Below are 144,179 nucleotides of genomic sequence, written 5' to 3' on the forward strand. Positions count from 1 at the left end.
TACATCGCATGCGAATATGTTCAACCTGAAGACTGAACTAACCCAATTTTTTCGTAAGATAAGACTGAAGAGTTTTTTCATGCATAAGACTCCTCTCATCTCGAGAGCATTTACTGATTTACGCCCACCTTCCACGTTTACCCCTCATACTGGCATGACGAATCATCGCATCCTAACCTATGAGAGTGTGGTCCTCAGAGATGTGATCAAGACATGCGAGACCAGGCAATATGTGAAACATAATATTGCAAGGAATGAGCGAGCGGCCCTTGAAGATCTCAAGATGAACAAATCATTGGTAATTAAGCCAGCTGATAAAGGGGGAGCAGTAGTTGTCATGGATGTTGACGACTACAAGAAAGAAATTCTCTCCCAGCTCAGCGATGGAGTTAGCTATCGGCCGATAGCTAGTAATCCTACCACTGAGATTAGACGCCATATCCAACTGTTAACGGAGAGAGGGAAAGACATTGGTTTCCTAACTGAAAAAGAACACGCCTTTCTTAATGTGGAACAACCCCGTACCCCGACGATCTATGTGTTACCTAAGGTTCACAAGAACCCCACCCGACCTCCAGGAAGACCGATTATTTCAGGGTGTGGATCGATTCTGGAACCACTCTGTAAATATATAGACTTCTTTTTGAAACCCTTGGCGGAGGCAACCCCAACTTACTTAAGGGATACAATGCAAGCAATCAACATTGTGGACCAACGAGCCTTTGACAAAAACACCCAACTTCTCGTAACTATGGACATCGTGTCACTCTACACGAGCATTCCACAAATACCAGCATTAACAACAATACGTAGAGCATTGGCGACCAGGCCTCAACCAGAGGGGGTACCCACAGAATTTTTGATTGACCTTCTGGAGATCGCGATGACCAAGAACTTCTTTATATTTCAGGACAAATACTTCATGCAATGCAAGGGAGTGGCTATGGGGGCAGCATTCGCCCCGGACTTGGCGATCATATATATGAGTGACTTTGAGCAACACCATATTCTCTCACCCCACAATCCTTTTTTCAACAGAATCATTGAGTACCGCAGATACATCGATGACATCCTGATGATCTGGAGCGGACAGGAGGAAGATTTGGCAGAATTCACCCATTGGCTCAACACCCAGTCAAAGGACATTCAATTTACTAGTAGTAGTAGCAACAATTCAATTGACTTCCTTGATATCAGCATTAAGGAACGAGAAGGACTACTGTATACCACATTATACAGGAAGCAATCAGAGCGCAATACCCTACTGAGATATTCAAGCCACCACACCAGGGCGTTAAGAGACAATCTCCCATTCGGACAGTTCCTCCGAATCCGGAGGAACTGCACATGGAAGGAAGACTACTTTGCTGAGTCAGATGACCTCATTTTTCGACTGATTGATAGAGGTTACCCTAAGAGGTTGGTCAAACGAGCCCGCAAGAGGGCTTGGTTTAGCAACAGAGAATCCCTACTGTCACCCCAGGACCGCGCATCACCTGAGGATAGGATGATTTGTGTCACGACGTACTGTAGCAGGAGCAATGATATCCGCAAAATCATCAATAAACACTGGCATATTATCTCAGAGGTGATAGGAACACCGGACCCTCCAATGCATGCTTTCAGAAGAGCTAAAAACATCCGGGACTACGTTGTTCGCTCAATGCTAGACACACCCCCTGCACCTAGTATACAGACCATGTGGAACTTACCCCCTGTCGTGGGTAACTACAAATGCACCAAATGCAAAGCCTGCTCCATGTGCATGGAAACAAAGACTATCACCCACAACAATGTTACTATCAATCTTAAGACATTGACTAATTGCAACAGCCATGCAGTGATTTATGCCATCTTCTGCCCGTGCGGTCTGATATACATAGGGCAGACTAAGCAAAAGATAAAGAACCGGGTTTTACAACACTGTAGTAGAATAAGGTGTCAAACAGCAGGAGCACCCCTGGTTGAACATTTTCTAGCAATGACACACACACCCGAATCTCTGAAATGGGTTATTATTGAAAATATCACTCTGGGTCCCAGGGGTGGTGATCTGGACTCCATTTTGAATATACGTGAATGCAAATGGATGCAGTCTCTGGACTCTGTACAAAATGGCCTTAATGAATTGGATGCCACCTTTTCACAAATGGCGTTGATCAGTTGAGCACACATAGTGATGCATGAACAATTACACCTATGTACTCTGTAACTAACAACTGCTAATACCATCTGCTATAAATGTGTACAAGTACCCTCTGTAACCATGTCTATATCTGTGACTGATATCTATTTAAGCAACTGTTGCAGGACGCTGTTCCTGACGTATATACTGTGTCCGGTACAACCGTCGCATTGTCTCAGTGCGTATGGTACAGTATCTCAAATATACCCATCCCTAAACTATTCAACTAAATACCGGTACTAGCGGGTTAATTTTTAATTTAGGCATTGTCTGATTGCCTGGTTCCTTCCACGATACATTTATGCCCAGATTTAACATCTAAATTGTCCCGATTTATAATAGAACCGAGTGTCAAGAGATCGGTCTTGATAGACTACCCCTTAGACAGATCCGAGCACAGCGCAGGTCTTGAAACGCTCTAAGCCGATTGGCTGGGCCTGGGCGAGCCCCTCCGAAGTATCCAGCGGCTGCACCTCGCGGCCGTTCATTCACGGCGTTGACAGCGAGGAGGCAGCTTCACGGAGACACATTGCAGGGATTGAGCTAACGGTGAGCGACCCCGAGGATCTGTTAACAACACCGAATCCTCGGCGCCACGGAGGGACGTAGTGAGACACAGCTCGAGTCTCTCCCCTTGGCGTTTTGTGCATGGCGATTACGCGAAGGCACTTAAATTATTCACGACTGCATAGACAGCCCAGGCACCACTATATTTTCACCAAACTTCTCGGTGACTGCCATTCCCTTATTTTCGGAGTATTTTACCCAATGGTATTTTTTGAAATACCTAGCCAATCATGACCTCGCCTCATGTAATAAATCTTCTTTAAAGTCATCCTATACTGCATACAATGGCCATTAATTTTTGGCTCATGTGACTCTTGTTCTTCCCACAGAACCACGTGGGTTGTATGATTCCTACACCACAACAGCGTTTGGTCTGGTGCGACCATTGTAACAACATGGTGTTTGAAATGGAAATGTCCTGTTCCCAGTAAGTACCCCTTTAGGTTATCTTGGTAAATCTGTCTATACATATGCGAATTACAATACCTGATAGTTATACGTACTCCCTTCTAGATAATTGCAGAATGACAACCAGGAAGGAACCTTTGACGGTCCTATGATAATGGCCACCCAAGGGCCTCACAATAAGTAAGCATCTTTAACCGAAATGCTCCACTTGTGTGCACAATTTTGACCTTATTCGCAATATGATACATTCATTCTATAATTGTTGTCTATAGGCGCTCCTGTTTCTCCTTGTCCTGAAGAAGACCCCAGCCTGAGGATTTAACTTTCCCGTCAATCAGGGGGTCGAAACGTAGACCAGACTTTACATGTTCTCTACGCATAGGAACAATTAACAGAGCAAAACGGACCCTATGCCTAAGAGTATATTGGAACTGCAGATCTTAATTTAGACTGTAAAGGATGTATTTTATAGCACTGTGATTGTTTTAAGGTCACAACCACCTTTACCTAGTCCTCACTTCTTTTCCATCACACCTATCCCATCTAACTTCCCCTTTTCCATCACTTTGAGCGCGTTGAAATACGATGATTTGATATTTACTGTGCTGCTCTCTTCTGATAAATTGAATACTGTATTTTAGATGTTTGAATTAAGAGACACTCAATACAATCCGGGTACTCAATGACTTGAATTGGGTACTTAAGCAATAATGTGCTTAAATAACGAATAAAAAATGAAGCACACTTTGAACTGAGCAATCTTTTGCTTCCTACATAATTGTATGCATATATTACATTGGTTGTGTTATTGAATCTATAGACTCTGACCATTACTATTGTACCTACTGGTCAAGAATTGAGACCATCTCCATGAGAAACATGCCCGTACCATATTCTCCAGCCATAGAAGCACAAGCTGGCTTGTTAAAATCGTTTCACAGTTGGTCCACATCCACCAAGTCTTTAAGTGGTCCATACCGGTTCTGGACTTGCATCTCAGACATAAATCAACAAATGGAGAATCTAAGACAGAGATGGCTCTCAACCTCAGGGAGAGCTAGTGTGGGACAGTGTGTACGTGTCCAGATGTCCAGCATGAGGACCGCATGATCACTACCTGTGGTGTGCATGTCATATCCTGATTGGTTGAGAGTTTCTTTTTTTATGTTCAAAATTCTTTTATTGAAGTTTTCAAAAGGTGTAACAATTAGACAAAAACAGAAAAATGTACATTATGTCAGTAAAATTACAAGTAAATTGAATAAGCAAAAATTACGAATGAGAATCAGTAATGAATGAAATATAATAAGAAATAGTCTATCATAGGAAAAACTAAAGTCATGGAAGAGGGAGGGAGGGGAATGAGGGAAGGGGTGGAAACAACTTATCATAGTACAATAAACTTGAAAATAGAGTTACCAATAATGTAAAAGCATTAAAAAAAACAAGTAATGAATAAAACAATAACATTGAACAACTTGAATCATTGCAATAAATATGAATCAATAGGAGACCAAAAAGATTGATAAGAAACTGAATTATGATGAACACCTTGCAGAGACAATTGAGCACCTCTTCTTGTAAATATAATCCAAGACCACCAAGCATGAACTGAAAGAGAACTAGCATCCTCCCAACAAAAAGTGATTGATTTTAACGCAGCGGAAACCAGGAAATTAAATAACTTTGCTTCAGCATCATCGAGAGGGTGCGTTAAAACAATTGACTTACAAATTAACAATTTATAAGATAGCACATCACTAATAGGCATAATTTTCAATATTATATCCCAAACTTCAGTCAAAAATTTCAGAATAACAGGGCAATCAAATAACATGTGACGTAGTATCCCAGGACATACTTTACAGTGCCAACAGAGATCTGATGGAAGCAATTTAGCACGAAACAGTTTTGATGGAGTCCATAAGGAGTTGAACAAAATGTTAGCATTTGTTTGATAAAGAGACACTGGTAACCATCCAGAAACACTTTTGGTCCAAACTGAAGACCAGGAGTCAACAGAGAGAAAAATGGAAAGTTCAGTATTCCAAAAGGTAGAAATTGCATCAATGTTAGTGCCTAACGAAGTGGTAAATTTTTTATAAAAGACAGAAACTGCTTTAGAGGATACAGAAACAACATTGAGGTAAATCATAAAATCATTTGTTTTCATAGATGGAATACCATTCGGAAAGGAATCCAAAATAGAGTTACATAAAAATTGGTACTTACGCAAATCAGACTCTGGTAAATTGAATTGCAATTGGAGCTGAGCAAAGGGAATAAAGGCACCATCAGAAAACATATCTTTAAGATAGAGAATGCCTTTCGTAAACCAGGAGGACCAGAAAGTGACATTCTTGTTCAATTTAATGAGAGCACTGTGCCATAGGGACAAATGTACCGTAGAAAGAAAAGGAGAGGCAAAATTAGAATCCAAATCATTAAATAATAATCTGGATGATTTATAGCTGAGCAATGGACAACCTTAGGAGAAAGAGGAATGGTAATAGGGGGGGTAATGGAAAAGGAGCTACTAGTGATTTTTCAATATGAAACCAAATAGGAGGCTAAACAACATGAGAAGCAGTAAACCATAACGAACTCTGTTTTAATATGAAAGCCTTATGGTACAGATAAAAGTCAGGGAGGGCAAATCCTGCTTGACATTTAGGGATTTTCAATTTTTTGTAAGCAATACGAGGAGGTTTATAGTTCCAAAGAAATTTGGACAGAATTTTATCGATATCTTTGAAAATTTTTAGCTGAAATTGAGTGGGGATCATAGCAAGGGAGTAAAATATTTTCGGGGCAAGATTCATTTTTATAGATTCCATTCGCCCCCACCAGGAGAGATGAAGGAAAGACCATTTAGAAGTTTTCTTCATGACATAGTCATGGATAAAATCACAATTTAATCTTAACGTTGCATGTAATGAGGATGAGAATAAAATGCCAAGGTATTTCAATTTGCTGTTTTGCCAAATAATATCAGGTGAAGGTAACATATCAGGGGTACAAAGCAGATTTGAAGGGAAAAATTCCGTTTTAGTAACATTTAATTTATCCCAGAGACAGTACAATATTTGGCAATAATATCTAATAAGGACGGAACAGAAGAAATCGGATTACTAATAAACAATAAAACATCATCCGCATACGCTAAAGTTTTATCAGTAACATTTTTAATTGTGATATCCTGGATGTCTTTACAATGACGTATGTAATTAAGAAAAGGCTCTATTCCTAACAGGAATAGGAGAGGGGAAATGGGACAGCCCTGTCGTGTACCCCTAAAAAGGAGAATTGAGTTGAGGTTTGACCATTATTAAACAATCGAGCAGTGGGAGCATAGTATAAGGCAGAAACCATACGAATAAAAGAGGGACCAAAATTGAATGACAATAAAGTTTTAAATAAAAACTGCCAATGAATTTTATCAAAGGTTTTTTCCGCATCCAAAGCCATGACACCAGCAGGGACAAGAAGGGTAGGGCTCTATTCAATAACATGTAATAAAGTTCTAGTGTTGTTAGCAGAATATCTATTTTTCATAAAACCAGATTGGTCTGAATGAATAATAGAATGAAGGACAGGAGCCAATCTAGAGGCAAGGATTTTAGCATAGAGTTTACAGTCTTGTTTTATCAGGGAAATGGGACGGTAATAAGAGACAAGGGTAGGATCTTTATCAGGCTTAGGGAGCACAATAATTAAAGAGCCTGAAATGGTTCCCGAGGACCCAAAATGTGAAAAAAGGTGGGATAAATAGGGTAGAAGATGAGGTTGGAATTCTTTATAAAATTCAGCAGTAATGCTGTCAGGACCTGGAGATTTTTTCTTTGGAAGTGATTTAATGGCATTCAGGATCTCATCATTAGTAATTGGTAAATCTAATCCAAGGCGATCTGAAGGAGAAATGTGGGGTAAATGACAAGTATTTAGAAAAGAATCCAGTAAAGAATCATCACAAACATCTGGCTTGTTATATAAGTTGGAATAAAAATGCAAAAATTCTTGGACAATATCATTATGGGAAAGTGCAACTTTACCATTGGGACCATGAATGGAAGCTATTTGTGTTTTATCCTTCTTAATGCGCAAATAGTTTGTGAGGAGTTTACCAGACCTATTGGAGTTGAAGCAGAATCTAGCGTTAGATTTAGAGAGTTGAACCCCAGCCCTAGTACTAAGGATAGCATTAAATTCATATCTAAGTTTTTGTAGTTTAAGTTTGTATTGAGGATCATTGGAAGTAATGAATAAACGCTCAAATTTAGCTATTTGTTCCTCGAGGAGTTTAATATTAGAATTAAATTGCTTGTTCTCATGAGCCATAATGGAGATAGTTGTGCCCCTAATATAAGCCTTAAATGCGTCCCATCTGTTGACTATAGAGGTAGAATGTTCCTGTGTGGGAGCGCGGGCTTAATAAAAAGGCGAGGAGGCTGTATATAGGATCCAAAAGGAAGTGGTTTATTCGTAGTAAGGGGGATATTCAATGATACAGAGGGTCTGTTGTCCTGGTCGTCTTCTTCTGCACTGCTAGATGAAGTGTGGTCAATCCTAGATGTTTCCAGCTCCTCCTCTTCGGATGGGATGGGGTCTCCGCGGAGGCTCATAGAAGAGAAAGACAAATGGAGCCGTCAGTCACTCTGTAACGATTGTGGGTCAAACTAAACCGGTCACCACACCGCAAGTGAAGGAAGGCTAAGTCAAGGGAAGAATGTGTTCAGATGTGGGAGGGTAGGAAATAACAGAAATAATAAGGAGGAACGCTATCAGGTTCAATGGACGGATCAACAGAAAGTAAAGGATTTAAAATTACCAAGTACATATTGCTTTCATGTAGCGTTCTAGAGTTGTAATAACTGACACTCAAGTAGTGGAACGGTCTAAAGAACTGTAAGGCTCGAGGTTAAGGCAGCACTCCGGTATTTGAGCGGTCCACCACCCACCTCCCGACTCGGGCAATGAACCTCTACCCACTACCCTCTTCTACACACCTCCTGACTCCCAATTCCACGAGGTACTCCCCACTCACCGGCTCCGCCGTAACTCTCTCCGTGAGTTGCGGCCGCTCTCCAGCCTCCTCCGGCGGGTACCACACTCCTCGGTCCACCGGTCTCCCGAATAGTCGTCCTCCTGGTCCACGGCAGGCTCCGTCTCCTTCTGGAACTCCACGGCGTCTTCCCCAGGCTCTCTCCGACTTTCGGCATCTCTTCCTCCTCGTCCGTCCTCGCTCACGCTGTTCCGAGATCCCGCCTCTTGACTGGCGTCCGTTTTCATTGGTGTGACATGTTTCCTTCCTGGGTCCTCTGTAGACACATCCGGGTCATACCGCTGCGGAGACAGAGCATACGGGAAAGTCAGCCGGCCCGACCCTATTTCCTTCAAGTCCCAGGATGCATTGGGTGTTGATGGTGTAGCAGGCTCATTCCGGTTATGAATTCCAGGGGTAAGGTCGCCATCCTTCTCACATCCCCTTTCCCTTGCTGTCTTTCTACTGGGGTTCTGACTGTGAGGAAAGCTCGAAAAGTAATCCACATTGCCCTGGTCACTACCTTTCCTGTGCTTGGTTTGGCATCTATAAGGCTGAAGTGACAAAAACCATCTGAGAACTCTTTCGTTGTTTCCTTTGTTCCGTGCTAACCATTCTAGTCGGGCATGGTCGGTGTATATGGTAAATTCACGTCCTTCAAGATAGTATCGTAATGTATCAATAGCCCACTTAATGGCTAAGGCTTCTTTTTCTATAGTGGCATAGTTCCGTTCCCTGGGGAACAGCTTCCTGCTTATGTATAGTATAGGTCTTTCTCCCTGAAGTGTTTCTTGTGACAGGACTGCTCCTATTCCCTGATCCGAGTCTGCAGAATAAAGGGGAGACTGTAATCTGGACTAATAAGAACAGTATCATTGGTGAGAGCTGACTTCAAGGTTTCAAATGCCTGCACTATATCTTCTGTGGAATGTTTCAATCTGTCCTCTGTTTTGGCTGCCGTCTGGAGAAGGTCAGTCAACGGTGCTGCAATTTGGGAAAATCGAGGTATGAACAGCCGGTAATACCTGAGTAGTCCCAAAAAGGCTCTGAAATCTTTTTTTGTTTGAGGTAATGTTGTTTCAGAAATGGCACTCAGTTTTGAGGTCTGTGGTCTTATTACTCCCTCACCTAACAGATATCCTAAATATTTCACTGTAGAGGCTGCAAGATGACTCTTGGCAGGGTTGATTTTTAATCCATATTGACTCAAGGTATGGATGACCTTGTATAGATGTGTCATATGGTCTTCCCAAGAGTCGTGTAAATGATGATATCAACAATATATGCACCCGCATACTTCTCATGGCTTTGGAGTATTACATTCATGGCCCTCTGAAAGGTAGCCGGGGCTCCATGTAACCCGAAGGGCAAGACTTTGAATTGATATAGCCCATCTGGGGTGGAGAATGCGTTTTTCTTTCTGTCCTGTAGTCGTAAGGGTATCTGCCAGTACCCTTTGCATAAATCTAGAGTACTGATATATTTTGCTCTTCCTTTTCTCTCAATCATCTCATCAACGCTCGGAAGGGGATAGGTATCAAACTCAGAGATTTTGTTGACTTTTCTAAAGTCGATGCAGAAATGGACCGAGCCATCCGGCTTCGGAACGAGGACAATAGGTGAGTTCCACTCGCTTACCGAGGGTTCGATAATATCCATCTGCATCATTTTTAGGATTTCTTCTTTAATCACCTGACGTCGAGCTTCAGGGATGCGATAAGGTCTAAGCCTCACTCGCTTTCCAGGAGGTGTATTTATGGCATGCTCAAAGAATCTGGTCTGAGCAGGAAAGGTCGAGAAAGTATCTTTGACCGGTTCTAGTGTGTGTACTTGACTGTTCTTTAACTCTAAGGATAAACTTCCATCAATGCATTGACAGAACAGAGGTGTCTCTATTTCTGTAGTGTTCACCTGGACTGGTATCGGACCTTCCCATTTTTTTAGTGAATTAACATGATACACTTGTGAAATATGTCTAACCGGGTCTATTTCAATTCGGTAAGTGACTGGTGTTACCTTATCAATCAAAACATAGGGTCCTTGCCATTGACCTAACAATTTCTGATCAGAGGAAGCCATCATCAGTAGTACTGGATCTCCCATATTAAATGTTCTCAATTTTGCCTTTCTGTCATATTGTTCCTTCTGTGCTGCCTGTGCTTCTTCCAAATTGTTCTTTACTATTGTTCTGATTTGACTTAAGTGAGTGCGCAAGTTGGAAACATAGTCAAGTAATGATTTGGTAATATTTGGTTCGTTTTCCCATGTTTCTTGGGCCATTTCTAGAAAAGTGCGGGGTTGATGCCCGTACAATAGTTCAAACAGAGAGTATCCCGTACTCTTTTGTTCCTTGCATCTAATGGCAAATAGGGCAAGAGGTAACATGTCTTCCCATTTCCTGGATTCTAGCGCTAGAAGTTTCTTGAGAGTGGCTTTGATGGTTGCATTATATATTTCGACTAAACCATCCGTTTGGGGATGATAAGCCGCCGTCCGGATCTGTTTTACCCCTAACAGTTCACAGACTTGTTTCATCAAACGGGACATGAAAGGGGTCCCCTGATCCGTCAGAATCTCTTTTGGAAATCCTACCCTAGAAAACACGGATATCATGGCTTTGGCTATATTAGATGCGTCGGGCCTTCTTAGTGGTATCGCTTCCGGGAACCTAGTGGCATAGTCAACCATGACCAATACATAGCGACACCCACTACGAGATGGCAATAAAGGACCTATTATGTCCATTCCCACCCTACAGAAAGGTTCACTTATGATAGGGAGGGGTTGAAGAGGTGCTCTAGGGGGTTGATATCTACTGTTTCGTTTGCATACTGGACATTCTTTACAATATTTGTTTACGTGTTGGTAAATGCCAGGCAAATAAAACCTTTCCAAAATCTGTTTTTCGGTCTTATCTGTTCCAAAATGTCCTCCTAATAGATGGCTATGAGCCAAATACAAATCCTTCTCTCGGAAAGGGCCAGGAATCAATAACTGAGGATTCTGCGTGGGACTTCCTTTCCTATATAACAAACCCTTTCGTTTAAAAAAATAAGGACCTACATTGTGAGGGTCCTCTTCTTCAATGCCTTTGTTCCATGCTTCTTGTAACACCGGGTCTTCTACTTGAGCCGCATGGAAATTTCTATCAGTCTCCCATGGGTTTTCGTCTATTATCACTGGCATAACTGCCCGTCCTTTGCTTTTCTCTGCTCTTCTCTGTCTCCGGCTTTTCCTGTCTTGGGTCGAAGGCCATTCCTTATGTATGTCTTGTGAAAAGGGAGCTGTCTCCCACCAGTCTTCTGCTTCTTCCGGTTTTGTTTGTAATAATTGTGACAATTTCGGGTAGTCATTCCCTAGGATAGCTTGTTCTGGCAAGTGAGGGATAAGTCCCACAGTCAGGGTTGTTCCTGGATCAGCAGCATGTTGTATGTGAACCCGTGTTGTGGGATAGGGTTTCACATCACTATGAACACATTTGATGGCTACTGTTCCTTCGATCGGTCCTAATCGGGTTCCCAGATCTTGAGGTCTAATGACACTTTGAAGACAGCCCGTGTCTGCAAACGTTGTTAAGGGACGTCCATTCACAGTACACCGATACGGTGGTAGCTTTTTCTCTTGTTGGGAACAAAAATAGTTACAGGCTACACCTATTTCCATGGGCTCTTCTCTTTGTGGACAAAACCTAGTGATATGTCCCATTCCGCCACATTGGAAGCATTGAGGTCCAATAGGAGGGGGTCTGACCATGGGGGTTCCGGGAATGATGGTAACGGGTTCAGGTTTCTTTATAACAGGTGGTGGTCTAACATGTCGATGTACACCTGTACCCCCTGGTTTTCCTACAGGTTCCTCCCGCCCTTTCTGAACCTCCTGTGCTCTGTTATACGCACTGGCAATTTCAACGGCCTTTTCTAAGGTCAAATTTGCCTGTTGTCTCACACATCTCTGAATGGGGGGATGTAAGGAGGTTAAATATTATTCCAAGTAGATTTTTGCCATGATTCCATCTTTATCGGTGGTAGCAGGTTTTAACCATCTATCGGCCATGTCCTTAACCCTGAAATACAAAGCTCTAGGGGTTTCTTGTGGTCCCTCTTTCATTTGTCGTAATTTTAGTCTGTAGGTTTCATCATCCACCCCTAGTCTCTCCATTATGCATTTCTTTATGTCTGCATAGGTAACGACTCCCTGTAAGGTTGCGGCTTGGTAAGCTGCCTGTAAGTCCCCGGAAAGGAGGGGCCCTAAGTATTGTCCCCATTTGTCGGGTGGCCAAGAGGCTGCAGTTGCCATTCTTTCAAAGTTGTTAAAGAAATAGTCCGGGTCCTCACCACTAACATATCGCTGTAAAACTACTGAGGGAAGGGTAGTTGGTCTTCTCTGTTGACCCAGGGCCTCAGATATTTTATCCATGGCTGCTCCGGTAAGGACTTGTTGTAACATGGTACTGTCTTCCTCAACAACCGTCAGAAAGCGTTCCATGACCTTTCCCAAGTGTTCTTGATTCTCTGCCATTTTCGCCATTGCTGCCTCCATCTTGCCTTTATATCCCACTTCTGACACCACTTGTGGGAGCGCGGGCTTAATAAACAGGTGAGGAGGCGGTATATAGGATCCAAAAAGGAAGTGGTTTATTCGTAGTAAGGGGGATATTCGATTGTTGTCCTGGCCGTCTTCTTCTGCACTGTTAGATGAAGTGTGGTCAATCCTAGATGTTTCCAGCTCCTTCTCTTCGGATGGGATGGGGTCTCCGCGGAGGCTCATAGAAGAGAAAGACAAATGGAGCCGTCAGTCACTATGTAACGATTGTGGGTCAAACTAAACCGGTCACCACACCGCAAGTGAAGGAAGGCTAAGTCAAGGGAAGAATGTGTTCGGATGTGGGAGGGTAGGAAATAATAGAAATAATAAGGGGGGACGCTATCAGGTTCAATGGTCGGATCAACAGAAAGTAAAGGATTTCAAATTGCCAAGTACATATTGCTTTCATGTAGCGTTCTAGAGTTGTAATAACTGACACTCAAGTAGGGGAATGGTCTAAGGCACTGTAAGGCTCAAGGTTAAGGCAGCACTCCGGTATTTGAGCGGTCCACCGCCCACCTCCCGACTCGGACAATGAACCTCTACCCACTACCCTCCTCTACACACCTCCCGACTCCCAATTCCCAGAGGTACTCCCCACTCACCAGCTCCTCCGCAACTCTCTCCGTGAGTTGCGGCCGCTCTCCAGCCTCCTCCGGCGGGTACCACCACTCCTCGGTCCACCGGTCTCCCGACTCGTCGTCCTCCTGGTCCACGGCAGGCTCTGTCTCCTTCTGGAACTCCACAGCCTCTTCCCCAGGCTCTCTCTGACATTCGGTGTCTCTTCCTCCTCGTCCGTCCTCACTCTCGCTGTTCCGAGATCCCGCCTCTTGGCTGGCGTCCGTTTTCATTGGTGTGGCCTGTTTCCTTCCTGGGTCCTCTGTAGACACATCCGGGTCATACCGCTGCAGAGACAGAGCATACGGGAAAGTCAGCCTGTCCGACCCTATTTTCTTCAAGTCCCAGGATGCATTGGGTGTTGATGGCGTTTCAGGCTCATTACGGTTATGAATTCTAGGGGTAAGGTCACCATCCTTCTCACGTCCGGATTAAACAAAAAATAATCTTGAATAGCTTGAAATAATTTAGGTTTGTGAGTATCTTTGAGGACAATGCCAGTGTTCATACGCCATCTAGTTTGTTTAGTAAAAGTGGAAGTAACATTTAAAAGAAAGGATATTAAGGCGTGGTCTGATACATCAATGTTACCAATGACAGGGTTAGTTGCAAATTGAATAAGAGAAGGAGAAAGCAAAAAATAATCAATCCTGGAATGGGAATTATGAGGATTGGAGAAAAAAGAAAAACATTTTTTTGTGGGAAAGTGTAACCTCCAAATATCAGCTAATTTGGTAGTATTAGTAAAAGCCTTAAAAGCATGGAAAACCCTGGGAGGTCAGAATCTGGTAGCAGATAACAAGTCCAGCAATGGGTCAGCAATAACATTAAAATTCCCCCCCAACGATCATTGGAACATTGCCCAACTTTAAAACTTCAGTAGTAATAGTAGACCAAAATACTGGACCATCTGCCGTAGGGCCATAAATATTAAACAAAAAGAAAATAGAATCATGAAGTTTGATTTTGACTATAACGTATCTACCTTCAGAATCTGAAACCTTACTGAGGATTTGACAATGTAATCTCTTTGCAAAGAAAATAGCGACCCCATTTTTCTTACCTTTAGCAGGTGAGGAAACAATAGTATCAACCAATTTTTTATTCATATATTGTAGGACCTTATCCTCAACATGTGTTTCCTGAACACAACAAATATCAGCCTTACAACTACCCAGGTAATCTAAAATCTTGGTGCGTTTGATTGGATGTCTCAAAGCTTTCACGTTAAGAGAAACAATTTTGATATTATGAATAGTAGCCATAAGAAATTAGAAGAAAGGAGAAGAAGGAGTCACAACAAGAGGAAGGAAGAAACCACCAAGTTACGATAGCAACTCTATATATAATAGATGAAAAGGAAAAACAGAAAAGAGAGAAGAAGGAACAAACAAGAAACATAAATAAAGGCAAGGAAACGCACACCCGAGGTTGAGAGTTTCTATCTGCATGTGGTGTGTAGCTTTGTGATATTTTGGGGAATGCAAGTCCTTGAGCAAACATGTTTTATTGAGGCCGATTTCCTTGGACCTGTTTGTGGTGCAACTATCTATGAAATCAATCAGGGTTTTCCCTGGGTGTGGGTTTTTCTTTAGGTTAAAAGAAACTCCACCTGCAAACCTGGTATTCGATAGGTGTCTGTAGTAGGACTTGTCTAACTATGTATCTCTGACTAGGGTTGAAGGGGGTTGAAACTGACAGCAATGATACGAGAGCATTGGAACTCCTGAAAATAATATGGCAGTCACTGGTATAATTTTGATCGATATCCTAAACATAGTGCATACAGTTGTCATAGCATACATTGACATTGTTCTTACTGGGATTGACATGGTTCAGTTTGCTTAAATCATAAAGTACATCAGCATTATTGTTACTAGTAACAGCATCATCATTTGAGAATGGATTATGACATACATTTATCTCGTCATTGACAGTGTCGGCGCTACTGTGTGGGTACAGGTTATGAGTTTCATTAACATTGCATTGACTGGTATAGGCATGGTTGTGGTGGCACAGGTTATGGCATATATTGATATTGTATTCCTTTGTACTGGCATTGTAGGGCCTGAACACATCACTTTAATCATTGACATCAGTTCATCCATTCCAACACTTTTATTTTGAAAAGTGTCTCATTCAGCGTTAAAATTCTCCTGTCTGCAACTACTTCTTGACATCAAAAGGATTTTAGTGTGGATTTTGGGCCACAGCTATATCTTTTGGGCTAGAGAGGCTGCTAGAACGGCATTGACAGCTACTTGGGTTTTGCTAATATGGACATTACTTCGATTGGCCAGCGAGTAAAGTGGCACCTATTACTGCCTTTGGTTGAAAGCATTGTGGATTGCCAACCCCCAGACCTCATGATTGTGCACTGTGGTGGCAAAGACCGAGGCACATTGACTGGAGTAGGACTGAAAAGCCTAATGAAGGATATCTTTGAACAATTAATGACATTTTTCACTCACACTGCCTTGGTGTACTCCAACATATGCGAAGTGCAGAAATGAAAGTGGTCGCATCAATTCAGTCCACCGATTAACAACACCAGGAATCATGGTAATAAAACTATTCTTACAGTCCTCAGAGACCATCACATGTGCCTATCTACAACAACAGCTTGCGTTTTGATATGCATGGAATCTAAAGAAAGAAACAAAAGTGAGGTGCCAGTGCTGTTATAAATAATTTAATAAAGCAAATGGCCAAACAGAACTTGAAGAATTATTCAAGAACGGGAGTTACTACTTAATAGTTTTTATTGTGACATTTTTAGAAAAAAGGAAAACTTATAATTTTTTCATTTTGTACAGAAAAACATGTTCAAAAAGGACACACAGGAATTGGGGAACTGGCTACTAATCATCATTCATACAGTGTTACAGACATATCACAGACATTCAAAACACATTCACACCACTTGGGAAAAGGGACTACAAAAACATGAGCTACAGTCTTAAAATATGTACAATATATACTACAAAAGAAACAAAAAGCCACAATCTACGACCACAGTTTTGCAAAAATGGAACAAATTGGTTTTATAATGTACAATCCTATATCTTAAGTTAGATCTACAAGAGAAACTTTTTCAACTGATGGGGCTTGGTAATGCACGAGCGGCTGGGAGAAATTAATTGGATGATCCTGTCGCTCTCGCAGACACAATGTGGCAGGAGCCTACGCGTTTCAAATCCCACTGGTTTTCCTGGGATTCCCTTCAGGGCCTCATGTAGTATCACTGAGTGGGGATGCCGTTTTTTTTAAAGGGATCAGGAGGAATCAGCGAACTCAGTGGAATAAGTCTACCGAGCATAAACGGTCGTCAGCATCAATCGCATCAAGCGTAATTCACAATGGAAAAACTGCTACACGCATGCGCCGAGGAGCAGTGCCGACGAGAACGCGAGCGGTCCGACGGTCGTTTTTCCATTGTGAATTACGCTTGAAAGCAACTATCACTTGATTGTTGGCTCCAATAATGTAAAGCCCTCATCTACATATAAGGCGGCAATTAAACATTCGACCTTCTTTCACCGGCCGCACTGTCTTTATTCTAATAAAAGCGATTTAAAATCCGTTTCGCTTTTTTGGCATTCCCCATCCCTTACTCTATGGACCTAGACCGGCTTAGACAGCTGCTGTAAATGAATAAACCCTTCCCGCCATCTGTATTGATGCTGACGACCGTTTATGCTCGGTATACTTATTCCACTTCAGATTTATTCTTCCATTGATGTTCCGTCTGGCTCCCATCCCAAAGATAATGACCTGCATGGTGTACCTATGAGATACAGACAACTGAGTTTGCTGATTCCTCCTGATCCCTTTAAAAAAAACGGCATCCCCACTCAGTGATACTACATGAGGCTCTGAAGAGAATCCCAACCAGTGGGATTCGAAACGCGTAGGCTCCTGCCACATTGTGTCTGCGAGAGCAACAGGATCATCCAATTAATTTCTCCCAGCCGCTCGTACATTACCATGCCCCATCAGTTGAAAAAGTTTCTCTTGTAGATCTAACTTAAGATATAGGATTGTACATTATTAAACCAATTTGTTCCATTTTCGCAAAACTGTGGTCGTAGATTGTGGCTTTTTGTTTCTTTTGTAGTATAGATTGTACATATTTTAAGACTGTAGCTCATGTTTTTGTAGTCCCTTTTCCCAACTGGTGTGAATGTGTTTTGAATGTCTGTGATATGTCTGTAACATTGTATGAATGATGATTAGGAGCCAGTTCCCCAATTCCTGTGTGTCCTTTTTGAACATGTTTTTCTGTAAAAAATGAAAAAATTATAAGTTTTCCTTTTTTCTAAAAATGTCACAATAAAAACTATTAAGTAGTAACTCCCGTTCTTGAATAATTCTTCAAGTTCTGTTTGGCCATTTGCTTTATTAAATTATTTATATCAGCACTGGCACCTCACTTTTGTTTCTTGCTAGTCTGGCTCAGCCTTGCTGATTAGAGCCACCCTGTAGTTGTTTTCTCACTGGAATCTAAAGAAGTCATGGAGTTCACTTCACAGACGAAGGAATAAGGGTGTTCCTCAGCAAATTGAGACTTTGCATCCTGTCCTATGTGTAGCTGTCATATACACACAATCAACACAAAGGACCACCCTACTTCCCAAAATGTTGTACAGTTTCTTTTAAAATATCTTTTACAAAATGAGCACATTTTTCCATAATACGCAAAACAAAAGCAGACATTTAATCACCACCAGCACATTCAAAATTCATAACTATATAAATTATTCTGTGCATCACACAGGCTACGTTACTATCTAAATAAGTCTATAAAAACATGAATGAATCTCTAAGTATGTTTGTGAGTGCATGTATGCGTGTTTGAGTGGGCGGCCTGTCAGTGGGTGCATTAGTCTCTGAGTGGGTCCGAGAGTGAATGTTTTAGTATCTGTGTGTGTTGTGAGAGGGTTCATGATTCTCTGAGTGGGTCTGTGAGTGGAAGTATGAGTCGCTGAGTGGGGCTGTGAATAGATGCATGAGTGTCTGAGTGGATCTAAGAATGGGTTTGTGAGTCTCTGAGTGAATGTGTGACTAGGTCCATGAGTGTCTGACAGAGTCTGTGAGTGTGTTTATGAGTGTTTTAATGGGTCTGTCAGTGGGTGCATAAGTCTCTAAGAAGCTCTGTCAGAGGGTCTGTCAGAGTGAGTCTGTGAGTGGTGCATGATTCTCTGAGTGGATCTTTGAGTGTATGTGTACGTCTCTCAGTGGGTCTATGAGTTAGTGCATGAGTGTCTGATTGGGTCTGCAAGGGCATGCATACGTATCTGACCAGGTCTATGTGTGAGAGCATGAGTCTTTGAGGGGATCTGTAAATGGGTGCATGAGATTTTGAGTGGATCTGATAGTGGGTGCATCAGTTTCTGAGTATGTCTGTAGGTGACTGTAGGAGTCTGTGAGTGGCTCTGTCAGTGGGGGATTAAGTGCCTGAGTAGGTCTGTGAGTGAGTGCTTGAGTGTCTGAATAGATCTGTGAGTGTCAGTGTTAGTGTTTGAGTGGGTCTGTGAGTGGGTGCATAAGTCTCTGAGTGGGTCTGTAAGTGGCTGTATAAGTGTCTCACTGGGACAGTGAGTGGGTACATGAGTGTCTGAGTGGGTCAGAAAGTATGTGCATGAGTCTCCGAGTGAATCAGTGAGGATCTGCATGAACCTTTGGGTGGGTCTTTGAGTGCATGCATGAGTCTCTGAGTGGATCTGTGAGTGGGTGCATGAGTCTCAGATTGGGTCTGCAAGTCAATCAATCAATCAGGGAATTGTGAAGCATGCTACTCACGAGTAAGGGTCTCATGGCACTGGGGAGCAGCTCTGTATGTGCGTGAGTATCTGAGTGGGTCTCTGGGTGTGTGCATGAGTCTTTTATTGGAACTGTGACTATGTGTGTGAGTGCTTGAATGGGTCTCTGAATGGGTGCATGAGTCTCTTAGTAGGTCTGTGAGTAGATGCATTAGTGTCTGAGTGGGTCTGGGAGTAGGTACATTAGTCTCTGATTGGGTCTGTGAATGGGTGCATGAGTCTCTGAGTGGGTATGTGAGTAGATGTGTGAGTGTCTGAGTGGGCCTTAGAGTGGGCACATGAGTCTCTGAATGGGTATGTAACTGGGTCCATGAGTATCTGACTGAGTCTGTGAGTGCATGTATGAGTGTTTCAGAGGGTCTGTCAGTGGGTGCATAACTGTCTGAGAAGCACTGTCATAGGTCTAAATAACATGTTTGAGTGTCTGAGTGAGTGTGTTAGTGGATGAATGAGTCTCTGAGCAGGCCTCTGAGAGCTTGTGTGAGTCTCTCAATGAGTCTATGAGTGGGTGCATGAGTGTCTGATGATGTCTGCAAGTGCATGCATAAGTAACTGAGTTGGTCTCTGTGTGAGTGCACGAGTCTTTGAGTGGGTGTATATGTTTGTATTGGTCTGAGACTGGGTGCATCAGTCTCAGAGTGTGTCTCTGAGGGGCTGTAGGAGTCCATGAGTGGGTCTGTAAGTGAGTGAAAAAGCGCCTGAGTAAGTCTGTGAGTGGGTCCTTGAGTGTATGAATAGATCTGGGAGTGAATGCATTAGTGCTTGAGTGGGTCTGTGAGTGGGTGCATGTGTTTCTGAATTGGATTGTAAGTGGGTGTAAGAGTATACTGCTAGCAGAAAAAAAGATTGGCCATCTGAGTTTGTGATGGATGGCCCACAGGGGGAAAGCATCATTTTGCCTGCTTTCTCCGACCTCGTCCCAGAATCATTATCACATTAATACAAGCAGGAGTGGGCCCTAGTGCTAGCTCTGGCATTATACCGCAACCATGTAGGGTGAGACGTGGAGTCTACTCACCACAATATCCCATTAAAACCTACTTCAAATCCACAGAGACACTACCCTAATAAAATTATGCAAAAAGGTAGGTCAAAGAAATTCCAGACCAACTTGAATATCAGGGTGTGATTGAGACTTGCACCTCCCCGATGAGTAATCCTTTGTTTCAGTAATGAAACCTGACAACACATATTGCCTAGTTTTAGATTACCAACATTTGAACGCATACACGCAAACATTTGCAGTTCAAAATGCACATAGTGCCACATTAATGAATAAAATTGTGCTGAAAAAATACAAAACAAAATAATTAGATATCTCAAATGGATTCTTCTGCCAAAATATAGCTTCAGACAGCAGATATTTGACAGCTTTTTTTGCCCTCGGCACCCAGAGTCACTTCTGTTGGATGTCTCATAGGGTATAAGAACAGTCCAGGGCTATTCTCGGCGAGAGTGACAGAAATATTACAAAAATGCCCATCTCAGTGTCTTGTTTTTGGGATATGAGCTCTCTAGGGAAGGCAGGAGCTTGGCAGTCAACTTTTTAGAAACGTATGTGCTGCTCCAACCTCCAAAGACTCTCAAAGGTTTCAAATTCATACTAGGATTTCTACATTTTGGCAGCATATACATTCTCAATTATGCAGAAAGAGTAAAACCTTTCTACTATTTAATCATACCTGTTTTCACACCACACCAGTGGACACATCAGCACACAAAAACTCTCTGTTCAGTTCAAGAAGACATGATAGCATCCACACATTTGCACACACATGTGAATTCTACAAACTTGGTGATCCGGGTGGTCCTGAGTTTATCAGGATATACATATCTCACTTTCAATGAAGGTGAGACAGTCCTGATTACATTCAAATCACATATATACATAAATGTAGAAATGCGTTTTGCCGCCACAAAAAAGTTATTGACCACAGTACAGACTGCTGCAGTGAGGGAAAGAGTCCTAGCACAGGGGAAACACATTATTGGTGTTACCCCAGTATCAACTTTAGAACCTGTTACCAAAGCGAGCATTCCGAATGTGAAAGCATTGCATCCACAATGGATACAATGGGCTAATTCTCTCAATGCAACAGATGTAGATTACATATACAATTCTACATTCAAAACACATTCGTTCCTGCAGTACGAACAAAAATACCCTCTCCCATATTAAATCTTGCCTCTAGAGTCATATGAATACATCCATTATCCTGATGGTTCTGCTCAGCCTGCCATAGTAAGTAAACAACAGTATAGCACAGTGTGTGCTATAGTGAAGGGATACATGTAGAACTGTAGGTTCCATCCCAGCAATTTGACTATGCAATCTCTAGGAGAGTGTACAGCACAGTTGGCAGAGCTGAAAGCCCTGATACTATCAATACAATATACAGATCGGGAATTCCCTACACTGATAGTGTGCGATTTCTTTTACTGTGTGCAGTCCTACAGTGAATTTTTTCATTACTGGGACCAGAATGGATTTAGAGATTCCAAGGGTTGCACAATTAAACATAAATTGTTATGGGAACAAGTGGCAAAGCTGAAAGCAAGCTTGCCACGGTGCTCAAGTTAGTCACACATTGAGTCATCTGCATGTTGGAGTACACGTTGAATGGAATTCACTGGCTGATGAAGCCACCAAGGCAACAGTGAGAACTGCTGCCATGGTTGCAATCACTCATTCTAGCACAAGGATAGATGGAGACATGCTGATGGCTGTCAATGTCTCAAAGAACGGCTCTGTTCTTTCACAGGACTTTCCACTCAAATATTCCTATAAATTAGATGCACAAAACACACCGTATGCTCAAATTCCAGGAGTGGGGGATAAAGTTATACTAAAAATGGATCACAGATTAGGTTCAATACTAGCTGCACAGGAGGGTCTGGGCTCAGTACACACAGGAGTCACTGCTACAGTTTTGTTACTGAAAAGGTGATTTTGGGGCCAAGTATGTCTAAACAAACAAAAGCATATGTCTTAAACTGCAACCTCTGTCATGAGATGAAATGTTCCACCATAGCACGGCCACCAAAAACACCATTACTCATTTTGGACAGACTTCTCTCATGTGTCTATTTGGATCACTGCAGCCCCTTAAATTCAAACAGGGCTTACAAGTACATCTTGGTGGCAGTGGATTCATGCTCTAGATTTCTATGGGTTTGGCCTCAGCGCTGAGCTGATGCTTGAACTGTTATAAAGGATTTGCGAATCTTCATCTAGACATACGCAATTGGTATGTTACATTCCAACCATCGCCCTGTGTTTACCTCTCAGGCATACAAGGAAGCCATGGAAAGTATGGGAGTGGCCTTGTAGTACTCCTCCCCCTACCATTTCAAGGGAAATTCAATTGTGGAGAGGAAAACCCCGGACCTAAAGCAATCCTGAACAGAAACGGTTTTTGGTGTGGGCGGTAGTTGGGTCAATCACCTATATGGGGTCCAGAGGGCACTAAACAATGTGCCAAGAAAATCCTTGGGAGGACGTACCCCCTCTGAGATCCTGTTTGGGACAAGGCTGTGGGTACCTGACCTCAATTGTGCCAGCACAGTGGTGGATGTAAAACCATTTGAATTTGAATGATCCTCTTGCTGTTTTACAGGAACTCAATGAATTCTGGGCATTACAAAGAAACTTCAAAGTAAAAGGCAGCACCACTGGTGAAGTGAAACTGATACCGGCGCAAGACCTGTCCGTGTCCCAAAGATTGGGGACCTGGTCAGAGGAAAGAATGTAAGCAAGAATGAGTTTGGGCCATCCTATAGAACACCTGTACTTGTCCTGGTGGTTCAGGGAACAAGAACAGTACTTCTTCTGCCCCTTGCCGGCAAAAAAGATAAAAGATTTGTCTCCATTGATCTAATCAAACCACACTATGTGGCCGATTCTCAACAGCAGGCCACGTGCAGTCCTGAGTTTCCACAGATCTCCTCTCACTACTATACTGGAAGTTTAGATGGAAAGACTATAACTTTTCAAGACTCCCCTGCGCAAGATACCGCAGGAGCCAATAATGGAGTACAAATTGAAACTGTTGAAACTGAACAACATGCAAATGAAGATGAAATAGAAATTGCAATTCGGCCCAATACCAAAGTTTATATCAATGAGCCTTCAACAAGAAGCAGCTGCCAGTTCTACAAACACTGCTGAGCTCCCAAAGATATACCAAACTGCGTCTAGCTATTTCTTCAACTTCAATGACCTCTCTTCAGATTCAAGTGAACCTGAGCAAACGTCACCAATTTCAAAGAAAGAACAATTTGGAGAATACTTTGTCTGGCGGAAAAAGACATACTTTGTGTCCCATTGACTGCATCTTTGGCTTGCATTAGGGATCCTGTTCCTGTTAATTTGGATTGGCATAGTAACTATCTTTGTTCTACTACTGAATGGACATTACCTCCCACAGTGCTCTGCAGTACGACTTGTGAACTTGGTCTTGAAATCACCTACGTCTTCACACCGTGAACAAAGAGACTTGTCCCTGGTGAACATTACAGCAATTGCAGTACCGGATGGTATAGTTCAGGATAGGGTTTCATATGATGTATTTAGTCCTACTGAACATTTAAAAATTCCATATGAGTTTAAAATTTCAATCAATATTTTCATTACCCCGAGTTCACTTTCTGATGATTGGGACATTGAGACTGTAAATTCTATGCTCTCAGATTTAGAACAATCTGACACATTTTCTTACAGGGAATTGTATGAAGACACACCTGACTATGACAGTATGTATTGTTACCAGCAATATTTTAATTACTTTTTGGACAGAGCTAGTGTTCCACGCACTGTAACTACTTAGCATCAATTGGAACATTGCCAGACACCACCGAAAGGTAGTTCTGCCACATTTGCACTGAAATGTTTTTACTTTTTAAGGTTTAATTTGGCAAACCCAATGTGATATTACTATAAGTTAATACAAATGAATTCAACTGCTAAGAAACTGATGCTGACAACTACCAAGCTCATATATTCAGCACCTTACCTCTCCTAACTATCTATACAAGGTTTCAACTATTGGAGGGATGCGACAGACACAAAATTCATCTGGGGACAAAAGATTGGCAGGTTCAGGGAACAGAGGCTTTATTTAGAGGTTGCCTCATACCGTTACAGATAATATTCCTGAACAGAACAGTGCAACAAACTACCTGCTACAGGTCTGCAAATATAAATTACCTGAAAGCACCATGCATCCCCTTGCCCATACCTATTGAAGGTATAACAAATGATACACTGATTAGTGAGGAGGTACTAGGTACAATGATAGAAAGTGATACATACAATTCTTCAGCTCCCAATTGGAAGGGATGGTTGGTTTGGCCTATGAACACAAATAAGTGTCAGTCAAGATTCAAGGGTACCACCAGAGCGTTTAGTATTCATAGGCCTGACTCACAAAATGTACACACAGACGACCCAGGGGTAGTGACTTCTTATAGTGTTGGGATGTTGTGCCTAGAATGGCTAAAAACCTCAACGCTACAACAGGTGAAACAACACTTGTCTATTCCAGCTGACAACATGGATCTTAGGGATTTCTTGTTAGGTCCCAAGAAGCTATGTAAGAAACTCTTGTTATATGCCATCTACAATGAACTGTGGAAAGGCTCCCACCAGGATGCTGTTGAGAGAGTATGTGAAATGGATGGATCGTTGAAAATCGATTATATGGTTTTCTTTTTTCAATTTTCAATTCTGAGCAGATATATTCCACGTTGTGAACGTTCCGTTCTGGAGCACCCGAACACTGAGATTGGGAAAACTGAAGAATTCCCAAAAGTAAGGATAAAAAGAAAGGAATATCCTTTGATGTGAAGATGAGAATAGTGTGAAAGATACTCATATTGATACCGGTGCCATCACGTATCTATATAGAACAGAACGGAACGTTCACAACGTGGAATATATCTGCTCAGAATTGAAAATTGAAAAAAGAAAACCGTTTAATTGATTTTCAATGATAAACTTTTAGACAATGAGAAAAAAACTGTCCTGAATCACTTTCACAGGATTCAACCAAGGTGAATGGTGAATGAACCTAAGAACTGTGTTTAGTTGTCCTGAGGAAGGTGGTGCGCGCAGCAAGATCCACCGAAACGCGTCGACTTGGATTTATTTGAATGTTTTTATAATGTATTGTAAAAACCTACATTGATTTCATTTGGAGTGTTTGAATAACATGTTGCATACATTTGAATTATAGTGTATATATTCACAGTGAATGTCTACAAAGAAAGCATATATACACCTGATCTTTTTAATGAATTTTTAAATGTTTCTTTTTATAAATAAAATTCTTGAATAAGACGTACACCTTGGCTATGTAATATATAACTTTAGATTGTAAGTGCTTTTGTGGTTCCACTAGAGACGGAGTGCATGAGAAACTGTATGATTTAAATCCTTATGAGACTTCTACTGAATCTTGTTGGATATTTAAAAATGAAGTCAAATTCCAAGAAATTTAGAATATAGAAAATCAAGGGAACTTTTGCGTTTGTTGAAGACTATTTACCCTGTTCCCTTGGTATTAAAAGGGTTACTCTCTTTCTCTTTACATGACCACAGTTTCTTCACATATTTATTCACTGGGTAACATTATGTCTTCGGAAATTGATATCATGGAACAAGATTTGTCTAATCTACAACATGGGCAATCTCAATTGTGCTCCATTATGCTCTAAAGCTGGACGCTGCAATCATTGTGTTCAGCCCACATGCCATGGGAATACATTAACAGCACAAGTTTGTTCCCAGTTTACAATCTGACTGACAGACAGTTGACTATGGTACGCAGAGATGCAAAGTAGACCATACTGCTAATTGAAGAATTTGAGGAAGTTGCCTTTTACAGTAGCATAGTCACCGTCTATGGAATGGTTAGTTCATGGCTACATCACACTGCCAATCACAACATTTCAGTTCCAATACTGCCTTAGATACATCCAAGGAGGCAGGTATGAAGCATTAGGTGAAGGGTGCATACAGGAAACCTGGGAGTTACTGTATAGATATAGGTGCAGAAATTAAGGACACTGACATTTTCTTAAGTGGTACTGACTGCAGGAAGGCTTTAAGTGGGTCTATATTATGCAAAGAAGTGTCGCTTCATGGAACGTGTAGTGCATCAGAAGCAAACTAATGCTACTTGAAAGGCTCCTCAGCTGCCATGATTCATCTGTTTTTTTAATTGCTTTCGAATGGAAGTTAGTTAGTGCTGAATGATCAAGGCTGCTGTGGAATGGCACCAGGCATCGCAAATCTAGTCAAAGTAAACCTCAGGGTGGTTTGCTGTAAGTAAGTATTGTTTTCCCCGGCTCGCACAGTTAGGGAGGCACCACTGTGGCCTTCATTGAATGTTTCCAGTATAAGGTTTGATTCGCTGAGCAGACTCAAAGCCAAGTTGTTTCAACAAAATGTGGCCTTCACTTCAGCCCGACAAACTTTTGATCTCCAGGTTGCAAGGTCTTCAGCATAGATACAGGCCCTGGTCCGTAAAAACTTCCCGATCCATTTCGGAGAAATGGTTCATCATATCTTTAACAAGTCTGATGCGAGTGGGAGTATACACTAATTTAAGCGCCTTGGATTAGGACTCTTAACCACCTTTCAGACCTTCTTCGGTCATGGAAGCATTTTTGGAGGGCTTCCTTTGGTCCTGCTTTTCGTAGCGGACATCCTGATTTTAATCCTATTGATTTGCATTGACATTTCAATCCCTCAAGACATTTATTTATTTGTGTGTTTTATATAGCGCGCAGCTACCCCAAAGGGGTGTCCCGGCGCTCCTGCTCAATTACTAGATCTTGTCCAAGGGTGGTTAAAAAAAGAGGAAAGTTTCAACGCTTTGCAGAAAGGTAACTCATCCTGAATCATTCGGATGGAGATGGGAAGATTGTTCCACTGTGAGGAAGACATGGAGTGAACACTACTGGAACAACGATATCGCAAGTGTATGGTGTTCTACCTGACTACGCCTTGGTTTTGAGAGCTGAGTGAGCATTGGTTCCTGTCTTTCAGACCGGTCTGGCTAGACTGTGTCCTACATGTGTTCTGTTGCCTCTTCTGCGGATTTGGCTGCGTGTTAGACCTGTGTCTGGCACTTCCACCGGTTGTGCCGCCAGACACAGAAGTGCTGCTTGATCCTTTGCAGGCTAACGTGCGCAGTTGCCCCCAGCGTATTCCCATGTTGACGACGGCATTCTTCGAGCCTCCACGGGATGCTCCCACTCCTCTTGGAAGGGAAATCGGCTCTGCTCCAGAGGAACAGGAGTCGGTATCGGGCATGCGAGCACATAAATCTTCCCTGGCGGCTGCTGTGGGAACCAGAGATGAACATACACCTGTGGATACAATGTTCAGTGATGTTAAGTCTTCAGCACAGGATTCATAAACAATTTGGCCTCTGTGCCGGGAATTGGTCGGCAACTTTTTAAAACATTTACTAAATTGAAGTTTGTCACCCTAATTTTCTTTTATTTTTACTTGTCTGCTCTAACTGAGAATAATGACTTTCAAGGTTCTCAGTGTAATAATAACAACACATGCAAGTTTATAGGACCTTTTCTAAAAGCTTTTAGGGGAAAAATTACTTTTTATGCTTTTACTGGCAATAGCTTTATCATTATCTAGCTTACTATGTTGACCTTTTGATAAGGAGTGGGTGTCATGTCCTTTAGGGTAGTCCTATCATGTATACACCTATTACATACATTTGTCCCATCCACATGACAATATCGATTCTAAACGGGTGACCTTTTACCTAGTAGCTTGCTCCTGTCTCTTCAACATCAAGCTCTTAGTATTCTATCATAATCCCTGTACCTGACATACATAAACATGTCCCCAAGCACGGCAGCATTATTCTGCATAAGGGTCACCACTTTATTTATCCTTGGCCAACAGCCAGCTGTGCATGATAAGATTTGTTTACTAAAGCTTTGCTGATTGTTTCCAAAACATTTATGATTGTTTTCAAAAGATCTATGATTGTTTTAAAAGCATACAGAATCTGGAAAAAAGCCTGGAGGGACCACTTTAGTATAAAAGACCCTCGCTCCCCCTTACAAATTAGAGGAGAATTCCTTTGAGCTGAGACTGGGTCCTGCATGCTGAATCTTGGGCATTCAGTGGTCTGACATCCCTTGAGGGCTGTTATCCTCGAACAGAGACGGGGTCGTTCATTCCCAAGCATCAGGTGAGGGGGTGGTTCTTCCCTAGGGGTTTCTTCAATACAAGCACAAACTTGCAAATTACTTAGGGCGCACGTTTTGGGAATATGGAAGTGCTAATTTTTTTTCTGTACTACTTATTTTCATCCTATTAGTACTATGATAGAAATGTATCTACTATTTACTATATTGGTACTAGTAATCTCTTTTGTATGCTTCTGTCTCTTGATTATTGCAGCATATATGTTTTACACAAGGCTTCCGCTGGACCTATAAATACCTATTGAAATGTCATAATCGCTATCCTGTGTAGAAAAAAAAGTATGATTTTTTTAGCAAAATGAACTGTACTATTTTCCACGATCCCTGAAGAATCAGGGTTGTCATGTTCAGTGGTTGCCAGAAACAACCTACACCACTGTAGAATACATGGGGGTGGTAGTAACACTGTAGAGCTAGCTGGTCTAATGGGTGACATATCCTGTGGGGGTGTTTGGAAGTGATTGGGACACCAAGCCTCCAGTTTAGGTCATCCAAACTACACAGGTCCTGGGGGATTCCTAGGAACTATACAACAGTGGGCAGAGTCTTGTCAACACAAGTGTGGGTCCTCTATCACTTGGAGTCGGGAGTTCTTTTGTAGCCGTGAGTCATGTCGACACCAGTTTCGGTCCTCACTGTGCCGGTTCTGGTACCAGTGGACACCCAGAACTAGACCCTCTAGTCTCAAGATAGATTCTTGGCACTTTGGCAAAGGTTGCAGGGTCTCCGGGGTTCCTTGGAGGTCAGGCAAGATTTCTGCAAGGCCAGCAGTTCCAGAAGTTGACCCAGGTGCAGGTGGCGGGTTCTTGCTGAGTTTTGTGTGCAGTGGTTCAGTTCCTGGCACAGCAGCTGTCCTGGTCCATCTTCCTCTTTGGTCCGTAGAACCTGAATTCTTAGTTCAGAGCTGCCCCATAAATGCTATATTTAGGCGAGCTCTAGGGGTCTCGAGCCAGTAGCCAATGAGTTACTGACCTTAGAGTGACTATACCCTCAGTGTGCTCACTGTACATGGGGGAGTGGGCATAATCCCTGATCCTGATTGGGGGTGCTTGCCACCTGCAAGATGGCGGGCACAGGAGAGTGAGGTCCACCTCACCTCGCCCACCTGAGGGGTAGGGTTGGTAGAGGTGGGCACAACTTCTGGGCTGTCATAATTTTTCCCACCTGTCTTACCGCTGAAAAGGTGTTAAGGCAAGAAGAGGTCCTGCTCCTGATAGCAGGAGAGGTTGGGGTCATGCTGCAAAGGTGGCAAGGCCTTTGAACCTCCCTTGCCCTAGATGTATCTCCCTGACCTGGGAGAGATATGAACACCTCTGCACATGAAAGGCTTTGTTTCTGGCCCTACGGTGCAAAGGCTCCCACCGAGGGGCCCAGAAACTTGTCTTATGGTGACAGACTGATGTTTCACCAGTCAGGAACCCACCAGTGGTTGGTTTGGTTCAAGGGTCCCCTCTAGAAGGGTCTCTTGAATGCATGAAATAATACATCTGATACTGAAATCAGTGAAGGTTTATTATTCTGAGATGATCGATACAAAACATTACAGGATTCAGTAAAGCCATTATAGTGCTAGGAAACATGGAATAACCAGTTTAACCCTTTGACCGCGGACAGAATTTCGCAGATCGGACGGCTCCCGGCCGTCCGACGCACACACCCACCCCGCTCATCTGATGCATTCAAGGGGTTAGAGACCATATACTCAGGATGGTTTTCCTGGCAATTAATAATATGTAAGAATGGTCTTAGATATTACAGGGCCCTGTTTGCTCATGCAGATAGGTCCTCACATGAAGTATTGGCTACCCTGACTTAAGCTTGACTTACCTAGTCCTCATGCAGTGCAGGGCAGGCATGGCACACAGGGATGTGTGTCATATTGACTCTCCACTTTTAGCTGTACTACAATACACAGGCTGCAATGGCAGTGGTGCTTGTGTGGGAGACTTTTCCCTTGCTGCCATGCCCTTGGTTCCATAGGTACCCTTTACAATAAACTTACAGGTAGGCCAAATTTGTGCAAATTGTGGAAACAATGGTACAGGTTAGGGAAAGAACACGGGCCCAGGAAACCTGATTGTCAGGGACCCAGGGCACACTCAGTCAAAGTGCACCAGAAACCTGAGAAAAAGTGTGTGTGGGGAGGTACTGCAACAGAAAACCACTATCCTACAGGGTTCATTTCCAAAGTGAGTGCAGGAACAAAAGAGAACCAATATATTGAGGCCAAAGAAGTTGATCTAGAAGAAGATGAATATGATTGTGGGTAAATTGTGATGCAAGTTGGGAGAAATTGATAACAAGTGTCACATTACCAAGATTTTAGTTGAATGGGAGAAAAGAAGTGCTTTGTTTGATTCTGGTGTGAAAATAGCACTGATGACGGGAAACATTTTGTGAGAAGTATCTATCAGCAATGATAAAGCTGTTTAAGACTGACATTAAACCTTATGCTTATGTTGGGTAACCAATCAAGTTGTAAGTTATGTTGTGAGTATGATCGAGTATGGATAAGGTTTATGACTGACAAGATATATGTTTCTCCAAAAGGTGATAGCATACTGAGTTGGTTCACGAAAAGGATCTTGGAGTGTGTACAGCATTATATCATAGATGTAGATTTGGTTGAAGAAGGAGCAGTTAAGGATGGTTTATTGGTGGCCAAGGATGGATTTGGAAGCAGAAAGTTTAGGTAGGGAATGTGTACAACATATGACAAGTTATAAAGTTTTGAAACCCAGAGTCCAAACCATGGTGGTGAGGAAGATGCCAGAATTCCCTTGGGAAGAAATTGCCTTCCTTGGAACTATTTATTCCAAGGAAGGTTCTATGTATGTTGTGGTATTGATGGATCTATTTTTGAGGTGTCCGGAGGTGGCTTTTACACAAGAAGCTGAAACCAGATATATTGTTACATTGCTGAAGGGTTTTGCTCACAGATAATGGTGTACAATTGGGTTCAAATAAATGGAAGAGTTTTTATAAGGAGTGTGAGATTAAGCAGAAGAAGCATGCTTCATAGCACCCAGAGAACATGGCTTTGTGGAGTGCTTTAATAGCATGCTTAATACCTTGGCTGCTATGGCTTTTCCCCTCCTGTGCTGGGAGGCTTTGAATCCCCATTGTTCATGACGAGCTCAGCTCGTCATAAGCACAGCTCCAGTGTTCCTCATGGCGAGCTGACCTCGTTATGAGCAGCGAAGGGGTTAAGGAAACCATCAGAATAGTTGAGGTCAATGTTGTGGAGAGGAAGGAAGAGGTGCGCAGTAAGGTTGATGTTTATCATTTAACTCCACATTCTGTCACCAGTAAGTCTCCTTTTAAATTATTCAGAATGAGGAAACCTATCTGTGTAATGATTCCAACCAGGTGAATGAGAAGTGTAAAGAGAAGAGTGGATATGCTGGTTGGAAAGAGAGTGGTAAGAGTAGGAAAAAACAAGAAGCGGCTAAGTTGGACGAGCAGAAGAAATTGTCTGATTTTAGGAAGAGGGTGAAAGTCACAAAAGTACTGGTGGGTGACTGGATACGAATTAGAATGCCAGGTGGAGGGGTTACATTTTCAGATCCCATTTGTGTAATGAAACTGTTTAAAAATGCTGATAAGACTACACATAACAGAGTTCAAAATCTAAATAAAGAGGTGGTGGGGAAGCATGGAGATCGAGGAGTGGGGTAGAAAATTCCAAACCATGTGAGAGTTTGAATGAATGGATGTTTGCAAACAGAAAAAGGGAGAAGGATAGTTTGGGCATCAGAAGGAGTGAAAGGAAGGCTAAGGCTCCTAGGTTTTGGAGGATTAAGAAAGGAACTTTAAATGGGACAATGTAGCTTTTGCACTTGTGATCACATGAAGTAATTTCTAATTTTGTATATAGATATCTTTGTTAAGTTAGTAGTTATTTTTTATTATCGGCTGTACAGCATTGTTTAGGATGTCTTTATTTCTTTCATATTTTGCATGTATTGTGAGAGGGAGGTGTGTGGTAACTCATGTAAGTTCAGGGATGGAGTAGAATGTGACAGCCCCACATTCAATTAGAAGTTCATGTTATGGGGATTCTTGATGGAACATTGTGAATTGTAAATGTTCCTATGACTGGAGAAGGTGGCTTGGGATGATCCTAAATCTTAATGAACTCATTAGATCTTCTGCCTGTCTCCGTGATCATTATCGGATGGCTTGGCACCTCTACAGCGGCATGGCCACAGCAAAAAAAAAATGCAAGTCTATGGCAAAACACACTGGCTGGCTGCAGAAAAAGGCTGCCAGTCACATAGTCAAACAACAACAACCAGCAAGGATGCATGGCCACAACAAAGAAGACGCACATGTCTATGGGAAAGGGAAACTGTTGACTACACAAAATGGCCACATGGTCACAACAACAACCAGCAAAGAGGCATTGCCAGAACAAAGAAGACATGTAGGTCTATGGCAAAAGCACAATGGCCTGCGACACAAAATGGCTGCCAGCCACTGCTCACAACAACCAACAAAGAGACATGGGCCTTGACAAAGAAGGCAAGTAGGCCTATGACAAAACACTCGGTCTGGCTACAGAAAATGACCACCAGCCACATGGTCAAAAAACAAGCAGGAGGCTTGGAAAGCAGAGAACACATATAGGACTATAGAGACTGACTATACAAAAAAATTGCACCTGCCCACATGGCATGGGGAACAAATACAAATGGTGGCCTATGGCAAACACACTCACACACTGGCCAGGCACAGGAGGCATGATTGATTGATTGATTGACTTAAGCACTTACAATGTGCACAAATGCCAAGGGGCATCTAGGTGCTAGAGCATAAAATCCAGTAAGGTTGGCGATGAAACTGAAGATGACAATGTTAGTTAGCGAAGAGCCAGGTTTTTAGTGATTTCCTGAAGGATAACAGTGTTGGGCCTTTCTTTATGCTGACTGGGATTGAGTTCCATGTTTTAACCATCCCTAACAAGAAGCTTCTTCCACCCAATGCGCTTTCTTAAACGAGTTCATTTGTTGGAGTTTGCTACACGCAGATCTTAGGTTTCTGGAAGGCACGCATCAGATTAGATGGTTCTTTAGGTAATGAGGACCAGCACCATGTAATGCCTAAATGCTAGGCATTGGGATTTAAATTTGATCCTCTTGTCCATTGGGTGCCAGTGCAAGGTTCTAAAAGGGGAGACTGGCTAAAACCTCTGGATATCCATTCGCAATATAGCTGCCGCATTTTGGAAATGCTGTAGCTTTTGTAGATACTGCGTTTGGATAACAATGTACAAGGCATTTCCATAGTCCTATATGGACAAGGCTAGTGCTGTCACAAGTGTTTTTAGGGTGTCAGGCGGAATGAAGGGGCGAGCTTTCCTAGTTATCTTAAAGATGAAAAAGATAATTGAAGAGGGTACTACTCTGGTTTTTGAAGGTAAGATGGTTATCAAAGATGAACCCTAATTTTTTCACCTTCTGCACTGGAACTGGAAGGTCTCCCAAACTGGAATCCCACAATCTGGGTGACAAAAAAGAGCTGTCTGTACCCAACAGGAGAACCTCCGCCTTTCCACCATTCAATTTAAGGCAGTTGGAACTGATCCACTGGTTGACCTGGATCATGCAGCATTTCAAACGATCTCCTGTCTCTTCAACGCTACTGGAAACTAACATTACTAGCTGGTTGTCATCAACGTATGAAACCACTGAGAAACCGAACTGCCTGATGATGTTAGCCAGAGGGGAGATGTAGAGATTGAACAGTGTAGAGCTTAGGGATGAGCCTTGAGGTACACCACACAGGAGTGTGATTGTTCAGAGGAGACAGCTCTGGACTCTACGTATTGAACCCTATCAGAGAGAAAAGATGTCAGCACCTTAGGGGCGGTGCCTCTGATTCCTACTTCGGATAGCCCGTTGGCTAGTATTACATGGTTTACTGTGTCAAAAGCTGCCAACAGATCTAGGAGAATCAAGACAGCCCTCCCACCAGTGTCCACAATTGCTGTTAGTTCTTCAGCAGCAAGGACCAGAGCTGTCTCAGTGCTATGCCCCTCCCGGAAACCGTATTGTTATGAATCAAGAAGTTCTCTGGAGGAGATAAACGCCATGAGATGTGAGCTTAGTATTTTTTCCAGCACCTTTGCTGGGAGGGGTAGGCTGGAGATAGGTCTATAGCTGCTAGGAGCAGCTGAATCAAGATCTGGTTTTTTCAAGAGTGGGAGAATTTAGGCTAATTTTCAAGCATCAGGGAAAATACCTGGGCAGATGATCTCTTCAAAAACAACCCCTAGTTGTTCACTGTTGATTTCTGGAACAAGGTGCAGTATTTTGGGACGGCAAGGATCTAAGGAAGCACCCCCAATTTGGAGGTCTTTACTACCTCAATAAGCTGTTATGCTGGGGATGGTGAAAGAAAACAAACAGATTAGGTGGAAAAATCCTTTGTGCTAAGGCGGATTCTTGGTACAATAGTTTTTGCCAACAGGCTTATAAGATTTTATTCAGGGCTATTAGATCCACAGTGGTGGGTGATTAGGCTGGAGTAAGGTATAAGAAAGCCTAGCAACAAGCGAAGAAGGATTGGGATGAGAACCGCTGGCAAGTCTTGGTCTCAGCCAGTAAGGAGAGAAACATGATCTATATCTGGAAGCTTGTCAAATGGGGTAGTGGAGAATTATTCAGACACCCACCAATCATGTTGCCGCAGAACAATGGGCCCTACATTATGAGGCTCAGTTCACTGCCACCAATGGCAGTGATGACTTACCCCTATATCAAGTGAAGTTGCCTGCAAGGGATTTTGTTTGAACAAAGAACTTCTATTCAATAATTTTGCAGATTCAATATCAGTGAATTCTGTGAGACTCTGTGTGTTTATCATAGATTTAAGCATTAATGCACAAGAAATTAAATCAAGAAACAACAAAAAACAGAAAAAAAACACAGGAATATCTTTTGAAAAATATATTATCTTTTGTAATCTTCAAAATGTATAGGGTACATTCAACACTACGGTTGATATCAAATGCATACAAATGAAAAAGGTACATATTATTTCCACCTCAGTTTCATGAGTGAAAATCCTCTCCCAATAAAATCATAAAAGTGACCAATCTTTTCACTAAATAACACAGTCACTAAATGTACCTTGATACATAGGGAGTTGGATAGTACAATCGATGTTTCGGTCTTCTATCGTGCGAATCCTTTAGACCATCTTCAGGACAGCACAGTCTGCATTTTAATGAAGACCCCTAGGAGAACACAATGTACATTATTACCTTTATGTCATACCATCCATATGTAAATATAATAATCAAAGATAATCAGTGTAAAATATAATAAACAACTTCTTTTAGGGATTGAGTGCAATTCTATCAATCCTTTATGAAATTGACATCTTAGACCTATTTGTCTGCTAATTAGTGAGATGTGCCGATAATATGGTACTCACTTTCTATTTCAAAAGCCAATCTCTCAACATGTAATCCAAAAAAAAGAGTACTTCTTAATTTGAATACATACAAACTTAGTCCGAAATACTTATTTGTACACAGTTTACCAACAAATTACTATTGTAACATGTAGAGAGCAGTGTAACACATTTTACCATACAGATGAATAAAAATAAATTTCTTACTTCCAGAGACTTCAAAAGTTCAGACCTTGGCAGTGTTTCAGAGACTTCAAAAAAGGAGAGGATTTCCTGAACGTATTCTAAGACCAAATAAATGTATTAATCTACCATATTTGAGTATTGCAGTTGTACAAAATATGCTATCTCTAGGCAGTGTATGATTTACCTGGTATCCTCAATTCTCAACACACAGATATTAGAGTCTTCATGTAATCTCTTTTTGACCTGATGTCACTCTGATATTCATAGAGTTTTGATCTTGAGTCAATCTAGAAAAATGACAACATAATGTAGGTGAGACCTCTCTTTCCCTTTCACACTTTGCACCTATTTATGAGGCATTAATGGCAGAGTATGCCATATGATTAATTAAGTTACGGCAATAATCATGTTGACATTTTCGGACAAGATCTTTTCATATAGTCTGTATACATATATCAGTATTTGCAAATATTTACACTGATTCACCTGCATATTCTACTTTAGTTTCAAAATTGCAGGAATACATTATGGTTTTTTGAGATACAAGCCCAAATTGTCTAGATACAACAATTACTTGAAGAGTGAAGTTGTTATCCTGAACATTGAAAATTACAGCTTCGTTTAAATTCCACGCTACTGGTATAGAGGCTAGTTATTGGTTACATGATTTAGGATGAATCAGTCGCAACTACAGTTCAAAATAAACCTTGTTTTCAGTCTCTTTTCAATACAAAGGAGCCCATGTTAAAAGCGGTCGATTTTGACTAGTTATCTGGCGCTATCATGACGTAGCCACCAATATTAATATATGTAGCAATAATACAGCATTAACATAATGTGGCTTTTGTTACTTTACTATCCCAACTACCACCCTGTGCTTCACCAGTTTAGAGGTCGAATCAGTGCTAAAATCAATTCCAAAATGTAGGGTCCCAGGCCCGACTATATACCAGCAGATCTGTTTGTATATGATAAAGACCATTGGGTATCCTATATAAAGTTACTGCCAATGCCCTAGCTAGCGGTGCTTCCATTCCAGACATATGGTCAGGTGCCGAAATCCTACACATATATGAAAAGGAGGACCGCTCACTACCAGGTAACTATCAGCCAATTAGTCTTATGGATTTCATCCAGAAGATTGTTGCCAGGCTAGTTCTTGGCATAATCCAGGCCTGGATAGACGAGACAGATATCCTTACACCTCTTCAGGCGGGGTTTTGACCACATACAAGCACCTCAGATAAGGTCTTTAGATTTGTGCTCATCTACTGGTGGGTGGTTATCATCCGAGGGAGTGCAATCTATGCGGCTTTTATTGACCTAAAATCCGCATTTGATTTAGTCCCCCATACGAAAATGTGAGTACCTTTGTGGATATGGGGATGTGATCGGAACTGTTGGCTATTTTAATTAAACTGCATGATTCAAACTACACTCAGGTCCGCTGGGGAATGCAGGGAAATTTTACTGAGATGGTTCCAGTTTCCAAGGGAGTTTGTCAGGGGTGTGCTTTAGCCCCAACCCCGTTTTCTTTGTTTATAAACAGGGTTGTTCAGTACTTTAGTACTTTTCTACCCATCCCACAGATGCCCCAGTTTTAGCTGGCATGAAGATACCCCTGCTCATGTTCGCGGACGACACCTTGATAATATCTAAGACGCGTCAGGGCTTGCAGGCTGCTCTGTCATGCTTCGAGGTGTTCTGCCACAACCATGAATATATTTTATGGTGCTACACAAATCCAAAGCCATAACCGGGAGAATGTATATGAATAATGTCCCCTTGAAACAGACTGATGTTGTTACCTATCTGGGTATAACACTAGGTTGGAAACTAAACTGGTTGGCCTAAATCGATATGCTGGCCTTAAAACATGCACAATTAGCTGATGTATTGATAAAAGTGCAGAGGCTTTCCCAGACCAAACCCATTGTCCCCGCCCTTAAGATTTACAACTCTAAAATCAATATCTCAATATTATATGGCGCTGAACTTTGGGGCTTTAAGGATTTAACATCGCTGGTATTAGCCCAAAACAAATTTGTTAGAGCACTAATAGGCTATCCACAATCCACCCCACTTGCACCCCTTTATCTTGATTTGGGTTGCTACAGCATAGAGGATTTGGCACCCTTCAGACTAGGGTTGGGCGGAATTTGCGTAATTGCGGTATGCAAATCTCTGCGAAACGGTAAAGAATCTCCGCAAACACGCAGAAATACGCGGAATTGCTTGTCCGCAATGCTTTTTTACTGTTCGCAATCTCTGTTTGCATGCTCAGGGGGAAATATCTCGCGAACACACATTTGAGAGCGCAAACAAGCAAAAAATATCCTGAAGTCGCGGAATACAGAATTTTGGGCAATTTCGCATTCCGTGTAGAACGCAAAATTGTCCAAATTCCGCTAGCGGAACGGAATTTACCGCCCAGGCCTACTTCAGACCTAAAGCATTCTGGAGAAGGCCCTGGACCACAACTAAGCTTACTCTGTATGCTAAAGCTCTCCTTGAAGTTTGGGAGTTGAGCGGTTTTTACAAGATCTCCTGGTTTAATAACATTAAAACCACCCTGGCAAATATGGGGAGGAGTACCCTGTAGGAGGACCCAGCTGCTAACCTATTTCCATCTGAAAAAAACTTTAAGGCAGTGTTATGGAATGTGGTCAAAACTAAGTGGTTCTGTTCTATTATGAGGCCCACACTGACTAGAGAATTCTTGGAGGTTAAGCATAAGACCAAGTTTAAAACCTATTGGGACCTCATACCCAGGCCAACAGACAGGAAACTGTATCACCAGTTCAGGGTGGGATCACTCCCTATAAGAGCTCTAACTAGTAGTTGTCATCTGTCAACGGTTGACAAATGCATTTCATGTCCTGCCCACATTGAGACAGTAGCACACATTTTGTTTGTATGCCCAGCTTATAACCCACCAAGGACCAAATGGCTTCATTCTATTTGTATGAATCCGGGCACAAGATTGGCTCTGCAGGCCTTATGGATCCTAAGGACAAACACCAAAGATTCTATAGTGGTAGCAGTGGCAAAAACGTTGAGCTGGATATGGGTCATCAGTGCCAACAAGAAGAGGGTACACTAATTTTGTTATTTTTATTCTTGAGGGTTGAGACAAGACGGAATGGGCATGTTGATAAAATATCTGTCTAGACCGAGAGAGCTGGTTACCTGATAGACAATCACCTGCTGACCCTTTGCCTAAATCTGGTCCCCATTTTATGGGCTGATAAAAGGAAACAACTGTCCTGTCATAGTTTTTGATTTTTGTTTTTGTGTTTTTAAGTACATCCATTTTTCTATGCGCTTTTTAAATGTGCTTTTATCTTTGGTATTTACAACTTTGTCATTTTATGAAACAATGTTTTTAACTCATATGTAAATATATTTGCGGTTTTTACATAAGCCTGGATGACTGTAGAACGCATATTATATCCAATGCCTTTTTAACTTTTGATGTACTCTGTCTGTTATGATTTTGAAAATCGAAATAAAGACTTTATTGATATATTGATCAGGTGGAAAGGGAGATGTGACTGCTGGAGGGTTCCCAAATACAGTTTTGTCACAGTTCCTAAAGGATTTATACACTTCCTCCACTTTGTCCTTAAACAACTGAGCCAATAAATTACAACATTCAGCACTGTTTTCCATCATAGGGGCTCTGGTAGTTTAGGTAGGCTTTTAACTGTTGAAAAAAGCTCCTTACTAGAATTCTTTGCCTGCCAAATGTTTTTTTGCTGTGAGGTATTTGCTTTTTACTTCCATTGTCAATTTCTTATAATTGGCCAATTATTGTATGTAATGTGTTTATTCTGTAGGGTCATATTTCGCTCTCCACTTCCTCTCCCTCCTTCTACAAATTTGTTTCTGGGTTCTTAGTTTTTCGGAGAACCAGGGTTCTGAGGGTTTTTCCACTTGGTGGAAAAAGTCTTAACCAGGGGTAGGGGGTCGACTGCAGTTTTAATCCAGGTGGACAGCCTGGAGAAAAGCGCATTAATTCAGCAATGTCAAAAATAAAAATTAACTGGGCTAAAATATTCGACCACAACACACATCCCCCAAAGGAATCAAATATATGGCCCCACCTATACACTGCCTACAGAAATAAAACATGAAATACCCCAAAAAGAACACATATACAGGCACATGCATCAATATTGCTTTTTGCGATTCTAAGGAATCACCATTAAGGAATTGCAAAATGCAATGCATTAAGAAATCGCTAAATAAATTGCGATTTCTTAATATTCCTTAATTGCGACTCGCAAATTGCGAGTCGCAATTAAGGAATACCTCCTCATTCATTCCTATGGGCCTAGAAGCCCATAGGAATGAATGGGAAGACATTCTCAATTTGCGATTAGCAATTAGCGAATCGCAAATTGAGAATGCAATTTCAAGGGCGCAGGGGTGCCCAAATGACACCCTATTGCACCCCTGAAATCAATCTGTGCACATACGTTGTGCACACACATGCCCTTAGGGCATGTGTGTGCACAACATGAAACTTTGAAAAATGCACAAAAGTGCATTTTTCAAAGTTTTCGCAAATTACCATGAGGTTCAACCTCATGGTAATTTGCTCCCCCTAACTGCGAATTCGCATTTTTTTAAGTTTCATGCATTGCATTTAAGGAATCGCAAAATGTGATTCCTTAAATGCAATCACATTTTGAGAATTCGCAAATATTTGCAAATTCTCAAATTGCGATGGCCTTCACCCTTCATGCATTCCAAAAGCAGATTTTGCGATCACAAACGGCCAATTTTTGCGATTCGCATAGTTTGCGATCGCAAAATCCTTTGATGCATGTACCTGAAAGTCCTTTAACCAAATGGTATTTATGCAGTAGACAAGGAGAGCAATCCTTCAAGTTCTAAATCCAAATGAAAAGTGACCAGGAGATGGGCAAAGCACTTGGAGGAGCCTGCTTGACAGGAACAGGAAGTTGTAGTCTCTGGGGTACTTGGTTACTGTTGGATTTTTTTTTTTTTTAAAAAGCACAAAAAATCCAACTCCAACCCAACTCCAACGAAAAATTCCATTTGAAAAGCCTCTCAGCTGCTTCTCAAGCACAAAGGAAGCTCGAGGGGTGCTTTTGTGATCGCCCCACATTGGTGCCATCACTGCTGGATGCCCTGCAAGTAAGCGCAAAGTATCGCATGAACTCGCAAGCTGCCCGAAAGAAAACACTCAGTTTTGCGCCCAGGAAGGTGGAACTCAGGAACTCTGTGCTCCTTCGAGGAACGCAGAGTGCCGAAATTACACAAACTCTAGGAGAGGAGTTTATTGCCCGAGCATATCAAATAGGTGACCTCATCTTTCCTTTCAAGGATAGGGTAGGGACCACTCAATTTGTCCTGGATGCCCCTAGAGGGCACATGCGCTAACACCAATACTTTCTGCCCTGGTCATACCAGAGTTTTTTAAAGCTATTGGCTGGCCTTAAAGTTTTTGCTTTCTTTGTTAATGCACTCTGCCATCCTGGAATGTAAGCCTAGTACATAGTCCACAATGGCCTAAGAGAAGTTAAAAGGAGGAAAATCTACTATATTCTGTGGTACTTCTCTGTCAGCAAAAAGCAAGGACATCCCATCTTCTTAGCTTTTCTGGGAGTACCATGATCCTCCTTTTAATAATCTTGTTGGATCACTTAACCAGGCCATTAGCTTGTGGGTGATATGGGGGCAGTGAACTTGTGAATCATTCCACATTCAGTCCATATGAGGTTCAGGTAGCCAGGCTTGAACTTTTTACCGCTGTCTGACTCCACCTCCTTAGGAAAATCCATCCTGGTAAAGATAACAATGAGCCCCCTAGCCACTGCAGGAGTAGTTGTAGTCGTAAGAGGAATTGACTCGGGATATCTGGTAGCATGAGCCACTACTACTATCAAAGATCTGTTTTCTGATGCCATTGGAGGGTCAAAGGAATTGACAATCTCAGTCCCTACCCTTTCAAAGGGTACTCCAACCACTTGAAGTAGCATTAAGGGGACCTTTGAATGGCTACCTGCTTTACCTCTGGCTTGGCAGGTAGAAGAACACTCCTTCACCTTATGGGACACGTTTGGCCAGTAGAAGTGGCTGACCAGGCTGTTCCAAATTTTGCTCTGGCCAAGATGCCCAGCTAATGGGAATGCTATGTACCAATGTGAGGAGAAACTCTTTGAACAACTGAGGCACTACACTCTCCTGATGGTACAAGGTGTGGGGTCTCTTGCCTCAGTGAGCAGAAGCCCTTCCTCTCAACAGGTCTTGTGGGAAATACTGACATCTCCCTGTTCCTGAGCAGCAACATGCTGTCTTGGGCTTCCAAGAATAGGACAGGTCCTCTGCCCTTGGTGCAGCTCTTCACTAGAGGGACCCCATGGATCTCTGCAGTGTAAGGCCCAAGTTTCTGGGGCTCACTTCCCTCAGGGGCTTACAGGTCTTTTCCCTGGGGAGAGAGGATCTAAGCTTGTGGCTGTTTAGAAGCTGATTTCTTAGTCTTCTAGTCTTCTTACCTTGCCTCTTGGAGGGATGGTCCATCATTTTACACTACAACACCTCCATTTCTCCCCAGGCCTTGCTCTGTGCTCAGGTTTTTACATACACCCACTCATGAATACCAAGCATGGCTACTTGGGACCTAAGCTAGACCTCAGCCCAACCTGAGCACTCCTGATCATTCCCATGAAGACATTCAACCGGGATTGCAGAAGAGATCACTACCTGTTTCAGGCTAGTAGCCCCTCCCCATTCTAAGGACACCATCGCCATGGGACGTATCTTAGTGACATTATCAGTGCTAGTGACTGGATAAGGCTGTCCACTCAGGTGCTGTCCTGGAGTACTAGTTTCTCTGTCACCATGGTGACGAAGGCACCCTTTATCTCTCAGGGCTTCTACCCTAATCCCATTAATCAAGGGCTGCTGTTTTTATTTTTCCATATTAATAGGCCAAAGAGCTATGGTAGCAAGGTCCTCCTCATCCTCAGAGACCAGTGTAGCTTCTGTGTACACTCGGAATTTGCCCAGGGCACAGTAGGGATACCACCTGGAGACTTTCATTTCCAATGCTCCCTGGAGCAGTATTAGGTGGATTCTTTTTAGGACATGCAGAGTCTCCAGTTCAGTGTCCCATTTTTAAACAGTTGTTAACCACACATTTATGGGATCCCAATTCTTACCTTGGTACCCAGTTTTTGGTTGTGAAGAGCTTTGTGGCCCACCCTTCTTAGGAATTTTGCTGGGGGCATTTAGAGGACTTGTTCCTTTTATCCTTGGGATGCTCGCTCTCTTTCCTCTGGGGAGTCTTAGTAACCCCTTTCTTTTGGTCAGCCCCGTCAGTGGTAGTTTTTGGATAACCTAGTTTTGACTTAGTGGTCTGCCTTCTTTCCTAATTTTTGGGAAAAAGTTGGACCTAGGTCTACCAATATTAGTGTAACTTTTCATTAAGATAGGTACTCAGCAGATGTTCTTTTATAGTCAAATTATACAGCCCATCACAGTTGTGCACCTGTCTTCCTTCTAAACAACCACCTAGTGTCTTTACTGAAGAACCTACTAAATCAACCCAGGACTGACTAAAAGTTTTCTGAGTCCCCCTGAACTTAATCCTGTATTCTTCAACGGTGAGTTCAAACCCCTCATTCAGGCTACCCTTCATATGGTCATAGGACTCAGCATCTGTTCCTGTCAGTGTCAGGACTCGATCCCTGCACTGACCACAGAATATTTCACAAAGGAGAGAGGCCCAATGCTTCTGGCTGATCTTCCTCAAACTACAGGCTCTCTCGAATGTTGTGAACCATTTTGTGATGTCATCACCATCTGTATATTTTTGGACAATACCTTTGGGGATTTTAGGATTAAAGGTGTCCTATCTGTCCCTAGGTATTATGTTGCTGCCACCAATTAAGTGTTCTTTCCCTTCCTTTGGCCCGTATCCTGTTCTCCAGGGCTATTCTGTGGGGCAATCTCTTTGGAAAGATCTTCTCCTCTGTGTATCTTCTGTGTACCATCACTCTTCTTGCAGCTGTTTTTCCGATGCAGCACCACTGTGTGAGAAGATTTGTCATGCGCCGCTGCCAAAACCGACGCAGTGCCTGTCACTGCTGCAAGAACTGATGCATTGAGGGATCGCGGCTAAAGAAAACGACGCAGCACTGCTTGATGCTGCCTCATCCATCGCGGACACATCCCGGATTTCCACACATCGTGCCTGTGCAGCATGTTTTCCTCGGGCATCACATGCAGATCACAACTGTCTCAGAATTGACGCATCACTTCCCCCTACAGACAGGATTTGACGCATCACTTCTCCTGCATGCAGCCGAACTGTTGCATCGCCTCCCCATGGTCTCAGAAACTGGTGCACCTCTTTGTTTCTTGACACTTTTCATCTCTGCAGCTGTTTTGCCTTGTGAATTTTGTCACAGCTACAGGTACTTTTAGAGAAATCACACATCCATTGTTTTCTAAGGGCCAAGTTGTTTGAAACCTTTTTAAAGTTATATTCTTATTACAAATATGTTGGATTTTTGTCATTTTGGTCTTGTTGAGTTTAAATAAAGATACTTTATTTTTCTAAATTGGTGTAGTGTCTATTTGAGGTGTTATCACTGTATTAAAGTGTGTTTTGAGTACAAATACTTTACACATTGCATTTGGGATAAGTCTGTCTGCTCGTGCCAAGCTACCCAGGGGGTGGGCAGGGGTTATCTAAAGTGTTTATCCCCTAACCTGACTAGAATCAAGGGTCCCTATTTGGACAAAGGTACCTACCTCTGCCAACTGGAGAACCCCATTTCTAACTGTAGTGCTGAGCATTTGTTGTACTCACAAAGGCAAAAACGAGACACACTCTCAAAAAATAAATCTGAGACCAAATTTGAAAAATAACACTTCTTTTTATATATGTTTTAAAACCAAGAACTTTGTTCAAAGATAGGTGCTGTTTTTTATATCAATGTTCATAGGTATTAATAACTTAAAAACGGTACGTTTTTATGCACAATGCGATCCTATGGGAGGAACGGTCAAGGATGCGTAAAGGTAGGTACAGTTGGTTTCAGGTGTTCTCCTTTAGAGTTCAGACTTGCTTTGGGCCTGGGTACAAAATACTACCAGCAGCTCTTAGTGACCAGCCCAGGTTCTGCCAGGATCAGGGTGCTGGTAAGGCTGGTAGCTGGTATGGTATGGTGAATGGGCCACCCAAAAACAGCTACACAGGGAGACTTGCGGACAAGTTCTAGGGCTCCCAAATTGGGGCATAGGTTGCAAAGGATCTTGGAGCATGGGGGCACCACTGGTTCATCAGAACCTGGGTCAGGCGCCTCAAGTGCAGGCCGGTTAGGTCACCAGGGCTGGATGTGTAAAGATGCACCTCGCAGTCAAGGACAAACATCTGGCAGTGGAAAAATCAAAGCAGCTGGGCCGCTCTCGAAGCCATCAGTGATGCTGATGCCACTTGATGGCTGCTTGGTCCTGGTGTAGTGAGAATCCAGACTGTACTCTCACTGTTGGTGTTTGGTGCAGGACATCTGGTACCCCAGTGGTTGGTGTTGCATGGCTCCGGTTGGTTCTGGTGTCTTCACATTTAGTGGGCAGACAGATCTGAACTTCCAAAGCATAAGTACCTGCTCCTTGTTATTTGCAACATCGGTCAGGCCAGAGAGCTACAAGGGGGTGGAACGGGCTCTGGTTGTGTGTACCAGGGGACTGCAGGGGAGTAGCTTCTTTACTCCAAGGCAGACTGTCAGTGGTATTTGAATTGCTGACAGGCTACCCAAGGCTTTGTTATCTCTCTTTAGCTCTCAGGACGAGTCACTCTGTTGTGATTGTTGAGAGAGGGCTAAGGAAGGCAGGGATTCACGGAAAGTCCACATTTCTGCTGCAGTTCTCACCAGGAAGTAACTCTTCTTTGTTCTTCTTCTGTTGATCCTTTGAATCTAAGTTCTTGGATTTAGGGGTGCCACCTAAATACTCAATTTAAGGGCAATGATGGGGAGTGACAGGTAGTAGCCAATGGAATACCTTACACTGGGGTGCTTACATCCTTTGTAGGACCACTTCCTGTGGGAAGTCGGCAGAACCTTGACCCTAGAATGCTCATTCAATCCAAAACAACAATGAAGAACCTGAAGAGTAAGGTCCACATCAGCTGGTCAACCCTAGGGGATGCTGGCTGAATGGGGCACACCTCCTATTCTTACTAATTTTCCCATCTGTCTTGTTGCCAAAAGTGGGGTCACGAAGGGGGTGGGCACCTCCACTATCTGAAGAGGCCTGGGTTAGCATAACAAAGACAGCAGAGCCTTTGAAGCTTACTGTACTGGAATGCCCATCTGCTTTGAGGTGTGAACTGCCTCCACCCATAGAAAGCTTTGATCCTGGCTTCCGAGAGTGAAGGCTTCACCTCAGGAGGTCAAAAACCTATCTATAGTGGCTGGCTGGTCAAGACGTGTCAGTCAACACACTAGAAGTCGGTAGTCATTCAGGGGGAACGTTTAAGGTGTCATCTGGGTGTATTTCTTATTAAATCCAGCACTGGCATCAATGTGAGTTTATTAATACGAGGTATTTGGTACCAAACACCTTGGGTTACAGTGAGGCATTCATGTAGGATGAAAATTAGTAATGACGAGTGCGCAGCCCATGTACTTATTGTGGCTGCCCTGTGCATTTGTACTATCTAAGGATGAATTTAAATATCCCCTGGGCATATCCATTCTCCCAGAAATGCCCACATATAGATGGAAGTAGTGCACCATGGTTTAGGCTGTAAGGGCTGCCTTAAGGATGACTTACGTATATCACATGTAGCGCTGGAAGGTATGGTACAGAGGGATGTGTGCCATGTCGACTCTTCGGTTCTCTCTGCAATAAGACTCGCAGGATGAAATGGTAGTTTCCAGGAGCTTAGTGGGAGTCCCTAAGGGTGGCACAATTAGTTCTGCAACCCTTAGAGACCTTAGTTCCAAGGCCCTAGGTACCAGGGTTACCACTTACTGTGGACTTACAGGGATTCTAAAGAAGTGCCAATTGTGGAACAATTGTAGAGTTTAGGGAAATAACATTGGTATTTAGGGACCTGGTTAGCAGAAACCCAGTACACTCTCAGTCTAAGTTGTACCAGATACCAGGCAAATCGTGGTTGATAATCATGTCAAAAGGGGCACTTTCCTACACTTCCTAATAAAACTGAGTTTTTTAAACCAGGAATTAAAATGCTTCCACCAGACAACTAAAAGGTTTTCAAGAATACACTAAATAATATACAAGATCAATAATCCAATTTGCAAACTTATAGAATGTAGCTGTCCCCTCAGCAGGCAAAACAGGGGAAATATAGTTGAACCGGTGCCATGGTCTGTCAGACCTGGCATCCTTGGTGTGGATTTCCCTCTCACCTTCTGCCTTCAGATCTCCTTAATTTTGCTGGCCTTAGGACTCTGAGTACTCTACGACTTCTAACCAGTGCTAAAGTGCTTGTGCTCTTTCCTTAAAACATGGTAGATTGACTTATACCCAATTGGCATATTTAATTTAATTTCCTTTGAAGTCGCTAGCAAAATAGTACCACCTGTGCTCAGGGCTTCTAAACTAGATGATAATTGTCGGCCGGCAGCAATGATTGTGCCACCCATATAAGTAGAAGTTTCAATATGTATCAGCTAGTGTGTGTGTAGTTTTAAAATGCCATTTTCCCCTTGCATAGTAACCATTACCAAGCTCAAATATCTCTGTTTTATTACATATTAGTCTCCTCTAGGGTTGACCCTGAAGAGTTCAGAGGGCAGGGTTCAATGTATTTAAAAGGTAGGTCATGTACTTTAAGGTATTACATGTTCTGGAAGTAAACAAATCTTACATGACTTTTTCACTTCTGGAAGGCCCATCTCTCCCATGGGATAATTATGGAGTTACCTTATTATATTTTATAAGTGCAATTTCTAAATGAGAACAAGTACCCAGTTTATGTTTGGTGTCTCTGGAACCATAATGATAGTCCTAACTTATGATGGAATATTATTTTAAATTACAATTCTGAAAATGCCAATTTTAGTTGCAATATTCTTGGTTTAGCCATTTGAGACACAGCCTGTCTCTGGGTCACATAACTGAATGAAAACTGACAGCTGGGTTTGTGTATTCCTTCTAGACAACCAGACATAATGGGGAGCTTAGATGTGACTGAATGGGCCATCACTGGCAGGGTGAAAGAGAGGAGCTTGGCCCAGCACTGCTTACATATGAAGAGGATGTGTAATTAGTCTGGATCCAAGGCCAAGAAGACAGGGCACCTATGAACTTCAAAGGCATGCCTCTAGAAGCTTTTTTTCACACTCCAAAGGAACAACTCGGTAGAAATACTGGACGTCAGACACAAATTCTTCAGTATACTTCTGGACCTGTGGATACTTTGCCAGTAAGAAGAAAGAAGGATTGGTGTGCTGCTGAAAGGACTGTCACTCTGCTGGACTGCTGCTCTGAAGGACTGCTGCCCTGGTTTGTTGATCTGCTGCCTGCTGCCCTCTTGCCTAGGTGAGAAGGACTGGACCTGCATCTCTTGAGCCTGGAACCCAGAGTGACTCCAAGGGCTAGTTGGAAGGCCTCCTGATCTGAAGCCTCAGGGATACAACAAGTTTCCAACAACCTTGCATACGCACCTGCCATCTGTGAGTCAACCCTGACAAGTGGTCTCACCCCAGTCATGGTATGTGGGAGTGGGTCGAGGGTGCTATGACAGCTTCTGTGGATTCAGTGTAACCGATGTATCTCCTATGCTACCCAGCAGAAACCTGACAGATCACCATTGCTGAATGAATTGGACCCTTCACAAAGACCCATATCAGATTGCAGCCAGCCCATCAGAACCACAGCGGCGTGACACATTCTTAGCACAGGCTCTCGCATCCCTCAATGACAGACTTTGCATTGCATCTTCGCAGCTCCTCGGAACTGATGCATCGCCCCATCTGTGCGTTGCAAGCACCGTCGTTGGGATCCCCAAAGACAATGCAGCCACTCACATTGCAGCTTTGACACTTCTATAAACCAGGATTTAAGGTAATTTGTTAATATAGCCATCCTGTGCTCCACTGTGGTCGGCCTGAACTTTTTACTTTGTGCCTGCCTACCAGATATCCACAGTTCACGATGTTTAGGTCTCGCTTAGGCAGCGCTTGTGCTGTCTCTTTGAGGCATGCTGTATCTAAGATATGGGCTTTTCATTGATTCCTCTTGCTGTCCTTTTGAAATGCTGGCTTTTCACCGGTAAAAACACTTAGTAGTCTCTACTTTAGACATTTTGTATCCTCTCATTAAGACTGGTTCTCCTAAATGAGCTCTTACTGTTCAGGATAATTATACTTAGAGAGAACTCTTTTTAGTTGGCCTACCTCTTTGCTCTTTAACTGTTCTGTTTACTTGTGCAATTAAACTTTGTTCACTTCATTTGCTTGCTGTCCCTTTATGCCTTCCCCTCCCCCCTCCCAACACTGCTTCAGTTGCTACATGTCCCTTTATCCCCTGTGCCCCACTTTACCCCTTTCATAACACTGTTTGCATGCCCACACCACCCCTGGAGGCCACTGCTGTTTTGCTAGTTTTTTGTTTGGTAACTTTAGGCCTCACTTGAATTGCAGTGCCACCACTGAATATTCCCTTGCTGTCTACCTCCACCCCACCCCTCTAAATGCCAGTGAATGCTGAAATAAAGCCTGATTCTTATGTGATATTACATTAGTTAGTTTATGTAGCGCACCTAGCTGTGGGCTTCGGTGAAATGAAAGAACTAACTGATTATCACAGGATATTGAGTAGACCCCAGACTCGAACACTGGCCCCTGCTCCCCAGTCAGCAGCTCTTACTGCTGTGCCATATCGTTCCCATTGTCACGTTGCAGAGTTCAGTACAATACGTGGCCAAAAGACGTCCCAAGGCACACCTGGTGATAGCCTGTGGTAGTGCAGCCCCACAACACTGCTTTTTCTTCTTCCTCATCAGAACACCCAGTTTCTTTTGCCTTTTATGATTACTCATCTTGAGTTCTTTGCCGACCATTATTTGTGTTCTAGTTACCATTTTGCTTCTTGCACTGCAAAATTAGGTGTTGGCAATGTTCCACTCAGAAAATGCAATACATCCTCCGGGGAGCAGGCACATAATGCTTTAATAAAGCAAATATTTATGATTTTAATTGGTGTCCGTTCTTGCTTTGGCATTTATTTGTACTTTTGTTTAGAACTTGACCCTTTAATATTTAAAGAACATTTCCAGCCTAAAGGTTTAAGTAAATGTGTGATGAGTAAATGGAGAAATTAGAAAACAGTAAAACAAATCTTCGAAATTAGCACCCAAAAGTAAGCTCAAGATTTGTTTTACTGTTTTTTAATTCTGCTCTAAAATCTGCTTTTTAAAAATTGTCTTATCTTAAAGATTAACTGCTGCTAAAATGCTATTTTTGCTGTGGACTTGCAGCTGGTGGGGAATCAGTGCTCTCCTATCCCTTCTCTGATTCTCCTCTGTGCTTAACAGACATTTTTACTCCCCACATTGGCAATTAAAAGGGCCCCATTTTTGTCAGCGGTCCAGTTGGCCATCTGACCTAATTTTCCCCTACTTAATGGCCACCGCAGCGCGGATGCACAGCGCCCAAAGCAAAGCCCTTCTGCGCCCGTCTGCATCCGGATTGCGCACAGCGCTAGCCACGCTGCCCACCCTAGACCCCATGCTAGAATTACTTGGTCCAGGAAGCAAATTGCGATCTGAACACTGGGAGTTTCCCAAATCTTACCTGCTTTGACTTTTGTTTGGTGAGTCACAACCAGGAGCCATATTGCAGGACATGCTACCTTGCCTCAGGGGGGTTAGAGGGAAAATACAGTGTTGGGATGCTGCCGTCTAAAGCCGTGGCAGCCTGCCCCAAGATTTTCAAATCTAATATTAGGGCATGTTTAGTTAATTGCAGGTCTCTCCCTAAATAAGCGAACGATATCTGGCTCACTCTTGAGTCTGACTTGTGGGACCTTATGTTACTGCCTGAAACCTGGTTAAGATAGACTTCTTACCAAAATATATTGCTAGCCAAACCAGAAGGTTTTAATATCTCCACGGTTAACGGAGCTGATAACTGGTTTGGGGGAGGGCTTGCAATTATTTTGAAGTATAATTGGGAGATTTCCTGCAGGAGAATTGAGAACTTAGGGTTGATTGAGACAGTCTCCTTTTCTGTTAGAACATCCCCTGGGTTCTCTATTGTGGGAATTTTGGTCTATAGACCTCCATACTCAGTGTCTAACCACCTTCTGGAGCTTTTCAACATTATCGCTGATCTTGCTCTAAGACATGCCAACTTCACGGTCCTTGGTGACTTTAATGTCCACATGGATAATAGCCACTGCTCCTTGGCTTTACAGCTGGCCGACATGCTCGGGGGTTGAATCTCACCCAAATGATTTCTGCTCCATCACATTTTGGTGGTCATATGCTGGATCTAATTTTTTGAAATGATCAAACTTTGAAAGTAGAAGCCCCCATACCTCTCACCTGGTCAGATCATTGGTTAGTTCCTTTTAGTCTGTCCAGTTTTCACAGAAATAAAAATTACAATCCTCAATATGAAGAAAGTAGAAATTGGAGAAAGGTCTCCCTTGAGTCCATCGGTCCCATTCTTCACTATACTCCCCTGACAGGTGATCCCAGCAATGATTGAAAAAACAAAGAAGAGTTACCTGGTCCACAAGAATGTTTGTGTGTTGTGTCGCGCAAAAAGGACCGTTAGACCAACATGTCACCACTATGATAACACTGGGTTGGAAAAATTCCCATCAGCCCACCTTTATGATGGAGTATCGTCATGTGGGATACATATCATAAATCCAGATCTTTCCCAGCACACCTGGTGGTGATGCAGAGATGGATTTTGAAAATACTCTTCCAGACCACAGTATTTCAAGAGTAGTACTGATGGGGTGCAGTGCTAGTGTAAAGAAAGTGAAGTGTAGATAAAATTGGCTACTGAGACAAAAAATATGTTTATTAGGTATTATCCCAGGGTCAAGGTTTAAAAGCAACGCCTGATAGTCTAGAAAAATGATTATATGACGGCGCAGTGCATTGAGGTCGACATGTTTCAGCTTATATGGACAGTGAGTCCGAGCTTTCTTCAGGACCAGATGATATTAGCGACTGGAAATTCGTGAAGAATAATAAGTACATTGAAAACATGGATTACTCCTACCAGAAACTTTGAGCCCAAATGTTCTCTGGTGATTATCCAACTATTCGTTTTTCTCCTAAAGAAAAGGAAAGTACACAATGGAAAACAATATAAGAAGTGCATGATGGCATTTCGGAAATTAGAACACAACACAACTGAACAAACAAGGCGAAAAGAAAAAGTTTCCACGCCCATCAGAAGCTATATAAGTCTCCTGTTAATGACCATTCCAAATTTAGAAACTATAATCTGTAGAATGTCACTCACCCAGCATTCTGTGGGAGATCACCTCACCTCACCCGGCACCCACTCGGGGAGAAGGAGGCCCCGCTCTGTTAGAATGGAAAAGTATAAAGCACCTCAAAAAAATTTTAAATGTACAAAGTGTGTATAATCAACCAATCCCAAACATATACTAACAAACACCAGTTGATTTAAGGAAAGAGACTCTACCCCAATAAACACATGGTGGTGACCATGTATGGAGAGGAATTTGTAGTTGTTTTAACATATATTAAACTTTCAATCAGAAGATGATTTTTAGTCAAAAAGATTTTTTGCAGAATGTAGCTTAGCAAAAAAACAGTCCATAGATCTAACTGTGGAACATGTTAATTAAAAGCAGAGGGACTCTGTATAAAGTTTAGTGAGCTCATGTAGACTAACTTGTACAAACCAGCCACGTTCAAGGTTTCTTATTAAAGTTAAAAGGGGGGAGAGAGAAAGACTTAATTCAAAGATCCCATGGTATAAGGTCCTAATTGTTTTAGGAACCTTACCTGTCCGTCGGTACCTCTTCGGCCAGCGTCCAAGCAGGAGTGGAGGTAACTAGGGGTGTGCTCGCCTAGCTATTTATATCCAATCTAATTGGATGATTGGGTACAGCTCGCCAAGTGCGCTGATACGGCGTTCAATTAGGAAGAGGAATTCTATCCTACTGAGCACGCGTGCACCGGTATTGTAGTGTAGTGCCGGCGAGCAATAAGAACTGCGCATGCGCGGGACCAGAGAGGCTACACCGGCCGTGTAACTCAGACTACGCATGCACGGAGAAACTACAGCTGTCGCGCATGCGTGGTAGCAATAGGAGCGGGACTGTGGTTTATGTTTAGATTAGTCCCGAACAAGACCTGATCTATATGCCTCCGAAATTGAGATAAAGTTGAGTCGGAAGTTTACAGGTCAGGTTTACAAGAGAAATAAGAGAAACGAGGGGAACAAGTCCACCACCCTCGAATTTTGTCTATACCCAAGATATTCAAAGATATGAAGACAAGCTCATGTATTCTATATGGATATTTAGTGCAACAGAAATGTGGGCCCTGACTCCACTATGGACATAATGGGCAGTATGTATAGCTGTATACAGTATCAGCATGATGTTATCTCAGTGTTGAAACATATATGATGATGTTCTATATTTTATGCTGATAATTCAGATGTGTCATCTAGATGTACATAGGCAAAGGTTTTTTAAAGGCACCTGGGAAAAGTTTTGTAGATGCATAGTAACCTTTAACTAGTAAAGAAACAGTGTCGAAGTGGTCATAAGAAAGCCCATGGTATATCGTCATTGAGCCCTTTAGAGTCACTTTTAAGCTGGAAAACCCATTTCTGTTCTTTCGTGAATAGAAATTTTGACACATCACTTATGTGAGGGGGAATATAAGGATGTTCTAGAACAACCCATTTCATTTCATCTGCTGTGTGTTTACAGGTTAGAAAATGGCTCGTAAGTTTCGTGGCCTGTTTGTGGCACCTAATGGTGCCCTTGTGTTCCCCAATTCTCAATTTGATTTTGCGAGTGGTGTATCCGATATATCTGAGAGAACAGGGACAAGTGATCATGTATATAACATTTTCTGTGTTGCAGTTTGTATGTTTTTTAAGGACCCAGGTTCACCCCGTCCCTAGATCAATCGAGTTGGTTTTACTAGTCTGAGGGCAAGCACTGCATTACCCACATGGATGGTGGCTTGTAACTGGAGGGAGGTCCCATAGAGTCATTGATCTCTCGGTGTTCTGTGTCCTTGGTCTGGTATGGACCAGTGTGTCACGCAAGCTGGGTGCTCTTTTAAATGAGAAAAGGGGTAAAGGGATATTGGCATCTGTACTGTTCAGAATACCCCAGTGTTTGCGCACAGATTTCTGAATTCTGTTAGACTGTGCATTAAATGTGCTGACAAATGTTAGTCTATCAAGAGGTGGTTTGGGTGGACGTCTGTCCAGCAAAGCCTCACGATTATTGTTCGATGCACGTTTCCATGCTCTTTTCATGAGATGTGAGGGGTATTTGCGTTCCTGCAGTTGGGTAGAAAGGATGGTAGCATGTTTGTTAAACAGTGCCTGAGATGAACAATTCCTCCTCAGTCTGAGGAATTGCCCAACTGGAAGGTTTTCTTTCAGGGAACGTGGATGGTGGCTATTAAAAAGCAGCAAGGAGTTCCTTGCCATAGGTTTGGTGAACAGTTCGCTCTGCAAACCTCCAGCTTCTGTAAAAATTGACAAATCCAAAAAGGAAAGTCTTACATGGCTGTATTCCAACGTAAAGTTGAGATATTGATTACGTTCATTCAACCATTGGTGAAAGGACTCTATCTCTCTTTCGGAGCCTCGCCATACCATCAGGATATCATCTATATATCTCTTCCATAGCACCACATGGTGGAAGAATGGGTTGCTATGGTTGAGAATATAGTCCTGTTCAAATTGATGTACATAAAGGTTGGCAAGGCTAGGGGCAAAAACACTCCCTATGGATGTTCCGGAGATCTGGAGAAAAAATTGGTCTTCGAATTTGAAGAAATTTTGCTTAATGGCTATTTCAGCACATGCTAAGATGAAGTTCACAGGAGTGATACTATCCAAGTCTTCTGACGTCAGGAGATGTCTTACGGTGTCCAGGGTGTCTTGTTGGGGTATGCAAGTGTAGAGGGACTCGACATCAAAGCTGACCAACAGGTCGGTCTCTACATTATACTCTACACTGGGTAACAGTCTGAGAACATCAGCTGTATTTTCTAAGTATGTTGGCATCTTCTTGACGAGGGGTCTAAGAAAGAAATCTACAAAAGTAGAAACAGGTTCCAAGAGAGAGCCAATCCCCAAAATAATTGGACGCCCTGGTGGTGGTCTGGTGGCTTTGTGGATTTTTGGTAGGCAGTAGGACCCAGGTGTGACAGGGTTCTCTGTCACCAAGAATCTAGCTTCCTGAGATGTAATCCACCCTTCGTTATGTCCTTCGTCTACCAGATTTTTTATCTAAGAAAGTAGATGTGGAGTGGGGTCTTCAGATAGGCGTCGATAAAATTGATGGTTATCCAATTGTCTCAAACATTCTTGTCGATCCTGGACCATATCCAAGACTACCGTTGCTCCCCCTTTGTCTGCTGGTTTTATTATAATAGTTGGATCTTTTGCGTTTATAAAGCAGCATTAACAAAATTCCATGGCCTCAAACGCCTTACTATTAGAAACTTTGTTGCAACCCAATCAAGGCGTTGGACAACTCCTCCAAGGAAGTCTTTGAAATTGGGCAAAGCTTTATGAAACAACAGGCTATGAAGAGTACCTTTGTGCCCTCTGCCACTCTATATGATCATTTTTCAACCTTCTTTCAGGAGAAGATTCAAGCCATCTATTCTTCTTTTATTGAGATGGAGTCCAATACCACAACTCTCTCCCCTCCTGCCAATCTAGTGTATGGGCTGCATTTCGCCCACTTTGACTTTAATCTTGCCTTTTGGATCTGTATAGAGTAAAGTCTGTCTTGCCCCTAAATCGTTGCCCTGCCAGATTCTGTAAACTGCTGGCCCCCGTTCTTAACCCTCATTGAAATTCTATCTGGAATGCCTCTTTGTTTCCAGACAGTTACCCATCATCATGGAAAAAGGCGTATGTCCTGCCGATCCTCAAGAAAGAGGATGCAGACCCAGCAGTACTTAAGCATTATAGGCCTATTTCTCTCATGCCAGCATCCGCTAAAATCCTAGGGAAAGAAGTTCAGAGGCAGTTATCTGACTTTCTGGAGGCTAATAACCTCCTTCATGACTCCCAAACGGGTTTTAGGTCGGGCTACAGTACTGAAACTGCCTTGTTGGAGGTGGCAAAAACTATATGGGAATCTTTATATCAGGGTAACTGTGCCATGCTTATGCTGCTGGACTTGTCCGCAGCTTTTGACAAGGTATCCCACCAGATTTTGCTAGCAAGACTAGCACTGTTAGGAGTTATGGGAACTACTTTAGCTTGGGTCCGCTCCTTTCTCAATGCCCCGCCACAGCAAGAGTTCCTCTGCCCACATGTTTCCTCTTCTAGTCTTCTTGTGTTCGGAGTCCCCCAGGGTTTGGCGTTGAGCCCTACTTTGTTCAATGTTTACCTTACCGCCCTAGCATTAGTATTTGAGCATTGTAGTGTGAGAGTAGTCTCATTTGCTGCCGATACTCAGTTGGTGTTCTCTGCAGAGGTTGCATTTGATAGTTTTAGGCATGTCTGATCAACATCTTTGCCTGGATGACAGACAGTTCCCTAAAACAAAATGCAAAAACAACAGAGGTGCTGTTTTTTATTTAACCTTCTCCTCCACAATCTGATCTCTGGTGGCCGGGGGAGCTTAACCATCCTCCCGTTCCTGTCACCTCAGCTCAAAATCTAGGTGTTAAATTTTATTCCAAAATTCAGGGCGAAGCCCAGATTGGTCAAGTTTCTGCCTCCTGTTTTTGGAAACTGAAAGCCTTACGGAGATTTCTTCATCTTCTGCCAAGGGACTGCCGGGAAACGGTGGTCCATGCTCTTATCACATCTCTACCGGCTTATGCCAACAGCTTATACTTAGGTCTTTCAGTATACCTGATTCGGAAATTTCAGATTATCCAGAATGTGGCAGCCATGCTCATTAGAAATGTGCCACTCCGTCACCACATCTCCCTTCACCTGCGCAGCCTCCACTGGCTTCCATTTAAAAGGAGAATCGAGTTTACGGCACTGTCCCTGGCTTATAGAGCATCAAGAGACAGTGGTCCTGGATATCTGAAGAAGAGACTCCAGAAATATTGCCTGAATGTTGCACAAAGGCAAAACATTCACCCCCAGTCACAGATCTGGGTTTAATCCATCGTTATTTTGCTCTCCAAGCCATCTCAGTTCAGACATGGCCATATGCAAATCAGTTTTGACCCTGTGCCTCATGGGAACAGTCAGCCCGAACTGCCAAGCCATGTCTTCCCGGGACCGGAATCAAGCATCCTAGGATCGGTTTCTGGCTATCAGCGGTCTTCAGCCAGGATAGCTTGACTCCAGTGGCTTAGTGATCACGGGACCCATGTCTGGACATACCCATCCCACATAGGGTGAACAGCAAAACACACAAGATGATGGACGGAAGGTTGATCAATGGCAAAACATTCAGCCCCAGTCATAGATCTGGGTTTAATCCATCGTTATTTTGCTCACCAAGCCACCCCAGTTCAGACATGGGCATTTGCAAATCAGTCTTGACCCTGTGCCTCATGGGAACAGTCCAGCCTGAACTGCAAAGCCATGTCTTCCCTGGACCGGAATCAAGCATCCTAGGACCGGTTTCTGGCTATCAGCCGCCTTCAGCCAGGATAGCTTGACTCCAGTGGCTTAGTGAGCACGGGCCCCACGTCTTGGCATACCCTTCCCACATAGGGTGAACAGCAAAACACACAAGATGATGGACGGAATGTTGCACAATGGCAAAAGATTCACCCCCAGTAACAGATCTGGGTTTAATCCATGGTTATTTTGCTCACCAAGCCACCCCTGTGCAACATTCCGTCCATCATCTTGTGAGCTTTCTCTGTAAGAACAGATGTCCTATCGAATTCCATGCCAGACCATCTTTGCAAACCTGAGACGGAGCTTATGTTCAGGAAAGCTCTGAAAACCTGGCTATTTGATCTTCCTTAGTCTGTTCCTCCCGTTTCCTTTATCTGTAGTTCCGCTGTCCTATCGCTGGGAACCACCGTTGGTGGTAGCCGTGCGCTCTTTAAATATAATTGGTTGGTGGTTGGTTGGTTTCAAAGCCAGGCACCACTTACATTTACTAGTAACTGATAAGAAACTTAAGGCAGTGCCTCCCATTTCCACCTGCCTCCAATTAAAAAGAAACATGGAAATGAAAATGAATGCTCAGCTGCATTTTTTTCTGTTCATATTTCCATTAATGGAAATAAGAACAGATTATCTTTTTTACCTTATGTGGCTAATAGAGGTCCCTTTACAACTCCACAGTGACACTAAGTAACAGACTGTGGCTCTGCTCACTTTCATTTCTTCATGGTTTTTCCTTTATTACTTATGCTAGTGCTGGGATATTTTTAGAAAAAAAAACTAAACATCATTTGCAATGCCAATAACTCTAAATTTCACTAATACGAAACCTATTGCATTGCAAATGCTTGTTTTTGTTCTTCGCTATTCTCAATACAATCTTTAAAATGTCATATCTACTGTCCTACTAATTGGATGTTTGTTGTTTTGGTCTTATTTCATTTATTAAAGAAAATTCTATTTTTGTAACTTGGTGTGGGAACCTTTTTGTGTGGTGTTATCACTTTATTACTGTTCGAAGGGTTGCGCAAATACTTTATATATTGCCCATTATGTTAAGCCTGACAGCTCAGTCAAGTTACCAGAGGGGTGAGCGCAGGTTAATTTAGGGTTGGCATGTGCCTCAACCTGACAAGGATTGTGTTTGCTGCTTGACTTGGGCTCACACCCCAGTCAACCATCAACCGAATTTCTCACAGGCCATCAACACAGGAATAGAGATTGTATTTGTACAACTTTTAGCTGATATACACTGATATGGACATTTTGATAAAATAGGGTCTACCACAAGGGAAGGTACCAATGGTACATCCGATCCAAGCAAAATATACCTTTGGGGGAAATATACAAGTTGGAGAAGATTTGGTATAGATGGTGACAGCTCTTTGCAGTTTTACGTATAAATATAGGTATAGGATTTGCTGCTAGTTTTGCCCTGAGCCGGAAAGCCGGGGTATTAGGCCACAGATCTTGCTGTCTCTTGACCTATTTGCTGCTATTGCGTTTTTGCACAAACATTGTTTTAAAATTGATTTTATCGTGTTGTACACTCTCCTGGGGACTTGCTACTCACCTTGACCCTAACAGCCTTCCCCACAGCCAATTAGGAGCTGATGCGAGACGCTGAAAGGGTAAGCCGTCATCTTGGGTGAGGCGCTGGGTTGCGGACCAGTTGGTTCTTCCGCCCCGCCCTAGCTGGTATTTAGTGCCGTATTTCCAGTTCCTCCTTGATTTCTGCTAGTTTTGCCCTGAGGCAGAAAGCCGGGGTATTAGGCCACAGATCTTGCTGTCTCTTGACCTAATTGCTACTATTGCGTTTTTTCACAAACATTGTTTTACAATTGATTTTATCGTGTTGTACACTTTCCTGGGGACTCACTACTCACCTTGACACTAACAGACTTCCCCGCAGCCAATTACGAGCTGACGCAGGACGCTGAAACGGTAAGCCGCCATGTTGGGTGAGGCGCCGGGTTGGGGACCAGTTGGTTCTTCCACCCCACCCTCTTCCTGTAATTATGGCAGACTTTTCCCGACCGCGCAGCGGGCGGGCGGGTGCACCAGGCGCGCCAAAGGCGTACCCGTCTGCGCCCGTCCGCACCCAAACGGGCCCTGGGGCCATATCCCCTGGCCAAACTTCTAATCCGCCTCGAAGACTTATCGACAAGGCAGACCAACTGCGAGCATATGGGTTCCATCGTAATGCAGACTGCTCCACTTTCGATCTGACTAGTAAATTCTCTCAGTCTTGTTTAGGCTGCCCATTTTCATTGGAAGCCCCTCTGCTGTGCCGTAACTGTTCACCTCAAACGCCGATTTTATCTAAAACGGCATATAACTTTCTCAGTATGAACTGTCGCTCTGTACCCAAGCACAGACGGGAGATCTTTGATCTCCTAAACAAGGAGCAATCTGACGCTCTTTTTGTCACTGAATCTTGGTTCCACGATGGCTCTGGACCAGAATCGCGGAAGCACTTCCTGACAACTATGCCATTGTTAGGTGCGATATGGGTGGCGAAAGTTGGCGGGGGCATTGCTATCATTTTAAAAAATGTGTATCAATGCCAATTGGATCACACCACCTTAAATAACTGTGAAGCTGCGTCCTTCAAACTTGCCCTCCATCCAAAAACTTCACTGAAGGGCCTTTTAATCTACCGCCCTCCCGGCCAAGCCAATTACTGGGTTACCCATCTGTCCGAACTAATTTCTTCTATCCTCGCAAACTCCAGTACTTTCCTAGCCGTGCGTGACTTTAATATTCATCTGGAGGACTCCAACAACTCCTCGACCAGAACTTTGATTGCCGATCTCAAGGCAATGAACATTATTCTCCACAATCACGGCCCGACGCACAAAGGTGGTCACCTTTTAGATCCTATCTTATCCAATTTATCACACTTACAATGTCATCCGGCCGTGCCCGTTCTTTGGTCTGACCACTATCTAGTTAGTTTTAGGGTCACACCTATGAACGTTTTAGCTCTACACAGAAATACCCATGCGATAAGCAGGAGGGCATGGAAAAAGTTGGACATTGTCTTGCTAAATAACGTATTAGCCACTCAACTTCCCGCAGAATTGCTTGCGTCAGTTGACGTCGAAACCGCAACTATATTGATGGACTCTTGGCTTAAAAATGCCATCAACATCTGCCTCCCTGCTTCTTTCAAGAAGGATGCACTCCACAAGACTCCAGCCCCTTGGTATACGGAGGCGTTAAAAGTGGATAAATCTTACTGCAAAAAGCTCGAATGCATTTGGCGTAGAGACTACTCCCAGCCTGCAGCACTCGCCTACAAAAATGCCCTAAAAACCTATCATAAAGCCTGTGCCCTGACCAGGGCCAACTTTGTCACCAAAACCATAACTGACGCTATCGACAAATCAAAAGTATTATTTGGCCGTGGTAAAAAACCTTGCTGGCTCCCTAACTACAGCAGAAGCTCCCCCTTTGTCGAGCTGTAATTGTGACGAAATTTCCTAGTTTTTTACTTGCAAAGTGGACAAGATTCAGCAGGATATTTCCACTCAAAATAGCCATAACAGCCATGTGGTTTCTTCCACATATGCAACGTTGGCTAACCGCCACTTGGCTTCCACTATTGGTCCGTTACTAACCTGGCCCGATTTACAGGCTGATGGTCTTCTTGAAATTCTGTGTAAAATAAAATATGCCTCCCCTTCCGACCCCTTACCTATCGCTGTACTCCGGTCACTTGATCCCCCGCACCTGTCTGCGATTTGTTCTACTCTGAACCTCTCCCTCAAGACTGCTACCGTCCCAGCCAGTTGGAAACGCGCAATGATCACGCCGCTGCTGAAAAAACCTATTGCAGACCCTGAGATTCTTTCAAACTATCGCCCTATTTCATCGTTGCCTGCCTTTTCTAAGTTTCTAGAGCGACACATTCATCACCACCTCACTCAGTTTGTGACCACAAATACCTTATGGCATCCTTCGCAATCAGGTTTTCGGACAGGTTTCTCTACGGAAACAACACTCCTGGGCGTCACGGAGAATCTTCGGTCCCTGCTTGACAGGAGTGAGACGGCCGCGCTGATATTACTTGACCTCAGCGCGTCGTTCAACACCATCTCACATAAAATTCTCCTTGACTCTCTATCCACCATGGGTATTGAAGAACCAGCCTTTGGCTGGCTGGCTTCCTTACTCTCTGACCGCACTTTCCAAATTTTCTCCCACTCAGCAACCTCTAATATTTATTCCCAGCGTCACAGTGTCCCCCAAGGTTCCATTCTTAGTCCTTTACTTTTCAATCTTTATGTTTCCCCTCTGGCCCACATAGCAGACATCGTCGGACTTACTTTGTTCATGAATGCCAACGATCCACAGGTTGTCATTTCCCTTACTAAATCTGACAAGGCCTCCACCTCTCTCCTTCAGTTTGGACTTGGGGAAATCGCCAAGTGGATAAACCACAATTTTCTCAAATGAATGGGGGGAAGACGGAGGTCCTCGTCCTCGGGCACAAACCAGATCTTTGGTCCCCCAGACACTGGCCTGCATAGTTAGGCCCACTTCCTTCTCCTGCGGAGCAGGTCCGTAACCTGGGTGTCATCATCGACAGGGGTCTGACAATGCAGGGTCAGGCTAACAAGGAGCCATCAACATGCTTTACCATCATACGCTGGCTCAGAAAGATCTTGTGGATGCTGCCCAGTGACGCCCAGAGATCTGTGGTTAATGCCTTGGTCACCTCCAGGTTAGATTATGGCAACATACTCTATTAGGGGTGGCCAAGGCAGTCACTCGACGCCTGCAACTTGTGCAAAATGCCGCGGCGCGCCTTCTCAGTGGCTGCCGCAAAACTGATCACATATCTATTCGCCTTCCTGACCTTCACTGTCTGAAGGTGGAGAACCGAGTGAAGTTTAAGGCGCTTAGCTACATGCATAAGATTAGGAATAAGGTGGCACCTAGGTACTTGTAGACCTTGGTGAAGTGCTATTCTCCTACCCGTTCCCTTCGCTCCTCTTTCCAAATTCTCTTTTCTGTGCCTAAGGTCAAACTCTCCAGAATGGGAGGTCGCTCCTTTACCTATCTGGGGCCCAAGTTATGGAACTCCCTCCCTCTGGATATTTGGTCAGAGGACTGTTACACTCGCTTTCGTAAAGTTTTCAAGACCTGGCTTTTTGATCAATAACTTAATGGCCTCTTCTTTCTTCTGTTAGCTGCATTATCTTAGCGCCGGGAAACCCTTTTGGGTAGCTGTCGCGCTTTAAAAGCTCAAATAATAAATAAATAAATAAATAAAATACGAATCAAAATTACTGGGATCCAATCAAAAGCAAGTAACTAATTACATTTTTGTGAGTTAAGGCTAAGTCCGATATATAGACTTAGTACTGCGCCATGACTTTTAGTAAGTCTCCAAAGGCATGCCTGGATCCTCTCATTGATGTTCAAAATGGACTTTGTGCACATGATGCTGTTCAGTAAAGTAGAACTGCACTTCCCAGATTAATTTTTTATCAATGTAATTGTTTCTTTTTCTTATGGTTCTGCAAGTTGAGTTTACATGTATTTCTCCTTGTAGCTTTGTGAGTAAAAGCATGCAGAAAAAAGGTTAACAGAGGCTTCAGCTGTTTGAATTTGTTTTTGTCCTGGCCAAAAAGGGTACATCAGCAGTAATGGGGGCGGTTTGAGGTCTAGATAGTTCTACAATCCACTCTGTGAGATTTCCCTTCTACTGTGTGTAAATAACAAACATACACCTTCCGGTTATATTATGGATAGTGGTGCTGGGTACAGCTGCAGTGATTGTAATTGTTTTTTCTCTATCAGTGTGGCGTGTGGGATTAAGGCTCCTCTAGTCTAGAGGGATGCAGCAGTTGCAGGGAGAGTGCAGTGCTGGCTGCTACCTGGAAGCAGCAGTGGGGCGAGGTGGGGGGAAGGGGCAGGAGAATGGTTGGGGTATGGGTTAAAAAAATATACCACTGAGCTTCTGGCCTGCTGACCAGCCGCTGCCTCTCCTACATTCTTTCCTGGCTTCTTGGAGGAGACAGGAAGCACCAGGGATCCCAGGCTCCCTGCAGCCACTCACAATGCTGCAATACAGCCTTGTGATTGGTCTGTGAGAAAATAGAACCAACAGTGGACTCCAATAGCTTCATCTCCTTAGTGTGTTCCCGAAGTAATGGATTGGTAGTATATTGTGAATCGGTGTGCACAATCAGCTCCAGCACCCGCTGTTGTGTGGATTCCAACTGCCAGGCAGATATACAATATTTTGAGACCACTGGAGCGGGGCACTACCAGGTGAGTATAATGTCAATAAAGAAGTTGATCAGTGTCTTCATTGCAAAAATATGAGTCTTTATTTCAAACAGTCCATGCAAAGCATCAGCCAACGTGTTTCATTCAATTTATGAGCTTCGTAAGGGCAAGCATGAAGATATGCAGGTGCTGGCGAACAGTGCTTCTTTACAGGGTGGTTCTTTTTGGCCCAATCTGGTCCGGTCCCTGATGTTAAATATGAAGGCCAAAACGGTTGGTCTCTGGACTATGTCATTTAGCGCGGGCCTCCTTGAGAAGAGCCTGTTTGGTGTTCCTGAAGTTAGGCTTAGCTTTGTCTCGACTCACTGAAAAGCATCTCCTACATCCTCTTTCTGGCTTCTTGGAGGAGACAGGAAGCACCAGGGATCCTAGGCTCCCTGCAGCAAATCACAACGCTGCAATACAGCATTGCGATTGGTCTGAGCGCTGTGACACAATGATCAGATTGGTCTGAGTGCTGTGACACAATGATCAGACAGGGGCTGGAGTGTTGGGTATGTGCTCCACACAGGCTGTAATGCAGCCTGCATGGAGAAAACAGTATGTGCGCATGACTGTTTTGGGTGGCCCGAGAGGGCCAGCCAAGCACTCATGCTCAGAAATAGAGTGCAAACCACCCCTCCCCCTGCTCTGAGAGTAGCCTAAACCCACTAAGACACCACAACATGAAAAACGTTTTTTACACTGTAAAAAGCAGTGGGGCCACTGGTGAGCAAATATGGACAAATAGTGTGAGCGCTGAAACACACAAAATATTACCTCTGTCATGATGGAAGCAAACATTGTCCTGCAGCTGCTGTTTCTCTCCCATCTCATTTCATATTAAGGAAGCATTGCGCTACATCTTTGCATCACTATTGATGTATATAGTTGAGGGACGCAGCATTTCAGTGATATACCATGTACAATCCAAACAGCTTATACATGAGGTCAATGAATTAAAGATAATAATAGAAAGGAATGAGACCACACAGGTTTTTTTTAACAGGAAGAAATAGGAATAAAATTATTTAGCAGTTTTATTAAACAATGGAATGGGTTAGCCAATGGACTATCCGAGGGAACACAGCAATTATATGACCTAAGTGGAGTACTCCTCCTGATTTACAAACAGCCACCAGGAACAGAGAACTTATGTTGAAATATTTTGGCACTTGCGGTTGTGGATGTGAGTATGACTTAATGATCATGAATGGTGAATGGCAAGCATAGTCCACTTTGCATGACACACACGTCCTTTCTCAGTGAATCTAGAACTAAAGTAGTGGGCACTATTTGTGCAGTTTGTTCCACACTGTATGTGAACAAGTCTTTCAAACAGGCCTGGCTTTAGCACTGGTGTACGCAAGTGCGACAACCATTTTTGGTGCCCCCATTACCTCCTCCTTATATTCCCCTCACTACCACTGGGCAAAAGTGCCCACAATCTCCATAGACCCTCTCTCACATACATCTCATTTGTTTTAAAGCACTGGTAGAGGTAAAAGAATGTATATCTATCCAGATGAACCCTTTTTTAGCAACATTAGGAATAAATAATAAAAGACTGGGGGTGGGCATATCATCCTAACCTATTTTAAACAGCTTGCATTCAGCTCTTTGATGACAGTTTGTAATAGTATTTGTTCTAAATCAGGGTTGGATCTTATGAACTACTGTAACAAAGGGATCTCTGTGACAAAGGCAGTAATCCACTTAGCTATCCACATAAAATACAGATCTGTGATCTGCACTGTATGCGTTCTTTGCAGCAGGCATATTAACCTTCTCTGCTACTTTATGGTGAGTCAAAACTGCCATTAGACAAAACTCCGATCTCTCTCTCTCTCCAGCAGGAAAAGTAATCACAATCTTATCATGACGTTTGTATTGCTGCTTTAAGGCTGGACGCGCAAGAAATTCTGATGCAGGTGTTTTAAAATTGTAGGTTATTGCCAAACAGGACCCCCTGCTCCCCCCCCCCGTGAGCTTCCATCCCCAGGTCGGCCCTAAAGATGGTCCTACTTTCAATTAATCTCATTATATTGTGTCTGTAGTAGAACACATTCCGCTGCAGAAATACAGAGACATAAAAAACAAAAATCATTTTCCAACATGATCTCCACTCTGTCGTGTTTATATTCCCAACCTCAGATTTATGTTGGGAATGTACGAGGCAGTCCGATCACGGGTGTCATGCTTTGTTAGCAGGGAAATGTCATCCCACCAGCAGGGTTAATACCTTGGAAGCCATGATTGAAATGCACTACAAAACCTTACTGTATAAGTGGTTCTATTAACAGGAGCGGCTCCTCCGCTCCGCTCTTTGAGCAGGAAAAATAAAATGGTAATAACATAGTTATTATCATTTTATTTTTCGCAGTTTCAGGACTGGGTTAGGGTGGTGCGGGGCTTGTGGCACAGGAGGAGTAGTGTTTTGCACACTTCAAGTGAGCATGACTGCTTGGCCGGCTGTCCTGACCTGGTCGAACAGTCATGCGCACTTTGTGTGTTACCCACCAGTCTGCATTACACAGCTTGGTGGGGAACATGCCAGGACCCCAGTCCCCATCTGAGCACCAATACATGGCGCTCAGACCAATCACAATGCTGCATTTCAGCGTTTTGTTTGGTTATGGGGAGTCGGGGTGTGTCTCGGTTCCGGAGAAGCAGAGGAGAGATGTGGCCTGCTGACGAGGCAAGTGGTAATTTTTTTAATTATTATTTTTTATGTGTCTCCCCAGCACCCCCTACCCCCGCCCCTCCACCCTCGTTCCCTGCCAGCCACTTCTGTCTCTTACTACATCCTGACCTGGGCGACCATCGAGTAGATGATAATCGGGACATATGGGAGCATACACATCTCACTTACAAAGATTCCTGAGGCTATTTATCTTTAAACTGATGTCGATTTGGCCAAGTTCATCAACCCTAACCATGCTCCTTGTATCGGCTTCCTGTCGGATTTAAAATGGATGTCAAGTTTGGCCTGCAAGCGAATAAAGCACCTTGTAAACAAACTACCCGGCCCTCCTCCTGTTCTGTGTCCTGGTCTCCCCTCACTGCTCCAGCACAGAGCCACAATCTGTACACAAGCTGATTAAACTTTGTTTCAACTCAACGGCGCTCCCCAAGGTGTGAGGCTTTCAGCTTCTGTCTTTCAGGCCTTTGAAAGTAGCACGGGCAGGAAGTATCCAGGGACTTCTCGTCCTGCTTCTAATTAACATGCCTGTTTTGGTGCGGTCACTGTCAACTTCTGAATCTTCATGTTAGAATTAAACATGAAATGTTTCCAGGCTATCTACTACCAGTTAGAAGCCGTATCTAAGAAGCACGGAATGTTATCGTTGTAATATTTACTCGTGAATCCCTGCCTATGTAGAGAAAACCATCGTTTTTATACCATCTCAGATTCAATTTTATGATGGTTGTAAATGTAATTCTGTATTCATGCTATGCTAATAGCATCCGTTTTTAAAGAAAATGTATTTTAAGTATTCATTTCCAATTCCTATTTTAAATATGTTATGATGATAGTTATTTTTTCCTAGTATAAAACGCATTAGTCTGCTCTTCAGCTTTCTCTTATCTATTAAACTAGATTATTTTTCGTGTTCTCAGACGTGTCCCTTTTCAATGTTAACGATTATATTAAATATCACATTAATCTTTTTCAGCCTTTTACCGATAACTTCAGATTTTTCTAAATAATGCAGATGAAACACATCTATGTCTTCCAAAACAATTGTAATACAAAAAAGAACTCCTGATGCCAAATTATAATACATTAAGAAAATTTCGTACTGTGGGCCATATTATCAAGAAAAGGCGATACATTATCGCCGCTTTTATCGGCAGGAAACTGCCGCTAAAGCGGCGATAATGGGCTTGATATTATGCTCTTGTGAATTCCCATAGAAGCCCATGTTCACACCAGAACATGGGCTTCTATGGGAATTCACAAGGGCATATTATCAAGCTCATTATCGCCGCTTTAGCGGCAGTTTCCTGCCGATAAAAGCGGCGATAACATATCACCCTTTCTTGATAATATGGCCTCTATTTTTAAACAAATTGAGGAGAAATCTGCTAAAATATATATATTTAACTCCACACCAGGACATAACTGCTTATGCGACAATTACCATTGACGTTTATATATATCACACAACAAAAGAGATATACTTCCTCGCTATGCCCATCTTTGGAGAAGTGACCCACCCATTTCCTGGAAAGTGCATCACATAACCCGAGCAGCTTGAACAATGCAGACAAGATCACAAGTTTACATAGTGACACAGTACAACATATCTTTCAGTGCTTGTAAACAAATACATAATCTGTGATCACAATAAAATAGACACAACAATAAATAATTGCATCACCAAAGCAAGACAGAGACATTGTACGAAGTGAAATTATTGTGCTATGATTAAGAATTTTTTGGAGAATAGGCATTAACAAGACGCCAGGAGATATAACGTGAAAAGACATCATGTCATAAAATAATATTCTAGTGCTGTAAGCTGTAAGCATAATACAAGCAGTAAGCCTTTTCGGTGCTGTTTCCTCAGCTATGGAACACACTACCTGAGCCACTGCGCAGGGAAGAGAATCTCCTCCGCTTTAGAAAGGGGTTGAAAACGCTGCTGTTTAGGAGGTCCTTGTGAGCCATCTAGGCTAGTGGATGCCTTTCTGTATTGTTAAAGTTGTTGTTTTACCATCGATTCCCGAGCGCTTAGAGGCCTGCAGGTGATTGAGCGCGCTATAAATCAAAAATAACAATAACAATAACACTCTGCAATTTAAAACTATTCAGCCTGTAAAGTAACTATCTTAAATCAACAAGGTTTTGAGATGTGTGCGAAAGAGATCTGATGAATCAACAGCTGCACTACACTAATGATGACACCTGCATACCCATACAAGCTTCTGTCTAAGTCATCATCAGCACTGTTCAGATCATAACCTGCAACTCATCGGAACATAAAGTAGAAGCTCTCAAGTTATCACTGTCCACATAATGTATACAACTCATCAGAAAGCAGACTTAAACTTCCTGTTCACCTGTGCAGTATCGCATTACACAGCCACCTGCAGCAACTATTTCCGCCTTCCCAGCTGACCTCTGTACTCCTCCCACAACATAGTCTGATCGCAGTCATCCACGACACTACCTAGATCCATGCATCCCAGACACCTCGTGGGGATTCAGCACATAAACAAGCCATGGTCTGCATGAAAGACTGAGTAGTGTGAAGATCAACACTCAAGACAACCCACAGATACAGAAGGATCAACCAACGACTGAGATTCAATGTATATATACCCTAAAGTCACTCAAGCGATTCCTTCCACTTCTCCATAGGGAGGCCTAGGAGACTGTTTTGCGTGCTCTGATTCTGTCAAGGCTTGATTATGCCAATGCTCTCTATAGTGGTCTCCCTAAATACCTTATAAAGCGAATGCAGATCATTCAGAACGCGGCCGTGCGTCTTCTGTTCCATCTTCCACGAAGAACTAGTGCGCGTGCCCATCTTCGTGAGCTCCACTGGCTCCCTGTGGCACATCGCATTATGTTTAAATCATTGGTTTTGGCCTTTCGGGCCCTGCACCAGCAAGGCCCACAATACTTGCACAAGAGGTTTTCCTTTTACACGCCTCATCGTGCTCTTCGATCGGCCAATCTTCGTCTGATGTCTATACCTAAAATATGCGAGACTGGGCGGCCAGTCAATTTCGGTCCAAACAGCACGGGCCTGGAATGCCTTGCCGCTCTCTCTGCGAGCATCAACTACATTGGCAGGTTTTAAGAAAGGGCTAAAAACCCATCTTTTTAACCTTAGTATTTAGTTCTCTGCTTCTTTCTTTTTGGACTGGGTCAGTTTAGTGCCTACATACCGCGCCAGGATACTCTGTAGTAGCAGAGCGCGTAATAAAATATTTTATAACATAACATAACATATATGTTCTAATTAATCTAAAATCTCACTGATTTGGGCTGGCCAGGCAGTCTGTTAAATAGCACCCTATTAAAGCAGAGGCACCTCCCTAATGTTACAGTGTGTGTAGAAGTACAGCCACAGCAGGTTCAGCCTCTGGCTGTGCCCCCTCGACTGGAGGGCTTATTGTTCACAACCCCTAGGACACCAAAACTGCTTCAAAGTGATGCAATGCACACATTCTCCTGTAGTGCTAGAAACAAGTACATGAATGTGGTCTCCTCAGCTTCCTCTTTTCGTTTTGTGTGTGAGAGATCTGGTGTGTGTTGCAACATGCATCTGAGCACCATTCCCTAAAACATATATGATATGTCCACAAAATGATTTGAGCCTATATCTGTCATTAATGGGTCTAATCATTAGTGGGTCTAGCAAAGTATGCCTCCACTTATCTACTGGTGCTTAGAAGCACAAAGCGTCAACTGTGGTTATCTACTCACGCTGGATCAGGACAAAGTCACAACATAAGATCAACTGCAATGGAGCACAGGACGGATACAGGGACAAAGTTAGCCACACTGAACAAAAGTACCTTAAATCCCGGCTGAGGAGTGACGGTAAGTCCCACATCAAGGATGCATCATGCAGCAGAGGCGAGGCACTATCCTTGTGTGGAAATGTGACAAAAAGAGTGGATATTTCGAGGGCGGGGCGGTCCAGTGGCAATGTAAGGTCTGTGAGTGGAGATGCCTCATGCAGCAGTGGTTCTAAGGAGCAGTGGAGGTGATGGATCACACAGCAGTGATTCTGAGGAGCTGCGTGCTGTACAGTGAAGTATTGCATCAGGGATGAGTTGTGCAGTGTTGGTTCTGCTGGGTCCACAAGTAAGCTGGCAGAGCACCTTCAGGCCAACATCCAAGGGTCAGGGACTAGAGTTGTACCACTTTGAGGGACAGGGCTCACAGATAGCAGAGTCCAGTTGCAGTGTTCAAGGTTGTGGGAGCCTGTTCTGTCCCTGAAGCAGTGATCAGGAGCCAAGTCTACTCGCCCTTGTAGTCCCTCTGGTGGTCCTGGGTTCACGGAGCAAGTCACGTCCATGCTCTCCATCCAGGCAGCAGGGCAACAGAGTGGCAGTCCATCATGTAGAGATGCACAGCAGTCCTCTTGAGTCTTCCACAGGTCCAGACGTTAACTGACAAGTTGGGTCCGAGGGTCCAATATTTATACCTGGCACCCACTTTGAAATAGTATAAGGTTCTGGGGGTTTCCACCCCAAGGTGTCTTGAATATCCTTCCTCCATGCGCTGGCCCAGCTTGTCTGGGTCCACAGAAGGCTAGTGTCAAATTCTTTTTCAGTGTACTCAGGCAGAGCCTTTGTGATGTGCAAGTGTCGTATGTGACAGCTCCTCCCTCTCATCCAGTCGAAGATGGCCCATCCTGCCAACATCTATTGCCCTTTGTCTCACTGTCTGGGCGCAATACACAAAGACCAACTACCAGCTACACCTAGTCATGTGACCCAGGATACAGACCGCAGGCACCAAATAGTAAGGACAAAAAAACTGACAACTTTTTAAAAGTGGTATTTTTTGAACTATGAAAAAAAAATCTGACTTTACCATTAACCCCTTCCGTGCTCCCGCCGGCCGTTGCCCATCGCGAGCACTACCTGGCTGGTGCTGCGAACGTCAAACGGCCAACACGCCCCCCCCCCCACTCCTTAGAACGCCCGCACTGCGCCGAAATAACGGCCGCTGTAAACGGGTTAAAGAGGGTTTTGAATTACAATTCCATAGACACCAAAATTGATATTCCTACCTACTCCCAATTGAAAATTACCACTTATTAAATGTAATTAGATAAACCAACATTATTCTATGGGAGAGGCGGGCCTCAGAGTAGTGACAAACACATTTAGATGTTTTTCACTACCAGCATTTGTTAAACTTAAAAGTATATGTCCAACCTTTTAAATACATTGTGCCCTGCCATCTGGGCTAGTTAATATCTACTGCAATCAAGTATAGCTACTTGACCACTGTGCACTGTTGCCACTTACAACTGTACTGTACTGTAAAACTTGATTAACAACACATTGATCACCTTTGAACTTAAACATTCATGTTATGTTTCTCAATTTGATTAAACACATAAATCTTAAACAAAATGCACGAAATGGTTCAACTCATCATAACGTATGATCAGTTATAATGCAAACAACAACATTTTTATGTTTCGTAATAATAATCAATGGATCCAATTTTCTTATATGCACGCCCAATGTATTTCGGGCTTGCCGCCCTTCTTCAGGGGAAAACCATCTGAAAAATATCAAAAGCATATTCTTTTGTCATACATTACAATGCACAAGGAAATTTACATGTGTTACTGCATTGTTTTCTCGCTATATCCTTAGTGGATGAAGCTTTCTAAACATGAGAACTATCATGTGGTATTTTTTTAAAGTGAAAGTTTTGACCTTCCGCTCACGGGAACTTCGATGGGCTTTGCGGGGGACCCCCGCATACACCAATACCTTTATGGCTCTATTTGACAAAGAGAATGTGTACAATGATCAATAATGGACAAACCTTTTATTGTATTGTTGATACATTGATGATATTTTATCATCTGGACCAACATGCAAGAGAGATTGGAAGAGAAGATAGCACAACTAAATTTAGTTGACACACATATACAGTTCACTCACAATATCAGTGAGACATCAATAGCTTTTCTACATGTTCTAATAAATAGGGAAAATAAGGAGATTCACACAGAAGTGTTCAGAAAAGAGACACACAAGAACAACGCACAATTGTTTCAAACATTTCATCCCCAGAATCTCATTCTGAATTTAGCATACTCTCAACTACTAGGAATGAAAAGGATTTGCTCTTGTTCCAGTGTATTAGAAGAGAACTTAAGGTAACAGATACAAAAATATATTGCAAGAGGGTACCCTTCGGAAATTCTAGACAATGCAATAACATGTCTGAACGCCCTAGATCGTAGAACTCTTCTGATTAATCAACCCAAAAAAGAAAAAGAACAACAAGTATTTGTGTCAAAGTTTTCCTCAAGTTCCAACAAAGTGAAAAGGATAATCAACATCAGATGGAAGATACTACAGAATGAGCCGGATTTTAGCAACTTGTTTAGAGACAGACCATTATATGCGTTCAAGAGGTCCAGAAATTTGAAAGAAATGCTAAGGATTACACATCCCACCGCTATTCATAAATATTATGGCACTAGGAAGTGTCAAAATTGTGTTTACTGTAATAATGTCATAGTTGGAAATAAGATGAACCACCCGTATACAGGAGAAGGACTAAAACTGCATCATTATTCGGACTGCAACACGAAACGCGTGAAATATGGGATTAAATGTCCCTGTGGACTGTACTATGTTTGAAAAACAGAGCGAAAAGTAAAAACGCGGGTATAAGAACATAAAAGAAGAATAGGAATACAGAATAGAACCAGTACCTTAGAACTACACTGGCTAGAAACCAAACACACAATAGCGCAGGTGAAATTCCATGTGATCGAAGTTGTGGTACCTACCCCAGGGAAGGATATCACTAGAACCCCGCTGCAGAGGGAAATCTTTTGGATCAGTAGACTTGATTTGCAGGATCCAAAAGGTTTGAATGAAAAAGTAGATTTTGGATGTTTCTTATGACACATTGCGTACGGTAAAATTGATTTAACATTGATGTTCTGTACTCATATGACAAAAAGAGACTCTTATGGATATTGTAGACTGTACTGTATTAGGTATCTCTAACCTTGTATTTACAGTGGACGGTTGTTTTTCCACATAATGACATTTGGTTACCAGTGTTAGACTTACTGTTATGTTTACGAGATGAGTATTGGGAAATGTATGACATTAATGATATTGCATACATCTCCCCATTTACAGATTGACTGGGTTTAGGCATTTTATGTCATTTAGTAGAGTGGTATTTGATTTCCACAAGTTGAGGGTATTTTATTTTTCTTCTTTATATTTTTCTCTGTTTTATCTTTTCAACCTTTCTCACATGGGGCATGTTCAGAGATTTAAATTATTATTGGTGACGGTAATGGGTCTTCGGTTGGACACTTGGATTGGGAATGCAGATGGCGTGGCACACTAACAGTTGTGTCAGAGGGCATCAATCAGTTGGGGTATGTACAGCGTAATGCATTGTCGACCATTCTAAGATTGCGCTTAGTTTATGAAGGGGTTTGCACCATAGTCTGTCGTCTATTTTTATGGTTGGCGTGTGGCGCAGTACAGCCAGAAGTTTGAGGTTAAAGAAAGCACTCATGAGTGAGGAGTTACACATACGTCGAGCGGGGAACAGTAGAGTACATTAAGACTGCGAAAAAGGTAAGATTACGTTACATCGGCTTGGAAAGTGGGGAAAATGTGAAATAGACACTTGAATTTATGGGGTCATTACAGGGGACTGTTATCGACAGCACGAGCCAGGATCAAGCTCGCTACTATTGGGAGGAGCATAACCTAAGGGCGAACGGGGAGACGAGTGGAAAGATATCTTTCGAGGTGAGAACGCATGCTTTGAGATAGGCAACGTAGAGTGGTTTGAACCTGTTGGTAGAATGATAGGCTGTGACAGGGATGTGTGTTTGTCTATTACAGTAGATGCAGTGGATGCCGGCAAAGCAGAGTCAAGCCATCGAGTACGCATAGGAAGAGCACACGTGACTAGTATCGTTGCGAAGTCAGTCACAAGATTAAGGCAGAGCCCAACAGTTGTCTAAGGTCGTATTGGTGTAGATAAATCAACTTTCACACATTGTTTTACAGAATTGGCTTCAAGGTGGCGCACAGAGTATGTGGTAGATTGAGAAGTGGCCCTGGGCGCCTTCTCCTCTAAGCCAAAATGCCTTTGGTGTGGCGTTCCCCAGGGGTCAGCGCTTAGCCCTATACTTTTTAATGTTTATTTAGCTCCACTCTTCACCTTGATTGCCAAATGGGGGGTCTAGGCGATTTCGTATGCAGATGATACTCAATTAGTCTTCCCCTACTCAGAAGTATCGGAGGCAGTTTTTAGTAAAATGAGGGGCTGCCTTTGAGATGTGGCCTGCTGGATGAATACCAATAAATTAAAACTGAACGCAGGTAAGACTGAGGTGGGTTTTTTTGGCAAAAATACACCCCCCCCCTCGGACCTGTGGTGGCCACCTGAAATGGGCCCTCCACCGACCCCCAGTACCAATGCAAAGAACTTGGGGGTGAGATGGGATGACAGTCTTTACTTTTCTTCCCATATTCAGCAAGTCACATCAGGGTGTCTTCACAAACTTAGGAATCTCCGCAAGTTTCTTTCTCTTCTACCAGAAGATTGTCGCAAAATGGTAGTCCACGCGACTGTTATATCCAGAGTAGATTACGCGAACGGCCTCTATCTTGGCTTACCAAAATATTTGGTTCAACATTTACAGATCGTGCACGAATGCGGCTGCGAGACTGATAAAGCACATTCCTTTTAGACAGCGTGTCTCTCCGCATCTGCGCGACCTGCACTGGCTCCCAGTGGCAAGCAGAATCAAATTCAAAGCCTTGACCCTGGTGTTCAGAGCTCTAAGGGGCACTTGCCCCAATTATTTAAAACTCAGACTCCCCCGCTACCATCAGGAGAGGCTCTTGTGCTCAAATTCCCTGCTTCAACTACTCGCCCCACTAGTTAGAAAAGCTCGACTCTGAGGCAAGTCCTTTTCTGCTGGCACGGTGAAATTGTGGAATGCCCTACCGCCCTCCATCCAATCTGCTATGACAGAATCTGGATTTAAGAAGCAATTAAACACCTGGCTCTTTATGCAGAAAATCTAAGCCCCCCTTCTGCTATTCGCTCTACTTTACTGCTCACATAGCGCCGGGACACCTCCTTGTGAGGTAGCTGTTCGCGCTCTACAAATATCAGTATTATTATTATTATTTTTATTAGGCACTCTCCAGCCTGGTGAGGCAGGTTTTTATTCTTTGTTTTTGTTTAAGAGCATGTTGCTAATCAGACTGAGACAGAGGTGACTGGCATACTACCCCAATGGTGGACTGACCACTCCCTAATCCACTTTAAGATCACTATATCCACTCATGTAAATAAAAATGCCTGTCCTGCAACCTACCAAATGGGAGGAGACTGGTCTAAACTACCAAAAGATAAAACGGATCCTACCTTCACCAATCAGACACCTTTTTCTCTGGGTAATTCGGTGGGTCAGAATTATCTTGCCTACTGTAATTATATCACTAATACCCTTGATAAACTTGTCCCCCTAAAAAAGATAAGGTATAGAGGGAAACCGTCAGCCCCCTTGTTCAGTGAGTAGCTGAAATTACTACGTAATCAGTGTAGACAGGCAGAAAGGAAGTGGCGAAGGCTCTATCTAGAGTCAGATAAGAGATTGCTAAAGATAGCGCAGAATAAATATAAAGGGGCCATCGTCAAATCAAAAGCTCTTTTTTATGCCACTTCTATACTTCAATCACCGAACAGCACAAAAACTCTCTTTAATATCATAAGGGACCTCTCCAACCCGGACTGCACGAGCAACAGGGTGGTTGCAACACAAAAGCTCTGTGACAAATTCTCTATCTTCTTTGAAGAAAAGATTGCCAAAATCGTGGGGGGACTTGTTCAGGATAAAGCCAGCAGTCAGGACACTCTCCTTTTGACTGTCGAGGAGGAACCATGGGCAATATCATCTATTGAGAGTTTTCAACCTCTGACAGAAGAGCTCTTTAACAGCCTTGCTCTTAGTGTATCTTCTGGCTCCCCCTTAGACCCCCTTCCTTATAAGATCTGGAAGGAGTGTGGGCCAGAGCTATTTCCCTGGATGCGACTGATCTGTTGCCAGTCACTGGAGGAAGGAGTAGTGCCGGAGATATGGAAGCAGGCAACAGTAACTCCCCTACTTAAGAAACCCTCACTGGACCCAACTATTCCAGCTCATTTCAGGCCTATATCCCTCCTGCCCTACCCTATAAAAATCCTGGAAAAGGCTGTTAGTAGATCTTTGTCGAGCTATATTGAAGATAACCGCCTACTGGATAAGGATCCGTTTGGGTTCCGCCCAGGCCATTGGACAGAGACTGCGTTGGCTACCATGCTGGACACACTGCGAATGTGAGCCGACAATGGTAATTCATCAATACTAGTGTTGTTGGATATGTCGGCTGCATTCGACACGGTAAGCCACGCAGCCCTGCTAGGCAGACTGGAGAAACTGGGGGTGATGGGCAAAGCTCAGACATGGCTACAACCATACCTGTCAGGTAGACAACAGGTAGTGACCATGACTCCGTATGCTTCTCCTAAATGCCTGGTTCACCATGGAGTGCCACAGGGCTCGGCGATCAGCCCTATCCTTCTTAACATATATTTGCGGCCTTTGATCCCCATTATAAAATCTTATGAGATCGACCTTATCAATTACGCTGACAACACCCAATTGGTGTTTTCCCTTGAAGGGAAACATGCAGTGTCTATGGACACATTCCAGGAATGCATGTGTCGGGTTTCTGGTTGGCTCAATGCAAATTCTCTACAATTTAACAAGGGGAAAAAGGAGATAGTCTACTGCTCGACTGCGAAATTGAATCAGCAGCGCAGTGTCAGCTTAGGTTCTTCCCGGGGGCTGATTTATGTGTCCCAGTTAAGACAGTGCGTAACCTGGGAGTACTGTTTCATGAAGATCTTCAAATGGTATCGCAAACTAACAAAACTATCTGCGTCTGCTTTGGTCTGCTAAAAGCACTTAGACAGATTCTCCCTCTTCTCCCTGTCGAGACCAGGCCCCTGGTGGTAAGGAGTATAATCTTATGCAGACTGGATTACTGCAATTCCCTACATTTAGGTGCCCCCTCATATATCTTGCAGGGTCTGCAGAGAGTCCAGACCTTTGCGGACAAGCTGGCACTTAATAGACCACGTAGCTCCTCTACCACAATGGCTCTGAGAGACCTCCATTGGCTGCCCGTGAGGGACAGACTCACATTTAAATTACTGTGTATTGTCTATAGAGCACTGCACAGTACGGGCCCCCTACCAATGCAGGAGAGATTTACATGGTACAAGCCCACTAGGCCTCTTCGCTCCTCTAGTCTGAGTCTAGCAACAACTACCAGATTCAAGAGAGCCAGGATGGGTGGTAGAGCTTTTTGCACAGTAGCGTCCCGGCTGTGGAATGAACTGCCCCAGAACAGCAGGCAAGCCGACTCCCTGATAGGTTTTAGAAGGAGCCTAAAGACCTGGCTATTTGCCAAAATATGAGATTTCAGTACCCACTATTCAACCCTGCCATCAGGCGGCTCCATCTGATTAGGTTCTCTCAAAAAGCGCCAGGATACCCGTAGGGTGGCAGTTGTGCTATACAAGAACTATATACAATACAATACAATACAATACAATCATAACAATAGAGTATGTCTGGGTGCTTTTGGTGATGTTAATTTGTGATTCGAGCCCATGGGTGATGGGAACTTTGGATTTTCTTATTATTTCCCTCTGGTTTAAAAAAAAATACCACATGATAGTTGTCATACTTAGAAAGCTTTGCCCACTGGGGATATAGCAGGTGAACAATGCAGTTACACTTGTACATTTCCTTGTGCATTGTAATGTATGACAAAAGATTATGCTTTTGATATTTTTCATTTTTCTCCTGAAGAAGGGCTGTGAGCCTGAAATGCATTGGGCGGGCATCTAAGAAAATTGGATCCATTGATTATTATAACAACACATAAAAATGTTGTTTGCATTATAACTTATCATAACTTATGATGAGTTGAACCATCTCATGTATTTTGTTTATCATTTATGTGTTTATTCAAATTGAGACACATAAAATTAATGTTCAAGTTCAAAAGGAATCAATGTGTTTTTAATCGTGTGTAACAGTACAGTTGTAAGTTGCAACAGTGCACAGTGATCAAGTAGCTATACTTGATTGCAGAAGGTGTATGACAGGCATGGTTTAGGCAGCATGCACACCACTGTAGCACACCAGTAAACTAATTGATTTTGATTATAGTTTAAGATTAGGAGTGCTTCCCCCTTCCCAAACACTGCTTAGTGCCTACCCTAAAGGTTATTTATATTAAAAAGAGAGGTTTGGGCCTGGCAAGAGGTTTATCTTGATAGGCCAAAATGGCAGTTTAAAACTTCACACACAAGCTGCAATGGCAGGCATGAGCATGTTTAAAGGTCTTTTTAAGTGGGTGGCACTTTGAGTGCTAAAGGTCCACTAGTTACATTTAATATACAGGTCTTGGGTAAATGTAGAACCAGTTTACTTGGGTCTTAAAAGTAATATAAATATGCCAATTGGATATAAATCAATTTCCCCATGTTTGAAGAAGAGAGCACAAACACTGTAGCACTTGTTTGCAATTGAAAAGTGCACAGAGTCCTTAAAAGTCAACGTAAATGGGTTCAGAAGACAGGAGGGTCAAGCCAAAACACTTGGGGGTGAGCCTGCAAAAAGGGTCAATCCAAACACATATGTCTGAGCTCCAGGAAGGCATTCATGCATTCATTGTCCAGTGGCACTCAATCATTCACACCACTCTGCATAAGTATCTGTAAAGGCTTAGCAATCATGGAACTCTGTGGAACTCACTGATGACAGTAGCCAACCATCCTGAAAAATATCCTCACTTCCTTTTGGGTTGTTGGTGGGTTCATTTTCGGAACAACATGTATGTGTTCTGCAGACATATTCTTCACTGCATTCTCAATTTTGTGACCAAAATAAACAACTGGTTTGTGAAAATATGTCAGTTTTGTTAGCCATGCTCTGATTTGATTTTGATTTTGAGATTCATAGAGGGCAACAATCACCCTAAGGCATCAAGGCGCTAGAGACCAGCCATCCGCATGCCGGATTAAAAGGAGGAAGAAGGAGGAGCCAAGCCGGCGACCAAGATGGCCGCTTAGGGTCTCAGCTCCGCCGACCTCCCTTTCCTGCCACACTATCCTGTCACCCATCATGGGCCTGGGCCCCGCTCCTGCATCGGCGAGCAGAAGCGATGCCCGTGAGTGTGGTCCCGAGTGACCCCGAGGTCCGACGGTGGAGATACACCGTCGGGAAGTTTGAGACCTGTTCCGGTCGAGAAGCCGGGAGCTCGAGTTGCCATGCGGCCGGCCGGCAGTGCATCAACATCGGCCACTGCGGGCCGGGAAAGGGCCGGTCAGTCTTGGTGGAAGGGTGAAATTGGCTAGAGATTAGCGTCGGGCCCCACTTCCTAGACACAGCGGCGGAGACCTAACGGAGGGGCACAGGCATTGTAGAACGCGCCCGGAATGCCTGAAAACGTGAGGGCCCGTGGTTGCCTGGTAGAAGCTGCGACTCGGCCGCACAGATCTGGCTGGTAAGCTGGTTGGGGCACGCCTGGGGCACATCAAGCCCGAACGGAGCTGGCAGGAACACAGGGACATGCCTTGAGGAGTGGGCATTGACCATCGTGGAGACCTGGCCTGGAAGACTCCGAGAGTGCTGTGGCCCCTGAGGGAAGTACTGGCTGCATTGCCCGGGAGGGGCACACAGGTGACTGGGGCAAGATTCGGGCCGCATGATTGGGAACCTTGGCGTGGCTGCACTGGGGCAGAACCCTGTGATTCGTTGTGTGTGGTCAAAAGCTGGAATTGGTAACTGGGGGTCCCCTTGAAGCGCACACTGTGTAGGAGACCCTTGGGAGACGGCTGGTGCGGCCAGGGAGAGATATGCAGTGCTGTTGGCCCTCTTCTCAGGAGTGGTAAGGAGACACCATGGGAGCTTCTATGACACCTGCCAAACTTTAGGGAGATCCTGGAGGGTGAGCTGCCCAAATCATTTACTAAGTGGTGCGGAAGACCCAGCCAGCGGGGGGAAGTCACCACCTCAGCATTGACCATAAGCTGGGACTGGAGGGGAACTTTAAAAGCGACTCGGACCCTTGGCAGCCCGACACCCGCCTGGGAGCTGAGGAGTGTACGAAGAGCAGCTCGGATTGGGTGACTGAGGGCGGCCTGGTGGAGTCGAGAGGGGCGAGGTTGAAGACGGCTCGTAGTTGACCATCGGAGAGGGGCGCAGGAGCTGAGATCTTGACTGCAGGTGTGGAGAGGAGGGGTGGGGGTTAAGGCGGTGAGATGGTGATGAAAACCGACCTGGATAAGTCCCTATCCCGGTCTTCCAAAGGGGTAGTATTATCCAATCCAACACACTGGATCGCTACATTCTTCCCAAGGGGTCTCTGGTGGAATTGAAAAAGACTCCCACGGGTGGAGGAGACCGCTCTTGCCAGGGATGAGCCAACACTGACGGATCTTATGGCAGCTATCACCAGAGTTCAGTAATCCCTGGGACAGAAGATGGAGGCCCTGGACAATAAACTCGACACGGTCACAATTGAGGTGGGGCTGATAAGAGCGGACCTCACAAAGGCAAATGAAAATGTCAAGGCACTGGAAATTAAAACAGCCTGCCTAATAGATGATGTGAACCTGTTGCAACAGGAAGTGCGTGATCTTAAGGCCTCCAAAGTTCTCACAGATCACAAGTTGGTTTATTATGAAGGACGTGCAGGGCAAAAACAACGTTCATATACTAGGAGTGCCGGAAAAATCAGAAGGCTAAACACCGGAACTTTTTTTCGAAAATCTCATTCTTAACCACCTCAAACCCAAAGGACTTCGTCATTTCTTCATGGATGAGCATGCTCACAGAGTTCCGGGGGTAAACCCAGACCTGGGGCGCCCCCATCCTATGATTGTAAGGGTTCTAAACTTTCGGGACAGAGATGTGATCCTCCAGGCGGCTGGAGCTGGGGCTCCGTTGAGATTTGAAAATGTGACTCTCTCTTTCTTCCCGGATTTTTCCCAAACGGTACAAAAGCAACGTCAGGGCTTCTTGTCGGTGAAGAAGAGACTGAGAGACAAAGGAATAAAATATGCCATGTTGTTTCAGGCCCGCCTCCGGGTGGAATTCAACGGGAAAGCCTGTTTTTTTGATAATCCTGAGGACGAGGCGAATTGGTTGGAAAGTTCCCACATGCTAGACCCGGAGAGCCAAGACCGAGGAGAGACGGATGAACAATAAATTTAGTGGGAAAAGAGTGCCTGAATGGGCTTAAATTACAGTTAATTGTTGTGGGAGTGGGGGTGGGTAAGTAATGGATCCCCTGACATGTTGAGTTCAGCAGATATCTCAGTTGATTGATATAAACAGGGGTAGCGATGGTGGTGCAAGGGAGGAGTGGGGTGGCAAGCTTTTACGAGGGCTCTCCTCCATTTTCTACTTTTAGTATTAAATCTGTTTATTCAGAGCAAAGTGTGTACCAACTTGTGCGCAGAGGCGCACCGGCCACTCCTTGATAATGCTTAGATGGAAAACATAATCGGCCCAGCGGACAGTCAGGATTATTAAACACAGCAAGCCGCCTACAACCCAGAAGAGCCGGCCGCGTCAAAAGGTAGTGCAACGTGTCGGAAGCTAAAAGTAGCTAAGTCTTCAATTCAATCCCCAAACAACCCCCCAAACCAGCCCCCCAACCCAACTAAACTGCCCCCGTCCCTCCCCCTCCCCCTTCTTGTCCGTCCAGTGATTCGCCCAAACCTCCCACCAGCCCTGTCGTCCGCAAAGGATAGCTCTCAAATTTGTACATCCTGAGCTCTGCGCCGGCAAGGTTCCTTCTTACGCTCTGGTATCGGGGTGTCTGCTAAATGCAACAGTCTTAGGTATCGGGGACAACTCAGCTCCCTAAATTCCCCGGTGAGCAACAACAAGAATGGCCTCCAGATATCTGCAAACTCCTTGCCCCGTCCTGCCGCCGTCAGGGACAGCTTCTCCATCCCCAAAACTGTCCAAAGTCTGTGTAGCCAACCCAGATGCATGGGGGGCAGGGGATCTCTCCATCGTGCTACAATGTTCTGTACTGTAGCACCCAGCGCTATGGCAATCAACCTCCCCCGCATTGATTTCAAGGGGTACATTAGTGCGTTCGGCAGACCAAGGAGGACATAGGCCGGGTATCTAGGTAGCTGGGTGTCCAGATGTGCATCCACAAGATCTAATATGGTGTCCCAGTACTGCCTCAGCTTCGCGCAGTCCCAGAGTAGGTGTACGAGTGTTCCCTGCCCCCCACAGCCCCTCCAACATCGATCACTATTCTTGGAATCCCAGCGATGGAGGCGCGCTGGTGTATGGTACCAGTACATGGCCACTTTAGTCAGGGTTTCGGTGAGGCCAATGTGATAGGCCGAGTGCCTGGCCCTGTGGTAGATCCCCTCCCACTCCTTCCGCGTAAGTTGCCTCCCCAGGTCCTCCTCCCACCTGGCCTTCCCCGGATGGTATGTGTGTATATGAGTGAGGAGCCGGTGTTGGTACAGATCGGAAAGTAGCTTCTTCTCTGACTTGCGTGTGAGGAGCCACTTCTCATAGGGGGTAAGGAATCGCTGCGCCCCTGGCCGGACGGAAGGCTGAAAAACCCAATGACGTACCTGTAGATACTGGAGCCTGTCCGTCTCTTGGATCCCATAGTCCTCTTTCACTTTCTGGAAAGAGAGGACGCCTTCCAAATTGAACATATGTCCTACCTCTTTACAGGGAGTGGAACTCCACGCTCTATAGCGCTGTGTGTCAAGGCCTGGGGTAAAGTCGGGATTCCCGAAAATAGGCGTCAGCGGCGACGGAAACGAGGTGAGTTCACTCCGGACTGCCACTCGGTCCCAAACCTTCATTACTGTGCTTGTGACATAGGAAGCGTAAAGATTGGGGGGCCTATGGCATCGCGGAAGGAAGGGTACACCCTGGAGCGGTCGGCCGGCTACCGCCTGGTCCTGGAAGAGCCAGTGTTTGCTAGACTCCAGCTGGTACCATTCGACCAGGGTGCGCAGCTGTGCCGCCTGAAAGTACAGTGTGAGATCCGGCACACCCACACCACCATGTGCCGGCGGGAGAGTCGCTATCCGCTGCTTGAAGCGGGGGCGGCGCCCATTCCAGATAAAGCGTGTTAGGTCCGCTTGCGTCTTCTGGAGCCAGCCCGTTGGGGGGCGTAGGGGCAATGTCTGGAAGATGTATAAAATTTGTGGCAGAAGGATCATCTTAACCGCTGCGATACGTCCCAGCCAGGAGAGTGTAAGGCGGTTCCATTTCCTCAACGTCTCCGTTATTTGTGCGCTCAACCTGGTGTAATTGGCCTCCGCTGTTCCCGGCACAGTCGGTGCCAGTGGAACCCCTAAGTAGGGGAGTGTGGAGGCGGACCACTGCAGAGCGAATTCAGCCTTGGCATCTGCGAATACATCGGGGTGCAGGGACACGTTCAGGGCCACCGATTTCCCGACGTTTATTTTAAAGCCAGAGGCCTGTGCGAAGGAGTGTAACTCCACAAAAAGCGCTCGCAGCGACTGCATAGGGTCCATCAGGGAGAGCAGAACATCATCTGCATACAGGCTGATCTTGTGTGTATCGCCCCCAAAAGGGATGCCCTTGATACGCTGGTGATGTCTAACTCTGCGCCAGCGGCTCCATATAGAGCGCAAATAGGAGAGGGGAGAGTGGGCATCCCTGCCTGGTCCCTCTTCCTATCAAGAAGCGTGGGGAGGTGTGGCCAATAACCCGTACCGTCGCGGTGGGCTGACGGTAACAATTGAAAATACTATTCCGGGTAATTTCTCCAAGGCCGAATCTGCGGAGCGCCTGTTCAAGGTAGGGCCAGTGCACCCTGTCGAATGCTTTTTCAGCATCTATCGCCAGGAGCATGCATCCCGGCCTCGTGCGGGAGCCTGCCTCAAGAAGGTGAAGAACGCGTCTGGTGTTGTCACTCGTCTGCCGCTGAGGGATGAAACCCGCCTGATCAGGTTCGACAAGTTGTTGCATATACGGCGCCAGACGGCTTGTGAGAATACCTGTGTAGAGCTTTAGGTCTACATTTAGTAGCGATATCGGTCTATAAGATCCGCACTGAGTGGGGTCTTTACCGGCCTTGGGAATCACCGATATCGCCGCCTCTAGTAGGTCTGGGTGAATCGCTCCGGCCTGATCAAAGGTGTTGAAAAGGTCCCTCAACAGGGGGGCCATCTGATGGCAGAAGGTCTTGTAAAAGGCCGCCCTGAAACCATCTGGGCCCGGGGATTTCCCAAGTTTGAGACGTGAGATCGCGGAGATGACCTCCTCCAGACCAATGGGTCTGTCGAGGAACTGGGACTGTGCTTCCGTCAATGATGGAAGAAGTGCCCCGTCCAAGCACTCACCGCTACCTTCCGCACCCAGCCGGTCCGCTTCGTACAGTTCAGCGTAGAAGGACCCGAACGATGTCGCAATGGCCGTGTCCTCGGTCAGCAACTCACCCCGTGCATTCTGGATGGCGTGGACATGCCTCTGCTGCCACTGTTCTCGCAGCTTACAGGCCAACAGCCTCCTGCATCGATCCCCTCCGGTATAGTAAGCATGCTTTAGACGTATAGCTGCGAATTCCGTGACGTCTTGGTCGAGCGCCGCAAGCATCTTCCGTTCTACACACAATTGGCGCCACGCCCTAGCCGCTCCAGTGCGTTGGTGTAGCTGCTCGAGTTCCCGAACGCGCTGTGTGAGTTTGGCCCTTTTCTGCGCGCGCTCCCTATTATTGGCCATCGCTAGAGAAATAAACTCGCCCCTAAGGACTGCTTTTAGTGTGGCCCACTGTGTAGCTTTGGAGGTGTCGCCATTGGCACTATGGGCAAGGAATTGACTAATTGCTGCTTTGATCTTCTCCACTGCGGAAGGGCACCACAGCAGACCATCGCGTAGGCGCCAGTGACGCTGCGGGATGGGTGTGTCGGGAACAAGGAAGGACGCCGATACCGGCGAGTGATCGGAGAGTGAGGCTGGGTGTATCTCAACCTCGCGCACGCGGGACACCAGCTGAGCGGAGCAAAGTAGGCAGTCCAGCCGCGCGTAGGACTTATGGGCCGCCAAGTAGTGTGTATATGCTGTGTCATGTGGGTGCATGTGTCTCCACAGGTCTGTGACACCCAGATCCGCTAGCTGCGCATGGCCCTCCGCTGATAACGCCCCTACCTGTCCCACTCTCTGGTTGGAGTGATCGGCAACATTGTGAAACACCAGATTCAGGTCTCCCCCCAGTAGCAGGTGTTGGCATGTGTTGGCTGTGGCGGTCTCAAGTGCAGAGTGTAGGAACCTTTCCTGCCCTTCATTAGGGGCATATATGGAACCTATGAGAAGTGTCTGAGCCGCTACCTGAAAGCTAAGGAGTAGCAGTCTGCCTTTAACCTCCGCCTCCCTCTGCAGCACTCGCCCCTTGAAGGATCGTGCAACCCGTATAGCCACCCCAGCTACTTTCTTGGACGGGGAGGAGAAGTGTTGCACCGGAAAGGCGCGGGACCTAAGCCTGTGATGGTCCCTGGATAGCAAGTGTGTCTCCTGAAGGAGGCAGATGTCCGCCTTCGAGCGCTCTAACAGAGAGAGGATCGCCCTGCGCTTATTGGGGCTATTAAGACCCCTGACATTCAGGGACAGGATAGTTAGTGTATGCATACTACCGGGTGCAGGGTGCATGCTGTTACTCGCACAGTGCGCATCTGAGGCTCGGGAGGTATAGGTGCTAGGAAATCTTCAGATTCGACGGACAAGAAGGTGCTCCCCCATCCCCCCCTTCCCAACCCTCCAGAGCAGAAACCCACCCTAACCCCAACCATCATGACCCACTCAGTCCAACCCGCCTGGATATCCCCATCCGCCTCCCCCACCACCCCCCCAACAGAATCAAAACTTGAAACCAGTGAAAAGCAACCATTGTCCCGGTCCAGGTGTTCACACCAGTCCGTGGAAGGTCTCTGCAGGGACGTGGCAGTGGCGGCACCACTCCGGCCCCCCCGACCCTCCTCCCATCAAGGCAATGTGTGCAGCATGACCCCCAGCTTACTGCTCAAGGTGGAATGGCGGCGTCCCTCTCCACTTCCTGGACCGCAGCTGCTTGTTCCTGGGCAATAGTCGTGGGGTCTGGCCTCAGATTTTTCCCACGATTGCGCCGTCGGCGTACTCTCTGCCAGTCATCCCGATTGCGATGTGCCACCCCGCTTTGGGAGTCATGGGGCGACCCCTCCTCCGTGTCTGAGGGTTCCGGCAGGTCGATGCCCAAGAGGGCGCAGGTGTCCCTGAGGGAGCGAAGTTGGTGCAACTTTCCCTGCCATTTAAAGATGATCCTAAACTGGTGCCCCCAGGAGTACGGGACTTCCTTCTTGCGTAGAAAGGCCGTCACAACTTTAAATTCACGCCTCTTCTGCAACGTGATAGCCGATAGGTCCTGGTATAGCGCCACTTGTACCCCTCGGAATTGTAGAGGTTGCTTCCGTCGGGCCTCCTGGAGGATTCTCTCCTTCAACGAGAAGTCCGGGAGGTAAGCCAGGATAGCCGGTGGAGGGGCCGGAGCCCGTCTTGGCAGGCCCACCCTATGGGCCCGGTCGATACGAATAGGGAAGTCCACCGCCTCCCCCAGAACCTCCCGGAAGTGGTCTTGCAGATATCCTGTGACTCTATTCCCTTCCGCGTTCTGTGGGACGTTCGTGACGCGTATATTATTTCACCGGGAGCGGTTTTCTAAATCCTCCGCATGTGCCTGCAGGCCAACTTGCTGTTCCTGGAAGCGGAGGACCTCCTGCTGCAGGTGTGCGAGCTCCTCGCTGCGTGCGTGGTTAGTCTCTTCCACCGCTGCCACCCTTTCCCCCAGGCCATCCAGGTCCCGTCGAAGATCTCGCTGCTCTCCTGCAATGTCCTGCTTAAGAGCCTGGAAGTCCTCTCTGAGAGTGTTAAAGAGCGACTCCAGAAAAGTGCGGGTGATGGGGGCTTCATGCTCTTCCAGAGATTGCGACCCGGTATCAGTCGGCGTGGCGGGGGCGTCTGAGTCTTCCCCCCTTTAGTAGTAGGCTTGTGAAGCATATCTGGGATTGTTCGATTCGTCCTACGATTTGCGTTAGCCATGCCGCCACCAGGGCCCCGTTCTCATCCCACACCAGCTCAGGGGAGGTCTACGCCGATCTCCCAACGGCTGCCCGGACCGTCCACACCAGCCGCAGCCTCCGTCCGCCTCTCCCGACCAGCGCCTCAGTACTGCGCCTCGTCCGCTTGGTGCCCTCCTCCCTTCCGTGAAGGAGCGTGCCACGTCCAGTCCGGTCCCCCAGTTGGTCACTACACCTCTTGCTGGGGACTCGTGCTCCCCGTCCCCCGAGGCGAGGAACCCAGCTCCCGCTCCGGTTAGGGCCTTCCCATAGTCCTAAATTCCTAGGTCGCAGCAAGCGTGGGCGGGGGGTCTCCCTTCTGCAGCACCTTTGGGGGTCAGTCCACCCCGCTGGCTTTCTTAGTTCCGGCCTCCGCTCACCGCATTGCTCCTCCCTCGCTAGGCCAGGCGTGCAGGCCCCAGTTCGCCCCCTGGCACTCCGTGTCGTGTCCTGCAGTGGTCTTTTGGGCCCCTCGTGTAGCGGGCAGTCCCCACGCCAGCCGCGAAGCTCCTGACCTGTCCCCGGGCCTGCTACAAAGCGCTCTGCCACTGACTGCTCCCCCTGACGCTCTCCTGTGGCGCGCAGTCTCACCTCCTTGGTGGCAGAAGGTCAGTCCTCGTGCAGGGGCCCCGTATATTGTGGGGGTCACCCCCTCCTGTTCCGGGGTCCGCCTGGGTGTCGCCGTGCCCCGCTGTGACTCCTCAGCCTCTCCGCCCCTCCGGATCGACTAGGCCCGAGGCGGGGGCCTCAATTAATGCTCCTGCCGGCCAGGGGGGCTGGTCGGCCGCTCTTCTCTCCCGGCCGCCGCCCGCACTCCGTGTAGTCGCCGGGTCCCCTCCAAGATCTGCTCCTCCTCGATCGCCTCTGTAAGGGGCAGGCCCGCGCCTCTCCCCCCACAACTCCGGCGCCCTACCAGTCGGGCTGCTGCAGGGCTGACCAGGCCCGGGGCCGGGGGCCTGCCAGTAGCGGTCCGCCCACTGGGAGCCCGCCAGCCACCCTGCTCCGCCGTTCTGTGGGCCCCTCCTCTTCTCCGGTCCACAACCGGGCCAGCCGCTTCCTTAATTGTCGCTGCTGCGGAGGACCTTGAGACTGTCTTCCGCTGCTGTCGGTGCGGGTCGCTCCCGAGGCCCCCATCAATGGCGGCCGTTTCCCGCTCCGAGCCGGAGCCGCCTCACTGTCCTCCGCTTTACCCCACCGCCGGGGGGTCTCTCGCACCGGCCACTGTCACCTCGCTGTGCTGCTGGGCAGTACTCGCCCAAGTGGGTGGCCGCTGCTACAATAAAAAGGGCGAATTCGGGATTCGGGCCGGGGAGCCGAGGCAAGCCACGTCTGCCTAGCTCGCCATCTTGGCCACGCCCCCCATTTTCTACTTTCAGTTAGCTGTAGAGTAGATCAGGGGCGACAGGCACACTGCTAGTTGGGGATGAGATGGAGTAGTGTGGTTCACTGGTTAGAGAGGCAGACCCTGATGCAGATGTCTGGCACGGGACAAGGGCTCAATTCCCGCCTCGGCGGGTCTTGGGCTCAATTTCCTCAGACCTGATAATTCTCGCCTCAGTGCCTATTCTAATCATGGGTCCCACTCTGCAACTCTGGGCAATAGCTTGCTTAATCTCCACAATGGCCCCAACAGTGCAGGGATGCCTGGCTTCACCTTGGGGGTGCCCAGGAGTGGACATTTCACAGGGAAAAGCCAGGAAGGGTTCCACAGCGGTATGCGTACAGCACCAGGAAACCCCGGTTGGGGTATAAGTGCGCTTTACAAGTACAAATTCATTTCATTTCATGAGCGTAAGCTACATGCAGGGGTGCAGGGTGGGGGTAGAGGGGTCGAGAGTTGAGGGGTGTTTTGGGTTTTGGTTTTCATTAAGCACACAAATATTTGCAACTTGTTTTTCCTTTTTGATTGCATCAGGCGACTTAGACAGAATGCACTCTAAAAATGTCTTCTGATAGACAGGGATTGGGGATATCCACACTCTGATGGAATGTCAATGGTCTTGGGGATAAGATTAAATGGGCGATGGTGAATCAATTGATCAGGAGACATTCCCCGGATTTGGTGTTGCTTCAAGAGACACACTTGGTCGGAAACCGTTGTCTGGCATTGCATAGGGGCGCTTTTAAGTTGATGGCGTATGCTGGATTCACCTCGGGATCCAGGGGGGCGGGCATATTGGTCCGAAATTCCTTCCCTATGAATATTCAGGCCACCTGGACTGATAAACGAGGTATATACGCAGGCGTCTCAGGCCAAGGGAGGGTAGAGTTGTCACTGTTTTGTCTGTGTATGTTCCACCGGGTCTGCAGACCGACACCTTTCGAGACCTGTATCCAATTACTGATTCTGGGTGGAGACTTTAATGCTGTGATTGATGGGGAAGTGGATAGGCACCCAGCCCAAATTCTGCCGCCCTACCAGAGTTGGCTGCCGGATTTCATGGAAACAACGGGGCTAAGGGATCAGTGGAGGCTTAGGAATCCTGAGGGAGTGCACTACACACACGCCTCGGCTGCGCACCGCTCCCTATCAAGAATAGATTACATCCTTGTACCAGCGTCGCAGGCAGCATGGGTCCGTGAGGTGCACTGTTTGGGAAGAGGGATCGCCGATCACTCCCCTATCTGGCTCAGGGTGGAGGTTGGACGGAGAGATATTGGAAGGATAGCCCCGATTAATGCATGGCACCTGAGGAACACTGACACTAAGAAAGAGGTGGTGCAGGTCACAGAAAGATATTTCCAGGAGAATGTGGGAACAGTTGAATCGGCACAGTCTCTGTGGGAGACTTACAAGACGGTCATTAGAGGGGCAGTCTTATCGTTAGTCTCTGGGAGGAAGAGGAAGAGCCGGGCAGAGGTGGAGAAGATTGAGGCGGACGCGACAAGTATGGAGGAGGAGGTGTCGAGGGACGCTACCCGAGGGCTTGCACCGGTTGCGACTCCTGAATACAGGAGCCAGGCAAGAGACAGGGCTAAAGTGCAACATGCAAACACCCAGAGCGGGATATACGAACTTAGCGATAAAGCAGGGAAATTGAATGTGTGGTTGGAGAAAGGGGAGTGGGCATTGAGGCTGGTTCCTGAGCTGCAGATCGGAGAGTCGAGTAGGGTGACAGATCCGCAAGAGATAGTAGAAGAGTTCGCCGCTCATTATAGATCAGTGCATAAATCCACAGGTAACTATACAGAGGCCGACAACTTAGCTATGATACACAACATCCAAATGCCAGTACTGTCGGAAGAGGATGGGAAATACCTAGATTCCCCCTGTCGAACGACGAAGTGGCGCAAGCTATCAGGGGGGTCCACTCCGGTAAGGCCACTGGCCCAAACGGAATCCCCATTGAGCTGTATAAACGCAATGCAAATAAGTTAGCACCTTTTCTTCATGCAATGTTTGTCGAGAGCAGAGAAAAGGGCCAGCTCTACTATGATCAACGTGTGGCAAATATTCTATCCATTCACAAGGAAGAGAAACCCAAGACATTATGCTCTTCCTACCGACCAATCTCGCTCTTAAACGCCGAGCCCAAGTTGCTGGCCAAACTGTTAGCGACCAGACTTACCAAGGTCATCACCACTCTGATCCACATGGACCGGTCGGGTTTTGTGCCACGCTGGAATACGGCTCTAAATCTCCGGAGGCTGCATGGAATTTTGGGAGGCGCCCATAAGATACATGAACCGGCGGCCTTGTTATCATTGGATGCGACCATGGCTTTTGATAGGGTCGAATGGCCCTATCTTTTTGCAGTTCTGGAGAAGGTGGGTATTGGTCATGAGTTCATAAGTTGGGTCCGTTTCCTGTACACAGATCCTCCTGCCAGGGTGGTGGTGAACAACCAAAAATCTGCTGACTTTGCTCTGGGCAGGGGCACATGCCCCTTGTCCCCACTATTATTTGCTCTGGCGCTCGAGCCGCTGGCGGCGTGGGTCCGGTGGGACCGATTGATTAGAGGGCTGCGTTGGACACCCGAATGGGAAGACAAGATCTCACTATACGCAGATGACATTCTGCTATATCTTAACTCCCCCAGAGATTCTTTGATTAATTTTCTTGACGTCCTGGCAGTCTTCGGGAGTACTCTGGCTTCGCCATAAGCTGGGCAAAGTCGGTGCTTTTTGTCCTCAGCGGGGACCCCCCGGTCCTTCCGAGTACCTGTCTGCTGCAAATTGAATCAGTGGGGTTTCGGTACCTGTGCATATATGTTACCATGGATCCAAAATTGAGAAATTGAGATATGAGAATAATCTGGGACCCATCTGTCTAGGTTCTGCAGAGATGTGGCGAGATGGAGATCATTACCGCTCTCTCTTCTGGGTAGGGCGGTGCTGTTTAAAATGATGGCCCTTCCCCGCTTCCTCTATGCGCTTCAGAATTCGATGGATCCGGTACCTTCCACATACTTCAAGGAAATCGAGTCCCTCCAGAGACAGCTTCTTTGGGAGGACATGCCCAGTATTGCTTTTTGCAGGCTCACTCTTCCCTGGTATGATGGAGGGCTTGGTTTGCCAGACCTCCGAAAATACTACTGGGCGTCTCATCTTGCGGCAATAAACCATGCTATTTATGGATCCCCATAAGATCCTGGTTATGCAATGGATCGCGGTCAGATCCCTGGGAGAGATATAACTAGATCTCTATATGCCAGTAATGGCCGGTTTCCACTTGTCGGGCCACCGGCCCATGCGCTGCAAGTGTGGAATGCTGCCACCCGACAACTTAAATGGGACGGGACATTAACTCGTGCGACCCCATTGTGGAGCTCAGAGAGATTGGGTAGCCTGTGGAAGACAAAGGGAATTGAAAAGTGGGACCTCATTGGGATCTCGCAAATTAGAGTCATCTGTGGGAAAGATGAGATCCTCACATTTGATGCTCTACAACAAAAATATCATCTGCAGGAAAGCGAGTGTTTCCGATATCTTCAGGTCGGACATGCCCTACTGGCGAACATCCCCAGGGGATAGGGTACTAGACAGACATCTCCCAGTAAAAACTATCTCCTTGATCTACAAGAAACTGATTAATCATATGGGGGATCCCTTAGCGACCATTAGGGAGCAGTGGGGAGCGGACGGTCTAGTGTTGAATGATGAGGATTGGAGAGATGCGGTCTCCTCCCCAAAGGTAGTAGCCATCCAGATGAGACTCAGGCTGGTCCAATTGAAGATCCTTCACAGAACTTACATCACTGGCCCATAGGCTGGTCGGGATGGGATCGGAACGTTTATGCACATACTATGGCAATGCCCTGAAATACAGGATTATTGGTCCAAACTACACGATAAGAATCGGGAGGTTATGGGATGGATTTGGCGATAGAGGCCACATACCACATACAGATTAAAAAGAGTAGGGCTCACCAATGATCCCTGTGGAACTCCACATGGCAAACTATAGGATTCTAATAGAAAGATTGTAGTTTCATCCTTTGGGATCTCCCAGTTAGAAATGAGGAGGTGAAATGGTATCGAATGCTGCTGATAGGTCCAGGAGAATCAGCACTACTCCCTGTCCTTCATCCAATGAGAGCCTAATATAATCAGTGGCTGATATAAGAGCCATTTCTGTCCCATGATGTTTCCTGAATCCAAACTGGGAATCATTAAGCCATGAGTGTTGTTTTTCTGTTTCCATAAGCTGCTTATTAAGATGCAGCTCCAGGATTTTAGCGGGAGCAGGAAGCAAAGAGATGGGACGGTAGTTCCTACAATCTCCTGGATCTAGGTTAGGCTTCTTTAGAAGCGGCGTAATGATGGCTTGCTTCCAGCTACGAGTAAAATTTCCGGATAGAATGACATTATTTATAATTTTGCCAAGTGGTCCTACTATGGCATTTGCAGCCATATGGAGAATTGCTGGTGGGAACGCCTCTATGCCAGGGGTAAGCCTGTATGTGTCTTAAAAAGATATTGTACAACAAGCTTGGGGTGAGAGGTCCGAGAATTTAGAGAGACCTCTATTCTCATTTCAGGGCAAGATGATTCAGTAGTACAATTGCATTTAGATGAAAATACTCTCTCTCTTTGGGTGTAACCTTGAGGTCATCAATTTATTGATTGATCAGAGCTGAGTTAGAAGGCAGATGAAAACTTTCTAAAACTTTTTTCAAAATGTGAGACAAACTTGATACACTCTCTATATATCCTTGTGGGATTTGAAACCATACCATTAATCTATTCTAAAAAAATCTGAACAACACGAGATTCTGGCAATCCTCATGAAGAGGAAAGGAGATAAACACTTGGCACAAATGTATGAAAGTACACTACTCCATGTCAGCTGGGTGGTGGAAACAAAAGACAGCCGGACCTGGTACTATGGGATAACATGGGACTAAAATATTATTGATTTTTCCAGTCTTGTCTCTACTTTCCACCTAGTTTCTTTAATCTCATGATTAGAGGCTTCCAAGGGTTTCCTAAATGTTTTTTACAATGCCTTTCTCAATTATTTTCTCAATGTCATGAACCATTCCCGTTTTGCTTCATGATTAAGCTTGCACAGAGGAATATGAGCAAACACTGCATTTTGTTTCATCTTAATCTTTAAAGGCACTGCCATCATCATTAAAGCAATTATTTTTCCAGTAAAATCAGAAAAAATATCTCTTTCACTGTTTGTCTTATATCAGGGGCAAGTCCTTTTTTGAGAACTGCAAGCAACAATACTCTTGACGGTTGTAATTTTAACTTGAAATCTAGTTAATCTTCATGTGTATGGATTGCTACACTAGCCAGGGTGCATTAACATACACAGTTCATTTTACACCAAATATCACATTGCAACAGATTGACTTGATTTGTGTTAAAAATGTAGAATTGGTCATAATTTTCTATAGACTCAATTTTTACAGTGCATTTGCTGAAACCTTATAAGTGATCTGCCTGTTTGATACTCCTAAACCTGGACTTATTTTCCAAAGGGGGCAGCTTAGGAGCACCTGTAGCACCTGTATGATAATAGGTGGACATTCATCTCACCTTCTACATAGGGGCTACTCTGATCTGCCTCCAGCACTGGACCAAACAGGCAGTCCTCCTCCTACCTCGGGCACCATAATTGTGCCTGTATATGACTCGATTAAATAGAAATTATACTCAGTGTTCCTGTGAAATCTTGATGGTTGGTAGTTCTGCATTTTATTCTGCAAATTATAATTTATAATTCATGCTTAAATCAAGTTTACATTAAACTGCCTTTGAATCTGCATGTTCTGCATTGCAGCCAGTTCAGCTGAGGCTGCTGATTGTGTCAACCCAATTTGTGGTATTAGATTAATTTTTTGTATACTTTGGGGAATAATTTGTAATTCATCTTGTACTTTGAGTTACATATACTTCCTTGTTTCCAATTGCCTAGTTTCCCACCAAAATGGCATGGTGCAGTCTTCTTCAGCATATTAATATTTGTATTAGGCACATTTGAAACATTGACCATACCTCTACCGATGCCTGAGGAACAACTAGCAGATTTTGCCTATGCTGAAAATCATTATTCTGCAGGTGAACTCCCTGCAGTCCAAATTCTCACCGGTAACTAAACCAGGATCAAAACCAGAATCTGGAGACTGTGAACCTTTCCTGCCATCTTTCTGAAAATACTGTGCCTGAGAAACCATGACCTTCTCTTTAATCTTCCTCTGTTTGCGTCAATGCAATCGCTACAATACTTAGCATAATTCAAAATCTCATCAAAAGATTTTGTTAGCCAACACAAGTCACTCTGCTGAATATGGGAACTTATTTCTAGATGCAAACAGACCGTAAAAGCAAACTCAAATCTGTTAATGTCGTATTTTGCAGGGTCATAAAATCTACTATACTGTCTATAAGTTCGCATTTATCCTACATAGTATACATACACCTTAGCTTCAGGGTTTTGTGCCTCACTCATAATTTCTGATCAATGTATTTCTTTTTGTAGGACTTTAGTCCTCAAATGATCAATCACTAATTTATATTTATTCATTAGGAGATGGATCATTTATGGGAAAACACTGGAACATACTTCATCTGGTCAATTCACAACTGATTTACACTCCAACCACAAATCTTTAGGAATAATAGTCTGAATGTATACAAATAAACTAATATAACTTTTTCAATTATCACAGTTCTTTCTTATTCTGTATGCCACTTTTCTGGTTCCTCCCTAAGCTTTAGAAAATTATTTATAAATGTCAAGAGATCAGACCTTGTCCACTGTGTGTGAACTAGTGCACTTCAATGTATTTCCCTCAATGGATATTACAAAGTCACTCCACACTCAGTCACTCACGCTTCTTACTTTCTTTCTTCTCTCCTGTTTTCCTCCTTCCTTTAATGACTTTTCTCTGTATCCTTTCACGTTCTCCCATTCAGATATGTCTTACTAATTCTTTCACATTTAACCTTAAGCTCACATGTCCCATATCTTGTATTTCACTATCCCTCATATTCATTTGATAATTCCTGGGCAATTTATTCTTCTGCGTTACAACACAAAGCTCATCTACTAAGTCTTCAAGATCCACAAATGCATTGCATGCATGCCTTGCTCCCTCTCTCCTCAAATATCTCAACTCCTCTTAATTATACAACAGTGTTTTATCTTCATGAACCTTTCTGTTAACAATTTCTCCAAATTCGATTTTAAGTCAAGCAATATCTATTTCTTCCAAATGTCTAGGTGCTGATACCACAAACATACTAGTACTTGGTAATGCTCTAGTACCAGAACCAAGTAATGTAAAAGAACTTGGCTATCCAGCTACTCCAGCTTGCTTTTGCAGTATTTGATCATCGTTGCACTGTAGTGCTCATGGAGTCAGCAAATCATCTAAAATCTCATTTTCCTCATCAAAACCACTATAAAGTGATTCTTTCTCCTATATCGCTTTTCCATTTCCATTTTCTTTTTCATCATCATATGTCTTCTTTTTATGTGCCCAATTAATTGTTGTGGGAAAAACTCACACTCCCTCTTCCAATTTCCTTTCTCCATGCTTTCGATACTATTTGCCATCTTGATTCAAACCAATACCTTACGGTTTTCCTAACCTGACCCTACATCATCTTCCTACATGCCTTCTCATTTGCCACACAACATTGTTCATTTAATGCCTCTAATTGTGCAGGTCAAAGTTGTGGTTTCGTTTCCTATATAACATGTCTCAAATATTCAAGGTTTGGTTGAGCAGCACAAATAACCAATCAATCACAATACAATTTGAAAATGAGACTTGACCACAGCCCTTAAATTTAAAACAAGAAAACTGTGTCTGTTTACTAGAATACGTCAAGGTAATCAAACTCAACAAAACTGAGGGAATAGCACTAAGAAAATTCAATCAAACTAAGATACATCTATGACCAAGTTCAATCTGTCTCTGAGTCTGTGATACTATTACCCGTGAAGAAAGAAACGACAACAAAGCCCTAATTATTTCAAACGTAACTAGACCATTAAGCACTCGGAAGAGAATAACCTTTTGATGTTTCAATTCCCACATTCAGCAGACAGCAACTAACTTAATTATTTCTCAAGTTCTTGGATTACTTTAAATTTTCATGTAAAACATTGCAATGTAATACAAATGTCAACTTCAACCATGTGTGCAACACAAAACAAACAACTTAACATAACACAGCAATTCAGACACATTGCAAATCAACAGCACAGTAAAGCACACAACACTCGCAAGAACAGCCGTATTTAGTCTCATATAAAGCAATTTTAAGAAGCTCCAGAATTATTCACTGCAAAATCATGAACTGGGACTAGGAGAGTTCGGACCCTATATATGGCAACTTGCAAATTCAGAATACAGGATTGCACTGACATATTACAGTTTTTTAACCAACCAAATGCGTAACCATCCTCTGCTATCAAAAACTGTTGATGCTTTTAACACCTAAGGGCTAATTTGGCCTCTCTATAAATCTTTAAACCCTAAACACAAACCGTGTAAAGATTTAGAAATCACACAGGAAAGTCCCCAATGAAAATCCACTTGAGACAAGGTTCATAGTACAAACCATGAGGGTGTATTTAGGACTGAGAATACATAAAGAAGCCAAAAAGACAATGTTTATTCAATCAAGTAAATAAATGTAAAATATAATTGTTAGCAAAAGCTAGCCCAAATGTAGTTAAGAGCAACACCAGTTATGGTTTGGCAGAAAGCAATTGAGAGTTAAGGAGCATTCGTCATAAGGTCTGCTCAGTTAGCAGGAGAGAAGGCGCATGAAACATTTTTTCGGTATAGATTGATAGACCGGCCTAGATGCTTTCTATCATCGCCAGGGAAAAAACTGACCCCTTTCCCAAATGGTGAGTTTCTATACCGTTTTAGACCGAAAAACTGTAGTCACTGTGGTCTAATCAAGAAAGTTACGTATCACTACCCAGGGTGAACCAGAAAACACATCACATGGCATCACAATGTGTGTTCTACATCTATTGATTCATTCTGCATTATGTCCTACAGCAGAAACAATGGCACTTGAAAATATAAACATCTCCGTTCGATCAAAGAAAGGTGCCTTATATTTGTATACGCTTGTAAACCTGTCTTCTGCAAGTACATCAGGAACAACATGAGCATTAAATAATGAATTTTAAAAGGGTAACGCTGCTTGCAAGAGCGTAGAAATAAATATATTTTATACAATTAATTATGTAATGAAGGTCACAAATAGTGGCAGGCTGCGTCTGACAAGCATTTGAAATGTGCAATTTGAAAATAACAAGTCGGCGTAGTATGGCCACGTTAACAACACTCTCATCATACTAAACACCGTTTAAGCATTGCATTTGCAGCTTTCTAGTATTAATTATTATGCAAAAGTATTATTGTGAAATCTGCTTCTACAGGAATTTTGATCGTAATCCACCACTACCAAATGACTTTACTTTAAAATTCAATTTTTTTTATAAACAGAACTGTTACTCATGATCACCCTTCACAGCTACTCAAATGCATTTTTACAGCGTTTCTAATACACGTCGGACTCTTCAGTAGCTCAAGTGTTCAAGAGCACTTGGGTAATGAAGATACCTGTTGACACGTTTTTTACAATTTTATTCTTAATATTGAATCACAAAATATCAAGTTACTTTATTTATTTTTCCCCAGGGACTGTATCCATTGATGGCTCACTAGAGACAAATGATGCAAAAGGCTGAAAAAATCGAGTTACATATTGAAATCTAAAAAGGGTCCAGATACAGAAGAATAATGCGCGACTGCCTCAGAAACATACCAAAATGCATAAAATATAGTAGCCTTTATTTTGATGATGAGAAAAATATTCTACTTACTTGTCCTAAAGAACCTGAGACTCCTGTTGTGACCTACAGCCTGATTCATCATAGGGAGGTTTTGCGAGTCTGAAATAGCGAATCATAAGGAATCGCTATTCCAGACTCGCAAAACTGGATTCATGTAAGTATAGCAAAATATTTTGCGATTCCTACAGATTCTTTATTTGCGATTAGCACATTTCTAATCGCAAATAAGGAATAACTCCCCATTCATTCCTATGGGCCAAAAGGCCCATAGGAATGAATGGGGAGTATTCCTTATTTGCGATTAGCAATTAGCTAATCGCAAATAAGATAGCGATTTAAAGGGTGCCAGGGGTGTCCAGAGGACACCCTGTTTTACCCCTTAAATGCTAATTGAAACAGGTGTTGCGCACACACATGTCCAAAGGACATGTGTGTGTGCAACATGCAACTTAGAAAAATGCTTTTAAAAGCATTTTTCTAAGTTTTCGCTATTTACCACGAGGTTTGACCTCGCGGTAAATAGCGGGCCAAAATTGCGAATTCGCAATTTTAAAATGAATGATGAATTGCATTTAAGGAATCTCAAATAGAGATTCCTTAAATGTAATTACCCGCAAAATTGCGAAATCGCTATTACCGATTTTTGCATTTGGGATGATGAATCCCAAATGCAAAAATAGCGCTCGCAAAGGGCCAGATTCTCAGAATCTGGCCCTTTGCGAGCCGATTTCGGCTTGACGAATCAGGCTGCTAGCCTCTTATCTACACTCTTCACCCCATCAAATACTGTCAGTCATTCTCAACTTAAAACTGAAATTCATCACACACAAGTCAGGACTGTGACAAAGAATGTGTCTTTCCTCCTCAGCTGCCTTTCAGGGATGCTCCCTCATCTTCAAACACAATACAAAATCCCCCTGTTCTATTAGTGATCCACTCAAGCATTGATTTTGGTAATGTGTCTCATGAAGGCATTCCAGAAAAAACTGTTAGCGCTCAATGTGAAAGCACAAACTTTGCTGACCACTCAATGAATAAATCAATCAGGATTTGTGAAGTGCGACTAATCACCCACGAGGCTATATTAATGCTGAGAATACTGCTGCAGTGGAGGGTTCAGTTGAACAGCCAGGTCTTAAGTCCTTTCCTGAATTCCAACAGAGAGGATGAGGTCAGGAGGTGAAGTGAGAGGTTGTTCAGGACCTTGTCATGAGGTAGTAGTGTGGTAAATATTTTACCGTATACGAGTTTGCCATATAATTTCAGACAGGTAAAAAGAAATAGCTCAATCAAATGAGAGGCAGAGTCCGTGGTGTCTGAGTCATAAGGGCTTTAATCCTAAATGACTCGAGTCATGGAAATCTATTCCATCAATACAAGGGTTCGGGTATGCAATGATGGCAGGAAAGATGTCAACGATTTATTAACAGTACATGACATATATAGTATAATGACACAATAGCATTGAATACAGTAGGCGTGACAAGTGAAATGTATATGATAAGAACACATGTGTGTAGAAAAAAGGCGTGAACAAGGGTGTGCACAGAGGCGTGTACTAGAAACGTCACAGAAAAGTGTCATAAGTGGGTGGATGCTTAGAGAATTCTTGCAGAGTCAGCTGAAACCTGTGGCCTGAATGCGCGCGCAGCTATATGACGTGTGATTGACGTGCATCTGGAGGAAGCTAAGGGTCTGACTTTTAGCACTAGTGGAGGAGACAGAAGTCTGGCATGTCAGATCGACCTGTCCCTATAACATATCTGATATCTAGTATTTGGAGGATGTTTAATCTGGAGTAAAAGGTCTCTTGGGCAGAGGCTATTTTATACTGACTGTATGCGTGTCTAGGTGCAATGCGTGGAGCCAGGGGCCTACCATGGTGACGGGAGCAATGAATTTCATGAGGGAGACAGGAAGGCTTGGCCCTTTGCTCTGCAGCCGGGGGTATATTTACTTATTTCACTAGACAGGAATGTGTTTTCGAGGAGCTGAGCTGGCTACGCTGATAACTTGAAGGTAAAATACTGTTTTTGGCAGGCAGACCAGGCCGATCCGGGCACCGCTCGCTTGGCAGGAAGTAAGGCAGAGGTCAGGGATGCATCTCCATGCTGCAGCTTTCAGAGGCAGAGACAGATGTGGCTTGAAGACAGAAATCAGGGCCTAGCTCGGCAGAGCCAGGAAAACGTGAAAGTGCACCATATAAAGAAGGTGGCACGGCATACTTAGGAACTGAATTATCGATCCATTCATGGTGGATCTGATAGAGGACATGTTAACGTTGGACGCAAATGTATTTGCGTCATCAGATTCGGTTGTGGAGGGAAATTACATGTACTTGAAACTCGTACATGGAGCCGTTGGGGTACACGTTGGGGACACATTTGACCATTAAAAATTTCGATCACCTCATTCCCTCCTTGTCCCCTACGGACCCATTAAGATATATCAATTTTCATGAGACCATCTATTTGTTCATATAACATCATCTGTTCTTCTTTCTTTATTCGGGAATGGGAACGTGAACTTGGATGAGGAACACAAGCTGTGGCGCACAAGCCGCAAATCGCTGGCCCACATTGTAGACATAGACAACAACTGAATACTATGGCCAATATGATTCCTAGGAATGACAGTAGCTTCCATCCCCAGGCTGTGATTACACTCCAGAGCCAACCGGACCAAGTCCAGGAGCCTGGATTCTGGTGTATCAGATGGGCAATTTCGTGAAGTCTGGTAATAGCTTTATAGACTGATGGCGCGTTATTTGGAATAAACACGCAGCAACTGGATCCGAGGACTCTACAAGCCCCGCCCCTATCGGCCAGGATGACGTCAAGGACAAGGCGGTTCTGAAGAACAACAAGTCTCATAGCAGACTGCTCCTCTGTTAAGTTGCCCAAAGCACAAGTAGTCTCATTCACTACCGCTTCGAGAATTCTGTTTAATTTGCGTATCAGTTTACTGTTAGAGAGAGTGCCTAGATAGGGAAAGAATCCTTTATTGAAATCTGTATATTGTTCCCATCTAGTTTCAGTCTGATCAACTATTGGGAGGTCTCTCTTGTGTCTAACAATATTAAGGCGGGAATTCCTGTGATAGTCAGATGGGGCTAGGAATACTGGTGGCAATAAGAATGCAATGAAACAGGTACCATCCCAGTCTGGAGGTAAACGGACATAAGCTGTCTGGCCACAAATGAAATAGGAATGTCGGGAAGCTTTAAATGTAGACTTGCCTTTATCACTGAATTCGACCACAGTAGTACAGTCACTGTGACCTAGATGTACTGAACCATTCTTTCTGACACATAATACACCTTTCGCTGGTAAAACTGATATGGATGGTAAATCTGGACTTGTTTCTGACTGAACATTTAGAATCATGAGGTTAAGTGTAAAATTGCCTAATCCATACACTTCATTTTCTAGATCTGTCCCTGTCATCTGTGGAAGACCCTCCTCCTTTGGGAAACATGCTTTGTTCATGACTGTGTTCAGATTTCCCCATATCCAATTGCCTTGGGAAACCCTAGAGTCGGTGTCTATAGAGGATATTAAACTAAACCATGCACCACAGGAACCATTATGTGTAAACGGGTAAGGAAAGAGGGGCAGAGCTCCCTTGTAGTTCTGATAGGGAGGGAGTCGGCCACATATCCAACAATTAGTAGCATTGTTGATCTGGTGAGAATGATGTAACATACGAATAAATGTATTGTTGCGCAGCGCAAGTCGATAAGACAATTCGTGTGGAGGTAGAGCACTAAACGTGTGCTCTGCAGTGTCATTAGAAAAGGAATGTGCAAGAGGAAAATACATGTATAGCATCCAACTCATAGCAATAATCGTAAGACTCAGAAAAAACATAATAAGCAGTGTGCAGACGCATCTGCTACGGAGATTTTTATGATATTTCTGTTTCTTAGTCTCCTGTCTATCTCTCTCTCTATTTGGGTCTAACTTGTACATTGTCAGAAACTGCCTAACCGCTTCACCCGAGGGGGACTTAAACAATTAAACTGTTTGACTTACTAGACCTTAATTTCTGTCGGTACTCCTCTTGGGGAGTTTTCTCTAGAAGGGGGAGTTTAGTATCAGTCTCTGGTATGTGAGAGTTCTGGGAATCAGTTTTTGGCGGAAGTCCATGGAACCGCTTCACATGACTGGAGTGCACCCAGCCTTTCCGCCCCTCCAGTTTAACAGCAGTCCTGGTTGTTAACAAAACAATCTTCGGCTCCTTCCAGCGGGGCTCCAAAGGGCTCGACCGGTCGAAATTTCGGACAACTACTACGTCCCCCGGAACCAGTTCATGTGGCTTCACCTCGGTGTTGTCTGGGATTGCTGCCGCGACCTGTGAACGACATGATTGTAGTGCAGACATCAAAGAAGCAAGGTAATCTGTCAGCATAGTACTGTCAACATCTGTGATTTTTCGCGGCAGAGGCGTCCCCCACATATTAGGAGGTCTACCGAAGACCACCTCATACGGGGATAGCCCTGTCCTAGAATGGGCTACCATTCGCATATAAAAAAGTGCAACTGGCAATGCAACTATCCAATCTACTCCTTTCTCTTTACACACTTTGGCAAGGCGAGTTTTCAGAGTCTGATTGTGTCGCTCCATGAGACCTGCTGCCTCTGGATGCCGGACACAGTGAAACTTCCACTGGTACCCCAATAGAAGCGAGACCTGTTTCATAAGCTCAGATGAGAATGGCTGACCGTTATCTGAATATACGACACGGGGCAAACCGTATCGAGGGAAAAACTCACGAACCAACTGCCTGGCAGTAGTCGGGGCAGTGTAATCTGGAACGGGATATGCTTCTGTCCATCGGGATAGGGCACCCGGCACATACAACTACGAGGACATACTTGAATCCTCGGCATCTGTCCATCTGGATATAATCCATCTGGAGGACTTCAAAAGGATAGTCGGGAGGATGAAATCCACCTTGCTCTACGGGAATCCCTTTTCCTGGATTGAACTGACAACAGATCATGCAGGTACGCACTTTCTGTTTTGCTGCTGCTCGTAAATGCTTGTTGAACCAGAGATTCTGTAAACTGTCTAACATGGCTTTTTCTCCTAAATGTGCTGGACTATGTGCTGTGTTGATGATAACTTGAACCATAGAGTCGGGGAGAAACCATGTGGTCTCTCCCCTCGTCATCCATCCCTGATCTGTCTGAACCCCTCCTTGTTCAGCCCATTTCTTTATTTCATCTGGAGTAGCATGTGTCTGTATGTCGATGACATCTTGTGTGGGGTCCCTGACTGTCATGCAATGTGTCAGTGAGGTTACATCAGTCTTTGTCATGTCCGTCGTTTGAGTATGAGTCAGTGCTGTATGTTTCGCTATTTGATCTGCAAAATCGTTGCCCTGAGAAATCTTGTCTGTGACTTTCGTATGTGCTTTGCACTTCATGATAGCTATAGCTGTAGGCAAATGTATTGCTTCCAATAGGGCTTGAATGAGGGGGCCATGCTGAATCTTGGCTCCGTGAGAGGTCAGGAAACCTCTTTCTTGCCAGAGGACACCGAAGTCATGTACGACTCCGAATGCATAACGTGAATCTGTGTATATGTTTACTTTCAGGTTCTTGGCTCGTATACAGGCTTGGGTCAGAGCAATGAGCTCTGCTGCTTGGGCTGACAGGGTGTCAATGCGATGTGTTTCTATGACTTCAGTTTCAGTGGTCACTGCATATGCGGCCACTAACTCTCCTGTGCTTGTTCTTAAACATGAACCATCCACATAAAGTGTCAGGTCTGGATCGGGTAATGCGACATCCGTCAAGTCTTGTCTGGGCTTCGTAATTGTGTCAACTACATCTACGCAGTCATGTGGAGTAGGATCTGTTGTGCTTGATGGTAAAAGTGTAGCAGGATTTAGTGTATTACAACGTCTGATTTCTATGTGTGGTTGGAATAACGTCAATTCATAACCTGTCAGTCGTGCTATAGTCAAGTGTTGAGTCTGTGTTCTGTTTAGGAGAACCTCTACAGAATGTGGAACTTGTACTGTCAATTGATGTCCTAATACAATGGAGTCACTTTGTCTGATTGCTAGAGCTGTTGCTGCAACAGACTTTAAGCACGCAGGCAAGGCCTGGGCTAATGTACTCGAAAAATAAGCACACGGTCTGTGTTTGTCTGCTTGTAGCTGAGTGAGAACCGACAACGCTGTGCCATCGCGTTCTGTGACAAAAAGTGTAAAAGGCTTGCTGTAACATGGTGTTGCTAAAACCGGTGCTTGACATAAGGCTTTCTTTAATTCGTCAAAAGCTTGTGTATGTTCCTGAGTCCAAGGGAGAACAGTCGAAGATGCTGCCTCCTGTGTTGTCAACTGTATGAGTGGTTTAGCTAGGAATGCATATTGTGGAATCCATTGTCTGCAATAGGAAGTGAGTCCAATAAAGGCTCGTACTTCTTTCTGTGTCTTGGGTTGCGGAAGATGTGCAATTAACTGAATTCGTTCGGGTGTCAGCTGCCTACCCCACTTGGACAGCAAGTGCCCAAGGTACACCACTTGCTGGGCACAGAATTGTAGCTTCGAAGGAGACACCTTATGTCCCTTGTCCGCCAGGAAATGCAAAACGGTCAGTGACGCTTGCTCACATTCTGGTTCACTACGGGCGGTGATCAATAGGTCATCGACATATTGGAGTAGGGCAGTGTTGGCAGGCATGTGAATACTGTCAAGTTGTCTTTTTAATGCTTGGCTGTAGATGCTGGGGCTTTCTGTGAATCCTTGAGGTGCGCGTGCAAATCTGAAGCTTCGGCCATTTAAACAGAATCCGAAGAGGTATTGGCTTTCCGGATCAATGGGGACACTAAAGAAGGCATTCTTGAGATCGATTACAGTAAAGATCGTCGCTTCGGAATCAATAGCAGTCAATAAGGACGAAATGTCTGGGACCACGGGATACTGTGGTACAATGCATTTATTTAATTCTCGCAAATCGATGACTAATCGATAAACTGGAGGTGCATTTGGATCTGTACGTTTAAGAATTGGAATGATAGGGGAATTACAAACATTGGAGTCGGTTTCTACAACCACTCCTTGTGCAATGAGCTCGTCAATGATTTTCAGTAAAGCCACTATAGCATCTGGTGGTAACTTGTATTGTCGGATGCGTGGTAGTACTACTCCTGGCTTGAGTGTGACACGGTAGGGAGTAATGTGCATGCAACCTACATCAGTGGGGCCTTTTGCCCATAAATGTGCAGGAACATTCTGTAACCTGGGGTCAAAATCTCTCAATACATAATGTCCTTTAAAATCACGAAGGAACAACCTTACTCCTTCTGGAGAACAACAAATTACAGCTCCTAGAGCCTTCAGGGTCTTAATACCAAGCAAGTTTTCTGGACATGATTTCGTGAGCAATAAATCTGTAGTACGGGATAATGGACCAACTGCAAGGGGAACTGGTTTCGACACTTCATTAACAATAGGCTTTCCTGAAAATCCAAGGGAAACATTCTGTGAGCCTGAGAGGGGTGCCCCTGGAACCTCGTCATGACTGATGGTAGTTCTGCTTGCCCCTGTGTCAATCAAAAATTTTCTATCCTTACCTAATTCCTGACTATGTACATAAGGACCCTCTTGATCTACAGGAACCTCAATAAGAGGCAAGCCAACCTCCCTCTCTAGGCTGTTTCATGTGTATTGCTGATAATCGGGGTAGTCGGATTGTGCATACTGGTACATCTGCTGTGTAACATGTTGTGTTGCGGCAATGGGCTGAGGCTGTGGTACCGCTACGGTCTGTTGTGGAATCTGCATAGGCTGTATATTCTGTGGAACGTGTTGTTGGACCTGGTCCTGTCTGGGAGGACGCGGTCTCTCTTTAGTTTTACCTGTGGCTATGTTGTGTTTCAAAACTGCACAATCGTTTACATAGTGACCTGGCTGTTTACAATAGTTGCATGTCCCTTTAACAGGAGCTGCTGAATTATTGGACTGTGTCGTACCCCTTTTATGACCATCAGCTGGAACTGACTGAGCAACTAGTACTTTCATTTTCGTGTCTTTCATACGTCTCTGTTCGTGATCATGTTCCTCCCTGATTCTGTTCTGGTGGTACTGTAACATCTGTAACATTTGGGAAGGCGTATTGGCCGGTTGTCCAGAGACCTGTTTGCAGTGGGAGGGGTAGGTGCAGAAAAGCCTGCCTGCAGCGACGTTGGAGGATCCCCTCACGCGCTGCTGGCCCCACCTGGACAGCTCGTGAGGTCCCAGAGTGGATACTGTAAGGTTCCCAGGAGGTCCCCTGTGTGGAACCAATTTGTACGACACCTTCACAGGTCGTATATTGGCGTCCTCTTAACTCAGAGGATCCTAGCAATTTATGAGCACCGAGGTCCTGATGAATCGCCCTTAGGGCGTGAAACATGTTGACCGTTTTTTGCACTTTAAGGGTCGAATAAGGGTTGGTCTCATTGTTTACCACCCCTTAATACCCCTGTAACTTTTAACCGAAGCAGTAAGCCTGACTATTAAAATAATTACCAAACAGGACTTCACTGACTTCTTTTAACTTCACCACCACGCTCACAATTGCACTCCCTTAGGCCCCTCACACACACACACCCGCTGGCCCAGAATAAAAGATCTCCACCAAAAGTGCAGCTTCCATCGCTGCCCGACGGGCATTGCACCGCCAGCCTGCCGAAGGAGCAGGGTACCGATGATGACGCTGGACGACTATCGGCTGGGGCTACAGTTGTAGTTCTGCCGGTAGCCTGTGTGAGGTATCCTTACATTCTGGAATATGGGTCTACATCATGCACTTTAGACCCCCACGTCACCCCCTGTCTAATTGAATGAGAGAGAATATCGGGTGAGCTAGAATTCCTTAGCTCTCCTTGGGGAACTCTGTACATCTATTGTTGTTTATTACTTCCAAGGACAAGTACATTGGACCCCATTAAAAATCGTCCTCCCTTCTTCCCCCTTTTTGATATTAAGGCGTATTAGCTTGCCATGTGCTCTCGACTTTCAGTACACGGTTCTGAACCTGGGGCAGGGAATTCTCGACTAATTTTGACACAAAAAGGTGTGGGTATGACTCGCTACTCGTTTTCAGGCCACTATTAATAATAAAACATTTCTCGAATCGGGAATAAAAATCACTAGTGTCTTCATCGTGTTTCTGTTTGCAGGCTGAGATTGCATCCCAGTCCTCCTTTTTAGTTGCCAACAATCTTGGCAAAACCTGTACTAACAATCCTGGTAACGCTTTAGTTTTCTCCCCAAGACCTAAACCTTGGGTTCGACCAGTTTCTCCGGTTTCTAATTCAGCTCAATTAATCTTTTTGTCTCCCACCTCCCATTCTTTTTCCTTGAGTTTCTCGTAAATACCGGCAGGCAATAACACTTTCAATATTTTCATAATGTCGGGATAGGTGTAATCTCCCATGAGTAACATGTCTTTTATTTCACGGTGAAAACCTGCAGGGTCTTTATCATGACTGGGCACTATTTTCTTCATTTCTAATAATTCCATTTTAGTTATGGGCGTGTATACAAACACGCGTTCAAGGGTATCATCGGGTTTCCGGATTGGATGTACTTCTCGTAAAGGATTCTGTTTGTCTAGGTGATATGATTGCCTGACTGGGGGTGGAACGGAAACAAGACGTGGAGTCAAGAAAGTCCTATATTTGTGACGTTGTTCTAGAATGATGTCAATTAAATCGGTACCTAGACCTCTCCATCTTCTCAGGAGTAAGTCTTGCAATAGACTATATAACGGACCTGGGTCAGATGCTTGGTTTTCATACTGTATAATGAGATGTTGGGTCATGTATATACCAGCTAGTCGCTGTTCTTCTGGAGTAAGACTTAAAAATGTTTGCACTACTGAATCGTCTTTATATATGCTGTCATCCCCGGCCCACTGTACTGCGGACCGGGCTAGTTCCTGATCACGTAAGGTATTGAGTTCGTGATAACCTACTCTTTCTTTCAGTACTTTATCAGTAATTTGGAATATATGCTCAAGGGAACATCGCTCTGGTATCGGACAAAGGTATCGTTTCTTGTTTTCTAAACGGATGGGTCTGTCGAAGGGCCTATCAAGAGGATACTGTCTAGGGAGTTTCTCTCTACCTACGTATGCTATCATGTCTTCCCTCACCGGTTGCGAGGTTTCTGCTGGATTCTCTGGTTCTTCCTCATCTGAGGTTTCCTTATCATCGGACTCGGAATGTCTTTCAGATTCTCGTCGGGCATGTATTGCTACTATTACTTTACGGATCTTTCTAGTCATAGCGTCTATACATTTCTCTCTATCATGTTTACACTCTGCAATATTCTGACTCCATTTTGACAATCTCTCCATCTCATCTTGCGGAAAGCTGGGCTGATCTTGTTCCCTTATCAAACAATTAATCAAAAATCGCAATATTAAAGTTTTTGTCTCGACTTTCTGATGTGCCATGGCTTCACGAATACACTCTGGTCTGTCTCCTGTTCTGATAAAATGATATATATTGTCTAGATGTTCTGGCATTTCTGGTAATAACATCAAATAATTTGTCACACGTCTTAAACGTAGGGAGGCTAACATCATGGGTCCTGTTTTTCCAGGCACTGTATCATATCTGCAATCTGTAAGATGTTCTTTAAGCTTTTCAGCTGGGGTTGCTTTGGGTGTACGCTGCATTGCTAATTCTCTCATTGTCATTCGTTGTAAATGTGGCAAGGTGCGATAACCTCCTGTAGCACCTCCTGAGGCGGAGGCGTGAGCATAACCTGGTTGTAGGATCGGTATCTGTAACGGGGTTGGACCCTGAGTAGCAGCGGGCCCAAAGGGATTAAGCGGATTAATACCAGGGGGAATAGTAGGGGCAGTAACAATAGGTGCGGGAAGCGGGTGACGTGGAGGGGTCGTGGTCGGATCAGTAGGGATCTGCTGTTGCGGACCTGGGGGCAGATTATTGTTAGCAGGTGGTACGGGTACATTGGTATATGCGGGAGCTACGTCGTCTAAATAGGAAGAAAGGAAAATGTCTGCTGCGGTCTTATGACGTAATTTAGTCGGAACCAATGGAGGGGGCAGATCTTTCGGTATTTCCGGGGTCGCCTTGGGCAGGCCCTCGGCCAGGACTGGATACAGTCCTGTCATAATGGCATTACTCTGTCTGTCGTGTTGTTCTATTCTGACTCGTTCTCCTTCTTCTAGTAGTTCTTTTTCTTTGGCTTTTTCAGAATCCTCTCTACTTTTCTCTGCTTTTCTGAGTGCTTTCTCTGTCCGTCTATGTGATTCTTTACGCTATAATTCAATGGCATCTTTCTGTGACTGTCTGGCTTTCTTTTTCCATAACGCTTCCTCTACTCTCATGATGCACTCGGCATCCCATGTCCCTTTAACGGGCCATCTCTGATTCTCTGCCAAGTCTTTCGTATAATCCACCCACAAGTCTAGGTATAATATGGCATTTAAGCCGTGCTTGTGGTACATAAAATGTCCAGGAGTGTCCCTGGGTGGGATGGGAACTGCTTCTTCGAGTATCCCTTTCCTAGTTCCTATCTGTCGTAACTTTGAAAATAAAGGCATTGCTACCTCGGTCTAGACACTATACACGATAAACACAGTAAGAAAATGCAAACAATCACTCATACCACGACATTAAAACACATTGAAACATTTCGAAACAAACAACAATAACTGGATAACTGAATACTAGATGCACTGCTAAACAGTACAGATACACTGCTAAAACAGTGCAGACCGGATCTGTGTACCCAAACCCGTCTTGACCGGACACAAATTAATGCACCCGTCTTGATGCGTCCCCAGCAACGGTACTCACCGGGAAGCACGGAACGGAAGGCCTCGGAAACTCGACTGGACTGGACCGCTACGACGTCACTGCTGCTGCTGCGCACTACGCATGCGCCTCGACGCTACAGGTGGGCCTCTCGATACCTCGGACACTGCTCTCTTGGCTGGGCTCTGGTCGGGATCCTCCGCACTCCTCACCGCTTCGTCTGGATGTCGACCGCAGTCTCCGTCACCTCCGTAGGCCTGAGGGAGATACAGGAAAACCTGCAGATGCGCATGGGGTCCGTCATGGCTGTAGTCGGGGGCAAAGCCTGCGACGCATCACCGGCGCGTGGGGTGGGGGAGGGGTCCCTATTCGGGCGCCAAATTATGTGGTAAATATTTTACCGTATACGAGTTTGCCATATAATTTCAGACAGGTAAAAAGAAATAGCTCAATCAAATGAGAGGCAGAGTCCGTGGTGTCTGAGTCATAAGGGCTTTAATCATAAATGACTCGAGTCATGGAAATCTATTCCATCAATACAAGGGTTCGGTATGCAATGATGGCAGGAAAGATGTCAACGATTTATTAACAGTACATGACATATATAGTATAATGACACAATAGCATTGAATACAGTAGGCATGACAAGTGAAATGTATATGATAAGAACACATGTGCGTAGCAAAAAGGCGTGAACAAGGGTGTGCACAGAGGCGTGTACTAGAAACGTCACAGAAAAGTGTCATAAGTGGGTGGAGGCTTAGAGAATTCTTGCAGAGTCAGCTGAAACCTGTGGCCTGAATGTGCGCGCAGCTATATGACGTGTGATTGACGTGTATCTGGAGGAAGCTAAGGGTCTGACTTTTAGCACTAGTGGAGGAGACAGAAGTCTGGCATGTCAGATCGACCTGTCCCTATAACATATCTGATATCTAGTATTTGGAGGATGTTTAATCTGGAGTAAAAGGTCTCTTGGGCAGAGGCTATTCTATACTGACTGTATGCATGTCTAGGTGCAATGCGTGGAGCCAGGGGCCTACCATGGTGACGGGAGCAATTAATTTCATGAGGGAGACAGGAAGGCTTGGCCCTTTGCTCTGCAGCCGGGGGTATATTTACTTATTTCACTAGACAGGAATGTGTTTTCGAGGAGCTGAGCTGGCTACTCTGATAACTTGAAGGTAAAATACTGTTTTTGGCAGGCAGACCAGGCCGAGCCGGGCACCGCTCGCTTGGCAGGAAGTAAGGCAGAGGTCAGGGATGCATCTCCATGCTGCAGCTTTCAGAGGCAGAGACAGACGTGGCTTGAAGACAGAAATCAGGGCCTAGCTCGGCAGAGCCAGGAAAACGTGAAAGTGCACCATATAAAGACGGTGGCACGGCATACTTAGGAACTGAATTATCGATCCATTCATGGTGGATCTGATAGAGGACATGTTAACGTTGGACGCAAATGTATTTGCGTCATCAGATTCGGTTGTGGAGGGAAATTACATGTACTTGAAACTCGTACATGGAGCCGTTGGGGTACACGTTGGGGACACATTTGACCATTAAAAATTTCGATTACCTCAGTAGAAGGAGTACCCTTCTCTGTTGGTGAGGAAGATGTGGGGGTGTGAGCGAAGAGAGGAAGGCATCACATCCACTCCCAACAACAACCTCCTGGAGTTCAACCTGCAATGAGTGTGACTTGCACCAACCTCCGGAACCAACACCTGATGACGCCAGCTCTTTGGAGCTCATTGCAAGGTCCCCGATGCCCTGAATTTCTATAGGTACTGTTTTGCAGGTCTTTCCTAAACCATAGCTGGCCCACAACGCTGTAGCCGGCCAGAACTGTTGGATTTGTTTGTTCATGACACAGTGATAGCCCTGGACAGAGCTATTGACTTCAAAGAACTGTTTTTAAAGTCTATTTTTGCTAATTGATATTTATTTGAATAACTGTATGTTGGATCCTTATCGTTTTTGGCCTTGTTTTACACAGATAAATATTGGCTATTTTTCTAAAACTAGTGTGTTGTACTTTTGTAGTGTTATGCGCAAATGCTTCACACACTGCCTCTGAGAGAAGCTTGATTCCTCGTGTCAAGCTACCAAGGGGGTGAGCAGGTGTTATTTTAGAAGTGCAATTCCCTTATCCTGACTACAAAGAAGGGTCCCGACTTGTATAGCATAACAACCTGCCATTTGTAACAGGGCCACTGATTTTCAAGACAAGATCTGATGTCGTCTGTGACTGCAATCAGGGTAGTTGTGTTGCCGTGGTTTGTGCAGAATCCAGATTGAGAGATGTTCAGAAGATTGTTGTTCTCCAGGTGTTCTGTGAGTAAGCAGTTGATGGCCTTTTTGAGGACTTTGGTGGGGAAGGGCAGCAACAAGATGGGAAGTAGTTCTTGAGTTCTTTGCAGTCAGCGGATGGTTTCTTAAGTAGAGACTTGACTTCTGCGAGTTTCCATTCTTCAGGGAACGTGGCCGTGTTGATGGATGATTTGCAGATGGTGGTGAGCATGTTGCTGATCATCTTGTTCCTGAGGTTGAGTTGAGGTAGGGATAGGATTGCATGGGTGATCCTGAGTGGACGGAGTTCATGATGGCTGTGGTGTCTTGTCTGGTGAGCTGGTCCCAAGAGGTGAGCATGTGGCAGGGGTTTTAATTTGTGGGAGAGACAAGGCAGAGGATGGTGGTGGTGGTGGTTTGGTAATCAACATTTTTGTAGATGGCCAAGATCTTGTCATGGAAGAAGTCTGCCAGGGTGGCAGAAAGTTTCTGCGAAGGGGTTGCGATATTTCGGGTGGCTGAGGTGTTGAGAACTCTCTGGTGATGTTGAAGAGGTATTTGCTATGGTTGGATCTGGGTTTAATGTGATCAGCAAGGGTGCTCATTTTCATCTCTTTCAGGAGTTGGTGGTATTTGTTAAGAGAAATTTTGAATGTGGCTTTGTCTGTGGGGTTCTTGGTGAGGTCATTTCCTTTCGAGTCATTTACAGTTGCCGTTCATAGTTCTCTGTTCCATGGTATCCCAGCTGGCTTGCTTGGGGAAACTCTTGTGTTTAGTGGGCATGATGGGAGCAACTCTGTTGGCACAGTCGGTGTTCCAGGCGGAGAACTTCTTGACAGCCTGTTTCAGATTGGTTGTGGTGTGAGGGAGGGAGGTGGTGAGGGTGTAATTCTGTTAGTTCTCTGTTTCCTGCGAAGTGTGTGGGGTTGGTGACAAGTTGGGTGAGGCCAGTGTTGGTCATGGTCTTGAGGAATTTGGCAGTTGTGGTGTCATTGAGGCCATCACTCTGAAAGCCTGTGGCCACATCTGTCCATGTTTTAAAATTGCTGTAGCCGACAATCTCAGAAGAATTTCTTTGAATTAAAAAACATTTTGTATGGTCCTAGGCATGCTTGAAATCGCAAATTTTCAAATTGCATATTTTGCATATTTTTGTAGAAATTAGATAAAATTATTTGCATTATGCAAAATGACCTTAGCCGCTATATCACAGGGTAATTTAATGCAAGAGTATATTTTGTCTCACCCGGTACTGTGACAGCACCTAGCATAACCACAAAAAATAAAATTAGAAATCATTATCATAAAACTTTTCCTTGAAAACCGTTGGAAATAAAATGAAAATGTATAATGTACACTTACATTAAATAAATATGCAGGTGAACCTTTAAAACTTGAATTCTGTGGAATTGTGCCTCCAGTGACAATTGACTGTAATACTCTGCTGTCTACAATCTTATGTGTGGAGGAAAAGGTGATATTTGCTTTTAGAAGTTGCAGATGGAGCACCATGTGAACCAGATGAAAAGTGCATTTTGAAATAAACATTTAAACGGTAAGATCAGACACGTAAAGTAGCTGTGTTGGGGAAATGCATACTACATACCAGTAACTTAACACAAAATGATGAGACCCCTCCCTGCAGAATATGAAGCGGGGTCTCTAATTCACCCATGGCTCATAGATATTTAATGTCCTCGGGCTGAATGTGGCTCCCAGAATGGTTGGGCAGTCTCTGAAGGGTTGAACCACAGAGGCTGCAGGGACCTGCCTGCATTACACACCTGCTACACACCTGACAAAATCACAATGTTGAACAAATTCCTCAATTTTTGCTACTCCTTTTATCTAGGAGGATGGCAAGAAATGAATGTTACATAAAGTATATAGTGTAGTGAGAAACTTGTTTATGTTCTCTTCATTCTACTACCCTCATAAGCCTTGCCATGAAGGGATTAAGTTTAAAACCTGTATTATGATCTACTGAAATATTCATTCACTGGGGTATCTTTTACTGTGTAAAAGTGGAAATGGTATGACCAATATATGAAATTTCTTAATGTGTGTGAGATACTATGTGGTATACGTTAGGGTTTGTGCTGAATGCTGGTAGGGTTGAGTCTGGGAAACATATGAATATTATTTTCTTTAAAAAGTAATCGGACAGGAACCATCACTAAACCCCAACCCTCAACGTGACAATGTTTCTGTGCAGAATAAACACATTTTAGCCATACTTGTTAATGACACGAGCTCAGCATAATGCTGATATAATCTTTTGTTTTGTCATTCAGTTACAAAATTCTCTAAACATTTTTAACAATCACAGACATATTTGATCAACATTGATACTAGAGTCATGAGGTTTGAGTGGAGGAAGAATGTTAGGGTAAGCAAAAAGTGGATATGAACCATATTCTAGACCAAAATACAGATGTATGGCCTCATTTATGTACTTGGAGGACAAGCTGCTAAGTAGCCCTAGTGGTGAAGGGACTGCCTCAGTCACCCACATCATTGGGCCACCTGCCAAACTAAGAGTTTGCAACTAGTCAGTGACTCTTTTGTGAGGTGATGACAGCACGACAGACTGATCAACCCCTTAACCAGGGATTTGTATTTCAAAAATAAAAATTCAGTTATTTCACCTTTACTTTGTAAAGGACTCCATCGGACCACTCCTCCACTGGAGATTCCGACATCTCTCTGTCGCCTTGTACATTATTATTTATTTGTTGTCTATAATACTACTTACTTGTGTGATAACCTTTTGAGTGCATTGGGTATATTTTCAATTCATGTATTTGGTAGTTCCTCTACCAAACATCGAGTGGTCCAAGGGCTCCCCACTCACCCAGGTGCACCATCTATTTTGCTTTTCCATTATCAGTGTGTTCACTTCTGGTTGTGCACCCATTGTTCTTTTCTGACTCAAAGCCTTTTAGGTGTGTACCTTTACTTTGTAGGTTCTACATTTGAAGTCCTTACATTGCAGGAGTCTTTAGACCTCTGGTAAGATTCAAGTCCTTTAAGTCACTGGTGTTCGAGTCCAGATATGCTAAGATTTGCCACTTTATAGAGGACTAGTTAATCCTGATTAACTAGTGTTAGAATTGGGGGTCTCTGGTTGGCACAGGTAGGTACTTGTGACAAGCAGGGACCCTTTCCTCTAGTCAGGGCGAGGGAATTACCCTCTCAAAATAACACCTTCTCACCCTTTAGGCGGCGTGGCGCGACCAGTCAAGGCTTATTTCAGAGGCGATGTAAGTTAAGCAGTTGTGACCACATACAGTAACCCAGTGACAACACTAAAAATGGACACCACACAGGTTTTATATCAAAAATAAGTATACTTTATATAGAGTTATCACAAGACCAATAAACAACAAAAAGAATCCACAGTACTATTAAGTTCCAAGAGTTCAGGTTAAAAAGGCTTATTTCAAGGTTCTGTGCAAGTTGGTAGCCTTGTCCGGCTACAGCGTTGCTGAAAAGAACACAGTGTCTAACAAATCCAGTGGAGCGCGGCGGCAAATGTCAACAGAATCAGTCACAGTACCTTTTCCGTGAGGCGGCCGGCACGGATGTGCGAGCCGGATCCGGGGTTTGTCGCAGTGTAGAAAAAGAAAGCGTTGCAGGTCACAGTGTCCTTCCAGTCGCGGTGCAGGCCATGGCTCGTTGACGGCGATGTAAGTTAAGCAGTTGTGACCACATACAGTAACCCAGTGACAACACTAAAAATGGACACCACACAGGTTTTATATCAAAAATAAGTATACTTTATATAGAGTTATCACAAGACCAATAAACAACAAAAAGAATCCACAGTACTATTAAGTTCCAAGAGTTCAGGTTAAAAAGGCTTATTTCAAGGTTCTGTGCAAGTTGGTAGCCTTGTCCGGCTACAGCGTTGCTGAAAAGAACACAGTGTCTAACAAATCCAGTGGAGCGCGGCGGCAAATGTCAACAGAATCAGTCACAGTACCTTTTCCTTGAGGCGGCCGGCACGGATGTGCGAGCCGGATCCGGGGTTTGTCGCAGTGTAGAAAAAGAAAGCGTTGCAGGTCACAGTGTCCTTCCAGTTGCGGTGCAGGCCATGGCTCGTTGACGGCGTCGAGACAGAGTCGGTGAGCTCAGCGCTTGCGTTGTTTGAGGCGGATGTTGCTCGTTGCGGTGTTTCCAGCTTTACGGTGCGGCAACAGAGCCGGAGTTCGGGAGCTGGCGTCGGTCAGTCCGGATAGCGATGTGAGTCAGGCTGCGCGTTGCGAAGCGTGCGAGTTGGTGCCCAACTCCGGTGCGATCACAGGACTCGAAGTCAGCAGCAGTGACCGCGTCGGTCAGACCAGTTCGATTCGGTGTAGTGAGGCGTTGCACGTCGCGGTGTCCTTCCAGTCGCGGTGCAGGCTACGGCATGTTGACTGGATCAGGAAGGAGTCGATGAGCACAGACCTTGCGTTGTTCGAGGCGGAAGTAGCTTGGTGCATTGCCTACAGGACACCGGGCCGGTCATGAGAGTCGGTTACAGCTCCCTGCCTCTGTAGCCACTTGTTTCCAGCAGCAATTCACAAAGGCTGGTGAAGTCCACTGGTCCTGGGACTTCGGTCAGGGGGCAAGCTCTCTTCCAAACCCTTGGAGATCTTTGAGCAAGTTGAAAGAAAAGTCCACAAAGGTCTTTCTCCTCTCTTTGGCAATCAGGCAACCACTGCAGGCCAATTCCCCAAGCAGCACTTCAGCTTGGGAATAGCCTCTTCAGGTTCCTTCTCCTCAGCAGAGGTTTTGTCTTGTAAGTCCAGAAATGATCTAAATTCATGGGATCAGTGTCCCAATACTTATACCCAAAAATCCTTTGTTCTCTGAGGGGAGAGGGGCTTGTGCCCAGTTCAAGCCAGTTCTGAAACACTCTGTTTACCGGACTACTCCTTTTCTTTTCCCACACAGGGCATGCACATCAGAACCCCCACAGGAGGTGGAGCCAGCATTGTGGAAGGCAAGTACAGTCCAGGAGCACTTTGTTGACAGTCTCCCTTCTCTTCTTTCAGTGTGCAGGGCAGAGACATCAAACACACCACAGGGGTTGGAGCCTGCATTGTAGAGCTCTATTCAGGTCCCAGGTGCAACTCCTCCATCCCATCTAGATGCAGATCTCCCTATTCACCTCCAGGCTGCCCCAGCCTGTCTCCTGGAATTCCCCAGCCCTGTCACACACAAACCCAGTCAAGGAATACACAATCTCGCAGTGGCAGGCTCCAATGGTTAGGCAAGCAAATACCTACTTTCAAAAAGTGGTGTTTGCAAACACAGAATATTAAAATAAACTTTATTAAAATATGTATTTTATTAGAACAGGTAGCTTTCAGTAGTGAAAACGGAAATGGCTGTAAATCACAACTAGAACACATTTTTGTGAAAAACATTATACACAAGTTAAATGTAAACACAAGTTAAAAAATTATCTCTAGTAGATAGGTGGCACCTATCTACTAGAGATAATTTTTTAACTTGTGTTTACATTTAACTTGTGTATAATGTTTTTACAAAAATGTGTTCTATGAACTTTTAACCAGATGATTGTGTTATGTGACTAAATTGTTAAACTTTTTTAATTGTATAATAAAATACCATGTTTTGTAGCCAGTTGTAGCCAATTGTTCATTTCTACTGTCATTGTGTTTTAAATATTAGTTGCCTAGGTTGTTGTTTTTCAAATATGTTTCTGAACACCTCCACAGTGGTCTGTCTGTCCGACCACCATCACAATTGGGCCCAAAGTCTGTTCTTCTGAGTAAGATATGTACTTCCAGCATCAGCGAATCAGTTGATTCTTCGGTGTTTTACTGCAGCTTTGAACATCTAATTAGACATCTAACTTTCTATATTCGTGAAAAACTGTGGCACTTCTGTAGTCATCTTGGTGCAGTCAAATCTGTAGATCTGAAAGCATTTCCTTTAGTAATTATCAAAATGACGGTGGTTGTTTTGATATTGAAAATTATGGCTAGCACTATAGAAAGCTGAGATGACGTCAACATTTCTATGATTTCTCAAATATCTTAATCGATTTCAGTAAAACTTTTTGATATACAGAGTCAAACATGCACTTCCAACATCGGCAGATTTCTATTAGTTAACTCCCTACTAATTAACTGTAGGGTTACAACAGGGTTTTAATGAATAACTAGAGCGTTGATATAAGACATTGGGTTTTTGATTGAGGGGCATGGAGGCCCTTTCAGACGACAATCACAATCCTTGTCAGAGTGATCTGCAAAAGCCACTAAATTAACCTGTGTTTAACCCTCTAGTAACTTGGCACAAAGCAGTCAGACTTAATTTAGAGGCAAAGTGTAAAGTATTTATGCAGCAAACAAAAGTAATAAAGTGAAAACAAAACACAAGAAAAATCCCAAACCAATTTTGAAAAATAGTGTACATTTTAATAAGAAATTATGTGAGAACAGCAACAAAACCAATCTGTAGAAACAGCAATATGCAGTTTAAAAGTTTAAGGTAGATATGACGCCTAAAACACAAGGTGCCATTCATTGTCACCTGGTTGCTCTTGACCAGAGGTAAGCCACAAGCTCCGGATGATAGAGCACAGACAGATACATGGACCTGGTCAGTCTAGCTGACAATTTTACTTTCTCAAAGCCTGAGTTCTGTTTGCATTAGAGGAGGCCATGAGGAACAGGATTAGCACCGCTTATGGTTTGTCGCTGTAGTATTAAGAGCAGGTGCGGGGTCACTGATGGTGTTTGATGTAGCGCAAAGAGCCCGTCTGGCATCTCAGATAGTCATGGCTGTATCTTTGCATATGTGTCATCGCGTGCTGTTGTTGCTGTGGTGCAGACTGTCATTGTGAGCTTAAAGAGCTGGTTTCACTAGAGCCTTGTTGGGGCAGATGTGTTGTGGTGTAATAGACCAATTTGTAGTTATGAAGAGCCCAAACTTCAGGATTTTCACATTTGTTTTGGGAGGAGTACACCCTGAGGGCAGGTAGTGGTCCAGGACCTCTGGAGGCACCTCTTGGAGTTCATGGACTCACTAGCAGGACTCAGGGAGGTCCAGTTGAAGGAAGTAACTTCCACAAGTCCTGGAGTGTTCAGCTGAGCTGCTCATTAGGTCTGATATCTATACTTGGTACCAGCCTTTATGTGTGGGGACTCCCTGTCCTCCACCCACATCTGGTTCTGAAAATTCTATCCCTGTCAAGGCTTCAAACTGTCAAAAAGCACGGCAGGATTGGTGTCAGGTTCATTTGTATGTGCAGGAGGCATAGTTCTTTGAAGTGTACGTGGGGCTGGGCACAACCCCTCCTCAGATATCCTGCCAGTATTGCCCATCCTCTCCACACTGAACCCTCTTTGTGTTACTGTCTGGAAGGAATGCCCAAATGCGAACAAGAAGGATATTCACAATCATTTGATCCAGAACAATGGCAGAAGGCACAAATTGTTGGGAAAAGAAAATGCCAACGTTCTAAAAGTGGTATTTTTAGTGCAGTGACTTAAAATACGACTTCAACGTTAAAGTGGATTTCAAATTGCAATATATTTGAGTGTTAATAGCAAATCACTATATGCTCCCAACCCAAATTTAGCATTTAATAAATGTAATAAGGTAACCCAGTGTTAGTCAATGGGATAGACAGGCCTTACAACAGTGAAAAATGACTTGAAATACTATGCAGCCTGCCCTTTGGGTAAGAAGAGCCTACCTTCGGGTGGGGGTGTATGATTAATTCAGCCAAACAGGAGTGGTGAAGGTACAATGTTTGTGGGAATAATGCACCAAAGATGTCAGGTCAAACTTTTGTCCATTTACAGTCTATGGAAAGGCGGGCTATTGTTGGCCCTCAGTTTGTGAATCAGCCCCTGGGATGCCAAAATTCTCTTCAGTTTGATGATTGCTTTAGCATTGGTTCTGTCCATGATTTCCACTTCAGGATATTTAAAGTGATCATCTATTACAACATTGCATGAACTTGCCATCAGGCAGACTTCCAAAGTCCATGCTAGTGCATACCTCAGAGAACTTAGAGATTGCTTAGGTAGTGAAGGAGTATTTTGGCTCTGTATGACCTCTGGCTAGGCACATAGTAATGGTGTCATCACCTTGTTCAACCAGATCACTGAGTTGGGAAATCCACACCTTGCTCTTGATCTGACTCTTTGTCTTCATTATGCCCTGGTGTCCCACATGAGCCTAGTAAATGGCCTTCAGTGCCAATGAATGCTGGATCACAAATTGATTTCCTCAAAGAAGACAGATATCCCATAATGACGCCAGCTCTTACCTCACACAGTGCAGCGTTTCACATACTTACCGGCTCTGGTGTTCATTGAGCTAGAATTTTCAGAAGTTGTGTATGTCATGTGGCTAATCTGTGAGAGCCATTAGCGGAAAATCATCCTTTCTAATGATCTCCTTTATTTCAGCCAGGGAAATTATCCTGGGCTGTGATATTTTAAACACCATCCTTAAATAATCTTCTGTCTCAACTGCTTTTTCGTGTTCTTCTTGTGCTGTGGCTTCCCTTAGGTGATGAGTTTAAAAACCTGCTGTATTTTGCATTACTACTCTGTACTCCACTTGCAATAAATACACTTAAAGCTGTAATATCCACTTTTCAATGTGTGGGCGAGATTTTGAGGACACCTTTAAATAATGCAATCAAAGGCTTGTAATATGTGTAGATTTTGATTGAATAGCTATATAAATGAAAATAACGACATACCCAAGGAAGCACAATTCCCATTGTTTCCATTTGTGAATACCTTTACATGTTGAATGTTAGAACTCACCAGGCATATGCCACTGGAGCTCATGTTACCCATTCTTTTTCAGCAACAGTACTGCACAAAGCCTGGAAGGACTAGTATTGACTCATACTTCTGACTGTTGGGCAGGATTATAATATGCCAGTATGGCTTCTGCTGACCAGGTTTCTAAAGGCCTCTTCATTAATCAGGATTGATGGTTTGCTTTAGTGAATTCTCTGAGGGGAGCAGTAAGAGAGGTCAGGTTCTTGATTACCTTCCAGCAGTAATTAATCATTCCCAGGAACCTCTGCAGTGTGGTCACACAGGCTGGAGGTGCAGCATTATTGATCTCCTGAATGTTGATAGGGCCAGGGGCTACATTGCAGAGAAGCAGTTTCCCAAAAACCCTAACTTGAGATTTCAGGAACTTCGTTTTCACTGTGTAGTGTGCCCACAGTCTGTGAGATACTGCAGTACTTTCCCTAGGAGATCATGATGTTCCTCCATGGTGCAGGCAAGCACACAATTGATACAGGTGATATTCTTTACTCCATCCAGGCCTGCAAGGACTCCCCTTGTGTTGACCTCCCATATGTGAACACCTAGTTCACATATGGGAGATACTTGGGCAAAGTCGAACATTCATGCTGACTGCAATGGAATGTGGTTCAGACACACAAAGGTGACTGGGCTCTGCCTCGGCTTGCCTTCATAATTAGGAGAATTGTTTAAATAGAAAGGTCTGAGGAGGTAAAGTTCAGTGGGGAAAGACAGCTGGAGGTGTCCGAGGAGGAGGCGTTGTTATTCGAAAGTCGATGGACGCTGCAGTGAAGATTTCTTTTTTCCGACATTATCACATTTTTGGAATTAGTCAAAATCTGGGGGGACGAAGATGGAGGTTGTAGCTAATGAGGGCTCTACATGGGGGGATAGCCATCCAAAGAGGAGCCACTAAACAGGATTTTCTGCAGTGGAGAGGGACATAGCAGGAGCTACAGCAACGTCTGGCTGACTGTTGGTGCATATTGGTCAGATCGGCAAGTAGGTACTGGTTACTTGTTGGTTCTCAGACCACTCTAGGGGAAAGATTTCTACATCCCAAGTTTTGGTTGGTGGCTGTTAGGACACCTTTGCACCACTTCCATTAGTCCAGGACTGGGTGGCCACCACATGGAGGGTAAGACTCAAATTAAAACAGGGTCAGGTGTACGGTTCAAACTGCTTGAGCTTTTTGTGTCCCCAGTCAACTAACCCTAAAATGTCACTCTGGTAGTTCTGGAATCAAGCTGCATGACAGACCTCAAGCAGTAGACATTCCTCTTATGGTACATGGGAGGCTTCAAGCAGCAGGGTAGTCCTTTGCCTGCAGCAGAGCACTCCTTTGAGGTACAAAATGTCATTTTGGGGGTCTTCTGCAGGTCCAGGAGTAGGCTGACTCGTGGGTCAAGAGGCCCAATATTTATAACACTTAGTCTAGCATCACATCTGGTTCCAGATACTTCCTTCCTTCCATTTTCTTCCTCTGCCCAAGCTTCTAGAGAATTAGGGTGACCATAAGCTGGTGTCATGTTCCTTTGTGAGTGTGCTGGAGGCTGCCCTTTGAAATGGAAGTGGGGCACGGAACAGCTCTGCCCATTCCATTCTGGCAGGATCGCCCTCCTCCATCTACACCCAGGTTCTATCGTTCACTGTATGAGCCAACAAAGTGGCATTTTCAAAATTGTAATCTAAAACCCGACTTTACCATTAAAGAATATTTTACATTTATGATGCTGGGGTCAAGCGGAAAATACATGACCCTCATGCGACACCACAGGACAATAACTGGGGATCAGTGGTGCACTGTACTTAATGTTGGCATATGGTTTGCCTATTTTTTTAGTCTTGCTTTTACAACTGTGGGATACAAGCTATTACAGGAAGGATATAGTACACTTGTATCTACAAGACTGTGCAAATGTATCATGCTTATTACAGGATGCTGTAATATATGTTACCTAATAAAAATATCCCTCCCAAAAAGAATATTTTAAATTACAAATCATTTGAGTTCACAAATTACATTTCTACCTGTTCCCAATCAAAAGTTAGCACTTATTAAGAGTAAAATGTTAAGCCAATGTTATACTATGGGGGATGTGGCCTCACAGTAGTGAAACATACATTGGGAAGTTTTTCACTATCACCAAAGGCAAAACTTAAAACCCCTGTCCCTATCCTTTAAAACAAATGCACCCTGCCATATGGGCTGGCTGTTTATATCCTTCCACAGGGGTCCCTTATATGTATTAAAAAGGGATTTTAAGTCTAGCAAAAGTTTTATTTTGTCAGGTCAAATTGACTGTTTAAAACTGCACATAGTCTGCAATAGCAGGCCTGAGACGTTTTTAAAGGGCTACTTAAGAGGTGGCATTATATGTGCTGTAGGCCCACCAGTAGTATGTAATTTACAGGCCTTGGGTATATGTAGTACCACTTTACTAGGAACTTGGCATAAAATGAATGTGCCACTTGGGTAGAAGCTACCATTATCATATTTTAAAGAGAGCGCACAAGCACTTTAGTGGTGGTTAGCACTGGTGAAGGGCAGAGAGCCCTAATGCCAACACAAATGTATTTCATCAAGCAGGAGGGAAGAAGGAAACATGTTTGGGGGAAGACCACTCCAAGGCTTTCAATTCTAAAATAATATTGTAGTGGTGAGTTTAGCACTGGTTTTGTCAGGAAGGGTGTCATACACATCTTGAGCCATGACTTTAATGGAAGCCTCAGTGTCTACAATGACCATCATGAGTTTTTGCTCTTTGTATACGTGACACTTGTATAGGGATTTTGTAGCATGGTGCGTTAGATGAACAGCATATGCCATGTGCACTGTGGCTTCACCTTCTATGTCATCATCCATATCCCTACTCTCCAGCTCAGTGTTCTGATTTTCAACAGTGCTTACCGCCACCTTTCTTGCAGCTCTGTGTTGTATTGAATCTTCACACCTTTGTAAAATACCTATTCCACAACTGCACACATTTTACTATTTGCTGCACATTCATCTTGGTATGAGGAAGTTCTCCCACAGTATTTATTGGTAGAGTGCACTGAAAACTTTTCTCATTTCTTGGGCGATGGGGCGACTTAAGTGAACTTACTAACTGATTAACTTTTTAATATTCCATGTAGTGATCTCTCTGCGAGATAGGCGCTAGATTTCAGGAGCTCCTTTGACATATCTAAATTAAAGATTTCTTACACTGTTTTCCCCAATTACTGCTGTGTCTGTACATGCAGTTTGGCTGAAGTGCACTTCTGCTTCATTTACATCCTGATTTCATCATGCAGTATACCTATACTTGCTAAGCCTTTGAGGTGAGTGTAGAAAGCATTGAGTGACTCCTCAGGATCAAAACTAGGTTGCTGCAGAAGGAAGTGATTGTATTCTGGATTTGTCAAAGGCTCAAAGAGATTTTTTAATGTGGTGAGCAGGGTGGCGTATATGTGTGGTGGGATTCCTTCGGTATGCTTTGTGAAAGTTTGAAAATATCCTCACTCCCCAATATGCTGTAACATGACATAATTTCCCTCTTTTTCAATCTCCTAGGTCTCAAAATGCATAGCAAGTATTTAAACCCAGAGTTTGCACAAGCCAGTAACAGTGAATGGCTCTATGGCTGTCATGCCGCCGAATGAAGATTCAGAACCCACTACTAACTTATCCTTGAGTAGTTGGCTAATTTAGGTCAGTCCATTACTTGTGCCCACTGAGTTCTTCTACATGCATGTCAAGCACTTACTTACACTGGGTGCTAGAACTGACCACGTCCAGGGACCTGCCACAATAGTCAACTGTAGGTAGGCCTCTTTACAAGCGTGCAACACCCATAGCTCTAAATGGGCTATAGCCCCCACCCCCAATTGTGTCTCTCAGCCTGGGATACTGTAGATTGAGCTGCTGCGGCATTGGCTAGGCAGTGTCTGGAGTCTTCTCTCAGACACATCCAAGTTTTTCACAGGTCTTTATAAGACCATTTACATGACTTTTAAGAACTGGTAAAGAAAGCTTTTTTTTCATGTATTCCAGTACTCCCCGGGCCCCCACGCCGATTCCTTACATTTGTATTTTATTTTTACTGCCACAGAAGTAAAATACATTTAGTGAAAATCCATCTTCATGAATAAAAATAAATACTGGATATTTGATGTTCAAATAGTCTGTAAAGGCCTTTCCTTGGCACTAAATAGGGTTGTAAATGAAAAGATATACATTAATTTGTACCATGACATTTCTGTCTTTGTTTTCTTTAATTATTAGTTGTGCATAATTAAGTCAGCCTTAGAACACATTTGAAAGTGCTTTCTATTTCTATTTGTTGTTTGAAGTATGCACAAATAAGTAATCAAAAAATGGCTTTAGGTGATTTTTGCTTATTTTTTACTAGATGGAGATCAAAATAGTGTTGGTGCAGGTAGAAATCTGATCAGCTGGCAACCCTAATAAGGAGTCTAAAGGTTTGTGGAAGGATCAGCACATTACTTATTTCCTCCACCCTTCATCCCCAACTGTTGCTATTATATCAATCGTTTTGCTTATATCTGAAACACTGCAACAACTCACTCCTTATTCTCAAGGCTCACCCTTTACTTTCACGCTCACCCTGCACTCACAGCAATCACACTGTACTGACACTGCTCACAATGCACTCACCCCATTCACCCTTCCCCCAAATTGCACTCACATGAGCACACTTCTCACCCTGCATGCATGACATTCCTCTCACATGTAACTTTCACCACTTACCCTACACTTGCAGCAATCACACTGCATTCACGCTGTTTCCCTGCACTCACACTGTTCATCCTTCTCTCAGCCTGCGCTCACACAAGCACACTGCTCACCCTGCACTCATAGCAGCCTCACTAATCTTAATGCTCCTTGCCATGAACTCACGCCCTCCACTTACTCTGCCGTCACAAGAGCACACTGCTCAGCTGCACTCACAGTGATCGCACTACACTAACACCACTCACAATGCTTTTCACACTGCACTTACATGAGCATGCCACTCACCCTACACTCAAGTGACACTTCACTCACTTGACACTCTTACAGCTCACTCTGCAATCTCGCTCAAACAAGCACATCACTCACCATGCAATAATTCCTCCCACTCTGCACTTTTTTCTGCACCCAATCTCATACGTCACATCGCTCCATCTGCAATCACTCCTCTCACCCTACTCTCACAGTGTAACATCACTCACTGTTCATTCACATAGGCACTAATGTCACTCACACCGCACTCACCTTTCACTCACATGGGCACAACACTCACCCTGCACTCACATTATGCAAACAAGCACAGCACTCACCCTGGAGTCACACAACTCACCTTGCACTTACTCCTCTCTCTTTGGACTCACACAGACAAACCTCTAAGCCTGCCTGCACACCGAGACAATAGTCTTCCAAACTCATAGAGACACACCACTCACTCTACACTAACTCCTCTCACCATGCACTCACCAGTCACTCTTACAAATCACCCTTCACTCTCGCTGCTCACCCTGCACCACTCTTACTGCATTTATACTGCTCATACCACCTGACACTCACTCCTCTCACTCTGCTTGCACTCCTCTCACTTGACACTCACATGGGCCCTCCTCTCACATTGCATTCATGCAGCTCATCCGTCACTCACACCAGCACCTTTTTCACCCTACACTTGCACCACTCATGCTGCACTCACTCACACTATTCACTATCACCCAGCACTTACATGAGCACACATCTTGCTCTGCACATACTATAATTACACAACTCTCGTGAATATATACATATTTCAACAAAGGCACACACTGAATACCTGATATTTCCCTAGTACTAGATGTCCACTTAGTTTCATCTGTAACAATTGGGCTGGTAAGAGGGAAGAGTGAACTGAGAATGTGGGTAGGCACAAGGAGGGAGAATATGGCTGAGGCTTTGGTGTCTGGTGCTGAATCTAAGATCATGTGACATCTTCAGCCATTTCTGTCTTTCCATTCACCACAATGCTTCATTCCGAGGCATGTCATTTTTTTTATTGCGTACATTGAGGATCAAAAACCCCAAAATGCAAAGTGTTACTGGAAAAAATCCATGGTTGCTGAAGACGTCAACATTTCATTAGATCAGTTGGATGCGGTGATATTACACGTTAGAACATTGATTAGCTCATTTCAAATAATGTAACTGCTTGAGCCACATGTGAACTCAAATATATTCCTGTACAGGTATTTTAAGGAAGTGCACTTTTCATCCACATCAAAGCTGTAACAAACATTGACAAGGCAATATATTATTACTTTTGAATAGCGTATAGAGAATATGTTATTATTAAGCTTCACTAAAAGGCAAGGCAGGTATAGAAGAAGCATCAGGGCAAGCTTTTCTAGCACAATAAAAGTTTTTATTTTTTCGAGTTTGACATCTTAGCTCTTTAGTGTCAGGCTCAGCCAGAAGGGTCCCAGAATAGGTAAAGAAAAACGATTGTCTCAATCTTGTGTTCTTCCAAGTTCACTAATCAGGGTTCGCTTTCTTACGGCTGGTGCACATTTTCTCGCCTCCAGCCGGTCTCCCGGGCTCACAATGGCTCTGCTCAGTCTTCGGTTTGCTAAAGAGTGGAAAGCTGTGATGTCCTACTCGAAAAAATAAAAAATGCCCTGATGAATACCTTCACCGAAATGTAACCCTGGTCCCCTGCTGAAGATTGAAACGCATCGATAATTGGGCTTTAGAGGCCAAGACCACCCATACACTCGAATGATTACACAGAAAAGTGCAAAGTCTGGACTTAAGTTAACAAGCTTAGACCTTGAGTTTGGATTAGAACTCTGACTCCTTTAGGACCTGGAAAATCTCTTGAAATCGAGGACCAAGTTAGATGAGGTCCCTTTTGATGCACAAGTATCTTGTAGGACGGAGATTTTCTTTTCTTTACTTTTTTTGTAATTTACTGTATTTTGTCGTTTGTGTATTGTTAGAAATGGGATCCCCTGCTGGCCAGGGCTTTCGCCAAAGTCAGTCAGAGACCACCACTCCTAAGTCAGGGCAAGGGAGTCACACGCCAAGGTAACCCCCACTCGCCCTCTAGGTAACGTGGCGCGAGCAGCAAGGCTAAACTTGGAGGCAATATGAGTTAAGTATTTGCGCACGCACCCCAGCAACAACACCCAAGGCCCACCACAAAGGAAACTCCACACAAGGTTAAATATAAAAATAGCCTTTGTATTACCAAAACACATTAGATAAAACACACACTTTACAATGTGCCAGGGGCACGGGCAGAATTTACAGGGGATATTTACAAGACAGGGCCACCTGGACCACTGTGAGGAATCAGCACTTTTAGAAGTAACACTTTTTAGAAATAGCACTTAGAATGTAAAATTACATTAGCACAAAATAGCACACAACCAGTAATCACTGGTAATCAGGTAAGTACTCCCTACGCAATCCTAACCACCTTAGGAACAGGTCACTCAGGGAACCAGGACCTCACTAGCACCACCTGTACTAGCAAGAACAACCAACTAAATATCACCTTACATTTAGGGGTATAGACCTGGGGACAAAACACATGATGTATCAACAACACATTCAGCGGTGTAAAGAACACATGACGCATCAACACACGTTCAGCGGTGTAAGGAACAAGGCACATGATGCATCAACAACACATTCAGCGGTGCAGGACAACACAATAGCGCAAACATCACATTAGCCACCACCTGTGGCAGTCCCTAGGCCAACTGGCCTCTCTAGGGCTAGGACGCCCTGTGTCCAAAGTCAGGGTCCTAAACGTGGCAGTTGCCCACAAAGTGCTGGGCAACTGGTGCAAGCAAGGATGGGCCCACGTGGGAGCCTCGCAGGCTCTGAATAAACAAACTGTCCCCCTGAGCCTCTCTGGGCTCTTCAAACACATGGGGCGCTGCTGAGCCTTTCTCTGGGCTCAAGAACACAGCAATGGGGGCTCTCAGGAACCTCTTAGGGCTGGTAAAGCAAATGGCCCCTTAGAGCCTCCGTGGCTCTGACAACAGATCGGGCACCTTGAGCCTCTTGTGGGCAGGAGACCAAATGGAGCCTTTGAGCCTCTCTGGGCTCGAGAATAATGTGGGGGCCTTCGCTGGAGTCCCCCCTCTGGGGACTCGATATGGCCAAAGTGGGCAAAGAGCCTCTCGGGGCTCGGGACTCGTGGTAGGCGGAGTCCCTCTCGGGGGACTCGGTATCACTTGAGGCCTCACGGGCCTCTCAGCACCACAAGACTCGCTCTGGAGGGGCGGGCGGGCACCGGCAATGTGCCCCGACGCCCCCCCTCCCTTCCGCACGCACTCACCGGGTCTCTGGTGCTCGGCGGCGCTCTCCTCCCACCGGGGCTCCCTCCTGGTCCTGGGAGCCCCCGAACATCCGGCGGCTGCTTCCTGGCGGGCCCGGGGCTCTCCCCAGACCACGGGACCCCCGGGTGGCCATCACTTGGCAACCTCTCCTCCCTCGGGCCGGGACGGGCCCTCGCCAGCCAATCCTAGCGCGGCTTCCTGAAGCGACCCGGAAGTCCCGCCTACAGTCAGGCGCGGTGCCGCCTGACTTCCGGTTTTGCCCGCGGCTGCGGCGGTGATGTCTCGGGGCAATAGCGAGGGGTGAGCACCGTCGAAGTGACAAATAAACGTAGAAGCGAGGTGGGCACTCGCTAGGGCAGCCATAAGCAGGGTGGCACCTGCAAAGCAAAATAAAGCGCTTTCAGCGCTAAGGGTGCTCCCAGGCGCTAGAACAAAGGAAAAGCGCTTCCAGGCGCTTTGGGAAGGAATCCAGGGCATGAAAACAGCGCTCCCAGCGCTATAGTCAGGATAAAGCGCTCCCAAGCGCTAGGAAAGAAATACAGTGCTCCCAGGAGCTAGGGAGGCACAGAAAGCAACACAGTCCTTTGGCAATCCAGCATCTCAGCAGTCCAGGGGCTGGGCAGGGCCCAGGGGAGGCAAGCCTTCCCCTCAGCCCAAGCAGCAGCAGGCCCCTGGCAGATCCAAGTCAGAAACAAGAACATTTTCATGGGGTCACAGCCCCTCTTTTATACACCTTTTCTCTTTTGTCTGTAGGTGCAGGGTGGGGGCAGAACCAGTCGCAGCTGGTCTGTGAGCACTGCTGATGGCTCAACCACCCCTTTCATTCATCAGGCAGGCTAGGGTCATCAGTCGCACCACAGGGGGCGGAGCCAGCATTGTGTGGGGGAAACCCAGCCTCATTCAGGACACAGGCGCAGCCCCTCCCTCACATCAGCATGCTAATCTCTCCATTCACCACCGGGGCAGACCCACACAGACTTCCTGGAGCCTGGCATCCCAGCCAGCTCCAGCCAATCACACGCCAGCACCTTCACAGCACATACACAGCCATGTCTAGAAGTGGCGCTTCCGCACAAGACACATAAACGCCGCACATACCATTGCGCAGCATTCACTCTCACGAGTTCGCACATACCAAACTTGACCATGCACGCCTCACGCATCAGGAACTACCAGGGACACAGACATTCCCCATGCATTCCTATGGGAGAGCAGGCCAATCTCACACATGCACTCAGGGAGAGGACGCACTTTACACTGCGCCACAGTGTCAAAGTGCGCAAAGACCAGAAATCACTAGGCAAAAAGTTCAGGGGTGAACCTGCCAGAAGGGCCAAGTCCAACATGTATGTTGTGGAATGTCACATTTAATAGTATGATTTATGCTATGCACTAAGCTTTTTGTAACAAAAAGGTTTGTCATGTTCGTGTTCTGTAAATATTGTCTTATGCGTCTACAACGATTTTGGAAATGTTAATAAGGAGCATGTTGGAAACACTGAAAAGGAGAAAATCCGATGAATTGAAAAAAATAAAAACACAAAAAGAAACTGAAGCCCAGAGTTAATAAATATGACTTCTGAAGGCACTAAAAAGTGATGGTTGATTTATGGTGGAAGAGGTATTTTTCGTTTGACTAGTTTTGTATGTGATTCCAGCCTCTCACCCCCTTATTTATAATCACTCCCCTATTTGCTCTCCTATAAGAGAATGCTGCATTTTAGCAATTTTGATCCCAAAAGTTTCAAAAAATTCTCATGAGATAAGTCTACTCTCCCATAAATCATCTACAAGAAATCTGTTGACTTGTTTTTCTTGCTTGAATTTGGGGGAAGAATCACACACCACCACTTACCTTACATAGATCTTTTTCCTCCTATAATGGCTAAGAAGTTAGCTCTGCCTCATTTCTGGAAAAGCTTGTCCTGCTCCATTTCTGGGAGCAGGACTGGCTTTAGGGCAGTGCAGCCAGTGATACCGCACCTGATATTGACTTTGGAGGAGGGGCACTGTGTTTAAAATTCATTTTTAGTTTTAAAGCACATTACCTTGTTCATCAGGTAGTTTTCAGGCAACAATAAAAATGTCAAGATAACTTTGATGATTAATGTTCCTACTGGTGGGAGTGCTCAGCATAAAGTAGTGCTGAGGGTTAATGTGCCTGCTGCAAATAATATGTACTATGCGGATCACAGAACTGAGTTTGAGTGAACCATGAGTAGCACTATTAAAAAATGAACTGTAAGTCAGAGGGAGGCTATGGAGAGATGAAGTGCACTGTTGAAGAGTGGTAGTAAGGGAATTAATGGAGAAGGAGGTTATGGGTCAAAAGAGCACCAACAATGACTATTGTAACTGCTGCCACCGGAACTCTAGCCAGCCCTGGCTAGGAGTCTAAGCCCCCACCCCAACCCCCAAGTTTGGGTCTAGTTGCGCCCCGGCCTCTCTATCAGGATTTGAACTTGCATTTGTGACAGGCCTGGGCATCACTGTGTACTTCCGCCCCTGGGATGAGCTAGACTGACTCAGGCCCCTTCAAATCCTGACAAGTGGGTTCTGCTGGCACGTAACCCAGTTGGGAGCGAGCACCATGCCACAGCTTTTTGGTAGCCCACACCTGGCTCTCATCTCCAATTTGTTTTGTGTTGGATGTAGTAGCTGTGTGGTGCACCACAGAGGTATAACATTAGCCACCAGGGCTACGGGTTCCAAGGGACAGCCCATTGTACTGTGCGGGGGCTTCAGGTCTAAGATCTCATGGGCCTCATTTATGAAAAGTGACGCATCGCTGCGTGAAAACAGCGATGCGTCACTTTTCACTGCGCACTCCTTGCGACACCAATGATGCATCATATTTAATGTATGACGCATCATGTCGCAAGGACTTACAGATACGTCAGTATTTCTGACGCATCTGTAAGCGCAAAAGTGACGCATTGCTGGAGTGTGTCACAAAAGTGACGCAACTCCAGCAATGCGTCCTTTCACATGGGGAAAGCCCCACGTGAAAGGGCTTGCGTCAGTCTTACGCCTGCTGTGAGGCAGGCGCAAGATTTTGACGCAACAGCATCCTAAAAGTGACGCAGTGAAATCTCCTAGATTTCACTGCGTCACTATTACGAGGCTTTTTGCGGGGGAACGCCCCCTCTGCATACATTATACCTGACGCAGGTATAATGTGGCGCAGGGGTTTAAAAAGTGACGCATCTACCTAGATGCGTCACTTTTTAAATATGGCGCAACAAGGCGCATTTTGTACGCCGCTGGTGCATCACAAAAAGTGACGCACTGGCGGCGCAAAACTGACGCAAGGCCTCATAAATAAGGGCCCCTGACTGGGTGTGGGGCCCACCCTCTATTTTGCAGGGACCCCACAAATGTTGTTACGCCACTGGTGCAGCGCTAAGGCAAACATTCGGACACAATCAGTCCTCTACAGACCGAAACCCTTTACTCGGGCTCCTAGACTTAATTATTTCTTTAACTCCCGTCACTGCCATGATCACTCATTGCTCCCCGTAGGGGAGGGGGGGATCTGTGGCAAACTCATGCAGATTGAACCACTCATTACAAGGACATTGCAGTGAGTGATGTTTTCACATTATTGTTTTGCTTGCTATAGCATTACAGATTTGTATTTGTCGGAATGCTAACCGCATGTTTGTCCATTTGCTTTGTCATAAATGTTTTCAAAGATTTGCCTTACTTAGTAAACACAGAACGCACTGTTCTTTGGGAACGAAAAGCCTGTTCAGAAATCTCAAATTCTGCTAATGCATTTGTAGCGAACACCGGAAGGGCAACAGTCGCTGTCTGAATACTAAATAAACATGTGTTAGTCCTACCTAATTGGAACACTGCTTTCAGAAAAAGAAATTCGATTATATGTCGGCAGTGCTGGACTGGGAACCTAAGGCAGCCCTTGCAATTTTGTAGAACCAGGTTGGGGGGGGGGGGTGAAAGTGTAGAGCACTGCTGCTTTTGTTACTCGGGCCAATATTGCAGCACTGCTGCAAAACTGCCCCCAGTAAAAAAAAAACGGCCCCCACCCCTGCAAAACTGCCCCCACCCTTCCAGCCTCAGGAGGTAACTCCTGAAGCCCGCTACGACCAGTTCAGTCCCGTATATAGATGGCCTGGTTTTGAGGCGCATACAGGTTTATGATCAGTTTCTTTAACTCTACAACCTCAAATTTAGAGGTTACTGACTTGTTAAGTATTTCAGGGCCAACTGCAAAATGAAAGCCAAGGGAAAGATCTGATTGTGAAAGAAGCAAACTGCAGTAAAACTGCTTGGCTGTCACGACTACTACTTGAATGATAAACTTATGTCAGATGGCAAGGGCACCTTAAGGCATTTCAAGAGAAGTAGAGGAAACAGAGCATGTTTTACGTCCAGTGGGTGATATGCACCCTGAAGCAAGCAAGGAAAGTGTTTCCTCTTTCAGTGAGTTGATTGTAAAATCCAGCCATGAATACGGGCGATTTGGCCACCTATGCCCATGCTTCCCAGTGCCACTGCACTATTGATAGCTACACACACTCTCAGTGCCACTGCATCCAGTTGGTCTGCAAGGCTACTGCTGTTAGTTTGTATTTTATCTTGAGTGTTATACGCTTGCTTCCCACCCTCTTCAGATAACTCTGTGTGTGTTCCTCCAGCCATTTATACCGCGCACACTATCTGGGGAAGGTCTCTTTGTGCCGATCATCTAAGTACCTTGCAAGAGGCGTTTGGTATCCTTTCCTGAAGTTGTTGAAGTTGGTCATTAATTTATGGGCTTTTGCAGTGAGTTCCTGGGACTGTAATAGTGAGAAAGCTCTGCTATTTGTACAGTAGCAATGTTCTGAGTTAGAATCTGACCGGGTAAGAAGAGTCTTGCAACTCTCAAACCGAGCCAAATTGTCTGGTTATTAATAGATCTTGTTCAAAGACTTGAGGAGTTTGATGTTGCACAAATGGTGAGTTTTGCTCTCAGGTTCAGGTACTGAGGTTTCCAAAATGTATAACATTTGATCTCCTGAGATTTACCTTTCTGTTTTTGAGTGCATTAAAGTGTTTTTATTGAGTGATTCAGGAGATTAAGGAGGTCTAAGATTGCTTAAGGATGCATTTTGTGAATTCTAGTTGTATATTCAATAAAAAGCCGTAACACATACCTGATTTATGTAAATCTCTTCCAGTTCAGCATCCGAAGATATTGGAGATGTCCACTGGCTGTAAAGTCCCAAGGTATCCTAAACATTTCACACGTTCATTAAATGCCCTACAAAACATGGCCATGACTTTGCCTGGAGTGTAAAATACACTGATCATAAGATTGATTTTCAAGGAGATGGGTATCAGAAGATAGGGATGGCCATGGCTCAGTCAGGCCTTCAGTAGCAAAACAAACATTTTTGACATCCAAAATATTTCAGGTGAGTAGACTAGTACTTGAAATTAGACTATAATGTCACATCTATTCAAAAATAAAAGGAAAAAGAGAGCGGCAAAGAAAAGTAAAAAGGTAGATCAGAGAGAACGAGAAAGGGGTCCCTGTAATCGCTCTTTGCTCCTGGAAAAAGACACACTGACTCTTCGCGGGCTGTGAATTCCCCAAACGCTCGCCCCGGAGGCTCTGCCCTGTTGCTGTTTGTGGCACCATCACCCTAATGACTACAAAGCCCATGGTGCAACATGGTTTCCTCAGCTGTTGCATATCCTGCTGACGAGGGGGAGGCACTGGGTCAGCTCTGCACATAAATCGCCGCCTCTACCCCCGCAGGGCAAAGGGCGGGTTGTCTGTGGCCGTCCGGAGCGGGATGAGGCCCGGCTGGGCCCCACTATTGTCATCTTCTACTAAGGACAGTAAGCGTTAAATTAATATTGGACTGCAGATTTGGCTGCTGTGGGCTGATAAATTGTAGTCACTATTTGAACCGTCACTGCATTCAATTGATTGTCATGAGTAAAAGGAAGGTGGGGGATAGGGTGGTGGGGACCCTTGATGCTTTTTTATCGGGACCGAATCTGTTTTAATTCATGAAATTGAGGCAACCGAGCGTAGACTTTCACTCTAAACGATTCTATTAGGGGGGGTGGTCCTTGCCAAGTGCCCAGTTACCAACTATCCAGCCCAACTCTAACGTTGTTTCTACAAATGACCTGTCTCCATCAAGGTTGACATTTATACCACCAATTAGTCTTATCCCGGCCTCCCCACAGTCCCAGAGTAGTGTCGGGAGCCCAGCCAGGGTTACAACTAGATGGAAGAAGGCCATTGCTCGTACTGGCATGGGACCACCAAATAAAAAAAGGAAGGGGCCTGGTACAAACAAACAAAAGCCATTGCCAGGTACTAGCAGACCAAGTGGGGCTTTTGTATTTGGCAACTCAAATACTAACATTGTAGACATTTCCTCCAGTTCTAACCATTTGTTGACCCAATGTGATTTTCGCTCCTTATTAAGGGTACAATTAGCCACCTTTATTGACCCTTAAATGAAAAGATTAGACTCTGTCGATATTAGGCTTAAAAAGATTGAAGAAGTCCTGTCATGTTTCCCCCCAAGAGAACCCTGCACAACCTAGCCCCCGGGTAACTGGAGGGGTTGTCCCCACCAGAGTGGGGGAAATCCATAAGGAACAAGGAGGTACGAGGGCGAATGCCCAGATAATAGTGGACAAGGTGCAACCAGCAGGGAGGGCTACAGGCGCAACCCATATTGGTGTTAGTAACGCTAATCCTGTGGCCCAGCAGCAGCATGCTAGGGTCGAGGGAAATTGGAGGCAGGTGGAACTTAGTAATGATGGTGGGTCAGACAAGACCAGTTTCCTCCACCTCCCACCAAAAGCAACCCCATATTCAGTCATATTAGCGAATGTCCCCCCCCCCCTTATTCCGGGGTCACACGAGCATTGGACCACCCCTAAAAATAAGGCACTCCAATTCTTGAGTAAGAAAACTGGTATTGGGGACGACCTATTTCGTGAGTTTAAAATGGTTAGACGCATAAAATGGGTCAAACACTCTACCAAATGAATGCCAGGCGATTGAGTGGTTCTGAGCTTTAGGTCTCCTGCTTTGGTTCGCCACATTTTCGAGATAGTTGGGCATTCACCATTTACTGCAGATGCAATTAGACTCCTTCCCCTTGGCTTCTTCTACAAACAGCACACGAGAGCTAGGAACAGGGATTTTCATGTCGTACAGGATTCTGACATCTGGAATGACCAGCCCATAAAGATCAATAATCTTTATGAGGTTTTATCCTCACTCGAAGATATTGACTGACTGGGTATGGATGAATAGCCGGGACTATTCAGAGGGGCTAATAGGAGGGGGGTACATAGACCCCTCGACAGTAGGGCACCCCAACGGAATTATAACGAAGATACATTTACCTACTGGTACCTCCGTGTTATCAGACCCTCCTGATCTGAAATCCAGTTTAAATGCTGCTGAGGCATCAACTAGGTGCGGTGGTCTGGCCGCGATGAGAGTATCAATGACCACTTCCTCTTGGAACATAGCAGGGTTGGAATCAAAAGTATCATCTGCCAATTGGATATCTTACACAGAAGGCTCAGATATTTGGACATTTCAGGAAATGTGGTCTACTGATGGGGTCTTTCATGTCGGTTTGGCTGGGTTGAGGCAATTTGAGGGGATAAGTGTGGAGGAGGCCAGTATTGACAGCCCAGATATTTTGGCTATAAGGGTCAGATCAGTGAGTGGCCTTGATTTAACAGTGTATGATGTCTACGCTAGGACACAACCTGGTGGGAGGAGTTCCCAGGTCATTATGGCTTTAGAGAGCAATTTGTCCCAAGTGGCCCCTAATGATGATTTAATTATCGCAGGGGATTTTAATACTTGTTTTGAACCACTAGACTCAGAAGACGGCAGGCTTAGTGAAGAGATTGATGCACTTTGGGGGGGTTCCGCAACTGGATCTTGAGCCTATTAGAAAATGGACTGAGACTGCTCTCCAAGTGAAAGAGTTATGCCGGGAACGAGGCTTAAGGGCAGCTAATGGTAGGACCAAGTCCGATGCTAAGGGTGCTGTGACTTTTGATAATGGTAGGTCCGAAAGTCGCATCGACTATATTCTTGTGAATGTGGAGAAATGGTCCCTAGTTCTAGACATGAAAGTGCAATGCCGCCCCGAAAGTGACCACAATCCTTTGGCTCTTAAATTTAACGACAGGAGTTTTGTGGCCCCGCATTGATGGAAGGCGACACCTGCCCCAATATATTAACTATTGCGAACGACTTAAGAAGGGTACGGTGGGCCAAGGTAGCAATAGATGAAAGGAACGTGGCAGATATTAGGGCGATAGTATCCGGTTCTCTAAGGAAACTTTCTGATTGCGGCTCCCAAGAGGTCCTAAATGTTAAATTAGCGGGAATCCATGACGACCTTTTTAGCCGTTTAAAAGAGTTTTTTTATAAACGCCAAACCTGCTTAAAAGATTAATATGTATAAGCCAAACTCGTGGTATAATAACACGTGTAGGCTAGCACACAAAGCTCTAGTGGTAGCTAATAAATCTAGGATCCATGGCAACATCAAGCAGTGTAGAGTAACCTATAAAATGGCTCTTAGACATGCTAAGAAAGAACGGGATGAGGAACGCTGGCGTTGCCTACTATCAGCATGTAGAGGCAGGAATATGACCCAATTCTGGGATCTCATTAAATGGGGAAATGGGCAGCGGTCGATAACCTTGAATAATAACGTAGAACCGCAGCAATGGGTTGCCTTCTTCGAAACACAATTTCAATCGGCCTCGGAGAGGTTAGGGGTTGTTCCCCATATCCAAATTGATGTCCCCTTGCTGTTTAACACAAAAGAGGTAGAGACAGTTCTTAGTCTATCCCGAGTGGTAAGGCACCTGGGCCTGACTGCATTCCAGCCGATTTATTTAAACAGGATTTCGATTTATGGGTCCCCTATATTACAAATCTAATCAATTCGATAGCTGGTTGTGCCCCAATTCCTACATCATGGTCCAGAGCAGAAATCATTCCTATCCACAAGAAGGGTGATCAATTAAGCTGATGGGCAGACTATAGGCCCATCAGCTTAATTGATGCAGTTCAAAAGATATCAGCACGTGTGATATTGGGTAGGTTACAGAGTTGGATGTTTGAAGAAGACATTTTAACTCCCCTACAGGCGGGGCTTCGCTCTCATATAGGGACCTTGGATCAAGCCTTTAGATTTGTCCTATTATACTGGAAAGACGTCCTCTTGGGTAGGGGAATGCTATTTGCTGCCTTTGTGGATTCAAAATCCGCCTTTGACCTCGTCCCAAGAGAAAAAACTGTGGGAGGTCCTATTGAGATTGGGAATGCCTAAAGAGCTAGTGTCCTTTGTGGTAAGACTCCACAAATTAACGTTTGCCCAGGTTCGTTGGGGGAAACCAGGCGAGGTTACAGAGAAATTCAAGGTAGGGAAGGGCGTCCGGCAAGGGGGTGTGCTGGCACCTACCTTGTTCTGGTTATTTATTAACAGTCAAATGTGCATGCTTCGTTTCACCAGAGGTGCAGAGAAATAGATAGACGGGCGTTTTCAATAAAAGTATTTATTGAACAGTCTTTTTTCTCAAGCATAAGAAATTAACTGCTACAATTGTAAAACTAGTTGTAAAATATAACGCATACAGTATAAAAAGTAGAATAAAATAATACTGTAAGAGCATTGTATGGTTCCTAAACCATAGATAAATACATACATAAATAACTGAGGCTAAAAGTACTCAACTGGTGCTTCTAAAATACGCCTACCCTGGTGTACCTAACTTAAGCTTAGTACGAGGGAAGAAATAAGTGAGGTGTAGCATACATGTAGTATTCTTTTGCCAAGAATTCGTCCAAGATTTCTCTTATGGTCTAATCAACCTTAGTTTAGAATGCAGAAGGTCAGTCTCGGGACTCGATTTCCCAACAACAAAAAGGGTAGCTTGGAAACACTGGAGCTGGATTTCTTGGCAGGAGAAAAGACAGCGTCTCTCTCAGTGCGTCTGCTGGAGGGTCGCCTTATTTTGGCACTTGCTGTAAAAGAATGCGTCATGCAAGTAGAGAGTCGAACTGCTCCAAACCACTGTGTGTTTGCTAAGGCAAGTGTGGACATATTTATACCTTGAAGTTGCCGAGATTGAAGTAAAGGTGGACATAATAACGTCATCAAAGAGTCTGAGTTCTTTGAAAACTCCATGAGTTCTTGGACAAGTCAGTTCTCGAGCAAGGGAAAGTCCCTAGCTGCTGAAGCCGAGTTTTCCAAGATATCGTTGTAGATTTTCGGAACTAGTGGAAGTAGCCCTGTCGTATTTAGACTGCATGAGCTATGTCTAAATATGGTTATGATTCTTATGCCTATATAAGGACACAGTGATTTATACCTATATAAGGGCATGAATCGGGAAATTTACAATAGTGTCCTAAAATGGTTTACAACAGGGGAGTCAGTACCACACTTTGTGTCTGCCACTTTGGGGATATTGTACCCTGACCTAGGCCTGCCAATTTGGAAGGTCTGTGTCAAATCCCAAGCACACCATTTTGGGTGAGTCCACACTCTGTACATACTAAACAGTAGTTGGGGGTCGGACCCCTTTAAAAAAAATACAACATTAGGGCAATCAATAACCCATTCACATTAGAATATGTTGGAGAACTCTATCACCAGGACTTTAAGTGGGCCGGGTCTGACTCCTGAGACAGGTCCCTATCGTACTCTCCATTTTTAGCTTCACCCTCACGATTATTAATATAAAAAGCTGGCAGTGCCCGTCTGAAGGTCTGCCCACTGCCTGTAGGAATAAACATGAAAACAGAGACCAGGTCGCGCTCGTTAATATATGTTAATATAGTGAGAACAGTTTTATATCAGTTGCAACAACCGGAAACTCATTTGTGTAAATAATGAAAGGGCTGGAGAATAAATATAAATGTAGAGCACGTTTGCATAATTTCACACATTTCAATTCGATAAAAAATGACTGTTTTACAAATACGCAATGGTTACTTCAACTAGAAAGAAAATGCCCTTCAAAATCGTTTTTGCTTGTGGAAATCCTGAAATTCAAGATTGTATGTGGTTAGAGAAAAGAATGGAGTAAGGCTCAATGCTCGAGCGTGGTACAATTTAATAAAATACGGACTAATAGCAGACTGAGAAATAGATGTGAATATTTGTGACCATCAATACTGAAGAATAGAATTGACACCCAAAAAATGCATGATAATGTCCATTTTGCATCTTGTTCATGATGATTTCACAAAGAGGAATTTAGGTAAATAATATTGCATCTCAAGGTAAATTTTCATGGCGCATCTCCCGGCTGTATCCTTTTGGATACAATCTCCGGATGCACTATGGAATGATTTTCATTTCTTTTGGACTTTTAAAAGACACAGAGTCAGATGTACGACCAAGTAAATTGTGCCTCGCAAATTGTGACTCTTTTACGAGTCGCAAATTGCGAGGTGCAATTTAAAGATGTATGACCACGCATAGTGCTTTGGGGCGCTGGATAGTGAATAGTATAATTTACTATTCCAACTCCAGTCCCTCTGGATAGTAGGGAAGGTGTTGGATAGTAAATTAAACCTATTCCCTATCCTAGAGCGCCCCCCATCGCAATGCGTTGTAATGGTTTGCGTTGTAAAAGTTGCGTCATAATGGTAGTGCATTGTAAAAGTTTTGTTGTAAAGGTTGTTTACCAATAATAATGAGCCGCTCGCAATTTGCGACCCCTTTGGGAATGGCAGGCCCTCCCAGGTATGCTGGCCTGCTGGGCTCAGCAAACCACCATGTCTGGGATTGCTTTCAAATAAAGCAGTTTTTTTTTTTCAAATGCAGCCCGTTTTCCTTAATTTTTGAAGGGCAGACAGTGGTCCCTGGGATCACTGCCTGCCCTTAAAAAAAACGTTTCCCTGTGGTTGCAAAGAGTAAGAGGTCCCGTGGGTTCCCCTTCCCTTTTGCAAACCCATTACCCTCTTAAAGAGGGTGGTAATTTGCAAGTGTTTTGCCCCCGCAATTGTTGACACAAAACATCTGTACATAGGGTTGCACACGCTATTAGGAAGGCCACTTCCAAAAAGCGAGTCGCAAAACCCTATTATGCAAATCGAAATAAAATTGCATGCAAAAACCGTTGTACATCTGGCCCATTGAGTCTTAATTCTGGACATTTAAAAGATGCAGAGATTGTTGCCAGGTGGCCACTTTAAAAAGTGAGCATTACATTGGCCATACCCATTTGAGAGACCCCACAGTTTTTTCATCCCACTTAAAGCCCCATCTTTCACCCTTGAGTAGTTTTAGCAAACAGCTAAGTTCCATAATTTGCAGGCATGAGCCATTTGTGTTAATTCCCTATCCATCTGATTTTCTTCAGTACACAGGGAATTTGTGGGAAATCAACTCGAAGTAATGTGATTCTCACTGAAACAAGACTTGCTTGCTCTGTCGTCTTTTCCACATTAAAAGCCAAGTGCCAGTTTGCGTAATGGATACGCAAGCCCATAGTTTTTTTTTCCAAAGCCCTCTGTATCGCAGCATCTGATGTGTTTGTAAAAGTCAGAGAGGAGATATGTGAAAATGATGGGAGACAAAAGAAATGAGCAACGCAGAAAATATTGGTTTGACAACTAGAGGATGCAGAGTAAACTAGGGAACTGTAAATAGGAAGAATATTATACCATGATCAGGCCCTCTTTGAAGGCCCTGTTAACAACAAAAAAGTAAATGCAGTGTCAAGGAACAGTGAATGTTAACATTTATCTTCTCATTGAATGCATTTCCGCATTGCTAGCATACATGCTTGAAGTAGGGGTATGAGGGGCACTGCAGTACCACCAGAAATAACCATTCAGGATTTCAGAAGGTGAATTTGCAATGAAAATGCCTGTACATTTTGTTTTTATCTTTTCAACTCTGCTGTGCATTCAAAGACAGAGGTCAGATGTCAGACTGTGTCTTCTGACAAATTTCTGCTTCTTCATTTAACATAGATACTTGTGGTTGCTTATTTCTGTGGCTGCAAGGTGGGAGGAGTTTTGTAGTGAAATACGTGACAATCTTGCTGGTGTAAAAGGAAAGGCTGTATGAGTATTTCTAACACATAACAGAATTTAAATACCTATAAAAGACCTGTTCCAATATTTCAAAATATATCCGCAATTAGAAAAGCACAATTTATGCCCTTTTTTGTAATTCTGAAGCATGATGGAACCACAGATTTAAATAGTGTTAGAAATAGGATTTCTGGTTGGCCAGGCCATGCGCCTAGGCCAGGCAGAAACGACCACTCTAGTGAGGGCAAGGGTTTCACAAACTGAAGCTGAGACATCTGCTCACCCTTTGGAAGGGGGTGAGCAGGGTTTATCTTCAGGCTTATCCCCGAGGCCATATGTAAGGCATTTGCGCACTCCACTCACACAGCAGTGACACACTAGTCACACCACAAAAGAAACTCCACACAAGGTTCTATGAAAATAGCTTTTGTTTTTTCAATAAAACATATTAGAGCGTATCACATATATACACAGTGCCACCATGTACTTGTCATGTGTTGACAGGTATTTGCATAAATCCCTCCG

General features: G+C 44.4%; 1 pseudogene; it reads left to right on the plus strand.

Annotated features, from left to right (window-relative positions):
- The first annotated feature begins 14,536 nt into the window (after nt 1–14,536).
- Nucleotides 14,537–77,255, plus strand: LOC147748916 (uncharacterized; annotated as a pseudogene).
- The last annotated feature ends 66,924 nt before the right edge of the window (nt 77,256–144,179 follow it).

Source organism: Lissotriton vulgaris, chromosome 1_1 (genome assembly GCF_964263255.1).
Source record: "Lissotriton vulgaris chromosome 1_1, aLisVul1.2, whole genome shotgun sequence".
NCBI classification, from domain to species: domain Eukaryota; kingdom Metazoa; phylum Chordata; class Amphibia; order Caudata; family Salamandridae; genus Lissotriton; species Lissotriton vulgaris.